This window comes from Theobroma cacao, chromosome 1 (assembly GCF_053813885.1).
Source record: "Theobroma cacao isolate CCN51 chromosome 1, ASM5381388v1, whole genome shotgun sequence".
NCBI classification, from domain to species: Eukaryota; Viridiplantae; Streptophyta; class Magnoliopsida; order Malvales; family Malvaceae; genus Theobroma; species Theobroma cacao.
In genome coordinates, this window is record NC_142639.1 from 37,715,049 (window position 1) to 37,848,158 (window position 133,110).

The following is a 133,110-nucleotide window of genomic DNA, read 5'->3' on the forward strand; positions in this document are numbered from 1 at the left end:
AATGCGACAATTAATCATTAAGTTCTATGACTACACTTGTTTCCAAAAACATTTATCACATGTTTAAACTTGGTGCTCAATATTCTTGCAGACTCTACATGATCACCAAACTCAGTTACTTGGCGTTCACACGTTTTCTTAATAAACGCGTAGACAAAAATGCATTTGTTTCTGTTAACTTCGTACAGTTTGCTCTTCTGCTTTTTTTAAGTCCCTTTAATCTCATTTTTATTTCTTTCTATTTTTTTTCTTTGCTCCATTATTTCTTTCTAGTTATGTGAAAATTGTCAATGTAGTGATAAAAAAAATTCTACATCAGTTAAATTGGAGATATAATGGGTACATAAATATAATAAGGATCATATATACTTAATTATTATAAATTGGTTTTAAGTTAGATATCCATCTAAAGTTTAAAATGGTATCATATGAAATCAACGTCATGTGATAAGTTCATTATTCTTACATATGAGAATGAGTGTTATAGTTAAATTGAGAATCAATTGTCTCTAACATGATATCAAGTAATCGTTGTCTTTACTCATGCCTACATGTGAAGTCACTGTTACGTAATAAGTTTATTTTCCTTAAACGTGAAGAAGAGTGTAAAAATTAAATTAAAAGCATATATTATGGACATAAAAATATAATAAATATTACTCTACCTATATATTAGTTGATTTTAAGTTCGATACTCACCTAAAATTTAACAAAAATAACTTGATAAAAAGCTTTATTTGCCTACCCAAGGAAAGCATTCCGAAGGGAGAAATGCAGGGGAAAACTGAAAAGAAGAGAAATGCATAGGATCTCACCCAAAAAAAAAAAAAAAGGTAAAACAGAAACGCATAGGGTAGTGTTTGGACCAAGCTACGTATAGGCTATAGGGGAAAATTAAAATATAAGAGAATTGCACAGGATGTCACCAAAAAAAAAAAAGAAAACTGCATAAGATAGTGTTTGGACCAAGCTACATATAGGCTATAGTTATTACTAGCTAGGTTACGTTTATAATAAGGCACATGCATTAAAAGTGTGTTAGGTTAATGGGCAATTGAAAAGGCTCGAATGAATTTTAAATGAAGTGTCCACTTTATTTGATCACATTGGTCAAAATTGATTTAATTTCAATAAAAAAAATCATTTGCAGACTCAATTTTTCTAGTTGTGATTTATATAACTTGTCAACTCTCATTAAGATAAGATACTAACTAAATAAGAGAGACAGGTGAAAATTAAATCAGAAAACAACTTGAAGCTATATAAACAGCATATGAAGAATGCAATTAGGCACAATCAATGGAACTTGATTGAAAAGAATTTCCAAACTCGTCCATTTTGTGGATTTTCCTTTTCATCTTCAAAATATTAACTTCAATTAGGTAGATCTAGATCGAGAGAATCTGTAGGTTTCTGAGACTTTTCTTTTGGTATATTTTTTTTGCTCGCCTTGGCTAAGTCAAGAATGATCAAGGAAATGATGAAAAGGCAGTGGCCCAGTAAGGTTTTCTTTTGGTACATATGTAGCAATAAGCTGTAAGTAGTCTAAATTGATCAAATCGAAAGGTAAAAAATTATGATTCTTCAACATTTGGAGAGGTTAATTGCATGTTTAATTATGCTCTCTCTTGCTAGATATGGTTTTTTTTTTTTCTCTTGGTTTAATTTTATGGAACTGCATGTGACTACTGTTCTTAATTTCCCCAAGGTAAAGGTTACCTTCTATAAGTGGAAAGTATGGCATGGGAATCCTACGAATGATAGATAAAGTATTAAAATCACAAAAACAGAATCGTGTGTTGAAATTTTATTCATAAAGATGTACTAGGCCGGTTTATAAATTTGCTGTTGCCGGGCCACACGTGATGGTGTTGTGCTATATATATTGATGTAATAAATTAGGTATACCTAGGAAAATTACATAATACCAAGATCTCCATCTCTTGCACTAATTCATCTATAAATTGGTTTTATGTCGCAATCATTTGACCCAGCTAAGTTCCCAAAACTGAGTTGCATTCGATGCAGACACCTTCCAGTTTTGTGCATGTGTTTGCAGCTAAGGGCATGCCAAGAGCTCTCGTGTGAAACACTAGTCTTAAAAGCAAACAATGGGAGCAAAATTATATATATGTATTGGTGGGATCATGCCACTCTTATTTTCAATCTCACCAACTGTGACAAAGAAACCAGTCTAAGTGGTGGTTCGGTCAACCAGATGGTGCCTTGTGAAATTAATAGCCTTTTCTTGGTAATGAAAACGACAAAGACTTAACATCGAGTTTTAAACCAGATTAGGATACTTACTTCTTTAGGCAGATTTCCTAAATTGCATTGATATATGTGGTTGGTTGAATCCCATTGTTGATATGTAATAAAATAATTATATATATATATATATATATATATATATATATATATAGAGTATGTTCTTCATTTTTAAATTATTTATATAATTTAATTATTCAACATTTGCATGGATTATATTAGTGGCGGAGCCAGAATTTTATATTTGGGGGACAAAAAATCAAAACTAATATTTGTAAATTAAATTGTTATACTAAAAATTCAATGTTCGACAATATTATAAAACAATTTGGACAAAAAAAATTCATATGAAATTTATACAAATAATTCCTGAAAATTATTCAAAGAAATCAATTTTAATAATTTCCTTAAAAGAATTAACTAGTATAATTATAAATAATTTAATAATGACAATAATTTCAATTTCTAGATAAACTTAATAATAAAAAAAATTAACAAATATAATAACAATAATATCAATGGGAAGCAATCCCATATAAAATATTAAGCACTATCAATAAACAATTCAATGAAAGAGTAATTCTCTAAAATTAATTAAAAAAATTAAATATAATATTAATAAACAATTCAACGAAGAAGCAATCTTTGAATAAAAAATTTAATTGTTCACAAGAATCTAAATAAAAAAAAAACACAACTAATTTGTAGGAAAACAATCAAGTAATCCCTAAATAAATAAGTAATAACCAATCTTAGATGCTTAATCTAATTGCTTTCAACAACAAATGGTTAAGACGGTAAATCCTAAATCAAAATCATCAAGTAAAAATTTTTAAATAAAGAAAAAATTTAAAGTTGAAAATATTAAAATTAAAATAAGTAAATAAACCAATCTTATCAAGTATTATGACATGAAAATTGAGTTACTGACTAAAAGTTTTCTACATAGAGAATGTTGAAAAGCAAAACAGTGTAAAAAAAAATATTTTTTGTTTTTATAGTATTTGATAAAAGGAAAAGAGAGCAAGTGGTGGTTGTAAGGTTTTGAAGTGATGGGGTTTAAAAATAATTCTATTGCAATTGGTTTTATTATTATGTTTGAAAAACGCAATGGATTTTGTTTTAGTCCTATTAAAATTAGTTGTTGATTAATTGTTGTATGATATTTAACTAAATAAAAAATTATTATAAGGGTAAAATTATAAAATTTTTAAAAAATAAAAATATATTAGAAAAATTTTAAAATTTTTCTAATGATGAAATTATAAAATTTCTAAAAAGTAAAAACAAATTACAAAATTTAAAAATTATTGAAAAAACAAAATTATAAAATTTTTAAAATATATATATAAATTATAAAAATTTAAAAATTGTTAAAAGAGGCGGGGGCTCCACTAACACCCACACCCCCCCCCCTCCGCCTCTGGATTTGTATGACAGAATATTCAATACCTTTTCATGATAATACAGATAGCCCATTAGTCACGAGAGGATACCAACTCATTCTAATTTCTAGTTTGACGTACTTATCATGATTTTAATTAGGATGATGGATGTCAATCAGATGAAAACTACATGGTGATGATATGATTTTACAGTCAAATGGGCCTGATTTGGAGCCAACAGCTTATATGGGACCCATGCCTATTTATAGGATAATCTTGTGTGTTGGCCAACCAGTTGCTTGGATGCATCAGATTGTCAGGATCATTCCTGATTCCACCACTGTTCAACTACAATATAAAATTCTGTCTCACTCTCTTTCTGTTTCGGAGGATGAAGATGAAGTTGTCCAACGCTCGTTGACTCATGTAGATTACTTGATCCAAGTACGCCCCTCATGACTTGTATGGCACGAATTGCATGACCAAATTTCACGTACAGGTTAATGTATTTGTTTATGAAGAAATTATACTCTAAGCTATATTTAGCATTTTATAACCTATTTTGAACAGTGAATAGCTCACCCAATCGGTTTCTTCCCACCAACTTATTTTCTCCACAGCCTTTTTTTCCCCTTTGGAAACAAATCTTCATTTACTTGCGCATTAAAATCATTGGCAAATTCAAGAGTAGTTAAACAGATGAGTGTTTATATAGGGGAAGCTAAGAAGCTCAAAATTGATGGTTGGGTTGATTATTTTCAAGGCTTCAAAGAGCAATGGCTTCTTTAGTTTTGTTACTGGAAGCACTAATGATATTCCGATGCCAAAATCATGATCTTTTGTCGAACAAGATAGCGAAGGAAACTCCTTATAACACCAACCATGATGTGGGAAAACAAGGGTACCATGGCTACATTTGGAGTAGCATGAGCCAGATGAAGGAGGAGGATGCTCGCACATGGAAAATAGCTGAGTGTTGCATATGGCCTTGAAAATCGTATGCTGTTTGATTTTCTTTTGTTTTCTTTTTTCCTCCACTATACCTCACTTTTGAATTTCAGATATGTGCTGAAATCCTTTTTCTTAACTTTATATCTTTATTAGTACATCTAATTAAGTATTTGAAAGAATAAAAAAGAATAACTTGATGTTGATGATATACTAATCAGCATCCACATCTCCCCATATAGGCTGCCTAGTAGCCTATTTTGAGTGTTTTAATTTTCTCCTCCTGCATTATTTTCAGCACAGAAAAGTGTATGTTCTTGTATCAATTATGCGCTACACCTTTATAACAAGGCTTTGATTCTCATAATGTTTCAGTGCTTGGATACATGCTGAAATAGTTTTGTTCGCCTATTTAAAAGCATGTCATTTTAATGACAGACATGACTAGCAAAAGAAATTGGGAAACCTGAGAAAAGACTCCAGCAAACTACCCAAAAAGGTCACAACAAGAGAAAACACCACAACCCAGCCTTGATTCAATTCCTTGTTTGGCTAGAGCATTTAAAACCAAGCCAGAATATCTAGATTACGGTGACTTGTTTCCTTGTTTCGCTAAAGCATCAGCCCACAGAGTTATGTCTCCAGGCACTTTCTTTACTGCCATGGGACTGGGACCTTAATCTTTGCATTCGTTGATTAACACCACATTGACAGAATTACTTTCTAATATGAGTGATGAATTGCCACTACATCAATCTTTAGTGAATGGTCCACTATAAATATTTCCAGATCAGCTGTTAATGTAAATGAAGGCTGTTCATTGTTGAGTCAGCAATTTTGAAAATGTCGATTTATTATCTTTATTGATGAATTTAAGTAAAGAGGATTATTGACAACAAGTAAGCATTACATGCATCTTGACCATTTTTAATTTCTTAGTTTCCAGCTTTCATATATATAAATATTATAACAACGATGCGCACACGGTCCATATATATATATATATATATAGAGAGAGAGAGAGAGAGAGAGAGAGCATTAAGGATTTAGGACCTAGTTTGATCCTGCAGGAATGCGTGCGTTAGTGCATGGTGAAATGTGAAGCAAATAGCCCAATTTGTCAAGGGCTGATGAGCCAAGTGTCTCCTTCAACATAGTAAGTCCCTATAAAAGGCTCAGCCTCTTCTTCTGTCAGAATTCGTGCCCACGGTACTCTTCCTGTAAAGTTGGCTCCCGGTCCACTGCACTTGTATTCTCCATAGTACACACTACTGCAAGCACAACAATAAATTTTCAGTGTCACTGACTTCAGCCTAATTAAACAAAGCATTGATTAAATAGTAATTTTGTTTTTTTTTTTTCTTGAGCTAGTGTGATGCCGGGGCGTTGTAAAGGCACTTGAACGTTATGAAAGACACCAATCGTGACGAGGTTGAAAACCCTACTAAAGTGAATCACTAATCTTGACAAGGTTGAAAACCCCACTAAGGTAAAAAATAACTAAAATCTCACTTTGGTTGGCTAGGCCAAAGATATTAAAACCTCTTACTCTTTAAAAGAGCTTAGAGAAATAAGCACTCTTGCTTAAAAAAATATTATTTATTAACTCTCAACTCTGAATATCTCATAACTAAGCCTAAGGGTCCTATTTATAGTATTATAGGCGTAATAAAATTACCCGTACAGGGAGTATCGAAACTTGACAGCGAATCTGAACTTATGCAGCGAATAATAATCCTCCCGCTCTGATACTAAACTGACACTAAACTGACGTCGGGCGTTGTAAAGGCACCTGAGCGTTATGAAAGACACCAATCGTGACGAGGTTGAAAACCCCACTAAAGTGAATCACCAATCTTGACAAGGTTGAAAACCCCACTAAGGTGATTTAAATAAAATAGGTGTTCTATTCCTAAATAGAACATGACTATCCTAATCAAATACTAATTCTTAAAAATATTAAAATAAAAATAAGAAAAGAATCCTAATTTAAATAAAATAAAAAAAATAAATCCTAAATCAACTAAATTAGTAAAAACTAAATTTAATAAAATATAATCCTTTACGCTCCTGCATCATAGTGTTTATAACATAACATAAAGTAGTACTTGTTGAACTATAAACAAGTGGTATAATTAGAAGCATTTGACTTACGCATCACGTTTTCGGTCACCCCAATCACTCCACCCTTGGGGAAGAACAACCCTGTCCATGAAGGTGTAAGAGAACACAACCCTTGAATAATCGCCCCAGGCTCTACCAAGGTAGACCATGCCAGGGGAACTGCCGGTGACCACACAATCTTTGAATGAGAACCCACTGGCCAATGATGCATTGGATCGCTTTTGAGCTGTGAGAGAGGCTACCTTCTTGGATATGGAATTCACAGTGCAGTTCTGCACATGGAAGTTGGAACATAAAAAAAATGCTACTAGGCCTAATTTGAAGATTAAAAATTTACATTGGTCACGCAGATAACAAAATGGACCTTATTACTACATTAGTCTTGGGTCAGCAAATAAAAGCACCAGGTCCAGTTGAAAGCCCAGCAATAAGTGCAACAGACTTACCTCGTAAAGGGACCTGCCGTAGCCGAAAATGAAATCAACAGAGCCTTGGATAAAGCAATTATTGAGGTAGTGGAGACCCTTGTGATCATAAAGAGTGTCTTGATCCCCATAAAAACTGCAGTTATAAAATGCAGCCTTGGTCCCTGATATCCGAAGTGCCACGGCTTGACCCCCTCTTGATCCAATCTGATGCGGGACTGTGTTCTGCATCAAGCAAATTCGGCCATCAAATTTCTTTAGGAAATTTGGTAAGTATTGGAAACCATTAGTTTTTCTCCTTTAATGATATTCCTTCTTCATTGCATATTAAAAATCACAAGTATGTAATAATTATTTTTTATCAAGTTTAATTCTATCAAATAGTTTTTTCGTTCTCTTTCTATTCCAAACATAGAACCAAATGTGCACTTAAAAATTTATGAAATGTTTCGAGTGTCAATGGAATCTTTATGCCCACCTTGTGTGTAACCCAGCCAACAACAAATTCAATTTCATAAAAAATAATAACAGTCAAAAATAGATGCTTTCGATGAGCTGTAAGCATCCCTATTTCAGAGTTTTCATCTGAACTGTCTGGAAAATGGAAAAATGCAACTGGAATTGAAGTCTAAGATTTAGTAATGCGAGAGACCTCGCCAAAGGAATATTTACTAATTTATCTCTACTTTTACTATGGCATGCTTAAAAATCCTGTCAGGTTTACCTCAAACTTCATGTTGATGGCCACAAAATAATTTGCATCCACAGCAACTGTCGCACTCTGAAATGTCTTCAAAGGCATCCCATCTTTGCCAGGACCTGATGCGGTGTCGTTCCCAGTGATGGTCGGTGGGTTACTCGCATCCCCTAGAAAGGTAATGAAGGGCAATGTTCTAGGGATGACAACCTTTTCCCTGGAAATATTAAGCTTTTCATTACAAATTGTTATAATGTCTCAAGCACGTGACCTGAAATGTAAATAAGCTGCAACATTGAATTTAATATACCTGTAAATGCCTGGTTTGATCACCAGAATGACTCTCCTGCTGTTGCGTGATGGAATGCTGCTAAGGGCTTCATTAATAGTCCTGAAATCGCCACTTCCATCTTGACCAACATTAATTCTCACTTTGTTCATCTCAGCCATCCTCAGCTCATCGTCAAGAACTCTCCCTTTAGCGCCAGGTGACTGAATGAGGGATTCTGCTTGCCAGAAAATCTGCTTACTTTTGTGATTTCGGACATGCCAGCTGAGCCATTTGTCATGGTCTGTTTCACTGCCTGGATTGCTCGAAGTAGTTTTTAAGTAAAAGTTGCAGAAAACAATAAGGAAGAGAACGAGTTGGAAATAGTACTCTGAAGCCATGAGAAGACGCACGAATGTCATTTGGGACCGGGCGGTCTATTAAAATTAGGAAAAGGATTTGGGAGAATGGAATGTGTCACGATATTTACCATTTTATCCTTCTGATGTCCGCCTACCTCTCTCTTGGTATGTTATTTTATATTCATCGGATGCTGCATAAGATAATTAACAAATAGATATTACCACATGTAAATAAAACAAATAGACGACAGATGAATAGTAAGACCTAGAGTGCTGCAATGTGTTGAATTTGGATTATAGGCTGATTGGATGTTCTTTATTAATAAGATTAATATACCTGAGGTGCTCTAAATGTTAAAACTTAAAAAGAAGGTAGTCCCCAAACTTGTTTGAGAGCTGCCTCATGAATTGAACTGCCCCCCCCCCCCCCCCCCCCCCCATTATATTTCGTCAATATTCATACATTTCCTTAAAACTTTTCCCTTCCAAGTGAAAACTTGTTCATATATGCAACTTGTCCAGCCGCTGGACAACTTATAGTTGTCGTACTTTGAGTGAAAATGAGCAATGCATATCAGTCACATTACAGAATTGAGTTCATGAGGGCATTTTTGGGAATAAATAATCCATGCTGGCGTTAAAAGGGGACCCCAAGGCCAAACTCTGGAGTTGGAATTTGTTAATATATACTAATATGGTCTTGAATCCTATCCTCTCCCATAATGGTGGGGAAGAGAACTCAGGGAATGCGGGCATAGCTGTATTCCAATTCCCAAAACATTTGGCTGCTCCAAGATCCATTTCTATGGAGTACAAAAACAGGCCAAGTCTAGTAGTGGTGTCCAGAAAATTGCCATGATTCTGTCAATTGTCAAATACCCAACCTTGCTACTGTAGGGTAAGGTCAGCTAGACCACCCAAATTGTTCATCCCAAATCTATGACATGCACTACCTCTCTGGCACCAAAAGCCACTTGTCACGATGATATGTCCAAATGCAGAACAACATCTTTAGCTGGCTGATTTGAGCACTCTGTATTTGTAGTTTTCATGACTCTCTGTCTCTGGCAGAAAACCAGTAAGGAATATGTCACCGCATGTTTCTTTGATCCGCATTCGACATTTGACTTTGGGTGGGAGACATGGCAATATTTTCAATCTTTGAGTAGGGATTAATGATATGGCTTATTATTATTATTATTATTATTTTGTTTTAGATTTCAATAAGCCGACAATTGCCTCACCCCTATTTCAATATGTTCTCTTCGGGTCTATATGCACCAATCATTTGTTTATCTCTCATTTCCTCTTCAGGAAGCCCATTCAAAGGCCCATTTATATATTTTGATGAGCAGCTTAACGGGCTACATCTCAAATCATTTGAGGCCCAAAGCTTGAAGTTCTTTCTTTTTTTGGATAAAGCCCTGTCGTTTTCACCTTTTTTTTTTCTTAATACATATTTAATTTGAAATCGCTACTTCAAAGACCGACTTACAATTGTCCCAACATTTCTCATTCCAATTATGCAATATTTAATTTTTGGGCATTTATGTCACGAAATATTGAGTGAGGTTTACGTCCATATAACAAACTTGACAAGATTATGAAATAAAATTGCTTTGTTTGTGTAATGAACAACATCATATAGATATTAAATCATGAATTTCTAACTCTCATCTTATACACGTAGGAAAATGGAAGCACACGACTGTGGTGGCAATGAATTGAAACCATAATTGTCTTGGTTTTACTAATTCCTAACAGACAGAAAATAACAACTCCATCCTCTCTCTATCATAATCCCTGCTAGAGTTGATTAGGGCAGGAAACTTCGATGACTTTGAATAAAAACCGAGTGAGTTTTTAGTTTTCCAGCGAAGGACCCGTCACGCTAACGTAAGCGGTGACTGCATTCTTTTGGACAGGACAAGTCCATTTTCAGCCAACACTTGAAATATTAAACTCCACTAAAATGTTTACTAGGAAAGATGCTAAACAATTGGCTGCTGCATCTGGAAAATTAACTGTTTATTTATTTTAATCCTTTTCAGCCAAAGCTTACATTACAAGAGTCAAGCCTTAGAACCCATGCCAGGGCCTGGCTGCTTACTATTTTTCCTTTTCTTATAATCAGCTAATTTTCTTTTATTATGTCTGCCACCCAACAGTACTAGTACTATTCGGTATGTACATTGAAGAATTTTGTCGTCCAATTACCATTATTTTCTTCTCGCTTTTGTCTTCTCTTTGAGTCTGCTTCGGCTTGCAAATCAATAACATTCAATGCTTTTTCTTATCGGAAATACAAACTGATATTGAATTCAAATTACAACTACTATGTACTTTCGAAGAAAAAAAAAAATTTAATCTCAAATCATTAGGATCAATTTTTATAATTATCATCATGTTTACAGTATGCAAAAGTTGAATTCGAATTATAACTGTATATTTTTCTTCTCAAAAAATATCTAACAATTAATAAAGTCAACAATATTCGATGTCTTATAATTTTTATTGAGGAAAAATGTTTCATCTTGACAATATTTATTGGACAAACCTGAAAAAGAGTTTGGGTGATGATGATTACTTTCACGTGTAAATGAAGAAACTCAAGGATATTTAATATGAAAATCTGAATGGAATATGGAAGCTATACCCCATATTTTTTCATCGAAAACTAAACACAATTGCCAAGAACGGCTTCATGGGTAATAGTTAAAGGGATTTGGCCAGTTCATCTGTTCCCACGTGTTTTCGTTGACTGCCTAATGGGCGTCAAAACGAAGGGATGGATGGCTGGTAAGACTTTTTCGAGGGAGGAGATGGTTTCAAGGGTTGCGGCAGTTAGTGCTTCAGTCCTGGAAGCCTACTGCTACCGTTGAATCCGCTGAAAAACTAATGACTTTTTCCTCTTAAGGACCAAGGAAGGCTGCAAGGGAATTAGCCTTTTCTTATATTAAATGAATGCCTCCCATTCCCATCATTCATAGTTGGCTTTGTCTAGAATCTCCTAGTTGTAGTAGTCACGAGGGCTAATTCTTTTCTCTGGACGATCCTGTTGCTTGGGAATACACAAAGAAAACTGTACAGAACAAGAGATCCGCAGGGATTTGGCTTCCAGAGTTCATGTTCCCCCTTTGGGAAGGGAGCTTTCATCCCAAGTCCCGCGATATTCTTATCAGTTGTAAGGATACATTGGCTAAGTAACAACAGAGATAAAAGTAAACCAATAAAACAGGCACATGATACCTTTGTTAAGTAGACTTGTTGTACAATAAAAACAAAACAAATCTAAAATCTCATGAAATTTAGGGCTTCTTGTCCTAATTTTTATTTCTAAATGATCTAAGTCCTAAAAGAGAAGTGTCACATCTCCTAATTAATTTAATGATCTTTTGAAAGGCATACATGCTTTTATCAAAGAGGCATGATCAACTTATATGTTAGATGTAGGAGCAACTTTATGCCATTCAATAATTTAATGTTATACACTTTACCATCCAGGAATCTTATCATATACTAATTATATTGATCACCCATCTTAAATATAAGAGAAACAAAAAAAAAAAAAAAAAGAAATTCCAAAGAGCTTGCATGGATGAAGTTAGACAAACTTATTATACATAGATAAAACATGAACCCAACTTCTTGTCTTGTCATTGGATAAACTGTAGAAGGACCTCTGAATATAGACCCAATATAATTAATTTCACTGGTGGTGAAATCTGATTTCACCTCTTTAAACTAACAACCTCCAAAATCACATTATCACAAATAATTCTTCCTTTTACAAGGTTCCATTGGCGTGTAATTATTAGGTTGCCTACAAATGGGGCAGACCAAAGTTGAAGAAGATAAAACTCTGCTGCTAATTTGTCTTTCCAGACCTTTGTTCTCAAACTAGGGCGTGGCTACTGGCTTCATCTTTTAGAGATGCTAGCAACATATCTTGAGATACTTTTCCTTCTAGAAGCAGTGGCTTTTTAATAGTAAAAATTGTTTTCAATAAAAGTTATATTATGAAGGCTCGAACAGGGAAAAAAACAGAATTGTGCAAATCAAATTACATTGTTCAGAATACTCTAAGATTACATATCTCTATCATCCTGACATTGTTGCGTGAATCATTTACATTCCAAAAGTTGTCAAATTTTGGGGTGTTAGCGGAATTGCTACAAGCTTTGTTTTTAATATTGATCAGATAACAGAATCACGAAAATGTTTGAATATAAAGCTTGATACGTCACGTAAGCAAATTCATATCATTAGACCTCATCATGAAGCTGTTGCTGTAAGAACCAAATATTCTCTTCATTCCACACACTCTCCATCGAGTCCCCACCACCCAACCAACCATTGCTCTGCTCCTCTGTCGCCTGAAAATCAATCCCACCATCTCTACGCCATGTGCCCGCCAAATTTTCCGGGTATAAACCCGACCCCTTTTGTAGGTTATTCGGGTTGTTCGAAGCACTTTGTGGGTTGTAACAATCTGTCAGGTCTGAAACGGAGGAGACTTGGGTGTCCAGGGAGTCCGATGAAGTGCCTGATACCTCGGGCAGGAGACTTGGGTCAACCTGGACCGACCCGGTCGTATTTGCATAGGTGATTTGACTGGTGGTTATGTTGCTGCTACTGTTCATGTAGGTGGTGGTGGAGGACGAGGAAGGTTGACCTGACGGGGACTCGGACGTAGCACGGATCCGTTCGATTAAACGGGGAATCCAAACGTAACGCATGGCATCCCTGAATTGTTTGCTGTTAACTTCACATTTAAGCTGCTTTGCTTGCTTCTGTACTCTTGTTCTCCAGTAGTTTTTAATTTCATTGTCTGTCCTTCCAGGCAAGTGTTGTGCAATTTTTGACCACCTTCAGGGTTTCAGGATCAAAATTAGACAAGTTAGCCAAGACTAAACAAACTTTTTGTCTTGAATTTCAGGAACGACGAGAGAGCAATATGGAAGACAAATAAATACCTGTTGCCCCAGCGAGAATGGAGTTCAAGAATCAATAGCTGCTCTTCGAGGCTGATGTTTCCTCGTCTGACTTCTGGTCGCAAGTAGTTCAGCCATCTTAATCTGCAGCTTTTGCCAGTTCTTTTTAATCCTGTGTACACATTTATGTCATATCAGAATCACAAAATATTATGTTAAAACAGATGCACGAAAGCTGAAAAATTTTGGGTTTCGTCGATTTTGGGTGAAGCTGACTTGTTTCAAGTAACAGGGAAGGAAATAATCGTGGAACAAATTGCTAACCAGATAATCGAGCAGCAGAGTTCCAGCGACCTTCACCATGAATATTGACATACGCCTTGAGCATGGAGTCCTCTTCTTCCGTCCACGGACCTTTCCTTACGTCCATCTCTTCTTCACTTTGTGGAGTTTCAAATATGAGACCTCTATCGTAAACATCCATTTGTCAACTGAAAACAGGTTAATTTTTGGCGGAGAACAAAGGGTAAGAATCTAAGAGCCAGAGAGAATTGATTTGGGATTTGTACCAGTGTTGAAGATACAGAAGCGATGAGCTTACTAGGATATTACATAAGAAGGGATTATATAGACAGCGGCAAAGATGGGATTGGACTGACTACAAAGTAAACAATAATTTTTTCTTACAATAAACAAGAAAAAAGAGGGCATGTGTGATAGAACGCGCTACGACCCACGAGATAATCATAGTATTTAATCAACTGATTAAGTTAATAGTAGAAAACTGCTATTTTATTGAACACCCATTTGTGAATTTTCTATTTGGCTTTTGACTGTCTGACTTTTCCATATCTCCCTCACACGCACAATTGGACAAAAACATTTGAATATGAACTATTGAGACCAGCGACAGTCGTCTATGTGGAAAAAAGTTCGCCTCATCAGGACGAGTTGTCTTTGTTTATTATTACATGCCCAATATTTTCAATGTGTTCCGCTGTGATTTGCAACATGTGAAGATGATGAAAGAGACCATGGTTTCGATCAGGAATTTATTATTTCTGACCGACCACTTCCTGAAACCTTTTATGCTAACCCCTTTTTCACTGGCTGAGCAGTACTGCAACAAGAAGTAATGCTATTGGTCTTTGTTGAGTCTCAAATTAGAAGTAGTTTTTTTCCTCCTCCTTGAGGGTTTTTGAGGTGTCATTGATCAGCTCTTAGAAACTTACAAGATTTTGTATCCTGTTTATATGACAAATGGCTCTGCATAGGGAATTTTGTTTGCTTTTGGATTCGGAAAAACCAAACAACAAAAAAGACAAGTTAGGTGAGCTAGGTTAATCGAAAGAATTTTAGGCTCATAGAGCAGAGGGAAGTCAATTTGGCAGCTGGTGCAGATTGTGACCCGTGTAAACTGTTTTTCAGTGATGAATTGAAAACTGAAATGGAGGAAGATTGATGCAATTGTTTTCTGCAAATGGTATGTTGACAGAAAGAAGGAAAAACAAGTTCCTTAGTTTAGAATATTGAATTCTGTGAAGAAACCCAATTTAACAATCAATGCAGCGACCGGTGAGGAAGGTTGGTGTGATTAAAACGGACATAAAAAATTTTCCCCCCAAGTCAATCAATTTTCACTACAATTGTCAACTTTTGTACATGTCAGTAACATCTTCAAACTGAAAATGAAATATTGTTTAATAAATTATTCTCTTTCATTTTCGCTAAAACCACAAATTGCATTAATAAATTGATGATGGTTTCCTGTAGTTTTCCGCCTCATGTTTTGTTTCTGCAACAGTGCAAAATTTCCCAATTTCAATTTTTCCATACATCAAGTTTTCGAGGCGTTCCCATCACTCCAATGTCACAAGATTTTGGTTGGTATGGTTCAACATCTGATGACAAAAATGTCTAGTACTAGCTCAATAGGGGGTCTCTCTTCCCTTTGCAGAGGCTTCTTCTGATTTAACCTCTCTGCATTAGCAACAGAGGAAGGATTTTTCTTATAATCCAGACCAATAAGAGTGCAGAGGAAAGGTGCTGTTGACAGTAACATTCACGAATTTTTCCCATCCTACACTTTAAATCAAACAGCATATTTTTTTTATAAATTAATAATTTAGAGAATTCTGAATAGGAAAAATTGTCCTGTATATGACTAGCAATTAAGCCCTTTAGATTTCCTTGACTGTTAATCTTCAAAAAAAAAAAAAAAGATTTCCTCGAATGTTCATATAAAGCAATTAAGCTATACTTGAGTTGGTTATCAGCAAACAGAATTTAATCTTGGATTATTCCATAGCAAAGCAAAAGCTCCTTTCAACTTTAAAGAATATAGTCAAATGAGTTTTACCAAAGGATGATTCTCCTTTTTTTTTTTTTATGAAAATAACCAAGGATGATTATTTTAACGATGTTTCCATTCCTTAACCCCCATAAAGGGGGCTGAGCTTCTGGAAGGTTAAAAAAAAAAGCAGCACAAATTCCCCACTCTTGACACGTATCTAATCTCTCATGCTTTTTTCCCCTTTTATTAAAAGCATACTTTTCCAGTTTCCACAACAAAATTCCATCGCTTAAGTGCAATCTAACACTAGGACACAAGTGTTAATCGGGTAAAATTATAATTTACAGCACATTGAAAAACCTGCTAGTGCTGGAAATTCCTTTGGACTACAAACAGCACCAAATCAAATTTATTTCACCCAACGGTTTGCATCAATGGAGTCTTCTTCCTGGGGTTTTTCACCGCTTGTGAATGACGCTTGGGTAAGTTGAATTAAAATGGAAAGAGTCAGATTATTCCATAAGGATAGAACAATGACAGTCAAAGGAAGAACATTAAGTGTGTCCTTAATGGGGGTGGTAGAAAGTCCCATAACACTAAAATGAATTGTTTTTGGGAATCAAACGACAGGAATAGATCCAAAGGAGCCCACTCAACTGAGAGTCCCAGTCTCTTAGACACATGTCTCCCTTTTGGTCAAAGAATTGAAAGGTCAAAAAAACAAAAAGAAAAAGAGAAAGCTTGATTCAAGTATTCAGCATTTGTCATTGATTTATATATTTGCTCGGCTCAAATGGGGGGAATTTATCTTCCTAGGACAGGAGTACCACAAGCACATAAATTAATCCAAGACAAGAATGTTGTCACGATTGCTTCCAGCCTAAAAGTACACAAAGGTTCAATCTTATCCAAACCTTTTCTTTCTTATATTACCACATTTCTTTTGCTAATATGTTGAACTCCAAGAGACAGCTTCCAATAATATTGAATACAAATTATGGTTCTGTTTCACGGGAATGGATTTCCAAAAATTTTATTCCGAATTTTTTAGTGTTTGGAAATTTGAAAAAATAAAAATTGAAAGTCAGCAGGAAAAAGAAAAAGATAAAAAATGGAAATTGTCTCCCATTTTTTAAAAGTGGAAAATAATTTCGAACAAACTCTCACACCTTCAAGCTAAACTTTGTCTATGAGCCGTGGCCCAGCTCAACCAGGTCATGACTAGGATGAGCAAGAATTTTTAGACTTGCATTCAACCATATTCGACCTAAGATATTATAATATTAATTCATATTTTTTGTTTAATTTTAATTATGAAATATATTTAAAATATTAATATATCTATTTTAATAATAAATTTATTTTAAATGGCTGGGTAGATCTAGCTTTTAGAGGTGTTCACTGGCCTAACCTGACTTAAGATATTATTTTTTTAACAATTTTTTCATTTAATTTTAGTTCAAAAGTATATTCAAAATATTAATATAAATTTTTTTTAATATTTTAATATTTTAATCATTAATATAATTTAAATGGATGAGACCTAGGTTTTAGACGTATCAACCAAGTTTGGTCCAGCTTGGGATATTATTATGTTAATAAATATTTATTTTTGTTTAATTTTAATTCTAAAATATTAAAATATTTTAAAAAAAGATTAAAATATGAATATAAAATATTTTCAATATTTCGGTAATAAATAAAAGTTAACTAGACTGGCCTAGTTAGGCCAAGCTTGAGCCCAAATCTATATTTTAGAGATGTCAATTGAGTCTAATTTCACGTGATTCATAAACACTTCTAATTAAATTATTTACATTTTTAAAAAAAGTTTTAAGTTTAAACATAGTTTTGTATTATCAATATTAGATTTACTTAATAATGATATTAATTGTAAAAATAAAAAAAATGTGTTTTATAAGGTCATTCAAATAATAGAAAAAAATCCAAAATTTAAAAAAATTGCCTATTTACCAGAAGTTCATTTCCACGAAACACAGGAAGACGTATATCTATCGTGTTGGTTTTTTCCTTGAATATTTCTTCTCCTTGTTTACTGCGTTTTTGTTTGTTTAATTTGCTGTAAATTTAGCCAATGGCAACGACCTGGAAATCAATGCTTGGAAAGGAAGGGAATTCCGGGCAGGGTAGTCAAGATGCTGATAAACAATTAATCGAATCAAAGCATTTATTTAGCTGACCGTATCTTTGAACACGTTAGGACTTTGAAACAATTTCAAACATGAAGCCCTTTTTCTTACATTCTGACTGGTATGAAAAAAGTACGTTTTTGGGCAGTGGACATAACCATTATTACAATTTACTCTGTTTCAATTTTTCTGTTTTTTGTTTGAACTTGGACGTTTCCCAATCACAACCCTTACCAAAGGCTATCTCCTTCTGTAAATGGAAGCCTTCGGCCTGTCTGCTTGGGAAGTTGTAGGACCAGCCAATAATTAGAACCAGAATGCCAGAAATGACCATTACACTATTTTCCACCATTCTCAGGCAATAACTAAAGGAAAGACCATAGAGATAATGATTGTTAAACTGTAGAGTGTAACATGTACTACCTAGAAATTTGATGTCCTTTGGTTGGAGAGAAGTTTCAGTATTTCAATTCGTCTTACTTTTGCCTATTAATGCTAAAAAGAAAGACACACTATTAATTAAAGGGCATTCTATAGTTGACTTGGGAGTTACAAAGTGTCATTCTCAGTACTTTCACTTCTTCTGTTTTTTTGTTACTTAGATATGGTTTTAAGGGCTGCACCGTGAAAAGGCCAATGGGCACGTGGTCGGTTGAAGCTGTCAAGCTCTCTCCACGTTTAGATGGAGCAACACTTGACAGAGACTTTGAAGTGGACGATGGAAATGGGGTTCTGTTTCATTGACATTCGTTATATCATGAACCCCATCTATAGTTTAGTTTGATGGCTTGTTTTTTGGAGTTTCGCTTTGGTCTATTTGTTAGGTTAAAGGAAAGACATGTCCGAATAGACATTACATTTCTTAAAAGAAGAAGAGCATCTCAACAGTAGTAAAAAGAAGATCTTTTTGCTTAACCGCCCAAAATTGTGCTTACTTGTTACAGAGCTTGCCATTTGCTGATGCCTGATCCAATTTTGACATTGGAGATCACCTTATAAGAAGACGACATCTTTGTTTTGGCCAAATGTGGCTACATGGAAAGGGGAGCCAACCTTATTGGAGATAAATAATGCAATTATACTCCATGTCTTGTCAAATTATTCTCCTGTTTTAATGCTCTAAATATCCATACATGGGTCTCTCTTTTTCTTTATTTCCTTGGATAATTTAAGTCTCCTCAAAAGAATTACTATCTTTTTACAAATTTTACATTCTGCACCAGAACATTTGTCTCATTAGTTAATGTATAATCTCCTTACTTAAAGAGCAAGATTCGAATCCCTCTCTCTCAATTATAAAAAAAAAAAATTCCACTTTCTAATTCTCAATTTAACTTTCTAATAATTGAACAAGTATGTTGCGATGGACAATTGATAGCATTGATGGAAGTTACCATGATTTAAACATTTAAATCTAATTTGATATTGTAATTATAATTGATAATTACAATCAAGAACAATTTAATGATAATATTATACGAAATCTTAATTTTAAACTTGTAAAATATAAAAGTATAAGAACTTCTCACAGCTAAATCACCTCCTTGTATCCAAGAATGTCGTTTTAGCCTCCTTGAGGCCAGGGCATAAGCAGAATGATAAATAAACAAGCATAAAACGTGGAACACATTAAAAGTATTGGTAGAACTTGCCATGACTTGAACCTTATCCTCGAACTTGTAAGGTGAAGGATACGAAAACTTGCTACCATCATTCCATTTCCTATATGACCAATGGTGTTGTCTTCCACGCACAAATCCTAAATTGCAAATTCATGAATTGAATTGTATAAAGACTTTTATCACAAAGTTTATGACATTATATTTAAATAAATAAATTCCATGTTGGTTAATGCATCAAATAGCCGCAATTACAGTTTCCATGTAAATGGAAGTGAGTCACAATTATCAAAGCTGATCTTGGTGACAAGTGACAACCACTCTTCCAGCAATGGTTTTTTTGTTTAAAATGATTTTCTTAAGCTTATGAGACTGAGACTGATGCATCCAATAACCAAACTACCCTGGAGACAAGTTTCCAGTTTCCACAAAGATAAGCTCTAAAAGAGGTTAGAGCCTAATTAAAGGTCCGGATCACATGCAAGTTGTAACCTATAAGTAATTAACAGTAAATGATTCTAACTCCACCGAATCGAACCGATCCGACCCATTCGCTTTCATGACGGGGAGGAGGTGACGACGGTGGCAATGACGATCACCATGACAACAGTGTGAAGAAAGCGTAGAGAAGAATAAAGAAAAGAAAACAAAGCATACGCTGTTGTGTCCGAAGGATTTTGCTTGTGAAAGCTCCCAACCGTATAAAAAAATGTAAAAAGAACACGACTACTAGAAAGTATTTGTTCCACCAAGTCTACATTCGAGGCATCTCCTCGGCTGAGGCCCACAATGAAAACACTCTCTCTCTCTCTCTCTCTCTCTCTAAACATAACAAAATTTTCATTCGTGCCATGAACTTGGTTTACCACGATTTTTTCCCGATTTCTTTCTGAAAAAAGAAAAAGGTTATAATGGTTGGATGATAATAACCAGGCTTGATTCCAGTCACAGCTTTTCCTCTTTAAGGTTGTCAATGTTAAATGATGTCCCATTTTTGTCATGTATGTCACGTTATGAGAAAAGCTTCCATTGCTTTTGACAAAATTAAACACCAAATAACACGAACATTAATGAAACCCCATCATCACTTGCCCAGTATAAACGTCATCCTATTAAAAAACACGAACTCCTTTCCCCTTTTCTTTCCATGACGAGTTCAAAGTAAAAATAGAAATGATTAACTCTCGACCTCCACTAAGGAATAACAAACATTGAATCCAACTTGAGTTTTTTTTCTTAAGCAGAAAAAAAAAACACCACCAAATTTGATTAATTTAATGATACAAAAATATAATTTGACTTTTAGAATCCACACTATGATTTATACATTCTGAAATTTAACATGATAGATTCCGCAAAAAAATTTAGAGTCGGCTTTCAACGAAGGCATGGCTTTTTACAAAGTCAATGCATTTGTAAAAATATATTTCTTTTTTTCATAAAGATGAAAGTTGCCTAAGCTTGACAAACTACTTCATCAACTCCAGAGTCTAGACCCTAATAAAGATAAAACACCTCCCCAAACTCCACTATCTATGCCTTCTGTTTTGCTCTTTTTAAAAGAATAAAGAGGTGGAAAAGGCCAAGCCCTAGACCCATTAAAGTGGTGGACCTCCCGGGCTGACTGCTAATGAGTTTTTTTTTCGCAGTCAAACTAGAAGCTTCTTGCACTTAATTTCTATTTCAAACCTCTTCTTCTCGTAAGGTGTTTTGCAGTAGTCAATACTATAAAGTAAACACTAAATTATTATAAAATAGTAAATAAATATCTCCTTTTGACATAAGAGATCCATTCATTCTTGAGTTCCCTTAATCAAAATTGGGGAAGAAAGGCACTAAAAATAATTCCAATTAAAAAAACTTAAACTTTTATGTCGGGCGTATGGTATGGTCCGCAACCAGAAGGCACTCTGGAACATACTTATACGCTGAAGTAACAGTACAGAATTACCAAAAAGGCTAAGGCTAAAGGGAAAAATTAGCAAATTTAAGCAGAGCAACTACTGAACTTCATTACATTTGTACAGGCATGAGAAGAATCAGCACAAGAAGAGTAAATTTGGAATTCTCCTATACTCAGCAAACTATAGAACAAGAATGTGATATTGAATATGAACCAGTTACAAATTCAATCGGGGGATCAATTGAAATTAGAAAAAAGAAATAGTAATTTGAAGTTTTCTTTTTTCCTTCCTTATTGGCAAAGATCATCACAATTGCACATCTTTCCTTATATACCAAAAGGAGCTTTAGAAAATTTCGAGCAGGTGAATCCATTATTTACCTGATGTTGACCACTAAAAATGAAAAACGAACAGCGGTATATTTCTGTGGTTACCTATGGGGAAATAGTATTCACTGCCTAACATCTTAGTTAAGCAATCTGGGCAATGAAATTTGATGAAATCCTTTGCCATTCAGACAACTTATACCACGCCAAATGCTGACTGTATTGTAGATGAGACACGAGAAGCAATGGTCTGAGAGGCAAACGCTTGAATCTTCTTCCTGGCATCTGAATTTAGAAAAAGCACTTTGTCAGATCAAAGAAATGATCTAAACTGTAGCTGAGAATTAGCATCACATAGAAGGTTCAGGTCAGACTAAGACTGGGAATCAAGAGCTCTGTAATAAGCTTGAGCCCAGCTCACCTTCAATCCAATAAACAAACCCACCCAACCAGTTAGAATTCAAGAAGGGGCCTCGACCCACCACCAAGTCAATAGATCGTTTCTCCTTTTCCCGAAGAAAAGCAGTAGCATAAATCAGTTCTCTATCAAAACAAACTTTAACTAAATCCAAGATTTAAGGTGATCTTTGGAGATTTGTGCTTGTAAATTTCTGTTTTTTAAGCATGCATAGTCTGTATTTTACATCTAATCACATGTTATCCATATATCTCTATGTAGAGAACAAACTTGTGCGGTATTGGATTTAACGCTTGGACAAAGTTCAACTAAAAAAAAAAACTTGGACAAGGTTCGATATAGAATTCTTAGCTTCTTGCTATCTCAAGAGAGCTAATTTAAGCCCAATCTAGTCCCCCTATGAGCCAATGAGCAATTAATATCCTTAACCTCAACTTCATAAACTTCTTGTTGGACTGGCCAGGCTGGGCAGCCCATTCCCTGCATTCACGTAGGGCTGTCAGATAGCTGGTGATAACTATGGTTATAATGGTTTCTATTCAAACATTGCACAAAAGAACATGATCAATGGTAAAGAGTACATGCAGCTATTTCTCAGAACGGATGGTATGCAGTTTAGTTGGTTAACAAACGACTTCTAATGATAAGGCAGCTCCAAACACCACTTTGAACTCTGGAAATTTGGATGCAGAGCCAGAAACAACTTTCACACTTAGGAAGGAAATTATTTATAGTGAAAAGTATCCTGTTTTTATGATCATGTTAATACTTTCTCTAAATAAATATAGTACTAGTTAAAATGATTTTCCATAGTCAGTGAACTTCTCATAGTGCTACTGGCAGCAGCAGAGCATGAATGGACTTCGGGCTTGAAGAGCCCTGCTCAAGCCACCAAAACCAGGTTAGCCACTTTGACAGCCATGATGTGTAATCTAGCATTATCATCCTTTATCTCATTCTTCAGCACAATTATCATAATATTATAACAGCATTAAAATCACTATAAATCTGAAATGGCAGAATCTCGTACCTTTACGGTATTTGGTAAATCCAACGATGTTGGCTATGCCACGGCTCAAACAAACACCCACAACCAGGAGATAATCAGCCTGAAACCTTAGAAGCGATAATGTTGCAAAAATGATCCAAGCAGCTGCCTGAAAAAGGACAAAACAAAAGAAAGAAATGCTTCAAGTATATCAGAGTATGAAAAGATTGTAAAGATTCCTAACCCTGCAATGCAGTATGCACATCATTACTTATACATGGCAATTATAGATGATTAGGGTACATTGAGAACAGCAAGATGGAAGTTTTATATATCCACAAAAGCTAGTCAACAATGATCAGCAAGTCCTTTTCAATCCATTTTCCCAATGATCACTCACATTAAGGTGCAATGTCCACCAAAATAGCCAGGAATCCTTTTTGTTAATACGAGCTAACGACTGCATAGAGAGAAAAAAAACAAATTACAAACACGAAATGACTAGACTCATAAAATGTTGCCATAAAGCACATTATGAGATGGGATAACCAAATGTAACAATGTAAATAATCAACCAGTTCGTCAAGGCACTCAAATCTCTACCCGCTCTCACCTTGGTCGTTTATCTCATTCCACCACCTAAGCCCAACTAAGATACGGCCGCTGACATTCTTGACAACCCAAAAATCAAGAGCAGCAAGCACAACAGTGATCACGAAGATGATAACAAAGCTATCAGTGAACAGCGCAGAGAGTAGGTAAAATGCCAAAGCCGAAGCCTGTCAAATACAAAGTCTGAAAGCAGTTACAGTCGAGAGCGGCGAGTCACTCAATTCTTGAAACAAAGAACTACAAATACAAAAAGATATATCGTAATCACCTTGAAGAGCACATGAAAAAGCATGTTTTCGGATTTGCATAGTTTTCTTCAACGGGCTGCATTGAGAGTAAAATAGAATATATATATATATATATATATGAATCTGAACAATAAGAATTCTTAAATCACGTAACAGACAAAGACACAAAAAAACAAGAGATCTGATATCTAGCACTGATGATTGGAATCCAATTTTAAACTGAATTTCAAGAGCTGAAGAAAAAAGATTCCTAGTTACTAGTAATATCATGAGGTGAGAGATTAAACGGCATCAAATTCCACTTTTTGTATTAAGACTTTGGATTTTGGTGGGATTTTACCTGGCTTAGATCCATGAGTAAGACGATTATTCAATCAAAATTGTGACTCTCCTTTCTTTAGAAAGCTTTTATGGACTATAGAGGCATCAGAGGTTTCGATAGAACAAATTTGTAGGAGGAGGAGGGAGTCTCACTCTGCTTGGCTCTTTTCACTCCTAGAAAATTTCCCTCGTTCACGCACGAAACGTTTTATTGTTCTGCTTTTTCTTTTCTACAGAATGGACGTTAGGGCCTTTTGCCGCCTTGATTAGTTCATCCGACTTAGCTCAAAGCCCCAAGTAGTGAGTTAGTTTGAATGAACTGGGTCCAACTTTCAAAGGAGAAAAATGCAGGGCCTTCGATTGTTCAGTAGGATTGGGCCTTTAGGTACTGTGTTAGTTAGTAGCTTCAGATGAATAAGTTTAAAAGGAAGGTTTTGTCACAAATACATTTAAAAATTAATTTTTTTAATTATAGCGTCATAGAAATATGATAAGTGGTAATGTTTTAAACTTATTTATGATATTTAAAATCTCCACAGTTGATGTATAGTATAGTTCTTCTTTAAATTTAATTTTTTTTCTTTAGAAAAAGGGGAAAGGGTAATTAACATTAGACTGTTAATACAAATGGCAATAAGTTTTGCCGACTATAGTGTATAGGGTACTAGACACTACATGGATCATTCCGGAAATGTCTCCGTCCTCAAATTAAATATATTGGGTGATTCACGTTGAAGTCTCCTTGGAAGTAGAACCAATGAAACGGTGACATCAATCAACTATTAACCAAATGAAAATAACACATGGAATTAGTCAAGAATTGTCGAGTACAAATCTGAGCCACAAAAGTTTAACTCAAAAATCATACTTAGCTCTTAATTTTTGTCAAAATACTTTAGTATTTTATCTCAGAAACAAAAAAAGGAAAACAAAGAACAGTCCAAACCAAGGAAAAAAACAGGGAAAAGGAAAAAGAAATGGAAGAGTTGTCTCTTCAATAATTAGAAATCGGATTTATAGAATAGTTCAAGATGGCTGAACGTGGGGACTAAAATTTTCCAGCTGGGCCCCTTTGTCATCTGCCAAGTGCGCATAGTGACTGTTGGCAGGTGCTGACGCCCATGACTTGGCGAAAGAGGGAAAGTCTTGGTGACAATCAATCGAGGAGTATTGACCACGAAATTGATGCAGTGGAACCTTTTCGAATCACATGACAAACAAGCTGGCCCCCGCAATGTGGGCCCATTTTTCCACCTGTAAAAGGCAAGTTTAAAAATTTCAGGGCTCCACATTGTTTTCTGTAGCACGTGGGCTGGGAGAGGGGGAGTCTGAGTCTGAGTCTGAGTCTGCTTTACTTGCTCCATGCAGTCAAAAGCGACAGATTCGTCGGGGTTTCTTAATTTGTCAGCTTGTTGTGAATTGACTGAGTCTCGAACATGTCAGGAAAGTGAAAACAAGCGCTGGGTTTGAATTTCGACAGTTCAGCAAATGGAGGAGAAAAAAAGCAGGAAGTATCTCCATCAGCCACCAAAAAGACGCGACACTTGTAAAAGTTTTGATGTATATATTCTTTTTAGTTCCATTTTTGTAAGCTGTACAACTTAAAAACAAACAACACACAGAACCTGAGATACAGATTTTTTTAGAATTATGAAAATTTCGGATTACAGAACAAATTTGGATTGGCGGGGGTGCACTTCTTTAAAGTTTTCAAGAAAACAGATGAGGGACGGATTGGTGACTTGCTTGGAACTTTAGCTCCAAAGTAACCTCAATCAGGGCAAAGGCAAGCAATCAAAGTACTAATTCACGGACAAAACTAGGATTTGCATATTAGTAGCATGTTATCAATAATATTAGAACGAATCATGTAACTAGTGGCGGAGGAGATTGCACCAAACCAGACGCACCTACCCAACTACATTCAGATTGTCATGACTAATCATTTAGCTATTAAAAAAATAATAAAGTAAAAGAAAGGATTCCTCAAAACAATTAAAAAACGAAAAAAAATAACTTTAATCAAAGATCCTCTTATAGAGGCATATAATATCAGACTTTGTTTTGGCAATATTGATGGAGAAGGAAATAAATAATTGAGATGAAAATGACTAGAGGTAGAGCAAAATTCACTTCATTTTGGTGACAAAAATGGCAACATATAAATTCAAAATTTCCAATTATTCGAGACTTTACTGGTTAATTCCATAACCCATAAGGATAAAAGTGAAAGTAACATGCAATTTTTTATGCATAAAGAAGTTAGAAGTGCATTAATTGGGTAATTATAAATTAAGACCATTACTATTTTGGCATAGAAAGAGGGATTCTGCTGCATGATTCTAGGCTTTGATCTCGCATAAAATATCTTTGAATTGTCGGGAATCTTGTTGATTTTGCTACCATCTTTGCTGCCTTATACTATCCACCTCAACCTCATGCCAAGCAAGGCACAAATGAGTACGGTTCTACTTTTATTTGCTTGTTTGATTATTTATGGTCACAAATTTCGGGTATCATCCCCAGAAGGCGTAAATATTAATTGCTAATTCTGATCCAGTAATCTTACCAAATACAAAACTCTCTCCACTAATCCTGAGTCCTTTGAGTTTGGATTGGGGGATTTCGATGATGATTGGTTGATAGGACAAAGTTTATGTCCCGTGATCGACATGCACCAAATCGCAGCTGATTAAAACTCTTTCCCTCTTCGAACAAAATGCAAAGACCTTCTAGCATCTTCCACTACCACCATTACGGTAGGTCCCTGTCCAGAACTTTCTCGGAACCAATACTCCCACCGTTGGATCATCTTAAGGACACGTGTATGGCCAATACACCCTGAAACTTAAAATTTTGCATTAACTATCTAGAATTAAACTCCCCGGTTCCGGTTCAGGTTCTATTTAAACACCTTCAGCCATCTCAAGTTCTTCAAAGGAAAAACTCAACAAAGCCAAAGCAGAAAGAGCTCTCTTCGGTCCTCCTATAGCCATCTCCCTCCCGGCCCTCTCCTACGTTTTAGACTCCCATGGCTCCTGAACTGGTTCAAGCTGCTGCTAAACCAACCGCTTTCGCCAAACCTGTCACGTTGCCTAAGCGGGCTTATGTCACGTTCTTGGCTGGAAATGGAGACTACGTGAAAGGTGTTGTAGGGTTAGCCAAAGGTTTAAGGAAAGTAAAATCCGCATACCCATTAGTAGTTGCCGTTTTGCCCGACGTGCCCGAGGAGCACAGGCGGGTCCTGGAGAACCAGGGTTGTATCGTTCGAGAGATCGAACCCGTTTACCCTCCTGAGAACCAGACACAGTTCGCCATGGCTTACTACGTCATCAACTATTCTAAGCTCCGTATTTGGGAGGTACGTTCTTTGCTACAATACACGTGGTTAATTAATTTGCTGGTTCTGTTTGTCAACGTGGCGGCCTCTCAGTACTTTAGCCTGCGTTAACCTTGGCACAATGTCTGGATTATCAGGCGGTACATGTTTGAAGAAAGTTCTTTTTTTTTTCTTGACGAGAATGCCCTTTCATGATCTGGAAGGTTATATTTGTAAAGAGGGGTGTTAGTGTCTTTTAATGCCTACAAATGTTATGAGACTCTTGAGTTTACCTGCGTTCTGTAACATGATTTGTCTTGTATAATTACGCTGGTTTTATTTATACAAATTCTTTTCATTTAACTTCCTGGTATGAATTTTGTGGGTGCAGTTCGTTGAGTACAGTAGAATGATATACCTGGACGGAGACATTCAGGTATTTGACAACATTGATCACCTGTTTGATTTGCCTGATGGGCTTTGTTACGCTGTAATGGACTGTTTCTGTGAGAAAACGTGGAGCCACACCCCACAATACAAGATCGGTTACTGCCAACAGTGCCCTGACAAGGTCAAGTGGCCTGCCGAGATGGGTCAGCCCCCTTCTCTTTACTTCAACGCCGGCATGTTTGTGTTTGAGCCCAGCCTTTTCACCTATAAAAATCTCTTGGAGACCCTTAAAATCACCCCTCCGACCCCATTTGCTGAACAGGTATCTTGAAAAGTTTTCAATTGATGAAATTAATAATTCAGAAAGTAAAGAAATTAAATGATCGGTTTGTAGGATTAAAGTGACCTGATTTTGACATTTTGTTTGTGACAGGACCTTTTGAACATGTTCTTTAGGGACATTTACAAGCCAATTCCTTTGCTGTACAACCTTGTTCTTGCCATGTTATGGCGTCATCCGGAGAATGTGGAGCTGGACAAAGTTAAAGTTGTTCATTACTGTGCAGCGGTAAGTAGTTTAAACAAGAAAGTTCTTATTGGAGAATTTTTTTTTATTTCTTAACTAATTCTTGGTCTTAGTCTTTATTGCTGACTGTGTGGTGCGTGGGAGTAAACAGGGGTCAAAACCTTGGAGGTGGACAGGGAAAGAAGAGAATATGCATAGAGAAGACATCAAGATGCTTGTGCAGAAATGGTGGGACATTTACAACGACGAGTCACTTGATTACAAGAAACCAACTGTTGCCGAAGGAGCGGCAGAGCCCGTGAACCCGCAGCCATTCCTGGCGGCGCTCTCAGAAGCTGGTGCAGTCCAATACGTGACCGCCCCATCAGCTGCGTAAACGTGGCCAGCTATATTGTAGAAGAAGGTTCGGATCAACACATCAACTAATTAAACCATAGATGTATAAAATTGAAGAGTCGAAAAGGGAGCAAATTCCTTTTCCCTATTGAAAGGCGGAGGTGGTCTTAAACAGGGATTCGGGAATAAAAGCTTCCAGGTTTTGCCTTCTGTTTTTTTCTTTCCTTCTTTTCTTGGTGTTGAAGTGATCAAGTCTAGTGGCAACTTGACGTGTGGGGACAGTTGTATGCGTCTGTTCATAATGCTTTTCCGAAAAGAGTCTCTGCTAATGAAAGGGTATGCAGAATTGTAATCTTTTGCAGCAATGCTGGTGAAATAAAAATACAGTACATGTTTCTGAATCACGTGTTCCAATTGCCAAAATCTCTGGTATATTTATAGATCTCTACTGCAGCTTTTAAATCCCAAAAGTATGTCTTCATTAATTTATGGATTCATCTCTCCTCTTGGTAAGCCTGCAGGCTGGGAGGTCCTCATCCTGGAATGAGAGTGAGAGTCGTAAATTATCTTCTCGTTAACATAGTTTTTCATGGTCCGATTAATGTACTCTTAATAACAAGAAATGCTTGCCTTTTACTATATAACAAGTTATCTGTTTTTAAATATTTTGAAAATGACATTGATGCGAAGGCGTCATGTTCCACAAAGTTGTGGCCCTCGCATTGATGCCCTTAAGGTATCATTTTCAATTCCATTTCCTTTGTCAATAACAAAACATATTTTTATTTCGTATTTTTTCTCTATATTGTACTTAATTAAATTATATATATTTGGTTGATAGTTTTATATTTTTTCAAAAAATAGAAAGAGAGAATAGAATAAAAATATAATTAATAATAAAAAGTAAAAAAAATACATTAACACTTTCAAGTTTTGTCGATAATTTCATACAAATTCATTAGTTTTCGAAATATACATTTCATCACGAACTTATAAATGACATTAATGGTAAACATAAAACGTCTAAAATATTTTTATTTTTTTTTCATTATTTTTTTCTTAGTCAATCGGCAGCTCACTTTACACTGTTCGGCCATCTCGCGGTAGGATGAGAGCTCTTGTTCCAGGGGGGGAAGGGAGATCCGACCAAAGCTGGATCTAGGGTTTCGATTGTGGGAAGAGGTAAAGGAGAGAATTTTTTTAGAATAGAATAAAAATTAAAAATGAAAAATTATAGTTTATATAGGATGGTAATTTATAAAATTAATGAAGGATAAAATTATTCAAAAAATATTATCATATTATCAAATTGACAAAAACATTAATTATTGAATTTATGTGTCTAACGAAATATTTTTTTATGGACTTTTTATTTCAAAAATTAATAAATACAAGTAAAATTATAGGTAAAACTTGAGGACATTAATATATTTTACTTTAAAAATTAAAATATTAATTAAACGAAGCCATAGTATAATTTATAAGAAAGGAGAAAAGGAGATGAGCACCTAGGAAAGAAGTTAATTATAAGAGAGGGACTATAAGACCTTCTTAGTCATGGGAGAAGGACGATGTTGTAATGGGAACATTCGAAAAGACAAAGAGGAAAAAGAGTGAAGTCAGTGGGAAAAGTAGCCAGGTTACCAAGGGTATCATGAAAAAAAAAAAAAAAGAATTGAAAATGGGGAACGATTCTGTGGAGAAGGAGAAAATTGAAGAAGGATATTCTTGAAAAACTATTTGGAGAAAAAGAACTACCTTGTTGATCGAGAAGCATCGGGGTCTGATGGTTATATAACGCTTAAAAACTTGGTCATTTTGAAGGAAACAGAGGCCTCATGGGAGCCTTGGACTAGATTTTAATGTGCCAAAGGAATCGGTGATCAAGGCTTTCTCTACATTGGATATGGCGGCTGAAGGTGTTGACAGAGCTCAGAGTGGAGTTGAGCATGGTGGAAAGTATTTGCGAAAAGGAGTTGAAAAGATTTCTATTTTCTTCATTCAATTAAATATTTACAATAATCAAGTATTTATATGCTAGTGTCAGATGTCATAATATTTACATAAAAGACACTAAAGTACCTAACCACTGCTATTGCAAAAATATTATAATTACAATATTAATCTCTATTACCCCCCCCTCAAGGGGAGCATGGATGCCATCCATGCTCAGCTTGCTCTTCAAAAACTGAAACTGAGATTGTTACAATGCCTTGGTAAAAAGATCTGCAACTTAATCTCTAGTACCAACATGTTGTGGATTGATAGTCTTATTTAGCACCTTGTCTCATATGAAGTGACAATCAATCTCAATATGCTTAGTCCTTTCATGAAGAGTAGGATTTTTGCATATATAAATAGCTGATTGATTGTCACAATACATAACCACAGAATTTTTATGTTGGATGCCAAAATCTTATAAGCCATAGTACCTCACAACATGTCGAAGCCATTGCTCAATATTCTTCCTTTTTGGAACTTCGAGCGACAACAGATTGTTTCTTCGATTTCTAGTTGATGATAGAGTTTCCAAGAAACACTCTAAATCCAGATATAGACTTCCCGGAATCTTTACATCCAGCCCAATCACTGTCTGTATAAACTTGTAATTGTAAATTGGACTTAGTTGGTAGTAAGACTCCTTGACTTGGAGTTGACTTCAAATATCTCAAAACTCTATATGCAGCTTGTAAATGTGTGGCTCGAGGCTTGTCCATAAATTGAGAAAGGCATTCATAACAAAGGATATATGGGGTCTGGTGAAAGTTAAGTAAAGAAGACTACCAACCAGTTTCCTATAGCTTATGGCATCTTGTATTAATTCTGTAGCATCATCCTTTGTTAACTTACTGTTGCAATCCATGCGAGTAGTGATGCGTTTGGCACCAAGAAAACCACATTCATTGATCAGATCTAATTTTATTTACATTGACAAATAAAGATTCCTTTTTTGACCTTGAAATTTCCAAGTCTAGGAAATATCTTGGTGTACTCAGATCCTTTAACTTGAATTTGGACCTGAGAAAATCTTTCACAACAGCTAAAGCAACTAATGATGTACTCCCAATCACAATATCATCTGCATACACCAATAAAGCAATGAAATCACCTTTGTTAATAGTTTTAGTAAATAATGAATAGTCACTCTTGGACTGTTGAAAACCAAAACTAATCAAAGAATTTGTAAATTTTGAATTCCATTGCCTTGAGGCTTGTTTAAGGCCATATAATGCCTTTTTCAACTTGCATATAAGCTTGTAACTATTTGGATAATCACCTTTTACCTCATATCCTTGTGGCATATCCATATACATTGTCTCATCTGGTTCCCTATTTAAGAAGGCATTATTTATGTCTAACTGACATAAATGCCAAGCTTTAACTGCTGCTAATGCAAAGAATGTATGCACTGTTGTTTGCTTGGCTACTGGACTAAAAGTCTCAATCTAATTAAAACCTTCCACTTGGCTATATCCCTTTGCAATTAGCCGTGCCTTGTATCTCTCAATAGCTCCATCCGCATGTAATTTTACCTTATATACCCACTTACAACCCACAGTATGTGCATTATCAAGTAAGGGAACAACAAACCAAGTCTCATTCTCTTCCAAGGCCTCAATTTCAGATTTTATGGCATTTCTCCATTGATCATATAAAATAAGTTGTCGATAACTATATGGTTCAAGAATATGGCTAAGTGAAGTTGCAAAAGCCTTAAAGGAAGAAGAAAGTTTTTGTGAAAAAATGTGGTTAGCAATAGGATAATGAGAAACATTATTAGTATGGCTAGGTAAATCACAATGATAAACATCTAAGTACTTTGGTTTTTGTTTTATTCTTGTACTTCTCCTAGGTTGAAATGAAGAATTGGGATCAGTTTCAAGAATGGTTTAATTTGGTGAAAATGATAGATTATCATCAACATTACGTTTTTGTGAACTGCTATTTGTGGCAATGGAATCAATGAGAGATATAAGATGCATGGATGAATTTGGATAAGTGGTTGTTGAGGGAGAAGGTATATCCTAGTATGAGCATGATGGATAAATGTTCTAATCAGTGTTGTGTTGGGGAAAAAAAAAAGGAAAATTATCTATGTTACTGTTTAAGTTATGAGCATGCAAAGTATTGCTATCTAGAAATAAATTTCCTAGCTTAGCAGGAAGGCTTTTAGGTCTAAAAGGTAAAACATGCTCATAGAAAACAACATCCTTGGAATTGAAGATTTGATGTGTATTTAAATCATATAGCCTATATCCTTTAATTCCAATGGGGTAGCCAATAAACACACATTTTCTAACTCTTAGGTCAAATTTTCTTCTATGTTGTGTTAGTGTGGAGGCAAAACATAATGAATCAAATACCCTAAAATGGCTATATGAAGGTAATTTGTTGAATAAAAGTTTATATGGGGTCTTGTTTTTGAGAACTAGAGACGGTATCCTGTTTATGAGATGAGATGCAACTAATATTGAATCACCCCAAAATTGTATAGGCATGGAAGCCTGAAACATTAATGTTCTTGCCACATTTAGCAAATGTTGATGTTTCCTCTAAACAACCCCACTTTGTTGGGGTGTATCCACACATGATAGCTGATGTATTATGCCTTTTGAAGAAAAAAATTCAAAAAGATTAAATTCAGATGCATTATAATCTGTTTTATTTTGTAATTAAATTGTGTTTCAATCATATTGTAAGAACTTGATACTATAGTGATAACTTCTGATTTATTTTTCATGAAAAAAGTCCATGTGAATCTACTATAATCATCTACAATGGTGAGGAAAAATTTATAACCTTTAAAAGCAGCAACATAATATAGACCCCAAATGTCTATATGAACCAATTCAAAACAAGAGATACTAGATTTTTCATGTAAAGAAAACTGAAGTTTCTTTTGTTTGCAAGTGGACAAATTTCACAAATTGTATCATTAGAAACACTTACATCATAACAAAACTATTTAATAACAGACAACCTGTTTGATGAAGGATGTCCCAATCGAAAATGCCAAACATCAAAGGTTTTTGGAACCTTGTTACAATTGACATTAAAAACATTAAAATTACTATTAACCAAACTATTTGAGACAGTTTTTGAAATCTTTTGAGGAGATGAGTTTAAAATAGAATCTTTTGGGGCATAATGCTCAATTGTAATGGTAGGAAACTGGCTTTGCAATATATATAGGCCTGCTTGAGTCTTAGCAAGACCAGTCATTCTCAATGAACTTGTGTCCTGAATTAGACAATCATTATCAGTAAATTTCAAATGATATGTCTTGGACTTTGTAATCTTACTTACTTAGATTAAATTGAATCTAAATTCTAGTACACACAATACGTTATGCAAAATTAAAAATGATGACAGCTTAACTATTCTTATATGAGACACAACAGCTTTTGTATCATTAGGCATTTGAACATAAACATCTTTTACAGCTTTTGATGATATGAATGATCTTAAAAAACATGTTATATGATCTGTTGCACCAGAATCAACAATCCAGATATGATGGTCAAACATAATAGTAGGCTTAACTGAAGGTAAATGTTGTAATGAAGAAGAGTTTGAGGCTAAAATTGTACCTGTCATAGCAAAGTTCACAATTGAGGGATTATGTTGAAGAGAATCTATCCTAAAGTTGCCATTTGAGGGTGGATTATCAACTAAGTTTGTTCCCTGCTCACTGAGTAACACTATGAGTTTTTGAATCTGATTTTTGATAAGAGCTATGTTAGATAAGGAGTCTGTAATTTCCTCACACTGATTTGCTTGTAGATTAATCACAGAATTATTGACTTAAGAAATTGTTCTTGGACATTTGGGGTTTCCTTTTCCCTTTGTAAACTTGAAATCAGGTGGAAAATCCACAAGTTTGTAACACTTCTCCTTATTATGTCAAGGCTTACCACAGTAGTTACAGATAACTACAGACACAAACTTTTCTTTCTTTCTTCCATCGATGATTGTAGCCATGGCAGAGGACTCATGGAAAATTTGTGTGTGAGTGATGGATCATTGAGTTTCCTTTCTGAGAACAAGGTTGTAAGCCTCGTCTAGAGTAGGAAATGGTTTCATCAACAACAACTGTGACCGTAACGCAGCAAAGGATTCATTGAGCCCATTAAGAAACTTAAATACCATATCCTTCTCATACTGATTAATATTTTTTCAAAGCATCTCTCATTATAGGTTCCACAATCACAGCTTGGTGAAGGTCTAAATATCCTCAACTCTTCCCATAAAACATTTAACTTAGTAAAGTAGGCATCAATACCTTTCGTACCTTGATTTGTATTTGACAAAATGAACTGTAGATGACAGATTTGAGCATCATCAGGTTGGGAAAATCTCTTCTTCAAAGTTGGCCAGATCTGACATGTTGAATTCATGTAAAAAATGGTGGAGGCGATTAGAGGAGAAATCGACTCAATCACCATGCAATAATGAGGTTGTTACAACGCATCCATGAAACATGCATCTCATCAGTGACCTCTGGGTCCTTAATGGTTCCATCCACGAATCCAACCTTGTTTCGAATCGAGAGTGCGAGCATGAATTGGCGACTCCAAGTGACATAGTTGGTGGAGGTGAGCTTGAGGTTAATCACCACTAACCCATGGTGATCTGAATGGTGGAGATAATATGGAGATTGAGGGTCCTCAGATGGAGGAAGTAAGGTCTTCAAATTCACAGACCTAGCCATGAAAAGCTAAAAAAAAAAGAATCTGAAGAATTGATAGAAAATGGAAGAAAATTTGACAGATAAATAACAAATAATCCAAGGAAGAGAATGGGTAATAGAAAATGAAAGAAAAATAAGTGAAAATTTCTATGGATCAAGCTTCTGCTTTGATACCATGACAGGGCTCAGAGTGGAGTTAGGCATGGTGGAAAGTATTAGGGAAAAGGAGCTAAAAAGATTTCTATTTTCTTCATTCAATTAAATATTTACAATAATCTGGTATTTATATGCTAGTGCTAGATGTCATAATATTTACATAAAAGACACTGAAGTACCTAATCACTGCTATTACAAAAACATTACAATTACAATATTAATCTTTATTAGGTGTCAAATAAAAAGATAAAAGGTCTATGTTAAGGTTGAATTATATGTTTTTTTTTTCATAATAATATTACTTTCATGGATCAAAAAGGGAATGGGAAAGGGAAAAAAAAGAGGTCGGTTAGAAGGTTACATTGTCTTCTTGTAAGAGACCAAATTGAAGGTAGTCATTGGAATTGTTAAGATCTATGAATATGTGTGGGGTAGGGATAAAATTCAAGGCCATTTTGTGGAGGTTGAGGGAAGGTTAAGAGGGATTATAAGTATTTGATAGGAAATTTTTTTATATGGAAGAGGTAATTGCCAATAGAAATTAGGTTAGGAAAATCAATAAGAGGTGTGCCTTGGGAATGTTAACATTCCCAACGATGAAGGTAAGAGGAAGCTACTTTGAGAGGAATGGGTAGGAGTGATCAAAAGGAGGGGTGTTTGGCGATGCTTAGGTGGGTTCTCAAAAAGGTAAGGAATGAAAAAGTGTAGATTGGGAAGGGTGAGGTGTGGAGCTCTACAACTTAATTTGAGAAGTTTATGAATGAATCTAGGTTAGCTAATTTTCCAATGTTGGGCAGTAGGTTCACATGATATAATAATAGAAAGGATGCAACATTTAGCATACTCCATAAGTTCCTCATTAAAGTAGAGCTTTTTGGGTGTTATGATAATATGATTTAAAACTACTAGCCAAGCTTTTTATCGGATCAAAATGCAATTATTTTAAGAGCTATAATGAGTTAAATTGGGGCTCAAGCTTATTTAAGTTTTTAATCATTGACTGGAAGAGAAAAGTTTTAAGCAGTTACTGCAGGTGTATTGGGAGAAAAAGAAAAGGTATAAGGTGAGGGTGCAACATGGGCGAGGTTTTAAAAAATTGAAAACAATCAATAAAAAATAGAATATATATATATATATATATATATATATATATATATAATATCTAAAAACACTCTTAAATTATTTAAGAAAATTTATATAAACTTTTATTCTTTTATTGCGTTAAATCAAACGCTTATATTTTTATTCTAAACCTAATAAATTTTTATATTTTTATTTTGAATCAAATAAGTCAATGAAAAAACCTTACACTAGTTGAAAATTGACTTATTTTTTAAAAATTTTCCCCTTCCCTTAATTTTGGATTTCCCCTTCGTAAAAAGAAACCCTAAGCTAAACCTAACCCTTCCTAACTCCCTCAGCTAAGTTCCTCTCGCTCTTTGCATCCTAGCCCTCAGCTTGTCAGCTTCACCTCAACGTGTGAGAAACATCAAAGATTATAGTAGACAAAAAAGGAAAATAAAAGTTGCCATTGCTTGTCAGATGAGGATTCAACATGGACGTGGAAAGTTGAAATTTTCAAACTAGATCACTTGATAACCTACTGTGGTTGGTCATGTTTTTGTCAGCTCCTCACCAGCGTTGATCGGCTCCTCACCAACGTTGGTTGGTGGCTGTCGGTTTCATGTCGGCTTGGTCGATAACAACCTCTTCCACAATTGAAATTGGTCAAGTTAATTGATACCTAGCCTTACACATAAGTGGAAGTGTAGGAGACTATCGGTGAATGTTATGGAAATAAGGCATCTAGACTAGATGGATTCAATTTAAATTTCTTCAAAATCAATGATTGACAATAAAGGAGAGGTGATGCAGTTCATGGATAAATTCTTTGATAGTGATAAGTTAAAGTAGAGGGTCAACTAACTACCCGTTATTTGTTGGATTAATTATTAGTTAAAATTATTTTTTTGCAAAGATTGTAGAGTCTGATTAATTTGGTTGAGTAACTAGCTACCCCTTTCGTCAATTCCCAATCTACAAGAGTTTTGTTGGCACAAAATTGAGAAATTCATGCATTTGATGAAAAGAAATCCCATCGAAACACGTGAAATAAATGATATATATATATATATATATCAACAAGGCAATGAATTAATTTTTCTCATACACTGACATGGCTTAGTTTAGCTAGTAAGAAGAGGCCTTTTTTCTTTATTAATAAGGATTCGATCCTTATCTGAAGTATTTTGAGAGTAAAATCCTGAATGCTTATAAATTGATGTGAATGAGTGCATCATATTACTAAAAAAAAATTCCTACCATTTGTGATAATCTCCATAAATACATCAAATATTATAATTTGAAAGTTTAAGGTTACACTCCTCAACCATATATATAAAATGCAACTTTTTTTACGTTTGGATAGAATAAATTTTAACACATTACAAAAATGGCTTCGTTCAAATGCTTATCTTCTATCATTATCACTTTCATATGGCATAATGTTTGAAAAAGTTCTTAAACTACTTAAAAAAATTCAAATAAGTTCTTTTTCTTCTACTCCATTCAATTAAGCTTTCATATTTTTATTTTGAAACAAATAGGTCTTTATAACCAATGATTGCTTAATTTTCATTAATTAAATATCATTTATTATTTTATATTCACATGATTGTGACGTGGAGAGTGAAAATACCACATGACCATATCATCATTCCATTTTATTATTTATTATGTTATGTCATCATGCATGTTAACATTATATGATATAGAATGTTAAATAGTACTTTGGTTAACAACGGTTAATCAACTATTAATTACAAGAACTTATTTAACTTAAAATAAAAATATAAAAAATTCATTGAACATAATAAAATAATAAAAATTTATTTAAATTTTTATTAAATAATTCAAAAATTTTATTAGCTACTATTCCTTTTCCTATGTGTCTCCCTCTTCTTCGATAGGTGCCATGCTGAGAAAGCCTTTATTGACAGCATTTGTGAGCAGTGCTAAGACTTCAGTTTTTGCACTTTAGCTCACCGCAATGACCTTTGCTTGGCTGCAGCCGATTTGCATGGCCTTGCCATGATCTTTATTTTAGTGATTGTTGCTCAAATTCAGAACACATTCGGTCAAATCCCGAACATTCTCAAAAAATTGAATGACCTTCTTGGCCAACAAGGACTAGGGGTTTGCCTAAAAGATTATAACAGCTCATTAGGGAATTATCAGAGTTCATTCGGCTTTATGTCTAAAAATGCTTATTGGGACCCCTTAAACTTTGTTAGAGATAGAATAAACGAAGTTATTAATTGTCATAATATCTTTAGGAGGAATAGTCAAGGATAATATCAATGTGATCAAATTATCAAAGATCATTTTGCTAATCAATGATCGTCTTATACCAAGGAAAGTCGTAGACCAAGCCAAATTGTAGTTATTATTATTATTGAAAAAATTACCATTGATGCTCATAAATGAGTTTAAGGTGCCATTGATATGTAGGTGGAATTAATAGATAAAAACCATAGTGATGCTCAACTATACCTATTTCATTTAACCTTTTATAATTTAGTCATTTCATTGAAAAAAAATTGAAAATGAATGTGTAAACATGTTTACCTATTTCTAATGAAGTAAACTAAATGCAAACAAAGGATTGACATAGGACTTAGAAGACTACTGATTTAAATGATTTTGAATTGTGTTTATGAGATATTGTTTGCTTCGAGATTTATTTTCATGGTTGGCATGAGATATTGAAAACTAAATAAACGACGAAAGAGGTGCCATAATATATTGGTGACCATAAATTAAAAATTTAATATCAGAACTTAAAATCTCGTAAAAATATTGAGAACGGTCTTGACGTGATTAATTTTACATTAAAATTCATATCAAAAGGAGTTTAACAATCTAAGGGATTTGGGTTGACTACCTTTGGTCAAATTTCCTATCAAGGAGAACATCCTGCATGCATGGCAAGAAATCTGGTTGAAGGAAGTCAGACAAAAGAATAACAATGAATGGATCCCCTGTCCGCATAATATCCGCTAATGGATCTTAAATTGAGAATTTCCACAAATGTACTTTACAACGACTATATATATTTATGTTTCTTAGGTTTACAGAAAAATTAAGAAAAAAAAATGGCTTCCCTCAAGTGCTTGTTTTCCGTAGCCATCTTTTGCCTAGCCAGCTTTCTTTTCTTCAATTGTTGCGATGCTGATAAGGCCTTAATCGACAGTATCTGTAAGGAGTCTCAAGACTACGACTTTTGCACTTCAACAATCAACAACCACGCTCGCTCACCTACAGCTGACTTGCGTGGCCTCGCCTTGATCGCTGCTTCGCAGACTGTCAGTCAAATTCAAGACACACTCGATCGAATCCCCACCATTCTTAAACAAGTGCAAGACCCTCTTGGCAAGCAGCGGCTAGGGGATTGCCAAACTGATTACAACACTTCACTGGGGAAGTTCCAAAGCGCATTCGGTTCGACGTCAAATAAAGCTTATTGGGATGCCTTGAGCTTTGTTCGGGATGGAACTAACATAGTCATCGATTGTCATAATAGTTATAGACGGGACGGTCCAACAGCCACATCCCCGATAGCCGAGGACGATACCAAGGTGTTCAAGTTGTCAGAAATTATTTTGATAATTGTTGATCGACTCATTTGACTGAATTAAAACTAAATAAATATCAATTTGATATGGTGTTATGTTTATTTTTTAGGGCCATGACGTTAGACTTTTTTTTAAAAAAAAAGCATAATCAAAGGTGACTCAATAAGTTCAAAAACTTAAAACAAAATATTTAAATAAATTTTTTTTATTAAAATTAAAAAAATTATTAAAAAATCATAATTCATCCTAGCTTTTACTATAACAAGATTTCTTGTTAATACTTTTTTTCAATGTTCTTCATCTCTTTTTATTTGCTTTTAACCACTTTTATCAATTATTTTATTTTTTAATAATCTCATTTTTAAATCAATCCAAAAACTTATTTCATGACTCTTAAGCTTAGCACTAAAATTTCTTCAATCTCTCGTGCCAGCATTAGCTAGTTTACTTGTACTAGAAGCCAAATTAAATAATTTGTAACTAAAACAAAATACTCTTTCTAAGTCTTTTGAATGAACTATACACCTTTTTTCATGCGTGTTCCCATCTTCCAACTTTTGAATATAATATGTAGTAGAAAAATGTCTTGAAAATTCATCTTCAAGAAAATCTAAATCATTAACTTTAATTGGACCTTTTTCTACTAATAAATTTCTTAAATTTGTATCAAAATTTGTCCTTTGACTTGGATCATAAATATTTTTAAAAATGGAATCATCTAAAGTAATAACTTGATTCTTTTCATCTTGATTTTTAAGATCATTTTGAATCTCTTTATCAACTTCTTATTCTAGTATTTCATCATCATCTAACTCTACAAGATTATTAATTTGTTCATTTAAGGGATATTCATTAATAATTTTTGATTCATTATTTTTATTACTTGTAAAAAAATTATCAAGTGCTCTTTTTTTAGATTGTATTAAACCTTCAATTCTTTTTTTTTTAAAGCTTTAAATAACCAGATTCATATTTTTTATTTAACATATTCAAATATTTATTATGAGGTACAAAAATATTTAGCTATATTAATTATCTTATATTTTTTAAAAGGCTAATATAATATCAACAATCAAAAATTCTAATCAAATGAATCAATTATCACATAAAATAAAGACAATATAATAATATAATATAAACTCTAAATTAAAGTAAAAAAGTCTATAAATACTAAAACAATAGTACGTAATTGTTGAATGCTTATTGCAAACTGCGAATGAGGCTCATGGTTTTATGAAGATAATAATATAACAAATTTCTTGTATATTCTTTAGAGAAAAATTAAAGTTAAAAGAAGAAAGAGCAAATGAGAAAAGAAGAATTCAAAAGTAGATATTATACATTGAAAAAAAATTAGTTTTATTTAGGAAAAAAATAGCGGTTAGAAATTATTAAATACGTTAATTGGAAATGGGAGAAATAAGTGAAAAAAAAAATATGTTGGAGATGATTAAATACATATGACCATTAATTGATTGAAAATTAGAGAATATAGTTGAGAATTAATGACATTCTAAAAATTAAAAAATGATAAAAAATTAAAATTTATTAAGTACATAATTAAAAAAGTGGAAGAATAAATAATTTTATTAATTATTAAGTATTTTATTTTTTAATATAATTAATTATTATAAAATTATAAAACTTTCCTAAATTTGAGACCTCTCCAAATTGGAGGCCTAAAGCCGTTGCTTGAGTGGCTTCACCCAAGGGCCGGCCTCAAGCATGATTGTAGATTAGATAGTGGGGATGAAGTTGCTAGTAAGTTCCTGAGTTAGGTTGGTATAGGAGGAATGCTTAGAAATGGGAAGGATTCGTTAAGAATATGTTCTTTAGAGCGATAGGGTGTGTTGATGAAGTATGGCTGAAATTTTACTCATCAAGGATAGAGTTAGGGTTAAAGACGAAGAGAAATAAGAGTTAAAAATTTATAAAATTAATATGTTGAGTTTAATTAACGATAAAAGAATTCACAATTCATAATAGATAATAATTTTATACAACATGTAAATGAAAAAGAATGAGAAAAGAAAAATTTACAATAATGTTTTAAGAAAATTGTCTAAATTCTAATTCATCAATTATTGACTTTATATTAAAAGGGTATCAATGTCTTTCTCAATATAAACAAGATCAATATCTAATTTTTCAAAATAAACAAAACGAATTAATCTATTAAGCAAAATTTACACTTCAACTATCAAAAGCCACACTCGTGCAATTACAGCTAACTTGCGTGGCCTCGCCTTGATCGCTATTTCACAGGCTGTCCGTCAAATTCAATGGCGATCGACGTTAGGGGTTTGCCAAACTGATTACAAAACTTCACTGGAAAAGTTCCAGGGTGCATTTAGTTCTATGTCTAAAAATGCATATTGGGACACCTTTAACTTTGTTAAGGATGGAACTAACACAGTTATCGATTGTCATCAATATTTATAGAAGGAATGATCCAATAGCTACATCGTCGATAGCAGAGGACGATACCAATGTTATCAAGTTGTTGGAAATCATTTTGATAATCAACAGTCGACTCATGAAACAGAAGTAAGAATAAAGAAATGCCAATTTGACATGGGAATGAATTAGATAAAGGGGAAAGAAGGTAATTATATTCATATCTCTTTATACCTTGTATGTAACTTGAGTAACAAGAATAATTAAATTGTAACTATCATCAAATATTTGTATTTATCTGATGATAGATACAAAAGAGTTGAATTTAATCTCCTTTGTCTCAAATTATACTTGATAAAAGAAAATTACTATAAATATATATATATATACTTCCCATTACATTTTCCTCTTTGTATAAAAATGTATCATGTAGGTAAAATAGAGGGAAGATTTGTTTTGATTGTAATTGCTGATATAATCCAATGAATATCCAAACAATGTCTCCTTGATAAATATGCACTTGGAGTTTTAATGGTTAAAATTGGTTAGAATAAGGCAATACCTTTTCTATTATTCTTCAAGTAAAGGAAAAGAAGAATTCCTTGATAATAAAATCGACTGAGCTAGGCATCTATACTAATTAGAAAGAGTTTGATTCATTGACAAAATAAAAAAAAATCAAATTATAACATAAAGAAAAATAATAATAAAAAATATATAAAAGATTCTAAATATTCTATATGAGAATTAAAACTGTATCATAATCCTATATTCCTATTGTAATCTAATAATTTTTTTATTTAAAAAAAATCCCAGAGAGCGTAGACTATAATGTTAACATTATCAATGAAATAAGTCAATTTTCATTATTAGGTCATTGGGTGTGCATAGTGCAACCTAAAAGATCAAAACGCAGCCGTTTGAATGACACTTGAAACGTTGTCGCTTAACAATAATTGCTTTACTGCTTCAGCCTTGCCAATAGCGAAAGGCAGGAGCTCCCTCGTTTCCAATCCTTTCCCTCACTCTGCAAAATCCAAAAGCAAAATCACAGCAACAAAAAGAACAACAAAAAAAAAAAAAAAAAAAAAAGAAGCTCCATAACTATCTATTAACCAGATATCGCAAAATAAGCAATGATAATTCGTCCCTCTCTGTCTCACCAATCCCCTTCAAGGTACGTTTCATCATTCTCATTCCTTCCCTTCAAGTTCTTTTGCTCTGATTCCAATCCTCCCTCAAGCGACGACGTTGACATCGTCTACCGCATCATAGCTAGCTCGACTTCTTCAAAAAACTTGACCCAGTCGTTAAAATCAACTGGGATTTTTCTCTCAAATGGTTTAATCGATAAAGTACTAAAAAGGGTCCGGTTTAGCCATGGAAATCCTTTACTAGCTTTTGAGTTCTTTAAATATACTGGAAAAAGGAAAGGGTTTTATCACACTGCTTTTTCTTTGGATACTATGCTCTATATTTTGGGTAGAAGCCGTAAATTTTATCAAATTTGGGAGGTTTTAATTGATATTAAGAGAAAGGATCAGTCTTTGATAACCCCAAGAACAATGCAAGTTGTTTTAGCTAGAATTGCTAAGGTTTGTTCGGTTAGAGAGACTGTAGATAGTTTCAGGAGGTTTAAGAAGTTCGTTTCTGAATTCGATACAGCTTGTTTTAATGCTTTGTTAAGGACATTGTGTCAAGAGAAGTGTATGAAGGATGCTAGGAATGTTTATCATAGTTTAAAGCATGATTTTCGGCCAAATTTGCAGACTTTTAATATACTTTTGTCTGGGTGGAAGTCCTCGGAGGAAGCTGAAGGGTTTTTCAATGAAATGAGGGGATTGGGTGTTAAACCGGATGTTGTTTCATATAATTGTTTAATTGATGTGTATTGTAAGAATAGAGATATAGATAAAGCATATAGGGTGGTTGAAAGGATGACAGATGAGGAAATTTGGCCTGATGTGATAACTTATACGAGTATTATTGGGGGATTGGGGTTGGTTGGTCAGCCTGATAAAGCTAAAGATGTTTTGAAGGAAATGAAGGAGCATGGATGTTACCCAGATGTTGCCGCGTATAATGCTGCCATTAGAAATTTTTGTATAGCAAAGAGGCTTGGTGATGCTTATAATTTGATGGATGAAATGGTGGGAAAGGGTTTGAGTCCCAATGCAACTACTTACAATCTGTTCTTTAGGGTCTTTTATTGGTCAAATGATTTGAGAAGCTCATGTAGTTTGTATCAGAGGATGATGGATTCTGGGTGCCTGCCAAACACACAATCTTGTATGTTTTTAATTAGGTTGTTTAGGAGGCATGAAAAGGTGGGGATGGCGCTGCAGTTGTGGAATGACATGGTGGAGAAGGGTTTTGGGTCTTATGTTTTGGTATCTGATGTGTTGTTTGATCTGCTCTGTGATATGGGGAAGCTGGTGGAAGCAGAAAAGTGTTTCTTGGAAATGATAGAGAAGCGCCATAAGCCTAGCAATGTTTCTTTTAGGAGGATCAAGGTGCTCATGGAATTGGCAAACAAGCATGAGGCTGTTAAGAACTTGAAAGAGAAGATGGCCGTTTTTGGGTCTTCAATCCAGCTTCCTGGAGGTGAGGAGAACCTTAAAGAAACAGTAGAAATAGACTCACTTAATGTTAATCATGCAAAAACTAACTAGTGTGGCAACTGTGGTGGTAGTATCATGTGAAAACTTATTTTATGTTCGTATTCTTGGGTTGGTTCTTCAATCCATCACCAAGTGGGGGCTATTGGTCCTGGAACATTTGACTTGTTTTGGTCTAGTCCAGTGGTTTTCAATTGGTTTTTACAACGATGTCAATAACTCTGTCAGACAACGGAGGGGTTAATACTTTTACCTGCCCCTATGTATGCTGTGATACTCTGTTGGAGGTAGCAGAGTTGGTCTCATTTCTTATCGCACAATGGCCGGAATAGTATTTTGTTTCAACATACTTACTTGCTTCTCCATCTGGAAGTTGATCTCAGTTCCTATCATTCCTATGGAATTCTCAAGTAGCACATGGAACTGATAGTCTCACTGGATGTGAGGAAGCTGACATTTGAAACATTTCCTCTACATATTTTTCACAGAATCTGGAGCTGTAGGGGTGTCTGATTTCTCTCCCTTCTCATACTAGCCTCAGATTGCCTCTGAATTTAGCAAATGTGATTTCTCTATGCGATGTTCATTTACTGCAGCAACTTTTAGCAAGCTGGTAAAAGACCTTAATTAGTGATCTGGGCTCAAACTGGGGATATTTTATTTATATTTTAATTTAACCCTCCTATTCTCTAGATTTGGAAGCACGAGCAAGGTGTGGCAGCCTTGAATTACAACTTTTATTTTGACTTCATCTCACTGTTATCTACCGGTGATAGCTCAGCTGGAATTTTAATCCCTGGAAGGTAAGCTGTTATTGGAGAATTGCAGTGTCACATGTTCATTTTCAATGATGCTCAAGATATTCATTCTGTGAATCAGTCTCTGAGAGTGATGTCTGTAAAATTACCCCTGAACCATGTTTTGGGCCAACGCAGGCGACCTGTTTGTTCTTTTCTGTGGCTTCCCAATTGCTCCATTCATCATCTTGAAAGGCTCGTCCACACTACTTGTGTCATTCATCACCTAAACGTGTCCTAAAAGCGTTTTTAAGATTTATAGCAATATTCTTATATTAAGCAAAAATTAACAATTAATACAATAAATTCAATACACTGGTAAAAAGCTATTACCTAATATGGTAATCTTAAAGAATGTCTTTAAAACACTCATCAGTTGATCAGGTCTTTGATAAATCAGATATTTGCAAGTGCTTGGTCTCAAACCAGCATATTCAAGAATACGATGTAAAGAAAAAACTTACACTGAATATTTAACATTACAGTAATGGAACGGGCTAGCCATTAATTTCCACCAAGAAAAGAAGGGCCACAAAACTTGGGGAATTTTTTTTTTCTTCTTTTGCAGCTATCGAGATAATACCATAATTGAAACTGAAAATTTATCGATTATTCTTAAACTACAAGTAACAAATGGCAATGTTTGCAAGAAACAAAGAAACATGAGAAACCAAAACACTTAAACCGGGTAGACATCCATAACTCCATAAAGGGCCAGCATTAGTGAGACAACTCTCTTATGCCATCTATGCCTGCAATTGTATACATATATCAGCATAAGTAAATAAAAGGAAGGAGAAACTGAAGAAATTCAAAAGCTTACAATTTGCTACTTCAGGTTTAATTATTATTATCGAAGTCATATGCATGAGCTTACCTTGTTTGCAATGTTGTTTGAGAGCCAGTCCAGTCCCTCATACAGCCCTTCACCGGAAGTGGCACATGTGCTCTGGATATACCTGCAAAATACATAATATACAAAGCGTCATAGATATCCACAAACAGAGAGGATAAGATACTTGGATATGCACACACAGAGAGAAAGAGAAAGATTCATCTTACCAGTGGCGCTGGCGGAGAGAATGAAGGCCAAGCTTGTCAGTAATCTCAGCAGCATTCATAGCATTTGGAAGATCTTGCTTGTTGGCAAATACTAGCAGCACAGCATCCCTCAACTCATCCTTGCAATGCAAATTAAATAATACGGTAAATTTCAGCAAGAAACCCCCTCCAGAGTGCAACTTTTCATAATTCCACAGTCATGTTCATTAGAATCACAGGACCAGCTATAAGAAAATTTATGCTCAAGTACCTCATTCAACATCCTGTGCAACTCATCTCTAGCTTCAACCACACGATCACGATCATTGCTATCAACCACAAAAATAAGTCCTTGTGTGTTTTGGAAGTAATGTCTCCACAATGGTCGGATCTATTCAGAGAAAATCAAAGCAAATCAGCTAGTGGAATAATTAAGGTAAACAAAAACCTATGAATACTTTTTCATTGTTCGAACAGATCTAACAAGATCTAAGATATACTCAAAACATAAGGTCCAATTTTAACTGCTAACCTTCGCATATACCTATCAGGCATATTGAGGACTTGTCTTCAAAGGACTACATATATTCAGGTTATCAAGATGCTTAATTGCTGATAGATTATATAAGACAAGCACAAATGCCGTTTATAACCACTCCTTTTCCTTTTTTTGGATAATTTTAAAATTTTCAGATAATTGATAACCACTCCTTTTCACAAGGGGAAACAGAAACAATAGCGAAGAAGGTAATAAACATAACATAAGGAAAGACACCTATATTTTTTATTTCATGCACTCTTTACAATTAAAACTAAACCTAGTTACCTTGTCCTGGCCACCAACATCCCAAACAGTAAAGCTGATGTTCTTGTATTCCACGGTCTCAACATTGAAACCTACAAGGATATATATCATAATTAGAAATATCCTACTTTGGCACAAAATTCATTTGAATGACAAATGTTAAAATTCATTTGAATAAGAAATGTTAAAATTCATAAGGCAAACAGGACTTACCAATGGTGGGAATGGTAGTGACAATCTCTCCCAACTTAAGCTTGTAAAGAATGGTGGTTTTACCAGCAGCATCAAGCCCAACCATCAGTATACGCATCTCCTTCTTGGCGAAAAGACGGCTGAATAGCTTTGTGAAAGACAGCCCCATTTTTCACGTCTGCCAAAAACACCAAAATCATCGATTTAATTTGAAATCAAAATAAATATAGCATATTCAAGATCAGAGCAGATCCAACGGCTAGAATTCCAAAAACACATAAGATCGTTTGAGGAACGATCGGCAACCAACCAGGCCCGAATTGATCCAGATCAACACATAAAAATCTGAATCCAATCTATTACGATATAATTTCAATTCGAAAAATGTAGATCGGAGCAATTTAACGAACTTACGACGCTTCCAAGACTCAGATCAGATGAAACTAAGCAAGGAATTGAAAATTCAAGAGATTTAAAACAATTTAGAAGCAAAACTGACGTGAAATTTTGAAGAACATTGAAAAAGGAAAAGGCAGATCGGGAGAGATCGGCTAAAGTAGAGCAAAATAAAGTGAGAAATGAGAAAATCTTGTTGGTTTTGAGAAGAAAGAGAAAGACTTGCCTGAGAGAAATGCGAGCGGTTATTACGCGTAATCGAACGAAGCAGAGAAGCGAAGATCTCCCCCTCTCAAAATCAGAGGAGCTGTCCTTCAATGTTTTGCGCAGATTTGGAGATTGGGTATTTATAGATCCAAACAGGATCTTAGGTTGACGGAACACCGTCTGCTCTTTTTGATTTTTCAGAAAACTTTGGCAGTTAGTTAGCATTGTCCTCTACGACGCCGTTATGACGACGCTTGATTTGAACGCGTTGTCGTTCCTAGTCTGTTTGGTAAATGGGAGGTCGGTTTCCCTTGCGGAGATAGTGAGTTTTAAAATAATTGAATAAAAATAAGTTTTTTTCAATAAAATTTATTTACTTATTTTGGTCTTCAATTTTTACCTTTCTTGTAAATCCAGCGCGTATCTCATATTGCCCTTAATGGTAATTTCGAATATTTAATAATTATGTAATAAATAATATTTTACTCTATGGCTTTAATAGTTTTAGGAAATGGGGAGACCAAGATCTATATTGCCCTCCCTATCCTATTCCCTCCCATTAGGAAAACTGAGAGGCGTTCTAATTAGTGAACCCGCAGCTATTCTCCATGTTATGGTCCACAACTCTAGCCACAGCCTTGAACTTTTTTACCCAAAAGAAGGTTCATGATCCAATGACACCAAAAGCATGGAACCAGGGGCTGAACAGGATGGTACAGAAAGAACATGTTGATGTTGGCATAAAATAAGGCAGCCTAGCAAAAGAGACCATCAACGCACACCTTTTAACAGTTGCAAAAACATATAAATTTTCTAATCCCAAAGAATGGACTCCCTATCCCCTTTGGGCTGCAAAGTTTCCACAGAAGACACCATCAAAGAATTGTTTGTTTTCTTCCATATGGATTTCTCCACCTTCTCCCTTTTAAGCACAAGGAATGTTCCACTAAAGCTGTCCAAATCTGAAAAAGCATAATCTTCTCGATTATTCAATTCTTTTTATTATTGGATTTGCGATAACATGGAAAACTACTTAACTGGTATTTCCCCTTAATTAATTTTATTCATCATCTGATATTACATAGAACAATGGCAGTGTCGTAAGCTTAAATGTCTGCTACAGGCAGCAGCCACTATGATTAAAGCAGGATCTGCAACAAAGGTCTTGATGCTAATCAGCAGCACTGATATTGCAACTTAGCTCAATGCAGTGGCTGACATATCAGCACGTCCTCCTGTCATTCTCTCGGCTTTCTCTCCACGCTCACCTGAAAGTTGTGCATATACAGTTGTTTAAGGCACCCTTAGAGGCTGTGGTTTTCCTAAAGCAAAGAAATGATCAGTTGCTGTAATCTCAAATGGTTATAAGAAAGTTACCTGTGCGAACTCTTATAACATCCGAGACAGGGACCACTGTAGCACCAGTGAACATCATCAGGAGTTTGATCATAAGTTTAATAAGTAGTATTAATCAACATAAACAGGTTAAATTCTTCATTTATAAGCATGAAAATCAGATCATTCTGGACTCCAAGTAACAATCTCACTCTTGCATATGTGGCTACAACACAGGAAGCAAAAAAGAGCAAGAGACCATTTTAAAACACTGTAGTCAGTGAGGTTATGTAGCAAACATTGTTCAATTAATGGTAGTTATCATGATACAGCTGTCAATGCTTCTGACAATTAGACTTGGACATGCAGAATTTGATCAATATTCCCATTTTGTCAAATGTCCGCACAAACATGGAGAATTTGATCCCATATTCCCCATCACACCAAATGTCTTCCCACATATCTGTGGTGATAAAACTACCTTCTGTTCATGAAAGAAAAAGACTAGAAAGTTCCAAACAAAACTTAGTCAGTTAAAGTTTTCATTAAACAGCTTTTGTACTCTATTTTTTTTTTTTTTTGGAAAATTAGTAAATTCATTTCATCAATGAACTTTACATGCTACCCAAATGTGGTACCGTAAAGTCATGTTTGAGTTGGCAACTAAACCAGCTTCCTCTCAATGAATAGTTGGATCAAAATACATTAGGTAATCCCCTCATGTTGTATATGGGATAAAACTCCAAAGGCAATACCAATAACTCAACCTGCCCCCCCTCCCACAACCAGAAACAGGTTTTGTACTTAACCTGATAGTTCAGAGCCATAAAATTCCGCAAAAAGGAAATTAAAGGATTTCATTTTAAGAAACTGAGGAGAAAGGGTTTAAATCCTTACAAAAAATCTTGCCATCACCAATCTCTCCAGTTCTTGCTTCCTCAATTATCTTATCTATTACGGCTTCCACCTTTCACAGGATAAGCATTTAGAAATGAAAGTGAAATGAGCACAAATGTACCACCAAATAATTCATATTTAGAAGAAATGACTCTTCGGATTTTATATGTATATACCTGGTCCTTGCTCACCACAATCTCCATCTTGACCTTAGAAACAAACTTATCTTCAGAAAATTCAGAGCCTGCAGAACAATAAAGATGAAGAAAATAGTCAAAAAGGAGAGTATCAGCAAACTGAAGTCTGGCTATGAAAGAGTGGAGAAATTGAATAAGATACATCAACTATAATCTGCTGAATTGCTAAATATCATTGCCATCAGATAGATATAAATTTAAATATGTAAATCAAAATAAAGAAGAAAGACGCAAAACTTTCAACTCCATGAATACGACAAAAGCTTACCACCATGTCTCTCTGTTGAACCCCCCTGAGCACCAAAGCCTCGAACATCAGAAACCGTAACACCACGAATACCCATTTTCAGAAGAGCCTTTGTTTTCAGAAAAGAAACCAAAAATTAGATCCAACAAGGGTGTTTGCCCATCTCCTGAGTAACACAAAGGGGCTTGAAACAAAAATAAACACAGGCTTAAAACTTCAAGACTACGACAAGCATAATTGTTTGATGAAGAAGCCTCGGTTTGGCCAAACAATCTGAGCTCTTCAATATCAACCAAAATGCATTTACACTTTTATAACACAGTAAGTCTAATCAACTAATCTTTTGAAACAGTGACAATGTAGGCTTGAACTTCATGTGACTATTCTTGAAGTCATGAGAAGGAATATCAAACATGAGTAAGTAGCAATGCATTTTTTTGTGATACTATGGCTTTATCACCTTGCGGTCCAAAACTTCCCCAATTCTGATTGAACCACTCCCCCAGCTTATGCTAACACACAATCCAATCTCTGCAGTATGAACTATCCCCTTGCCATTAATACATGGGTACTCTTCTGCCAAGGCATTGCCTTGACTTCAAAGAGTATTGGAAGAATTCTTCACAATCGTAACAATCTTTTCTATTGATGGTATACTTGAACAAGGAATAGAGAAAGTAATGCTCGAAATTAGTACTAGTATACTAGAGAGAGGACCAAAGGCGCAAATTTTAAGTAACATTTGCTACATACATTGTTACAACATTTTAGTACTACATACTGACAGTACAGTAACACAAACCGAAATCTAGTTATAAATTACTATGCATACATTAGTTGTGAAGTCTAGGAGCTCTTACCGACGAAACCTGCTGGATTCGCCAGGGCCTATTCCGTTCAAAAATTCAGCATAAGCAAAAGAAAGCAGAATAAAATTAGATAAACTAAACTAACAAACTGATTAAGCCGCACGCTCTCAAAAGAGAAAAGAAAAAGAATATAATGAACAACACCTGATAATGGCTTCCACTTTATAAAATTTTGAATCGGGGGTATAATCTACCAGCAATGAAAACACAAAACTCAGTAAATTGGAGGCATCCATGATGCATTTGATACTCCGCTGTAGAAAAAAAATTACAGTAGAAGTAAATAAACATAAAGGTATATTTCAGCTTGCTAAGCTATCCATTCATACCAGGAGAACTTTGGGCTCTGATTACAGGAAGAATTGAAGCGTTTCTCGGGCGTTTCAGGGTGACATTAAGCTTAGATAAACGAGAATCTCTAAAGCTGGGAAGTACAGAACTATAAATGAGAGGATAGTCGTTGCGATGAGAAGGAGAATGAAGAGGAGTAAGCGAGTTTGCTTTTGCTATAGCAGCCATGTTTGGCCGTTGAAGAACAGAAAAAAGAAGAAAGGTGGCTTTTGGGCACCGTGCAGCAGAACCTCGTAGTTGACGCAATGCTGTCAGCTTAGGCTTTTGAGCAAACGCTTGATGTTGAAGCCTTGGAAAGCACTTTATGTAGATGGGCTACGGAAAAGAAGCCCATTGAAGGGAAGCTGGACTAACACGTCCATACTAATACTATCAAGCCTAGCCCTGCTAGGTCTGCTTTGATTAGAGCCAAACCATCTGGCTGGCTATTGCTGCTGCAGCAGCGTAAGGGTTAGTAAGAATGGCTGCAAGTAAAGGGGAAGAATTCGTGTACAGGATTAGCGCGGCTGAGGAATGGGAAGCATTGCAAAAGAATGAATCTGTTTTTGGCGGAGACCTTGACAAGTCCTCTGGTTTCATTCACCTCAGCTCGCTTCATCAGGTCTCTCTCCAGTCCCTACTTTTTGTTGGGCTTCAAATTCTGATATTTTAATACATGTAATTGGATCATGTTTTTCCTATATTATTAGTAATTATTGCAGGTAAAGCCGACATTGCAGAATTTTTTCTCTAACGTCAAGGTGGATTTGTACCTTCTTCAGATTGATGCAAAGAAGGTAAAAAAAAAAAAAAAAGCACAATATATTTGCCAATGAAATCCTTCATATCTTACTCTCGTCTTTGCTAGTTAATGTTAGAAATCAAGTTGAAAGGAACACAAATAATAAAACTAATGGGAACTTGCCAGTAATTTATGGAACATGCATGTCTTGATGTTGGGTCTTAATTAGAAATGTAAAAATGCATTTGCAATTATAGTTATCAAGGCAGCAAGAGTACTAGGTTGGTTTAAACTCTAATCTTCATAGCTGGAAATGATACGAGATATTTGTTTTTGCTTAAAACATGTCAAATGTCATCAAATCTTTTGCAACAATATCTTAGTTGATGAAATCTTAGCAATTTAAGATTATTGGTTCTTCTGTGTTGCTTAAGATGGAAAAAATATAGAATAAGGGGGAAAGACTTGTACAATGTATTACTCTCTTTAGATTTTGCACAATTGTGTCCGAGTTAAAAAAAAAAAAAAAGCAGCAAAGCAATTCAAGCTTTATAGCTTCTATTATAAATGGTGCTAAGAGAAGCAGCTAAAAGGGTGAAATATTTTTTGTTTAATTGCCGCAGAGGGGGTGGGTGGGAGGAGAATAGGTTGCAAACCTTCTTGCCATTCTCTTATCATCTCAGAAAATACAGTTAGGCTGATAGTCAGTGTCTTGATTTGCCACTATATGTGGTCTTCTCTGTAATTTATTTCTCAATCCAATTCTTTGGAGATTTATGAGTTTTGCATCCTAAAGTTGCCAATTAAAAGAAAAGAAGGCTGAATTGGATATGTCTAATTCAGAGTTGAAAAGGACAATCATTTCTCTATCCTTGAATTGAGTGGAATAATGATATACTAACATTTCACTTGTTAAGTTGTGTTTATTAGTCATTCCCTGCTAGCTCAAAGTCATGATTTGTAAGAGCTCCTTTTGACATGTGCATCTTCTGCAGCTTGGAGATGGATTGATATATGAGGTTGTAGATGGTTCCAACAGCTTCCCACACTTCTATGGCCCATCTCGAAGCTTTGCACCTCTTCCGTTAGATGCAGTTACAAAAGCTGAGAAGCTATCTGTATCAGATGGCCAATTCAGTTGTAGTTTACTGAATTAACTGCTCCACTTTATCACTTACTTGAGCATGTAGAGATCATGTTGCATTGAAAATGATTATACAATGTTCTGCCATTGTTATACTTGAACTCCTAATAATAGCAAAGGTGTGTCTGTTTTGTTAACCATGATTAGTTTATATCGGCTGCACTGGGGCTCAATCTCTATTTGCCGCGTGTCTCCTTTTGAAGCATGCCTGTGCAAGCAGGCTAGCGGGGCAGAGGTTAAAGTCAATTGAATTTGATGAATATTGTGATTTGTGAGTCAACAAACTCATCTTGAGCAGGGCAGAACATGCTGGAATCTGTATTCTAAGTGAAAAAAAGTTCAATAGCAGCTCTCAACATGTCAAAAATGATTACAGGAAGGTCCTTTCCAAGAAATATGCAGCCCAACTAAAATGGTCTTCAACACCCCATCATTGCATAAAATCACATAAAACCAAAAATTGTGTTGCCGACTGATAAACCCTTGTAAAACATTCACTGAACAGTAAACACGTGAAGATATGAATCAATTTCAGTTTCAGCAGGTAATGGTAAATCGGTCTGAACTTTTTAACTCAAAGCAGCTAGCAAGCTCTTGCAAGTCATCATTATTCCGCGGGTAAAAGATTTATCACGGACTTTGTATTATTAAACATTGGGAAACGGAAATTGAATGTAAATCAAAAACTCATGAATCATCTTTATTGTTTAGCAGTTGTCTTGACATTGCTTATGCGTGTTTTGCATCAGGGTTAGCAGTTGATTCCGACTTTTTTTTTTTAAAGGTTTTTTTACCTAACAATCCGCATTTGGTTCTGTCAATTCAACCATCAAGCTTCTGTCGGAAACAAAAGAAAATTAGTGCGATGGACTCTGTAATGGAAATGACTAATCCCACTTGCTAGTTGTAAGCCATGCATCAGCAGCTGTATATGCTGGTGCAAAGTACCATGACTTCTCTGGTTTATGGCCAGAAATTCATCACATTAAATTTCCTAGGCCCATAAATAATACATTTTCTTCAAATAATAGGTTTCATCCATTAAATGCATGGTCTTTGGTCTATTTGACGCCTATTTCTTTTGTTGGTTTTTTGTACTTTATTTTTTTTAACACAGTAATTTCCTGAAACCATCAGTCCTCATCTGTTTGGAAAAGACAATGATTTCATAATTTCTTTACCTATACAATAACTGCCTGGTGAATGGAAATTCAATCTCCTCTAGCTAGCTGTAGTGTACCCCATACCTTTAATGTGTATAAATATAACCATTTGTGATTCTAGTCAAAGCAAACCAACCAGTACAGTACAGAGATGGGGGCACCGAAGCAAGGATGCTCTCTTATGTATCCCTTATTCACACTTCATGTGATTTTTTGTACTCTCCCCCCGCTCCCCCTCCCAGTCCATTGCCAGTGCACCAAAACTCCCATCATCTTCAACTTCGGCGACTCTAATTCGGACACCGGCGGCTTTGCAGATGGTCTAGGACTCAACTTTGCACCTCCGAATGGGCGTACGTATTTCCATCAACCAGCAGGTCGTCTTTCCGATGGACGATTGATGATAGATTTCCTCTGTAAGTTCAGCAGTTTCACGTATCCCTTTGTCACCATACTTGTTCAACATGAAATCCTTAATTTTATTCCCTAGAGATGTATGGGAACTCATGAGATAAAATGCATGAATGGCATTCAAAATTGTTATATCTAGTTTAAAGTAACTATTGTAGATAATGATGATCATTATAGCAAGTTTGAAGATGAATAGTTATGATTTTTATTATTCAAATAAACTGCAATTGTCATACATAGCTATTTTTCAGATATAGACAAACTTGTCATCGGCGCCTTTCCAAGAAAAACTTTGTAGTTTTCGATGTATATATATGTCATATGTATATTACTTTTATATATTAACCCTGAATTGGCTATCTTCCTGCCTCGAGCAATTTCGGCAGGAAGGGCACAGTGCCACCCCAACGCTAGTCGGTGCCTGGGACATTTGTGAGCATTAAAGTATGGACCCTTTTAATTTAGCTGGATCAGACTTTTCAAACAGAAGCAGTGGGGAGCCCAACCTGGTTCAACTTTTAGAGCTGATAAGCCCACATTTTTAATCAAGAGGAATGGGCTAGTTATCTTCGAATTAGACTACCAAATAGGACAGCCGGCCCAAGATTTAGTTCTTCCGGTTCCGAGGCAATTTAGTTTTCATCTTTTCTAGCTAACCCAACATTATTTATTTTTTGAAGTAGGCTGGATAATTGTTGGAAACAAAGGCCAAGCCAGTAACATACCCAGAAATTGTGTTGCAGGTGAAAGCTTGAATACTAGTTATTTGACTCCTTATCTGGATTCTTTGGGGCCCAATTTTAGCAACGGAGCCAATTTTGCAATTAGTGGTTCAGCCACTCTGCCTAGGTTTGTCCCTTTTAGTTTGGACGTCCAAGTTTCTCAGTTCCTTCGCTTTCGCGCTCGCTCCCCAGCACTCATGTCTAAAGGTATGTTAGCATTCACATGATCGAAGAAAAACTTATTTTGATGACTATTTATTAGATAATTCAGCCAAGAATGATACTGATATTCAACTTCACCCCTCAACTCAGGCTACAAAGATTTGGTTGGTGATGGGGACTTCCAAAATGCACTTTATACAATTGATATTGGACAGAATGATCTAGCTGGATCCTTTGATTACCTTACCTACGCACAAGTCATTGATAAAATTCCTTCTTTCATCACTGAAATCAAATATGCTATTTGGGTCAGTCCTTACACCCATCAGTTTAGTTGAAATATCCTACACTATATAGAAACTATATATATGGGATTTTGCAGGAATAAAAGAGGATGCAAATCCCAATTCTATTTAAATAATGAAAACCCAATGTCATGTTTCATGTGTCTAAGATGTTTATTGTTTTCTTCAATCTTAAATACAGAATATATATCAAAGTGGTGGGAAAAATTTCTGGGTACACAACACGGGACCACTCGGATGTGCCCCCCAAAAACTTGCTCTGCATGGCCAAAATGCCAGTGAACTTGATGAGCATGGCTGCCTCCATCCTCTCAACAATGCTGCAAAAGCATTTAATGCACAATTGCGGGCTTTATGTGAACAACTGAGACCTCAACTGACAAATGCCACCATTGTCTATGTCGACCTATATTCCATCAAGTATGATCTCATTGCCAATGCCCCTAATTACGGTATGGTCTCAGTTCTCAGTTCTGTCTCCTGTTCTTTTGTCATAAGCTTAAGGGCATGTCTTACGTTGATGATCTGTTTTACCTTAAAGGCTTTCAAAATCCATTAATGGCGTGTTGTGGCAATGGGGGGCCACCGTACAACTACAATACCAATATCAATTGTGGCCGGACTGGCCACACTGTTTGCAATGAAGGATCTCAGTTCATAAGCTGGGATGGAGTTCACTACACAGAAGCTGCCAATGCCGTTTTCGCTTCCAAAATTCTCTCTACTAATTACTCCAGTCCTCGAGTTAATTTTAACTTCTTCTGTAACAAAATGTGAATTCTCTACCTACAAAAGGAAAGCAAGAAATTTAGTGTTAAATGCAGAGAGAATTAAGATACGTTACGGAACGGTACACCTGGTTTGGTCATGCGGTGATAAAACACAGAGTAGTTTATTAATTATTTCCATGTGAATTCTTATCTCACAGTGGAATCAGTAATGTATACTCAACAATCACATGGGGAACTGTTTGGAAGGAAATATTTTTACTTAAACTATTTCCATTTGACGTGAACTTCAGACTTCGTCTTCCAAGTGGTGCAAGTTGCAAATTATTTTGACTTTTTGAACTGATGGATTGAATTAAACAAATCAGATAGAAAGTCAATGCCAGCAAATTGATTAACTAGTCTATTCGATGTATCGTAAGAGGACCATATATTGACAGAATGACTTGTTGAATCAATCTTGGTGAGTTAAAACAAAAACAAAAAAAAAAAAAAGTAGAGAGAAGCGAGGAAATGGATAATGTAGGATTTTCTAAACACGTGATATTGCATCTCTGGATTTGGATTTTCCTTGCTATGACAGATATTTCAGAGTCCAGCCCTGCAGGTATACGACGTATTTTTAATTTTGGTGATTCGAATTCTGATACTGGAGGAGTGCTCGCCGGAACTGGACTTCCGATTGGGCTTCCTCACGGCATCACATTTTTCCATAGAGGCACTGGACGGCTAGGGGATGGACGTCTTATTATTGACTTCTTCTGTAAGTCAATCTCTCCCAAGTCTCAACCGACTTTATACCATATTTTCCAAGCACTGGTTAAACTTTAAAGTTTAGGGCTAGCTCCAACAGATGTTAGCTTATATCTTCCATCTTCTGCAATAATGATAAACAGAAGAAACAATGAAAGTAAAACTGGTGATAAAGTCAGCGGAGAAAGATGAAAACTTGGGATTTATTCTCTCCTCTCTGTTGCATGCATTTTAGCCATTCTGTATTCAAATTTTTGCTTTCGCTGTTAGGTGAACACTTGAACTTGAGTTATCTAAGCCCATATTTAGACTCATTGGCACCGAACTTCACTAGTGGAGTGAACTTTGCTGTAAGTGGGGCAATGACTCTGCCACAGTTTGTCCCTTTTGCTCTGGATGTTCAAGTTCTCCAATTCATTCGTTTCAAAAATAGATCACTTGAACTCCAAACAACAGGTAAGTTAATTTATGTCAGCTTAGATCAATAAATTTTGTCTCGAAACTCATCTCTGTTGCTTAAAAAACATCTTACTCAGGTTTAGGAGATTTCATAGATGAAAAGGGGATTCGCGATGCACTATACACGATTGACATTGGACAGAATGATTTGTTAATGGCATTGTATGCATCAAACTTGACATACGAACCAGTCGCAGAACAAATCCCTTCTTTTCTCGCAGAAATCAAATTAGCCATTCAAGTGAGTCCATCTCATTTCATCAATTGAATTACCTCAAACTAATTTTGGGTTAAGTGTCAGATTACCGGTTCTGTCTGTACCAATAGAACCCTCTGTTTGCATCTGCAGAACATATATTCATATGGTGGCAGAAAATTTTGGATACACAACACCGGTCCATTGGGATGTGCTCCAAAAGAACTTGCATTACATTCTCATACTAACAAGGATCTCGATCGAATTGGATGCTTCCGCGTCCATAATGATCTTGCAAAAGCCTTCAATAAAGGCCTGCGCAATATCTGTAAAGAAATGAGAACTGTTTTAAAGGATGCAACCATTGTCTACATAGATGTATACACCATAAAGTACAATATCTTCACGAAGTACAAAAAATATGGTAAGCTTGAGCTTTCTTTATAAATGATGCCAATGGAACTAGACTTTCTTCTTTCACCTTTTTTCCATGGTGGTTTCATTTTTATGTTAAATAATCATGTAGGTTTTGAGTATCCATTTATGGCTTGTTGTGGCTATGGGGGACCTCCAAATAATTACGATCAAAAAGCAACGTGCGGCCAGCCTGGTTCCAGCATCTGCAACAATGTATCACGATCTATAGTCTGGGACGGAGTTCATTACTCCGAAGCTTCCAATCGTGTGGTCGCAACGAGTATTTTATCAGGCCATTACTCTACACCACAAATGAAGCTCGAAAACTTTTGGGAGAGGCTTGATTAATACTGTTAATTATGCGAACAACAAACGGCACCCCTCTAATTCGTCTCCAATGCAAGTTTTCTTCTTATTGTTTTTTATTGTTGGGTCAGTAGAATCAATCATAACCTGCACTTTTAACTTGTGGAGTTCAAACATTATTCCACCATCAATCGAATCAGTGGTTGGCTGCTCTCATTTGAGTGCCCCTTTGGCGTTTCGACAGCAGCCTAATCTGATTGCTTAGTGAAGATATGAGATTCAAGTGGAAGATGCACATTAATTTAGTTGTCTCTGCTTAACAGTAATCTTGATCATAATGATAAAAAGTAGCAATGACTTATCCAATTGTCTGTAATGGTATTCAAGGCATTCAAAAACACCCGTCAGGTATGGGCATCTAAGCCCTTGGAATTTTCACAATTAAAGAGGATCGAAGTCCATAACCTTGTATTGTTGTTCAAAAATCCAGTAACCTATTATTAGGCTAATCATCAGGAACTTATATTTTAATGGCAGTTGATTTAGAGAGAGGGGATTTGAACTTGAATTTCAGTTCTTGAAGAAAGATATAGCTACCAGTTAGGTGTTTTACCTGAGTTACCAGGAATGCTATTTTAGCATTGCTTTATGCTACCCCTTCCAAGTCTTCTTCTGCAGGGAATTAATTAGGACCAGAGATTTCTAGCAGCTTGACTAGCTGACAGTCTCTTTCAATGGTACTTGCATTTTTTGTCTGCATTATGTTTCCAAATTCCAAATATACACAAGTGAGAAACAGCCATTAGAGCATCCCATATTCCACAAGACTACGGCTCTCTGGTTGTATATAGCAATTTTGGGGAAAAAAATAGTGCTGTTAATTACTTAACATATAGTAGGATTTCATAATTGCTAGAGTGGTAGCAATCCATGTAAAGATATATATATATATATATCCATCATTAGTGGACCTACCACTTAAGTTGATTGCTGAAGAGAGAAAATGACTGATCAACCTTTTTGGACAGGTGGTTTTGTCTTTGCCTCACAACTCTCAATTATGAGTAAGAATAAAGTCCTGCGTCTAGACAAAATCATTTGCGTGCAACTCTCTTATATGAATATAAAAGGGAAAAAGAGAGGGTAGAAAAAATAAAAATTAAAAGAAGAAAAACTTTGTTTGAAAAATATCTGGCTTTTGCCTGCGTATATAAACCTACCTTAGTTGTTTCCCTCTGCAAAATTCTTTGTAAGAAATAAGCTTTAGTGGGTTTTCGATTTCATTTTCCTTACTCATGCTGAACATGAATCAAAGTGTCATGTGGAGCTTCAAAGTGTCAAATCTGAAAAAGAAAAAGAAAACAAAAGAGAAAAAGAAAGGATCAATGAAGTGCTCATCCATAAAGGGTACGGAGAATGTTTGGAAAAGGACCAAATTTGCCTATAGTTTAATCGATAGTAAAACAAGGGAAGAAAAGAAAATATATTCTAGTTTATTTGCGCTTTCAATTATGCAGTTATCTTGTCAAAGCAGTTTGAGTCTTCCCAATTCTGGGTTGGAACCAGGTAACATTTTTTTTTTTGGAACATATAAGTTTGAGTGGCTTTTAAATTAATGTTTTAAGGATCACATCAATGCATTTACAATCAATTATCTTTTTAGTTACCTAATTTTTGAATTCTTTTGTATTTGGATGATTTAATTTTGAGATATAAGGTTTAAGTTTTGATTACCAACATTTATAAATATTATTATTGCTCTCACTAAACTATTAAAAAATAACAAATTTCTTGCATAACATTTACATTTGCTCTCTTATCACGTAGATACGTTCATGTGACAAGAAAATTTTTTAAAAAAAAATAATTTCTTTTTTTAAATTTTTATTTTCATTTGATCATTGTCAAGTGATAAAACAATTATTTGAGGTTGATATATAATGACGTGAAATGTCAAAATGAGAGGTTCATTATCTTTTAACGAGTAATAACTATACAAATTATATCACATAAACGCCGGTCATCAAGACATCATTTTTTGAGTTAGATAATCAAAACCAAAAATCTTGAAAAGGTTATGTGATAGATAGAAGATAATTTACTAATGCATTTAACTCAAAAAGTAATAATCGACAAACACATGAAAGGGTTTATATTCAATGTGTATACATTCTATTTATTATTAGTCAACTAATTTCCATCTCATTAATGAGTAATTTCAAAATTTAAAAATTCTTAAAAATAAATATTTCTAAATTTTACCTGTTCCATAATTAAAATTTTAAAGCATTTATTTTTAAAGACCTTCATAATTAAAAAATTACTCATAATTAGATGATAACATATAATTGTTGATAATGTATACATCAAATATAAACCCTATATGAAAATACAGAATGAGCCAATAATTCAATTGGCAACAAAAGGTATGTTGCCATTGACTAAAAAAGTGCATACATCATACATGCATACTCATGTTGCATAAGAATACTCCATTCTTTTTTCATGTTGAATTTTCAGAGCTGTCTATACTTTTGGACTTATTATTCTGTACACTAAGGTTCCAGACCCACCAAAACAGAAAACCATCCAATTAAACCATTTAGAATTACCACTATCATCAGCCACTTGGAAAAGAGAAATAAAGAAAATTAAAGGTACAATATTTATGCTGGTATAAAAACAGCAACTGGCCACTTTTCTGCATGATTTATGCAGAATCTGAATATTATATTATTAAACTCAAAGTTAATCACTTGATTAAGTGAGGAAAGGATTCTCATCTGTTATTATTTTATTATGGTATGTGAACAACATAGAAAGCGTTGTTGGTAGGGATTCCTCTGAATCCCAAAGTTATACACTTTAAACACGCTTTTCTTTAAAGTTATTAATATAAAATGATAATGACATCCATTGTCCTTGTAGATTTCAAACAGATTTTTATATTGATAATCTTGGCATGATGAATGTATATATATGGCTTTTTTTTTAATTTAGGGAATGAGTATTTTAAATTTAACTATTTAAATAAAAAGATACATCTATTTATCATTAAACTAAATATTTGAGTACGTGCTTCTAGATTTCTTAACCCAAAGGAAACATGTAGACAATCTATATATTTATTGAGAAGAAGATATATACATCTATTTGCATTGATTTTGATTGTGTGGCATTTTATTTATTTATTGAGAAAGAAGATGTATTTGTCCCCAAAATGTCACCCTAACATTATAAAATTTAAACTTTCGTTTCAAAGGAATTTGATTCAAATCTTAAAATATACAACATAAACTTTATGAAATGAGAGAAAAAGCCTTTTTTTAATTTTAACTTAAAATTAAATATCTAATTAATGTATGCACCCACTAAAAAAATTAATGTTGTGAACTCACATTTAATTTGAAAATTTTTGAATAAGTTGAATTAGATATTTCATAATATATGAAAATATGCTTCAACCATTCTTAATTAGCACATATATTATTTTAAATTTTTGGACTGTAAAAAAAATGTATATTCATCAAAAACTAAAGTAATTATTATTTTAATTGAGTATAACTGTAGTAGCCTATAGCTTTTCAAAGAAAAACTTGTAGTTGGCTGTAGCTCTCAAAGAATAAAGGAATATCCTTGAGCAGTGGCGGAGTTAGTCAATTTTTGTTGAGGGGTTAGAGACAGACGAATAAAGATTAAAAACTTTAAAAACTAATATATTGAATTTAATCAATATTTAAAATATTGTTAATAGAAAATAATTTTATATAACATGTAAATCTATGAAAAGAAAGATTTACAATAGTTTTTTAAGAAAATTGCACTCGACTATATTTTTTGAATTCAAATTCATCAATTAAAAGTATATATTAAAAAAATTCATTGCTTTAGAATTGAGTGTTAGACATTTTGATTTGCATTACTTTTATTCATGAGTTGAAGCATTGAGGCTTGATGGCTCAAGTGTTGGAGAATTATTTGAACGATTTGCATCTTTTCTTTTAAAGAGTTTGTTAATTGTTTTCAACCGACTCCTATTTTAATCAAACTTGAAAAAAAATTAATGCATTCAACATCCAATATTCTTATTTTATTTTTATTTAAACTTATAATGTTAAATATAAAACTATATAAATAGTTAAATATGATATACAAGATTAACAATTTCCTCTTATATAATTAGGATTGTTTAAAGACTACATATTCAAGATAATTTTTTTTTCAATTAAATATAAAACGTAAAGTATATAAAAAAAATATATTCAAGATAATTTTCTCTTATATAATCAGGATTAATTAAAAAAAGATACATTAATAAAATTTTAAGTAACAATACAACACTATAATTTATATTTGAGAATTATATAATAATTTATTAATTTTTAAACATTAAAATCATGAAAAATAAAATACACATTACAGAAAAAGAATATGAGCAAATAGTATTAAAAATATAAATATAAATAATAATATAAATTAAACAAATAAATAAACTTTAAAATTGAATGAGACATGTGAGATATTTTTTGTTATTTTTTATTTGTATTAATTATTAAATAAAAAATTATTGAGGGAGCCATCAAGAGAAAAGGGTAGCAACTTGGCTCCATAAATATATATATATATATATATATATATATATATATATTGTAATTTGGTTCAAAAACTAATTAATTAAATAAGTATTAGCATGATGCAACAGCCGTGATATCCTTTGTCATAATGGAGAAAATTGTATACTTTTGACTTACAAAAAGCTAAGAACAATCGTACAACAGGATTAGATAAAGAAATAAAAAGTCGGTTCTAGAAAATAAAATATTGCATTATGATAACTACTGTAATAAATTCTCACCCGTCCGATGGTGAAAGTGCAAGCTTTTTTATTTTTATCCAATAAAAACCCTAAAAAGAGAGAGAGGAGCGGTTCAAACTTCACTATTTTAACCTGTTGTAGCGTGAAAGAGCAAGTTCTAATACGATAATTAACATGATAATCCCATATGGCCCACGATAATTGCTTTATTCAGCTCACTGAGGTTTTTGTCTCTTTAACTCGTATTCTATCGTGACCCCGACATGCCAAGACGAGAAATTCAAATCGTGGATGGAGAGCTAAAATAGTAGCCCATAAACACATGCCTCGTGGTGATTCGTATTTAGAAAAAGGAACAGAAAATGGCAAACCAAGATAAGCTACAGTTAAAGAATTACATGACGTTCAACGCACGAGAATATCTTAACAGATCAATTATGTCTGACTAATGTAATTGCATGAGGTTTGAGATTATTTTTAGGGGAGCTTCGTCGGCAGTGGAATGAATGGAATCCGTAGGATATGCTCAAAACTGTTTTGATGAGCAATCATGCCATGAGCTCAGGCTGGTGGCAAACTGGGTTTAAGAATTGGTTGTTGCTTGAAACTGACTTCAAATATATATATATATAAAATTCCTTTTTCTTTGTGAAGCCCATCCTCCTTAAAGCTAAGAGAGGCATTTGACTTTGAAAGATAGCCCAAATGAGCTGTTCACAGCACATGGACGTCAAAAGTATAATAAGATTAATTGTAGTTCATGGAATATAATATGCATTAGTTCCTATGTAGGCTTGAGCTTTCCTAATTGCTAGCCATCCAAACCTCTCTGGCTGCTGCTCATTATCAAATCAAAGTGAACCCATCCCAGAGGTTTCTTCAGCATTTAATGTGGGTGGTCTTAATTTTGCAAGCTCATAGGTAAAGATACAAGGGGTTATGCTGCATCATACGATAAAGGGTACGCATTATAGAGACAAAATTAAAGGTGGAATTGACTATGATAATTAATTAATTGATTAATTAGCTTAAACTAGTAATTTATAAAGAAAAAATGAAAGAGAATGGCTTGAGCTGAGAGGGAAATGTTCCAAGAGGCTGAAAATTGTGTTTCTTGTTCTTGGTTTACTGAAAGTCAACTAGTAGTGGCATTTTTGTGATTTGAAATTATCGGAAATTTGATAATATGGTGTATGAAAACCATGCATGACACAGTGTAATTGACCGTCTGAGTTCATTAAATAGATGCTCATTCTGCTTTGAAATCAGATTCCAGACCCCACAGCTAGTAGGTCCAGCAAGGAGGCTACCCTGTGAATGATGACATGGACCAATCGGTATGAAGAGGCACAGGAATAGAGGCAACCTCCGTGTAGCAGAGGATTAGCATCCCCTCAAAAGGATTACAACTGAAGGTTCACTCTCATTCCCTTTTGACCTGCGTTATTGTCTGCACCAAATCTACATCGCCTTTCAAGCAGCTTATATATTTGGATCCTTCCTCTACTCTTTCTACGCCCATACATTGCATCAAGAGACAACTCGAAAGCTAGCGGTGCCTTCTTCTTTTGTTAATTAGACCATCAAATTCTCTTCCTGATACACAAAGGAAAAAAGGAAAAGAAAAACCTTGTTCTTGTTTCCTTTTTTGTTTCAGTTCTTCCCGAGCACACTTAATTATGTAATTTGGTGTGTTTTTCTTGAAGATTAAATTCATATCTCTCAGTTATAGTCTGATCCATCTGGCTATCTAGCTATCACCTAAGACTTTCTCTTCCCACTTCCTGGGGATAAAGTTCTTAAGCATGAACATGGTCTATCTTGGCTAAAGTTTTTATTTATAGTCTGCAACTCTCAAGTCATGTAATTTTACATGATTGTTTGACTCTCATTTATTTCCAATGATAATCTCCTTGCTAGATGCAATAGCCAGATCGTTCCGCTAGCAGTTATTCTTGATCATTGTCAGGAGTGTTTCCAATTTTTTTTTTTCGGAGGTTATTCAAGGAAAAGAGAGAGAGAGAGAGAGAGAGCCAACTGTCAGAGCTTCAGATAGATAAAACTAACCATGGAGGAGACCTTTGTGCCTCTCCGAGGCATCAAAAATGACCTCAAAGGGAGATTGATGTGTTACAAGCAAGATTGGACTGGTGGCTTTAAAGCAGGCTTCAGGTATATGTTAACGAATTCCTCATGGTCTAATGATCTTTTTCTACGATGTTCAATTGCAAGATTATTATGCTTGCATTTTTAGGCTTCCCCTATTGGTTATTATTCCTAACGACTCATATTTACAGGATTCTGGCTCCCACCACTTATATTTTCTTTGCTTCTGCGATTCCTGTCATTTCATTTGGTGAACAACTTGAGAGAAATACTGGTATTTTAAACACTTGAACTCTATAAAGAATAGTTTTGAATCTTCTGTAGAACATTTCTTTTCTTTCGCTTAATGGGTAGCTGTTACCACCATCAAATCATTAACTTTTCCTTGTTTATTATTGTCAACCTTTTCCTCTTAGCATCTTAGTTACGTGCACAACAAAGTCAGAAACAGAAAAGATTCTGTTTTTCTGCATGAAATGAATCTTCACCTTGTATCTGCAGATGGAGTTCTCACGGCAGTTCAAACCTTAGCATCCACGGCTCTTTGTGGGATCATACACTCAATAATTGGAGGTCAACCCTTGCTGATATTAGGAGTTGCTGAGCCAACTGTCATTATGTACACATTTATGTTTAATTTCGCTAAAGAAAGACCGGATTTGGGTCGGGACCTGTTTCTAGCATGGACTGGATGGTGAGCTGTTACCTCTACTTTTCTTTAAAGAATAATTGGCCATACCATGTAAACATTTTTGTCATGTTTTCAATAGGATTTTTTTAATTTGAAATTAATATATTGGCTGCTTTTGACAAAAATTGCCTGTTTTTTTTTTTAATTTTGTAGGGTATGTGTGTGGACTGCAGGCTTGCTGTTCTTACTGTCTATCTTGGGAGCTTGCTCCATAATCAATAGGTTTACCCGTGTGGCAGGAGAATTGTTTGGCCTGCTTATAGCTATGCTGTTTATGCAGCAAGCTATCAAAGTAAGTACATTTACTGTTTGATGTTCATTTTTTACTATCAATCACACCCACTAAGATGCTGTTCCTAAAATTTGTTTAAATGATCAATGTTACCGATTTGCTTGACCTTTTGATTTATATCTTCATTCAAATATAGTAGCTAGTAGCTACTAATAAATAAGTCTCCTCAACGAATTTATCTTCCATCTCATGACAGGGCCTTGTGGAAGAGTTCCGCATTCCACAACATGAAGATCCGAAATTAACAGAATTTATACCTTCATGGAGGTTTGCCAATGGCATGTTTGCTTTGGTCCTGTCTTTTGGCCTTCTTCTCACCGCATTAAGAAGCCGGAAAGCGAGGTCATGGCGCTATGGGACGGGTAAGTTGATGTTCCAAAATTTTAGGTCCTTGGTATCACCTTTTAGAGATATGGCGTATCATTTGCTTTGAGAACTTAAAAGGAGCTTTTTCACAGGTTGGCTTAGAAGCTTTATAGCCGACTATGGTGTGCCATTTATGGTATTAGTATGGACAGCTGTGTCTTACATACCTGCCGAAAGTGTTCCGAAAGGAATCCCACGTCGTCTGTTCAGCCCAAATCCGTGGTCACCTGGCGCTTATGAAAATTGGACAGTGATCAAGGCATGTTTAATCAAGACTAATTGTCAATAATTCCTTAATATATTCTGTCCCCTTGCAGGACTAATAAACTAACACTAGCAACTTAAAAAATGACAGGAAATGCTAAATGTTCCGGTTGTCTACATTATTGGAGCCTTCATTCCAGCCACAATGATTGCAGTGCTCTATTATTTTGACCATAGTGTAGCATCTCAACTTGCTCAGCAGAAGGAGTTTAATTTGAGAAAGCCATCTTGTTATCATTATGACTTACTGCTTTTGGGATTCTTGGTATGCAAGATTCTTCCTACTCCATGGATCCTTAATCTAAACTTTGCCTTCCAGACTCTCCTTTTGTTGAGGATCCTTAACGTACGTTAAATTGCGTGTTTCTTGATGGCAGACATTGTTATGTGGTCTTATTGGCATCCCTCCAGCAAATGGGGTCATCCCGCAGTCGCCAATGCATACCAAGAGCTTGGCTACACTCAAGCACCAGGTATTCCTTCTCAAAATCCTTTGAATAGTACAAATTGACGAGTTTTTTTTTTAATAAAAAAAGAAAAACGCTTTCGTTCAGTTTTCTTTTGTTGTTATTTGTTTCAAAATGTTATGGTGATGCTGAATTTTGGTTATTCTGCAGCTTCTTCGAAATCGACTGGTTGCAACGGCGCGCAAAAGTATTAGAAAGAATGCTAGCTTGGGACAATTGTATGGAAATATGCAAGAAGCCTATCAACAGATGCAGACCCCTTTAGTTTATCAGGAGACTTCAGCTCGAGTAAGATTCCTTGACCATAAAAACAAAAAAAAAGGGAATTAGCATCTTTCTGTTCATACTTCAGAAATTTTGAGGGAGAGTTAGCGGTGCGTAAACAATTCCATAAAACAATTTAAAAAAGTTGACTAGCGTGCTTCGATGACTATACATGACTTCACCCTTAAGTTCCGTGCTATAAAGGAACTCTCATTATTGCTGGCATGATCAAGCATGCGTCGGTGATTAACAAACGAATTCACAGTAATGTTGAAATTTGTAGTTCAGTAATTGTATTCGTTAAAAGTTCAAATAAAAAAAAAAAAGTCAATATCACTCTTCCGTTGTAATTAAATTACTTCAAATTTCTTAAGCAGGGACTAAACGAACTAAAAGAATCGACCGTTCAAGCTGCTACATGTACAGGCAACATTGATGCCCCTATTGATGAGACTTTGTTTGATATTGAGAAAGAGATTGATGATCTATTGCCTGTGGAAGTAAAAGAACAGCGTCTCAGTAACTTGCTTCAGGCCACCATGGTTGGAGGATGTGTTGGAGCAATGCCCATCCTCAAAATGATCCCGACTTCAGTCCTCTGGGGTTACTTCGCCTTCATGGCTATTGAAAGCTTACCCGGTAACCAATTTTGGGAAAGGATCTTATTGCTCTTCACAGCACCAAGCAGAAGATATAAGTAAGATATTCAAAAAGACATTTATATTTTAGTTAGTCTAAAGTTTCCCTTGTCCATATAACTTGTATAACAAAGAGAGAGCTTTTCTTTCCTGCAGAGTCCTTGAGCAGCAACATGCGACATTTGTGGAGACTGTTCCCTTCAAGACAATTGCAATATTCACCATTTTCCAAACTACTTATCTGCTTGTATGTTTCGGCTTAACGTGGATTCCCATTGCCGGGGTCATGTTTCCTTTGATGATCATGCTTTTAGTCCCCGTAAGACAATACTTCCTGCCCAAGTTTTTCAAAGGGGCACATCTTTACGATTTGGATGCTGCCGAGTATGAAGAGGCACCTGCTTTGCCATATAATCTTGCCACAGTATGATCACCTGTCCAACAATGAAAACTTTCCGGTCATTGTTAAGCATGTAATTATCCTTACACATTTTCGTTTTTTTTTTCCCAATACAGGAGACAGAGTTGGGACATGGAGCATCCTATGCAGGGGATGGTGAGATATTAGATGAAGTTATTACCAGAAGCCGAGGTGAATTCAGGCATACATGCAGTCCTAAAATCACAAGCTCCACTGCTACGCCAGCAAATGATCCGAGTAGCCTTCAAAGCCCGCGCCTCTCAGGTAGTCCACGTGTCAGTGAACTAAAAGGAGAGAGAAGTCCTCGATCAAGTGGAAAGGGGCCACACAGTCCAAGGGCTGGGGAACCAAAACCATCTAATCTGGGGAAGAGTCCGCTTAACCCAGCATCCAGTTAGTGTGAAATATTGTTGAATATATTGATAAATCTGTTTGTAAGAATTTTTAAATGGTTTGGTCATATCGCAGTCTTTATTTGAGCGTGTTGGTTGCCTTAGCACTGTTGTAAAACCTTTCCCTCTTCCTCTTAAAGCCCAAGCTTATTTGTAACAACTGATTTAATTTGCTTTTCTTACCAGAAATTATAGTAGTAGTTGTATTTTTTGCTTGAAAGTGTTAGCGTTCGTTGCCACTTTTTTCAAAGAAATTAGTTGTTGTAACTTGCAGATGTAATTTAGATCCTTGTTGAAAGGTGATTGGTCTCTCTCTCGATCCACTCTGACATACCGAAACAAAGGGTTTCTCATCCATACCAAGAACTCCAAGATATAAGATAGATATAACTTAGAGAGATAAATTTGATTCAGCATCAAATAAAAGAATCCATTATCATTCGTTCTGATGAAGCATGTTGTAAATATTAGCCCTGACAAGATGTTTAATGCCAATCGGGTTTGTTCATTACCTCTACTGAGGCAATCACCAAATTTACAGCTAGAGAGGCCTGGAACTAAAATGTCGCAAATCAAACTATAAAAAGTATGATGCAGTTTATTAATGTCATCCTCATAAATACCATGAATTTGTGTCGATCTTCATACCTTTTTTAGTGCATGTTGGAACATCTGGTCACCATCTGAAAATGGTTTGTAGTATCTTTGTTGCCTTGTATGTAAAGCTTCGTCGAGAGAGTGCGTTCTAACTGAGTCATTTTCACTAAAATGAAAACAACAAAAGAGTCAACCTTCCAATTCAATTATAAAAGCATGAAAAACAGAAGACAGCTTGAGATGGAAAAAGGGGGCTTTTGAAATAGTTTTGAAGAAAAAAGCAATGGTCAGAATTATTTTCCTACCAAGCATTCAATTGAATTGCAGATATGAGGTCCTACATTCTCAATTGCAGAGAGGAAATGTGGATGGAGTGCTGTTGTTTTCATAGCATTGACTTCGATGGGATTCATTCTTCATGTCTTTCATTATTACATAATGTTGCTTTCTAATGATTTCAGTATCTCTGCCTTCGAGCATAATTCATCGAATAGTTCCAAAAAAATTTACTTAACCAACATCAACTTTTGATCCTTTCCGAAAAGGAAATATTGCTTAACATCATCAATGTGAAGAAAACCAGAATTGGATGATCTGGGTGAAGATTGGACGCCGCAGTTGACGATAACCACGTGTGGACAATGCAACATGTGGTCGACAACTTCGAAAGCTACTGCTTTAGAAACACAGATTTGCATCTGACTGTCCAAATCACTCTTTTTCTCCACGAGCGTTCATATGAACCACGCGAATTTAATCATCAATCATGTTGTGACTAGTGAAACTTTCTCATTTGGGGGGTAGGAGAGGGGCAACGAGAGGAGAGAAGCTTGGTAAAGAACACTTGCTATCCTCAAATTCTGCCCTTAATGAAAAATAGGGTTTACCTCAGCCGGTATTTGATTTAAACCAATCAGATTATGTATCATGAAAGAAAGGAGAGGCTTACAATAGAACTGCAATATCGATGTAAAGAGATCCACTTTCCAAAACAATAATTCATGACACTGATATGCACAAACAGAAACAGAGAATTTCTACCTGCACATTTGAAAGACTCCAAGAAAAATAGTGAGCTGTTTTGAATAAATAATTCTGGCCTCTACTTTAGCATATAAACAAAGGAGATAAAAGGCTGAAAAGGCTTGTTGTTTATGTGGCCGCATTCAGGCATTCCCCATAAAGTAGACTGACAATCTCCAATGAAATGAAAACTATGACGGTAACTTCTGCATATGAATTATGTATCATTTGAAAAGAAAACCAGAAAAGCAAATATCAAGCAAAAAAAGAACTAAAAAGATCACGATAAGATAAACCGACCCCGAAGATGAATATAATATATATCAATAGTTTATCACATCTTTTCTCTGTAAACATGACAAGGTACTAGGAGTCTAAGACAAGACATATCAAAGTGAAAGGTTGAGATCTATTCTTCATGTTCTTCTGTTTTGCATTTTTGTTCTTGAGTCTTGGAAGAACTAGGAAGCGTTACACTAATAGTTGTAAGAAGTGCATGATCCTCAGCAAAGTCTTCCCCATTGAATGATGGGGTCCAAGTTGATTTGTTTTCTTTCTCTTTTCCTTTTTCCTTCCCCTTTCTGTCCTGCGAGCCAATCAACATCCGGCTATGTGCATCTCGAAGATTTCTAACCAAAGTGAAGAAAGTATTGATCTTCTCTTGTTCATCATCGTCATCATTAACAAGTGCTGGCCTCTCCTTTGTCTTTCCTTCCATGTATTTTCTCTTCATCAAAGGCTCTCGTTTTACTCTCTGTGTTGCGTTCCTGTGTCTTTAAGAACATCGGGTTTTATGCTTGTGACAATGACGTAATTACCATTTGAGTTTCCAAGAAGATAGACGAATCAAATCCAAGAAAACTTGGTAAGTAGGTAAAAGGACAAAAGGAAAGGAGATTTGGAGAATCAAAAGGTTATGACCTTAAAATGACCAAGCCACCCCTTAAACTCCCACTACAACTACACTTAAACCTCTATAAATTAATACCTTTCTCATCATAAAAATTTATTAATTAATTCAGATATTGTTTATTAAGATATTTTTTATTTTTTATAACAATATTAAATTTAATATACATATATTTTATATAATTTTCTCTTACAATACGAAAACATTACACCAGAACTTCTTAATGTATTAAAAAAATTTAAAGATAAAATCTAAAGAAACATCAATTTCAAAAAGAAACAAGTAACATTAAAATTACATTTTACAAAAAAATTATATATATAATTTGTATATATAAAAAAATTATTAATTTATATATAAAGTGAGACTCATATTTTTAAAATATTTTATTTTATAAATTAATCCCTTATAATAAACCACCGCAATCGTTCTAATCAACTAAGTTTAATAGTCCAAGTGGCACAAGTTTCATTAACAGTGGGTGGTATAAATTGGATTTTGTGTCTGCAATGCATGGAATGATCTAGTTGGTGACCTAGCTGCTAGAAAATAATTATACAAATGGGAAAAACATTGGCCTCAATTGCTTTAGCTTAAAATACACGTTGGCAAAAAAGAATACTAATATAACACAATTCTCAGTCGCATAACTTTTTTGACCCACCCTATTTGTTCCTCTGACACTCTTTAGCGACTACTGGAGACATCCTATTTACAAAAGATGCAAAGTCCTACCAAAAATAAATACCAAAGTCACGGTTTTGACATAAGCTTTCATTCGTCTTGTCTCCCACCTTTTTCCTTATTCTAATTAGCACTCTTTAGTTTCGCCGATTCTCTTTCTGGCACATGCCTATCTATACAAGGAGCCCAGTTTTAACACCAATACCCCAATAAGTCCCATCAAAGGCCCAATATAGTATATGGCCCGACAACTGGAAAACGGGGCTAAATTTCTTCAGACCCAAATCAAAATATAGGGCCACTGTGTACAACTCCTTGGTCCAATCAGCTAGAGTTCCTTTTTTTTTTTTCTTCCTTTGTCCTTTCATTTTCGGCTAATTGCAAAAAAACCACTTAAGTTTAATTGTAACCTATTTCAAAATTTACACCTTTCCCATGAAACTAGAAAGTTCATTTTTTGTAGTGTTGGTAATTAGTGTTAGTGGGTCATAATTGTGCCATGGAAAGCTAAATATATAACATATTAGTAGGGTGGTACAAATACAACATGATGATTTTATTATTTTATAGTTATTGATACAAATATGACACGTTTATTATATGAGTTACACGACATGATACAGTTAATACAATTCATTATGATTAATCTATTTATATACAAAAGGTTAATCCATTAAACACAATTAATCTATTTTAAATATAAATAATAATTTTTTTGATATTTTTTAAATAATTTTTTGAAAAATATTTTTAAAAAATATTAATAATTTAATAAATGAATTTAAATAATTCAGATATGTCGAGTAATGTAAAAACCTATCAATATGATTAATTACTTAAACGTGCTATACACAAATTAGACGTCTCAACTTGCACGAGGAACAAATATTTTCGTATCATAAATTGGTTGCAAAAAATGATGATGCCAACACGATTATATAAAACTTAAGTTCATTTAACTCCATATGATATTTGTTTTGTATTTAAAATTGTCAAATCTAATTTTTTATATCGACCCCTCTCATTTACACATTTTAAAGGATCAGTATGTACCTTTAGGAGTTACCAAGGGAGGAGTATATGTTTTTTAGAAAAATTTTGAAAGAGATCATACTTGTTAAAGGGGATTTTTGTAATTAACCCTTTCTAGTGGTTTTTTTTTTTTATTTGATCAAGTCTGTCTCTACTTCTTCAAGCCCAATGTCTCGGATGGCCCAAATTGGAAATGACACCAATGGTAAGAAAATATATATGTAATGTTGGTGGTTGGGGGAGGTATTTGAATTTTTTTTAAATATATCCACATATATCAAGAGATTAAATCAATTACGTGATTGAAATGTGTCCATTACTTTAAGAAATGGAGGGAATATTTCTAATATGCTAATTGAGAAAAAATCTTGTCTATGCCGCGGAAACCTTATCATTAGATACAAATTAAGATTCCTAGGAGTGGGTAGGATTTTGTACATCCTTGTCGAATCTTGTCCTTATAACACTGGTTGATAGCACATAGGCACTAAAATCTTTCGCAAATGCGTGTCCATTGGCATCCTATACTGACCTTTTTTCTTTTATCAATCAGCATCGAAACTTTTTTCTTATGCCATGATCTTTTGCATTAAGCGATGCTCTAAAGGAGGAATACAGAAAAAAGGAAAGAAAGACGTTCCACGACCGCCTCTCGTTTTACTTAGGTACAACACAAAAGTATAATTCTACCTGCGTTTTCTACTCTAAACTCTTTATTCCAAGTTTCGAATCTTCATCTTTATTAGTTTTCAACCACTTAAAACCTACTACCTAAAATCTAGATTCAAAAAGTTTGTGTTAATGTTTAAATAAAGAACTTTGTCTCGCTTGTGATCCAAATATATATATATTACACTTTAAATATAAAAAAAATTATCATTCAAAATTTTATTGTGTGTTTATATAATATTATGAGTAAATTGTGATAAATGATAAATTTCATAAGACCATTTCAAAAATAACCTCCAAAATAAAATTAATATATGTTCAATATATTAATATGTTCAACATAGATATGGTAACATCAATATATGATATTAGATTTAAAATTATCATGCGTGTAACTTTTTTTTAATGAAATTATCTTTTAAATCTAATACTTAGAAATGGTGTATAAACAACTTTTTTTTTAATATGATGTGCAACAATCTTTTTTTCAACATTGCGTGTAACTTGATTTCGATCTTTGTATTTCATTAGGACATAAACTCTTTAAGTTAAATATCTAACATGACATGTAACTTAATATCTATTTTTTTATTTCATTAAAATATAAACTTTTAGAGTTAAATACTTTTAATAAGGGGTGTAATAACTTTTTTTTTTCAACTTGACATGTAATAATTTTTTTTTTCAATATAATATGTAATAATTTTTTTTAACACAACGTGTAACTTGATCTTTATTTTTGTATTTCACTATGACATAAACTTTTAAAGTTAAATACTTTAAACATTGCGCATAAACAACTTTATTTTTCAATATGGTATGTAACAATTTCTTTTCAATATAACATGTAACTTAATTTTTATCTTTGTATTTCATTAAGATATAAACTCTTTGAATTAAACACATGTAATAAATTTTTTTTCATGTAACTTGACCTCTATCTTTATATTTCATTAAAAGATAAACTCTTAGTATTAAACAACTTAAATATGACATATAACAAACTTTTTTTTAAAAAATGATAACAATTTTTTATTGTACATTTAAGTATGAAAAGATTTTATTAAAAGTAATTTTGTTTAAATTTTTTTAAAACTAAAAATAGTTAAAATTTAAAAAATATATTTTTAAAATACCCTTTTTTAAGGGTTAAAAAAAGTCGTCCCTAATATCATTATCATTTTGAATCTATCATGGATCAATCAATGAAGAGTGATAAGATGCATTCCTAATTAAAGAGAAGCTTGATTGTTTTTGAGAATTGTGAGTACAATGGTTTTAAGTCCATTAAATGGTTTGGATCCATTGTTTACAATTCCAAACTTGGAAAAGATTTGCTTGTCACTGCACTGCCAAAGACTGACGTACAAGAGAATCAGAACGCCTGTTGGGGGCCATCGTGGGCATGCACAGGCTGGAAAATAAAAGAAACAACAATTAATAAGAAAACTTGCAGAAGGAATTAATTGGCGATTACTAACGGTGAATTATTAACAATGGATGAAAAATATCTGGGGACAGGGGGATCCCACGCTTACTGAGACCACATAAAATGATTCTCCGTTGTCCGAATTCTGAAGCAACAAACCAAAACCAAATCCCTTATCTTACCAGCTACGTACTTGAATCAAAATCTGACACCTTTCCACGTAAAACAAGTGGACGGTTTGACGCAACCCACCTCTTCCATTTTCTTTCCCACTTTGTTAATTAATGAGATCGAATACCAGATTTATTTTCAGAACAGAAGCCTCTTTTCAATGGGCAAACTGCGGTCATCGGCAACTTCGAACTCAATACATATACCCAATGGTAATATTAAACATTGATCATAAAGAACAAAATAAATACATGATCAAAACTGATCCAAAAGAAACTTTAATAGTAATTAACATTGTTTTGAACAAGAAAAGCTCAAGCTAACTAAAGGGTGAGCTTGAGATCTAAACCATCATCTTCTTGTTTTTTCTTGTCTTCTTTCTTGTTGTATGGGCTTGGAAAGATGATAGGTGACCTTCTGAACTCGATCTCCTCAGTAAAATCTGCCAATTCAAAAGTTGGAACCCAACTCGATTGCTCGTCAATATCTAGCTTCCTTATCTTGTTTTGCTTCTTCTTCTTAGTGATCTCCTCCCTTTGTCTCAGCTCATCTTTTCTCCTATTACGCGCCTCCCGAAAATTCCTAATCAGGGCAAAGAACTGCTCCATCTTCTGATCATCTTCTTGCTCCTCGTCTTCGCCATTCCAAACATGGCTTCTCTTCTCGGTTGCCATGTGAAAAAGAAAAGAAGAGAGAGGGAAAAAATGCAGAGCTAGCTCCAAACTTTCTTTGTGGTTTTTGTCAAATCCCTGGTGGCAGTAGGCCTGAAACAGCGAACACAAGTTTCTCTCTGTTCTTTCTGCTTACATCTTGTTTCAAAATTGTCCACCTATTTATAAATATAACAAGGAATTTGGCCATCCGTGGTCACTTTAAAAAGACCGACTTGCCCTGCCGACCAAAGTGACGAGGCGTAGGTTGATTATTTGCGTCTTCTAGAGAACCCAGGCTCCCCCCTTGGGTTAGAAAAGTAAAATTGTGAGACAACGCGTGGACTGTCATACGTCACATGTTAACGTGGGTGCCATGTTGATGGCATGACAACGTAAAGGCTTGCCAGAATGTCGACGTAAGTCAGATGACGCAATACAAAGCTCAAAAAAGTCTGGCTGTTACTCATAAGCTGATTCCTCATTTGCGATGATTTTGACCACCAAAGCCATATTGCCAAGGCCCCTCAATTTATTTTACGCTCTTACCCTTTTTCTGCTGCGGCAAACAAACCATAAAATAACAATAATAATAATAATAATAAATACCGAAAATTTAATAGGACAGGTTCGGCTACCCATCTTTGTCCTAAGGTGGATGTTGATAAAGTCCACTCGTAGAAAAACAAAAACCAATCACCAAATTGTGAAATTTATTATTTTTCGTTTAATGTATTATTTCATTAATTATAATCTATTTTTTACAAATAGCAGCTTAACAACTATCCATCAATGAAAATATAGATCAATTTAGATAAGAAAATCTATAAATAATTGACAGCATCTCATGATAGTTCCAATTACTAATTTCATACCTAAATCCATAGTGACGTTAATCATTTATTGATATTCTAGAATATGTCCTATTTAAGTTAATTATATAATTGATAAGTAGTATGGTTTTAACTCGTTAATAGATTTGTATTTAAACATTTGATTCATTAATTAATACATAATCTCTTACTTAAAAAATAAAATTTGAATATACTTTTTTTTAATTATAAAAAAAAATCTTAGACAATGGTTTTCACATGGCTTGTTGATTTTTGAAACAAAAAGGTAGATTAATGACAGCGACTTCACACCTAAAAAGTTTGTCAGAGACATATGATTAATCTAGAAAGGTTAGGCACTATTAACATCCAAGTATATAGTTAAGGGCTTGAATCTACAGTACTCCTACTCCTAGACAGTGAATTCTCTATTTATTTAAGCTTTAATTTTGGTAAAGAACAAAGTCAAATATAGTTTATGTTCATATAATAAACTATAGACTTCATATAATACATCTAGTTCATTTGAAATAAATAAGGGTAAAATATTTATATATCTTTAAATTTTGATCAAAATAATATAAAATCTATTAATTTTTAAAATAGACATTCTACTTCTATATCTAAACGGTAATAATATTAAATATAAAATATTTATTTTTTTATATTATTTTATTTTTTTGAAGTCCACTGACGATGTCCCCTTACATCGATCGACTACCCATCTCCACCTTGCTCCCTTGGAGAGCACCAGGGCTCCCAAGAAAGCACCAGATCTGGTGCTCCCTTAAGAGTCTCGATCAAGCTCTCCAAGGGAGCCCTAGATCGGGCTTCCCAAAGGAGCACTGGATTTAATGCTCCATGGGAGAACGATTGCTGATTGTAAGAAATCGACTTTTATAAAAAAATTTATAATTTATTAATAATATTTTTTAAAATTAATAAAAAATAAAATTATTTTAAAAATATTATCACATCATTAAATTAATAAAAATATTAACAGTTAACTAACGATTAGATACAGTGAAAATATTTTTTTTAAATGAAATATTTATTTTGAAAATTAATAAATTTTTATGTAATTATAATCAAAATTTAAGAGTATCTAAATATTTTACCCAATAAGTAAAAAACTTTAAACACATAACTGATTAATAAATTAAACATAAAATATCGAATAGTATTAGTAATAATTTGTTTCAATTAGAATAAGATTTATTTGTAAATCAAAAACTTTACCTATAATCCTGCACCACAACTTCTGCGAGGAGAGATGGGAAAAATCAGTTGTCCGTAAATCGTAATGAGCCAGACTTTTGTAGTTGAAAAGGATAACTTTTCCCGACATTTGGTGTCCCCATAAATCTTACATACTTACTGACTTGAACCAAAGTTTGATAAGTGAATGCTGTGCAACTTTTTGGCTCTCGAAAAAAGAACAATTTCTGCTGGGCCTTTATTTTTTTTTCATTATAGTTTTTATTAATTGGAACTTCTAGTTATTATCTAAAAGTAAACCCTTTATTTATTTATTTATTTTTGTATTGTGTATTTCTTTTCCATTTTTTAGATGAGCAAAGGTTAACACAAATATTATGATTTTTTAAAATTCAATTAATTAGTCTATCGTACTTAATCTTTTAATTCATTATTAATTTTTTTCTTTATAACTAAATCGAGTTGCAATCCAAATTTATATGTATCCATGGGCTGGCAAATAAACATTATATATTAGTCATGCTATTTTTTATATAACATATAATGAATTTTATTTTTATTTTTATCTTTTACTTTAAAAATAAATTTTTAAGAGCGTAAAAGGAAAATGCATAATACCTCAAAAAGCTCTTGAATTATTAAAAAAATTTAAATAATTTATTATTTTTCTATTACATTCAATTAAGTCTTTATATTTTTATTTTAAATTAAATAAGCTCGTACGACTAGACTTGACAATTTTGTACAAAACGTGCCAACATGACACAAGTTTAACAGTTTAGATTTAGTTTGATTGTGTTTCGTGTATTAATCGTATCAAACTTGATTAATCCGTCTAAAATATGATTAATTAATTTTGTTATCGTGTATTTGTATAATCTACGTTAGTGCAATGAGCTCAATGCGTACAGTTCTAAGAGAGGGTGAATCAAAATATTTTAAATGTTTTGAAATTTTTCTTTTTAATTTTAAAAAATAAAGTTCCCCTTTTAGCGAATAAACAAGATAATTATATTTTTATCAAATAAGTGAAGTTAGAAACACAAATGAGATTGAGGCAGTGAGAGAGAAAAATCAACATAATAGTTTTTATAGAGGTTCAACCTCGTTGTCTATATCTTATCCCTTACATTTACTAAAGAGTTTAAAATTTTCTATTAGAAAAATATTTATTATAATACATTTTGTGGATTAAGCACAACCTTTCAATATAATGCCCTTTTATAGTTAAAATATGATGGGCGAATTCGAAAAATACACTCAATGAAAAGTTTTCATTTAGTATTATCCTGAATTTATACCATGCATTTTACAATTGCATCACGTGCACATTACTCCCGTAAGACCAAATAAAATATTTTAATTTGTTAATAGAATAAAATATAAAATAAATAAATAAAAATTAAAGAAACATAAGAATAAAATCAATGGGTTATGATAACATATGATTAAATAGTACCGTTCATGAAACGGGTATCATAAGGGTGCTAATCATTCATTGTGCATAATCATACTCTTGAACATAACTCTAAACAAAATACGTAACCAATTTGTTGTTCTTTAGATGGACCTAAAGTCGATTTAGAACTTCATCAAATAGAACAAGCTTAATAGGTGGTCAATCGCACCTAAGTAAAAAAGATTGATAGCGACTCCCTAAGTTATCCACGTCTAGCGGTTAGGTTCCATAACTCGCACGTTACAACAGGTTAAAATAAAAATACACGAATTGTCAGGTCTAGATACAACTAACGATTGGTTTACTGCTATTAGTTAAAATATTATTTGTCATTTTTATACTCATATAACACTGACATGGATAGTAAAAATGACATATGATTATGTTATAATGCCGCATAAGTAAGCCATATCACCATCCACTTTGACATTTTAGCATGTCATTATAAAAATTTTAAAATATATTATGCTTAAATTTTTAAAGATTTTTGCAATATTGATGTTCAATTATTTTTTATGTAAAAAACTAACAAAAAAAAAACCTAAAGAAAGATATTAACATAGAAAAGACAGAAAAGTAATGTATTAGATTTTATAAAATGAAGAGATAACTTGATTTTAGAAAAATAAGAAAAATGTACAAAAAAATAGATATTATATGACTATATGTTTTAATTTAATGGGTAAAGCTAGCATTTTAAGCGTTTATTATTGATATAATTTCACTAGGAATTGAGGGTTAAAACAATGAGAATGTTACTGAGCAAAAAAAAAAAAGCAATGAAAATGTTTCATATATTGACTTTATTTTATGGGCATTTTTAAAAATAACCCTTAAAAATAAGATGTTTTAAAAAATAGTCTTTTTTATAATTTTAACTATTTTTAATCAAGTTGGACAAAATTACCCTTAATGAAATTACGCCCTATGATGTTACACGCCATGTATAAAAATATGTTACACGTCATGATTAGGTTGTTACACGTCATGTGCAAAAACATGTGACACGCCATAGTTAAGTTGTTACACACTATATACAGAAACATGTGAGATGCCATGTACAGAAACATGTGACACGTCATGTACAAAAACATGTGACACACTATATTGAAAAAAATACTGTTGTTACACGTCATATACTAAAACATGTTACGCGTCATGGTTAAAAAAGGTTGTTACACGCCATGTTGAAAAAAAATACTGTTGTTACACGCTATGTTGAAAAAATATTATTATTACACGCTATATTCAAAAACATTTTGTTACATTTTAATGTTTAAAATGTTATTGTTATTTACGAATCAAAATTTCAAATCCTCTTAACTTTCTTCATTTTTTTTTTTGACAATTTGACACCGATTAAAGTGTTTCTAACATATTTTCATGAATCAAAACATAAATTTTCTTATCTAAAACACCTATTTCAACTAAAAATAAAAAAAAAATCCTTTGAAAACTTAAGGTTATAAATTTTAATTTTTTTATTTTATTGGTGTCTAGGTCCCGAATTGATTTAATTTAAAATCATTTCAAACATATGTGATTATTTTTACTGTTTTAGTTTTACAAAAAATAACTAAAAATTAAAATTTTCAAGTAACCACCACCCAAGCACATCAAAACCATTACTTGGTGTATTGAAAGTGTAAAAAAGATAAATCTAAAAGTGCGGGAAAGAGAAATCGGAAACATAATAGAAGAATACTGAAAAGAGAAATCGATAAAATTTGAAAGATTGGGATGGTGAGAGAGAAATCAGAAACACAAATGGAGAGAAATTGAGATAAATAATTTAATTTATTTAAAATAATGTTAAAAATATTTTTGTTAAGTCATAATTAAATATAACTAAAAATAATTAAATTTATTTTGATAAATATTATTAAAATATTTTTATCAAGAAAGATTATTATTTATAATTTTATTTTATTTTATTTTATAGCCTAATCACTGAGTCAATATCTTTTGTTAAATTTTAATGCTAAAGTAATTTGTAATGTGAATGATCAGTCAATACAGAGTACCTTTGTCCTAATATATTCGATCTTACCATCTATGCGCATGATAGAAGTACTACAAATGATCCGGTACTGACAACTTTAACCAAGCTGCATATGCTTTATTTGCAGGTTTGTCCTGGTGCTGATTCTACTAGCTGGTGGTGAGAAGGAACAGAGTCCGAGGACCGATGTATTGGCGTGAACTTGACTTGAGGTAGTATTATTGATGACATGACATTGAACCCATTGCTCTAAAGCACACGCAAAATGGTATCAATGGGTACTGTCGGCTCTTATCCGTCCTCTTTCGACAATGGTTTAAAGCGAAAGAAGGTGAGGTGGAATTGTTAATTAATTCCTTTGCATTTTTATTGGCGAACTAGGCATAATTCTTTTGCCTTTTACTGGTCAAAAGAACTACCTAGTCTCGTTTCATTTCAGAACCTTTTAAGAACACTCAGTTCCAGTGTTTAGCCTGCTGCTTTTCCTCAGATGCTATATCAGTCCTTATCTTAATCTCAACTTGATTTATACAAATCCACCATGGGGTGCCCCAAACCAAAAAGGCAAAATCAAGTTAAGAACTATAGCTGGCAAGGCTCCGGCTGCATAACGTTCAGGTTATATGCCACATTGTTTTATGGAAATCTTTGAGATAACTGGTTTACAGGGCTGATGGCATATACTGTCTTCGAGAAGGCGTAAGCGCTTACGTATGTTTATTAGTAGCTCCCTTGTTTTCATGTTGAAGTCAGCCTGTTTTCCACTGATGACTTCTAAGATAAGCTAGCTTGTTGTCGTCAGTTTTAAACCCTTGAGCGTTTGTCGTGGTTTCTTTCTTCAATGTATAAAGGTTTTTTAATTCGTTGCATGGTTTGATCCATTGTACGAAAGGGCAGGTAATCCCCTGCAGTCATTGCCAACCTTTTATCCGTTGGATTATCGGGTCAGTTTTTCAGCCAAAACGCACTTGAAAACTTTTTCTTGTTTATTGGAGAGGAGCTACAAGTTATCCAGATTTAGCCATATATGAGACGAAGAAACATGGTTTTTTTCTATTCGTTTCTTCTCTTCCTTTGAGCAAGTAATGAAACTATGCGTTCAACATCAAAATATCATGGTCAATGTAGTCAATCCTCGATTAATGACCATTAAATATTTTATTGTTTGACATTTAAGTCTTATAATGCCACTGAAGAAATTGAGACACAAGCGTTTATTCTCCTTTTTTAGTATAATTTAATGCAAAAATATATATATAGACCAGTGGTAGAGTAATTCAAAAAGACTTTAGAAGTGACTTATATATATATATATATATATAGAGAGAGAGAGAGAGAGAGAGTTAATATATTGATTAAATAATACATAAATACTAGTACTAACTTATTATGAAGTTTTAGCTTAGGTAGTAAGTATTATATATGAGATATAAGAAATAATGTAATACCGATTTAAGAAAAAATATATAAAGATCAGAAGTAGAACTTGGTACTACAAGATCCTTGGGGTAAGGGTAACTTTTTCTAACTTTTTTTTATCTTTTATCAGTAACTTGCAGGCCAATTTATCTTTTTGACTCTTGTGAAATGCTTGAGATTCATGCAGATCTCTGGCCGACGACTTGAAGTCGGAAGACCAAAACACAACCAGTGAAATATAATATAAAAAATAGAGATACAGTGGAAGCCGAGAAAAATTCCTCAGAAAACTCATTCTCGGTTTAGAATTTGATCACTTGTGCACCCGTTAGCGATTAGCAAATTGAATACCTACGTACTGCTGTATATATAATCCTAGCTAGCTTCTAATAGCGACTACTTCATTCGTGATTATCCGAAAACTTAATTTCTTAATATCGCCGAAAGAGATGCTGATATTCACTACATATAAAGTACCCAAAAAAAAAGTACATGGAAAATGCGTAGTAGAAACAAAAGCTTGAATGCCTTCTTAACGTTGTTAACTAGTACTTTATTTTATATGAACAGCCTGATACAGGAACCCCATCTTCCAACTGCAATCAACAGTTCAACACCCTAGCAACATTCTTCAAGTTGTTCCAAAAACTTTGAATGACCTCTAAAGTGAAAGGCTAAGGTCTAACCCTTCTTTAACCTCCTCTTTCTGATCATCCGTTCCCTCTTTGCTTCGAGAAGTACTCGCGACCCTCACAGGGGGTTTCCTCAGCTGAGCCTCTTCCATGAAATCTTCATGTTGAAACGACGGCTTCCAGACTACGACTTGCTTCACCTCTTCAAGCTTTCGCTTCTTGCTTCTGGTCTCAGCAGCCTCTGAGTTGTTGATCATCAAACGATCACGAGCCTCGCGTATGCTCTTGACTAGAGCATAGAACTTCTCCATCGTTTCTTTTTCATCATCTTCGTCGTCGTCGTCATCACGGCAAATCTTTCTCTTCTTGCTTGCACTCTCCATACGAGATTTTTTTTTTTTTTGGTAGGGCAGAGGGGGAGAGAGTAGGAGTGGAGTAGCGACAGAGCGTTCACTTTCTCGGTTGCTTCTTCGTTGCTTCTTCGAGGGAGATCCTAAATTATACAAAGGTCATGGTCAAGTTGTCCGATCATTTTCATTTTGTTGCGCCCCTCCGCGTGTTCCTAAACACCCCGTTGCCCATTGGACTAAATTATCCTCTACTCCTTTCATCACGTTTAATTATACTCCTTGCTCCTTCCTACGTACCAAACGCACCCGTTTTGTATAATTTGCCTGTATTTCCCCCAACTTTTGATCCTTAAATATACTTATTTGAATTTTTTTTGAAAAGCAAAGGCATCAATTTTCCATTTCATAATAACAATGGAAAACAAGACAAACCAAGATCTGGAAGGTACAAAAGCACGGTCAACTCTGTGACCCAGTAAAAGCAGAAAAAAAAAAACAGATAAATTCTATCTTGAGGGCACCCCTGGTTGCATAAGAGATCAGGGTACACACAATTTCATCCAAATCTCCTAACGACCTCAAGGCCTGATCCTTCATCGTCTGTACAGACCACACACATCCCAAAGAAGTGACAGAAACAAAAAACTATACACAGCAGAATGTTTTTGGCTGAGAAGAGGCAACGCTGCAAGCCAAGGTTATATACTTATTTGAATTATGTGTCAAATCCTGAGATTTTGCTGCATAATATTCCAATAATGTATCATAAAATATTTTAAACCAATTGTCAAGTTCGACCCAATAAATCTCATCATTTCCACATGAGAAATTACTACCATTTCGATTATAAAACCAATAATCATATTATAAGATTTCATTAAAGATTTATTATACATTTTTTTTTGTATTTGTAAGAAAATAATTGAATATTCAGTACTTCTGTACTACCTAACAACAAAGAGGACAATGATGGACCGGAGTACTATATCATTGTTAAATTTTGATCTCAATTAAATTTAAAAAAAATGATAGTTATAACTTTAAGGGCACATATTATATATATCATCAAGCAATTTAATTTGTGAATTTAAATTTACAATTAAGAAGAATCTCTAAGAAACATGGTTAGTTTAAATATATTCCGAGCTACAGCTACTATTTCACTGTTTGAGATCTGTGACGTCCACTTGTAAAAGAAAAAAAGTTACTTTACATACTCCTAGTTAATTTGATATAATAACAAATGTTAGTACTAATGTCTACTTTTCTTTTTTAAGAGTGCTCGTGAACTTTACAAGGAAAAATTGAAAATTAATTTAATCAGTCTATATATATATAGGACTAGGAATGTATGTGCTTTGGTTGACTCGGCTTTATGGGTCGTCTGCCATCGGCCAGATTTAGTTTTCCAAGTCGATCCCACGTGATACTTGAGCAAAGAAGTTCAAGGAAGAAGCTGTTGCATCAACCTTTTCATTCTCTTTTTTTTTTGTTTTGGGGAGAATTAAATTTATCCCATATCCCAACAATTTAATTGGAAACCATCTCCAAAAGAAAAGGGGAATAAAAAAAAGCAGAGAAAAGATGAGAGATTGGGTTTGTTGAGGGGTTAATCAGTAAATTGAGGGGCAAAAGTGTGTCAGGATGACATAGTCCCAATCGTCATGGTACGCGAAAACGTGACTCACGCATATGACCCACGTTGATGGCGGAAGCCGAGTCCCTTTTGAGTTTGGGGTAATAGAATCTACCAAAGAAATAAAAGACGAAGCAACTTTGCGGTGTCTGTCTCCAGTCTCTAGTCTGTGCTGTAAGCATGCCGCGGCGCTAGCTGAGGGACCTTTCTTTTTCTACCGTTCATTAGTTTGATGGAGATTACCGCCTACTTCTCCTTTTAGTTCTGTAGACTTTCTTCAATTTCACGCTCTATTACTAATTATAGATGTCAGGAACCAGATACGTCATCAGACAGTGTATGTATAATATGTTGGCACAAAGTCCTAAAGCTACCAAGTAGTTTGTCCACGACATGTGATCGATGCAATTAACAACATTAGCACCAAACGTGGATCACCGTTTTTAAGTTTGTTAAAATGAATTAAGTTACATAATAATTATTTTTATTTTATTTTATTCTCTTAAAATGATTATTTTATTCTTTTTTTACCCTATTCTATTTTACAAATCAAACATATCCTAAATGATAGTAAATCGACCAAACAAACTGCAATTAATCAATTTAGATTATTTTAATTTTAAAATATAATTCAATTCGTTCAATTATATTTTGTGAAAATATTAATTAATTTAATTTTTAAAATTTAAAATCAAACCAACCCATTATTCATCCCTAATTCTAAAAAAAAAAAATTCTTGTCAAATAACTTGTCCTTAAAAAAGCCATGTAAATTTGAGAGTTGAAAGTAATTAGAAGTGGGTCCAATGTTAGGATAATTTTTCTGTTGTTTATGGCCTCAATTATAGTCATCAATTAAGATTATCGGTTGCACTTGAACATTTGACTCATTAATTATATATGATTTTCGTTTAAAAAAAATAAAAATTTGAATCTTTCTTTTGAAAATATATATAAAAAAAACTAATTTATCGACTAATTTGATAAAGAAAATATAATCTTTCTTTTAAAGTAAGGTTCTATTTTGGGTTTTCTCTTATAGTGAAAGAAAGAGTTAATCACTCCAACAATTAACAGTGAAATGGTAAGACATGAGTAAACATTTTAATTATGATGGAGTTAAAGCAGAAATTACTTTCAAGGAAGTGTTTAGAAGCAGTGGAGGCTTTCCAAATGACAAAAACCATGGTTACCAAAGTCAAAATTTTGGACCCCAAGGTATCCATAAACCGGTTTCAAAGCCTGCAATGGAAAACACACAAAGTTATAAATGTACGCCTTACACAAGACTTAATGTTGATGATGTTGACGCTCGTAAAATAATTGAACAATTTGCTTAGACGCTGACAAAAGTTGTTGGAATGAAGCTTCGCATGCACATTTGCTCTATTTCTCCCAAGTTAAACCCAAAAAAACAAGTAAATTGTAGGAAATTTTTACCATTCTTAATTTGTTTATGGGTATTTTTTAATATTAATATTTGTATAAAAATATAATACTTAAAAAAACCTCTTGAACTATTCTAAAATATTTAAATAAGTTTCTTATTTTCTTATTATGTTTAATCACATTCTTGTATTGTTTTTTTATATCAAATAAGTTATTATAGCTAAGGATTGATTAATTGTTCTCTATCAAAATAATACATGTATACCAGGTGATACTAACACAACATGTTAACATATCATAATAAATAGTAGTATATGATACTTTAGCTACATAACAATTTTACGCAATTCCATATCAACGTCATATTGACATAAAAATAACAATAATTTTAATTAATAGTAATTAATTAATAATTAAGAATAAAAATATATTTTAATTTAAAATAAAAATATATGAATTTAATTAAATATAATTAAAAAATTAAAAATTATTTGAATTTATTTAAATAGTTTATGAATTTTTTAAAATATTATGTCTTTTATAAACTAGTACGTCATCGAGGGTTAATTAATGCCATCAATAAATGAAGCTTTTATTTTAGAAATTAGAAGTGGGTAAAATAAAAAGTTATTAATTATTAGTATAACCCAACAAGTGGATTTAAAAAAAAAAAAAACAGAAAGAAAGTAACAGCAAACAAAAAAGAGTGGTGCACTGCGCAAGAAATGCGTGGTTTGTTTGATATGAAATATTGTTGAAAGGAAGTTTCCACTTGTCGGATATCAATGCTTGGAATAAATTTGGTACCAACAAATGCTTATTTGTCGTTATTTAGGGTTGGCCAAAAGGTGTGTAATCAAATGCACAGCGGGAATTGAGGTTCAAACTACCAGGGCCAATTTAGAGTGAAGAATATTAATCTTTTTTTTCTCAAATTAAATATTTCTTTTACATTTTTGAGTCAAATTTAATGACTTTTACAGTAATTTTTTCCGATATCACCTAAACTAAAATTTCAAAAAGTAAGATCCCAAAATTTTAATTTAGGACTTTTCAAATCTTATTTTTTTTAAATGTTAATTGCTCATAAAATTATAATGACAGAAGGTCAAAAGTGGTTTTTACTTGACAAAAAAAAGAGCTAAAAATGAATATTTAATTTGAAATAGAGATGATAGTAATAGTTGATTTTTTGATTCTAATTCAATCATATCAAGCGGAAACAAGAAAAAAAAAACAAAAAGAAAATGATGGTGACTTTGACTGTGGAGTATGGCCATTTTATAGTCTGAATTAATGACTGCGATGACTCCTATGAGCTCAAGTCAACGCCCAAACATCACAGCCATCCGTCTGTTATAGCCCAAACGGATCAAGATTAGCCCAATACAATTTTGCAACACACAAGGGAGCCCGGTCCAGGTCCATGCATTATTGACCCCAACAAACTCTTTTCTTACCCCTACAACCCATAGGCTCTGTTTTGAATACTTTATTTTACTCAATTTCTTCTCTGAAGCACTTTTCTTAGTATTACAACAATATTCTTAGAAACTGCCCAAACATATTCTGCAAGCCATTGTTGCTATAAATTATATGTTTTCTTTAATAATTTAATCACTGGTGAGTGTAAATTTTAATACTATTATAAGAGTAAAACATGAATATATTTTACTGTATTTGTCTTTGGAGTGAGCAGTGCAGTGTGAGAGAGATATAGAGTTAGTGGAGTAGATAGATTCCTTTGTATCTTTTTTTGAGGTTAGCTTTAGGCGGCCTTCCATGCCCATATTCATGCGATAGTCCTCCATTTCTGTGGCTGTAAGGGTTTCAGAGCCCTTTTCAAAAAGGACAAGGAGCACTACTCTTGCCTTCGAGTTTCAAACTAGTTGTACCTTTGCAATGTTTTTTTGGTTAGTATATATCAATATATGCCAGAAGTATTCCTTTATAATGTTGGATTCTTTGACAGTAACTCATTTTTTGGAGGAAAATGGAAATCTCAGCTTAAATAAACAAAATCCACCCTCAAAATCATAGGAAATAATACTGAGAGAAATAAATGAATTTAAAAAATCCTAGGCAAATCCAAAGAAGGTTTCCCTTGTGCTCATCACAAAAAATTTCTAAAGTTTGATATACCCAATGCCAGATAGCTACCAGGAAGCACAAGCCGAAAACACAAAATGGATTCTGACCACACCTTCGTAACTCCAAATACCCAGATTTGTAATTTAATTGACTACCATGCGATAAAAAGCTCTGATTGATGAGCAGCGGCAACGGCTGAGTCAAAGCTATTGGGACTCGGCTAGAGATAGTGAACCCTAGACAAGCAGTTGATGACTTTTGCGCCCAATAGTCACCACCACATCAACTCAATCACGAGATTTCGCACAATCTTGCTCGAACACGTGTAATACAAATTTAAATCAAAAAATAAAAAAAATATGATTGAGTACTGCAATTAAGAATTGGTTTAGGAAAAATTGAATTGGTTTTTAGGGTTTTTTGAATTGATTTAAAGGTTTACTGAATCAGTTCAAAGGTTTATTGAATCGATTTAAAGATTTGTTGAAATCAATTCGATTTTATGGTTCGCTGAATTATTAAAGGGTTTGTTGAATCGATTTTAGTATTTAATGTATTGATTTTAGAGTTATTGAATCGATTTAGGAGCTGTCGAGTTAGTTTTAAAGTTTATTGAATCATTTTTAAGGGTTATCAAATCAATTTTAAGGTTTATTAAATTGATTTAAAGATTGAATCAGTTTAGGAGTTTATCGAACTGATTTGCTACATTAATGTAAAGATTTTAGGATTTTTCAAACGAGTGTAAGGGTTTATTGAATCGATTTGAATGTTTACTAAATCGATTTAGGATATACTAAACCGAGTTTAAGATTTTCTAAACTGAATAAGTGTTACTAAATCAATTTGAAGATTTTTGGTTTAAGAATAGCCGAACCAGTTCTATGATTTCCGATTTCAAAGTTCACAAAACCGATTCAGTGTTCCCAAATCGATATTTGAGTTACTCTAAAACAAAGATATAGAATAACGTTTAACCAATTTAGAATTTTTGATAAATCAAGTATAAAGTCATCTTAAATCAGTTTAAGGTTTTCAATAAAATTTGAAGATACTTGAATCGTTTGGATTGGTTGAAATAAATAAATGGTTCCGAGTGGCGGTTGGCTTGTTCTTCAAGTTCATGATTCTTTTGCACATCATACCGCACGGGTTTGACTGTTACCTTCTCCAATCAATATATCGGAAAGAGGGACGCAAAGAGAGAAGTAGGGGAAGGAAAAAGGAACCGACCATGGATTTTGGAGTCGCGATTTCCCTGGAGAAGCATTGTTTGTTTGTGAAGCCTTGAATTGGATTGGATGCATATTAGGTACAACAACGATATGGTGAGTCTTGTCACATACTAAAGAAGGTGTGGTTTGGTATGGGCAAAGGAAAAGCTGAAAACAAGTTACAAGTAAATACTGGCACCAGGAAGGATGGAGAACCTATTTTTTACAGGGGGATAAAAATTGGCTCTGTTTGTTGTATCCTCATAATAATTACTGGTACTACTTTTATTGAAGGAAAATGCCCTTTACTATACAAGAAGCAAAATACCTGATTAAATTCTGGTTTTTCACAAGAAGGAAGTAAATCCAAAATGAATGTGTGAATGTCAAAAGCATTCTCATTCCAACCCCTGTATCTGTCTGTCTTTTAAAATGGAGAGGAGAGGATGAAAAGGTAAGTATTTGTGGGCGGTGGGCATTGGATTTTGGCCCCTCCACTGACTGCCACTTTTCCAGAGCACAAAAGTCTACACTCGAAATCTTTTATAGTTTGATAGACATCCTGATATATGATTATAGTAGCTACTGCGCGTGCTGTAAGAGATGGAGGGGCTTGTCCCTCCACTTTGTTAGTTTGTATTAAATTGAGAGCCGGTTTCGACAGACATATCCTCTTGGATTGATGACAAATTCTGTCATGAAATCACCCCCTACCACGAATTATTCTCTAATTATGCTCTCTCTCTGTTCTGGGTTCTCATCTTCTGACTTTCACACTTGATTTGCTTGTTCGCATGAGCTTTTGTCGTGTTTTTAGACACATGAATATGAGGAAAGTTGGAATCTTGTACTTTCTAATTCGGATAATATATAGCCCAAGAAAAGTTTCTTAAATGCTAATGTAATATGAATCTGCCACTGCCACACCCATCACTCTGTTTGTGACTTGTTATAGGCCTCATTATACTATATCCAATGTTGCTTTTAATTTTAACAGAGTCCCACCCCCCAAAAAAAGAGCAAATATTTCAGCAGATGTCACAGGGATTCGCTGATTGAAAAAAAAATGCATGCCATCAAACTTTGAAGCACTCATTGTCAAACTTCCTTGCATGACACAGCTCTCATAGCATGCATGAAATCAGAGAAATGAAAAATGCTCACCACAATTTCTTCAGACTTCAATGCCTGGCAGAATTATTATGATGCAGAAGAAGGGATTCGCCAGAGTTTTAAATTTTATTAATTGATCACTGTCTTTATTTCAATCCTTGTTTGTATTAGTTTGCAAAAATCATTTGTTTGTTGTAACATTACTGGAATGTAGTAACCAAACATACAAATTGGGAGAGAAGATTAATATAAACATCTTCAGAATGATTACATGATTAGAAATAGAATCCCGTACATCCATGACTTTCCTTCCAATTATATACGTATGTATCGAAACTGATTTACAGAAAAAACCTAAAACATTAGCAATAACCCATATCCTTATTATCCAGGATGGATCGAGGGATGCCCGCCATTAAGCAGGACACTGGTGGGATCGTTAGCGATTCTAAGTCACCATAAGCATTCCAACAAAAAGGGTCCAAAACGATATCTCCTTGAGCAGGTAGAAGCTCAATATCAGACAGCGTGATGTTTGTACATGGAACTGAATCACTGCAGGCAAAATGCATTGGAGGGCTTCGGATATCATAGGTTCCCTTGATGCTTTCATAGAGTATATCTGACACATAAACAGCTGATGTTTGGTTTGTGCAGCCCTTCGTGAGGCAGTAGAATTGATCAATTATAATCGGATTCCTGACAGCTTCCATGTGAATGTTGCTGAATGTTATTCCTGATACAGCTCCAGATCCACCTTGCCACGTCTTGATCCTAACCCCATTATCTGATACCTTAATCACTGAGTCTCGAACTGTGACGTTGGAGACGCAGGCTCGTGAATTGTGATTGCCTAGACTCCCAATGCTGAATGGAAGCATAAAGAGCGGAACATATTTAACAAGGATGAGCTTGAACAAGCTTAATAAGAAACATTAAATCTAAAGGTTAGCAGTTCAATGGAATCAATTAGGACTACCTGATTCCATGACCAGGTCCGCAAGTTAGGTTCTTTATATCCACATCATGACATCCTGATCCGATGGATATGCAATCATCACCTGTGAAGCAAGATCATTGAGACGCTGAGTTTAATGTGGAAAGGGAAATGAAAATTTGGGAAGATTTGGGATTTTGCGCTAACCGTTAGAGATAACTGAATTATATATTTCAACACCATTTGTGTTCTCTATGTGGATCCCATCAGTGTTGGGACTCAGGGCAGGAGCAGTTATGTGAAGGGATTCTACATGGACATTCTGGCAACCGTCAAATCTGAAGTGGAACTTGGGACTATCCTTAATTTTAAGTCCTTTCACAGTCAAGTTGGAGCTCATGAAAAACCTTAAAGCCTGCATCATTAATTTTAAGATGTCAATTCTTTGTGTTATCTCGGGGCGGGGGGGGGGGGGGGGGGGAACACAAAATATATGAATGAAGTCTGACGACTTACAATTGGGCTATCACATGGTCCAGGCAATGCTGTTCTATTTTTGCCCTGTGCCATTGGATGCAAAATGTTAGCTATGAACTTTAGTGCAAATCGAAAACATTTTAAGAGTGAAGTCAGCTATACCTTGTGGGGCTTGCAAGGAAGATCCCACCATTTCTGTCCTCTACCATCGATGAGACCACCTCCTTGCAGGGACATTCCATTTATCCTATAAAAGACCAGCCACTGGCGCTTGCTGGTGTTCTCTGGCCACGCGTCTGGTCCATCAGGAGGCATAAGTGTACCATCAACCTTTACAACGACCAAAATGTACCCCATGACCAAATCCCATGAGTGCTTTTTATCCTTAAAAAGGCATAAACGCTGACAATCAGACAAAACAAGTACATTACCTGAAACACTAATCCACCTTGACAAGGACCCAAAAAAATTGTGGACTGAATCATGAAGGAAAAACCATAGGGAACATGCAGGACTGCTGAATTAACTCGACAAGCAGAGTCCCATGCCATCTTGAATGCTTCTGTGTCATCTGTTACACCATCCCCTACAGCTCCAAATTTTCTTACATCGAAAACACCAGTAGCATTCCCATCATCAGATGGACTGGAAGGCTCTGGTGCAAGAGGACTGGAAGGCTCAGGTGCAGTAATAGGGGGTGCTGAAATTTCAGATATATTGTGATGGTGAGTATGCTTGTGTTTTGTATGGTGATAATGCCATCTAGCTTGGGTGGAAAGGAAGAAACAAACAAAAGACATGCAGAATATAAATATAGAAACACGAGAATGCTCCATTTTTATGCCAAAATTAGTTCCACCAATGAGGACAAATGAGAACTCGGTTGCTAAACTGAGGCGACTCTAACGCTCTCAGGTATTGTTTTGCTGGAATTTCGGAGAAAAAACAAACCAGCTCAAATTGTTTAGTCACTGTCAAGAACTAGATGAAAAGGCTTATAGAAGGTATGCGCATGAGAAAGATTGCACCCTAATAGAGAAGGAAGCGAGTGACTTCCTTTGTTTGAGTGACCTTTGTGAACACTAGAGCAACTTGCTGAAGATTAACTGCTCTGGCTTTGCAATGCGTGGTGAATCAGAAAGGCTGAAATATATATAGTAGAATAGTACTAGTATAAACAGATAGTGGAAAGGAGTATCAAAAACATCTGCACCTTTAGATTATTTTAATGGAGTTCGGAGGCGGGAACCGACCAATTCCATATAGGCATTGGCTTTTTTGAGAAGGTGGAGTCTGCATATGACCGTTCTGGAAAAAGGTAAACGGAATAACAAGAAATCATATGCGTGGATTGTCGATAAGCCCCCCATGTTCTTCCCATACCTTTCACTTTCATCGGTCCCCAATTAAGTTACTTCAACCACAGATTAATTTATGCAACAAGCCCTAAGTTAACATTATTGCATCTGGCAGAAGGATTAGGTTTGTAGGAGTCTGACCCTGGCCTAAATCCTTTCTAGGGTCCCTGTGGAGATTTCTACATTGTTAAAATCTAAGCTACTTCAGTTTTAAAAAAAAAAATCTAAGCTACTTCAGCAGCTTAATAAGGAGTGCTGCTAATAGTCACTTCTACTACAAAATTAGAATTTATGTTTAGTTCAAATTCAATCCAGCTGCTCTCAGGTCCATTGCAGATCCACTGTTTGTGGGAGTTGGGAGATTTGTCATGTATTAGCAAGTAGTATGACCATCGATGTGTTAAATTGTACATTATTGTCCCATTAAACCTGACAAACAGGAATTACGCCTTGTGAAGCTATAGCAACTAGGCATCGTTGACACTTTACTGGCGTTTTCCTTCAATAAAGTAGCATTTAAATCTTACATTAAGCTTTTGAAGTTTGACAGATTGGTAGCTACTATGGAGCACATGAGTGTGTGTAGACACCCAGGTTCGCATGCAATCGCCATAATCCCTTGTGTCCTGAGTGGAGCATGCTTTTAAAAACCTGTTGGTTCAGTTATGGGAGACTGAATAAGTAGCTTTAATGCAACATAATGTGAGACATCTAAAGAGGAATCTAATCTTTTAACCATAGCATATATGGGATGAATTTCTTTCCCGGCCAGGAAAAAGAAGTTTCATTTTAACGTGGACATCCCACTTTAAGATCTCCTCAATGTATTGGAAACGCCTTTTGCACCGACCATCAAGGCCGTTTTTTCAGTTGCTTCTTCCAGTGATAACCAATGATGCTCAGTTTGATGCGTTGTGTGCATTGGAAAACACATTGATAAACATGGATTTGTGAGGGATAACCGAACTTGGCTTCAAGGGTAGTAAAGCCACAAAGCTCCGACCACAAGAAATTGCATAACTATTTTCCAGGACTTTGGTGGTGCCCTTTGCTTGGCTTGATCCACAGCCCCACAAACATTTTTGTGGCTAGTGATGTTAGACCCTGGTCGGCTATGGCGTGACCATGAGGCATCCAGTGACAGGAACAAGTTTGGTTAGGAGAAAAGCATTGTTTATTTTCAGCTTTCAGAAAAAGACGGTTTGGAGTGGAAGGCGTTGTTTGGGGCGGTGGGCCACTAGTTTGAGATGAGAGCTGAGAGCTACCTCCACAACAACCCACTCACCCACAAAGTGGCTTTCTCCGTGCAGATGTGCCGGCATTTTTATACATGTATATGCTCCATGTATATTATGAATATGCTTAAGAAATAACAATTTGGTTTCTTTCTCTCAGGATGATCGGCGGCTAATGATGAATGTAAAGAATTGGTTAAAAAGAGGGCTGAATTTTATACTCTGATGGAATTGAAGACAATCTCAACATGGGATTAATCCTAATAAACTTACCAATTGAAAGAGACTGGTACGGTACACAGATGAAGCAACCAAACTACGAAGGATAGAATTTTTATATCATTTTTGCCCTTTGGCGGGGCTATATATTTATAGATGTTTCATTTTGATTATTAATTTATTATTTTTTAAAAAATTGTTTTACATCAGTGCAATGCTATACAGAGAGCAATAAAAATAACTAAAACAAGTATAATAACTATATAATATGAACAACAATGAAAATAATTTAAAATAAGTGATAGTGTTCACGATCAATTTCACTTTAAAATACTTTGAAAATTTTGGTTTGGTGATTTAATCATAAAACATAAATTACTTGAATAGGCAAGTAATGGGTTTCAATAATTGTTATTCATTATGTACATTAAAACTGTCAACCAAATTTTTATTCATTATGCATTAAAATTTGTTTTTCAGTAACTTTTTTTCTCACTCAATATAAGAAATTTAATAATTTATTTTTGGTAGGATAAAATTTTTTAAATTAATGCAAACACATTTTCATGTTTAATTCTCTAGAATTATCTTCTACTTAGTCTTGCTCTGTCCTATTCTCAATCATACTCTAGGTTTACTTATTCTTTTTCACTTGTCACAACATTCAATACTTTATGAAAAGTTTCAATTCCCCTTTTCGTCACATCTAACATATTCTTTTATTTATTTGCAACGCTTTTTTTCTCTTACCACAAAAAATCCTTTACAACGTCAAACATCTCTTCAATAACCAAAACGTGAAGCAATTTAATAACTAAACATGAACGAAAAATATTTGTACGTAGTAATTGAATAATATTTTTTTTATAACATACTGTCACACTTTATCTTTTAATCATAATTTCACGTATGTTCATTAGTTTTTGAAATAAACAATCTGTTTCAAAATAATATCTTCCCTTAGACACATAAATACATCCGTTTGTTAACCATTAATGTTTCCGTTAAATTGATGACGAGATAATATTAAAAAGATAATATTATATTTTATTAATTTTAAAAATTATCTTTATATAAATTATTTTTAAAAAAATTTTTTGTAAAAAAAAAAAAATCTCTGCTCACTTGGGAGCAGATCTAGTGCTCCCAAGGGTGCTCCCCCAAAATAGTGAGACAATCAGCGGGCGAATAGGAGCACCGTCAGCCGATCACATTGTTTGAGAAAAAAATTAGGAGAGAAAGAAGAAAGTGTATTTTAGTCTTTTTCTATTTTTTACTAATGGTGTTTAAACTTTTGGATCTTATTGTCCATTTCGAAAACTAATAAATTCACGTGAAATTATAATTAAAAATTAAAATGATAAGAGTATTTTATTTTATTTTTTTTGAAATGTAGTAATTGAATGATATTAGAGACGTTATCAATTAATGCAAGAATCTGTTAAGATATATTTTGATATATACGGATACAATTAAATAGTGGAAATTTTATGAATCTTTTGAAAGAAAAAAAAGCATAAAACTCTGAAACTGAAAAGATCAAAAAGTAATAGCTTATAAACTATAGCAAATCGTTTCCATTGAAATAAGTGTTGATCAAAGGTATGAAGTTGAATACTACAAACTGTAGTTTGTTATAGTGTGTGAACACTGTAAGAATTACTCTAGTTTAGGATAAGGTCTGGATGACAACCTCAGGCTCACGCCAACTTGTAAGAATATGCCTTGGCAATGGCACATAAGAAAATATTTGTACAAAATAATGTACCTCGAGAGGACAAATAAATGCTTTGACAAAGATTTGAAGATTCGAACAAGATATTCCTTGAAAGAGAAAAATAAGTGAGACAGGTTACGTCAAGGATTTCAGTTAGGCGGAACCAACACATGGCGACATGTACTTTGCTCGCCACAGTTTCAGAATTCAACTTGAGACTAATTCTCATAAACCTTTTGCTTTTCAACCTTTTCTCACGCTGCTGAGTTAGCTTAGTTATAGGGCTAGCTATTGTGAAATTGCTTGATTGAGAAGACCGAAGGCAAAGCCAGGAGCAAAATACACGCTAAGGATCAAGGAACAGAGTTTGAATTCCATAGGCCATCAAACTTACTGCAAATACCGGTCAACTGAATTATACTATAAGGAAACAACTTTGAATCCGATATGTTGTTATACTCTGTTCATCAACTGGAAATAAGGGGGTCAACATACTCTTTAAGGTCTTATGAACATACTAATCATAGCAGACACTCTCAAGTCCGCTTTCTACAAAGAGGCTAAAAAAATAACGGAAAAGAAAAAACATAAATATCGGAAAAAATAATAATAATAATAATAATAAAGGGAACAAATAAACATTTGGAGGTGAAAAAGCAATTATCATGGCTTCCATATGATAACTGAAACAGGCCACTAGCTACTTCTCTACAATAGACCACGATTTCTGCAAGAAGCAGAAAACAAGAAGAAAGAACCGCTTCACAACCCCAGGAAGGCACATTGTTTTCTTGCATGCTCTGGAATCAGCTTCACTATTATATCCACAGGCACTCCCTTCAGTTCTGAGAAATGGCAATGGCAGGGCAGCAACAATCATCAGTTCCACAGTTCAATAAGAAATTAAAATGGCAGAAACTTAAACTCAGCACTGCTTTCTTACCGTGAGGCTTAAAGTTGAATAGAGGGGGAAGAAAACGTCCATTAGGTAGACGGGTGTTAGGATCACGTAGCTCATCAAAGAACGGATGAATCAAAGCCTCAATCTGCGTAGAAAATACAGACACTCATCATAAGATAGGTACATATGAGAAAGGCAATAAATCAAAGAGAAGTTTCTTTGCAGGATCCATGACATGTCAGGTCTAAACCCCTGACATGAGTTCCTAAACGTTACAGTAAATAGAGTATGAATAGAATCACCAAGGGAATTTCATAATAGAGTGAAATTTTTTCACACTTCTAGAATGAGGACAAAAACGATCTTAGATTGCGGTAGCCTTTAAAGTCGGACTAAAGAGCCAAAAACAATAAGAGAGTTGTAACAATATCAATACTTACAGCTGTGCTACGAAGGTTTGGAGAGTACTGCAATAACCGAGAAACAAGATCTACAGCTTCTGGGGGCATACGCTTATGAAATATCTGCAGACCAATAATACATTAATGAATACCATATTATAAAGAAATTCTTTGCACAAAGTGAAAAAATGACGTTATCCACTATACCTTGTGCCATGGGTGAGCTTTAATTTGAGGAAATTTAAACTCTGTATAGTTAGGATTCATGCACTTTATTTCTTCTCTTGTTGGGGTACCTAGAACCTGCATAAAATCACATAAATCAGAAAATGAAAGAAGAAAAAGTAATGAAATAATAACAGAACAGGATGTAGGTATAAATAAAAAAATCCAGTGTCAATGAAGCCGGGTTATTTAAGAGCCACCAACTAGGAAAGAATTTGGATAGGTTTAACATCTGCCATCTTTCATGTTTACTTAAGTATTTTCCAATAATAATCATGCTGAAATTCTATTAAAGAGCATTTTAAGCTAAAGATACCTTAATAATTTCAACGAGCTGATCTACTCCACTCTCACCAGGAAATAGAGGCTGGAGTGAAAAGAATAATTTGTTAGCTAATATAAAAGAAACATCTATATATATGTATGTATGTATGTATGTATGTATATATATATATAACCAAAAATATGTGCACGAACACTGTCTACCTGTCCAAGCAATAGTTCAGCCAAAACACAACCAGCAGACCAGATGTCAATGGCTGTAGTATATTCGGTTGCACCAAATATTAATTCAGGTGCTCGATAGTACCTAGAACAGATGTAGGATATATTGGGTTCCCCTTTTACCTGTCAAAGTCAAACCAAAGTTAGGTTCATGAACATAGATAGCCTCTAACGAAGCAAATAAATAAGTTTAAGACGCTAATGCACATACCAAAACTTTTGCACTTCCAAAATCACACAGTTTTAGCTGGTGGGTATGTGGGTTGACCTGTCACAAGAAACCATTGTAATGGTGAGATAGTATGAATAACAGAGTATATGAGTTAAGTTTTTGAGATCGCAGCATACAGTTTCAAATTTCATATTATAACATAATACCATGCAAAGATTTGTCAGAATGCTAGATTATATTTTCCATTGCCAAACTCCTTATTATCCTTTTCCAAATCTATTACATACTTAAAAGGGGCTTCCTCATTCTGCCACCTGTAGGCTAGAACAATGGCCACGTTTTCAATCTCCCAACCCATGTGAGTCAAACTTTGCAAAAGAAAAAACAAGAGCCCATGAGTCAGTCAAACTCAAATCTCTTTTGGCCACGAGTCAGTGAAGCCACGTTTTTAGACCTCTGTCAGTCAAATGATGCCCAGCCTTAAAAAAAGGGTTTCAAATCTCTGACATGGCTTATGAAATATGAGTAATAACAAATTGCACTCCACCGCGTTGAGGTGGGTACATTTCTCTAGTATCATTAAAGAGAACCACCAATCTATTTCTGGAAAATTGTTAAAAATTAACAAGAATAATATAGTTGTAATAACCACCAACAGAAAGCATTTCGTGATGACCACATACCAATAAATTTTGAGGCTTTATGTCCCTGTGGCACACACCAATGCTGTTATGAATGTAAGCAAGTGCTCTGCAAATCTGCATACAGACAAGAAAAATACCAATTCCATGTAAGAATCACACGGATTTCTTGTTTCCATAAAAGTATAAGCGATAGGAAAAGATAAAAGACAAGATTTTAAACGAGCCCATACCTGGTAAAAATAGAGTTTAACATATATCAGTGGCATCCTTTGGTTCATCTTATTATAATGTTTGATAACCCGATGGACAGTTTCTGGAACATACTCAAGCACCAGGTTAAGATAGAGCTCATCTTTTTCAGTTGTTGAAAAGAAACAGTGCTTCAGGCAGACAACATTTGGGTGGTCTAGCAGACGCATGGTTTGCAGTTCACGGTTCTTATATCTCTTGTCTTGAAGAACCTTTTTAATAGCAACAGTTTCACCTGTCTCTAAGCATTTAGCCTGAAATGCCACATCGAATAACATGATAATTCAGTACAACACTCCAAATATAAATAAAAAAAATATACACAAAACCTGAACTATCTTCAAATGAAGATGTCATAAGGATGAAATCAATCCATACCTGGAAGACTACTCCAAATGATCCATGTCCAACAACACGTTCAGCCATATAGCTTATTGTCTGAAAATGATTATAAGGGTAAGTTCCCAAACTATCAAATAACCACCCCCTCCTTCCCCCAAAAAGGGGACCAATAACTCTAGTTCTCAAAGAGAATATTATAAAAACTAACCTGCTTAGGCTGGCCATTTTTACCACCAATAGTGGTAACAATTATATGCCCTGTCTCGGTTCCATTACCATCAACTATAGTTGCTTCCACTTCCTGCAACATAGTACTAGTTTTTATGAAACTGATCCCAAAGATACCAACCAAATATCAAAGCAGAACAAAATATAAAAATCTATAACGTACCTTGTCATCCCTAATTTTCATGTCATTCATTTCATCAGGCAACCTATCGACACCGACTGTATTTCCACTAGGTTCTCTTAATCCAGAAGTAGGAACTATACTTACTGAAGCCATTGGACTAAACAAAAAGCAAATGCGAGAATCTCACGGATCCTCTGTCGAAAATTCACTTCCTTACACCAACAAAACAACTCAATATATTACCTGTAGAACACATAAAACAATGTCAATGGTTCATCCTTAAAGAAATCAGCAATGTATCTAACATTCAAATAGCATAACCAAAAAAGCAGCCTTAAATCTCTAATCCTTTGAAGAAAACTCTAAACGAGTGAAAAAAGAGAAGGTAATTTTAACGACATATTTGCATAAATTAGCTAAAGCAGAGACCCTTTTCTTCCTTAGTGCATTAATTGTTGCAGTTAAGTTCTGTATAAATAAATTTAAACAGGAAATTAACCGATGAAGAGGAGTTTCCTTTCCCACACTTCCTCGAGAAACAAACAGCGCAAACCCGCGTAAAAATATTAAATCAAAGTAAGAAAATAATATTTGAAACCCTAGAAGGAAAGAATGGTCTAAGAGACACAGATCAAGCAGAAAAAGGAAACAAATATAACGAAAAAAAAAACTTGAACCAACAGCCAAACAAGACAAACACTAGAGTCACGACCAAAACCGAAAACCACAAAAAGAAAAAAGAAAAAAGAAATAGACAGTGAAGGAAATTAATTACCGATCGGGTCAAGAAACGCGGGAAAAAAACAGGGAGGTGAGGCGGAATCATGAGAGGAATAAAACGGGCATTGAAGTCGGATCTTAAAATGGATCTTTGACGGTGAAGAATGTCGTTTCGGATTTCTTTTAGAGGAGAAAGGAGGAGGAGGTATTGCTTTGAGCTTTCTGGGAGGTTTTTTTTTTTTTTTTGCTGGTGGGAGGTGTTTGATGACAGTCAAACAGGCGAGCCCAAACATTTATGTCTTTTTTATTCTTTTTTTTTAAATAATTTCTTTTTCTTTCTCGCTTTTCAACAGCAAGTAGCCCTTTCTTTTTGACCGTTCAAATCCCCCTTGCCCCACTCCTCCCCACTTTCAGCTTTCTCTCTCTTTGAAGTTTTGAATCAAAGTATTCCCCTTGTCTTTTTCCCCCTTTTTTTTTTATTTATTTCTCAATATTATTTTATTTATGACAACAAAAAATGACCTGTCAAATCTGTAAATCCGGCGAATTTATTAATCAGTTAAATAAATTCTTTTTTTTTTTTTTTTTTTAAGAATAAATTATTTTCTTCCATTCTTATTGGTATAGTCGCGACTATCTATTCAAATTTTGAAAATTTCTAAATTAGTAATAAATAAATGCTGATTAATAAGTTTATGAGATACAAATTCAACTATTACTAGTCCAAATAAAATTTTGAAATTCGAGTTGATTAACCACTCATTCAACCCCCCCATCGAATTAACAAGAAAGAAAGGTTTGGTTGAATATATGAGCTAGTATTTTATTTTTATTAAATAGTCTAAGATTAAGAAAATTTTATGTGAGTAAGTTGAGCGAAGAATTAATCAATTAAATTAAACCTCAATGCTAATATAAGGTACATAAATGGACTACTTAAATTTCATATTTGTGAATTTATTCTAATCTTAAGTCGATGGGTTTAATTTTCTTTGTATGAATATTTTATTAAATATGGACTATTTATTTCAAATAAAAAAAGAGAAGCAGGTGGTGTTCTAACCTCCAACTGCCATGGAATAGTTGATATTCCATGGTACTGGCAGGAACCAGTATATAGGAAAGAAGATTGAACAATAGGAGTGTGGTAGATACAACTAACTCAAATAATTGTACTTTAAATAGTACGTTAACTATATCAAGGTTACATGAAATTCATGACAAATTTTTCACTACCAATTTTCATATTAAATTGGAAAAGGGCTCTTATTTGTGGAAAATCAAAGGCCAATAAATTATGAATGGGATGTTTAGGCCATCAGCTTCCAAAGCTTACCTTCCTTTTCCATTTAGTTTTTCTTAATGCAAAACCTTTTATTACCAAAACAAAAAGTAAAATTAAAAAAAAAAAAGAAAGCGTCAAAATTGGTGTAGATATTTAAATTGGAGAGCGTGAAGGAGGGTGTTGCTGTGTAGCTGCCGCAAACTGTCAAACAGACTGTTCAAGCAGCTTAGTTGTTGTCTCGGTGGTGATTGGACTTAAAAATAGAATTCCGATTACAATAATTCAAGCCGCGCCTTTTGCCGCTCTCCACACAGTTTCAATTTTTTTTCTTCCCTTCTTTTCTGTTAAGTTAACTATCCTGTAATATCAAACAAGGAAAAAAAATAAACATAATTTTCAATGAATTTAATCTCTTTATTCTTTTAGATTTATAGTTTTAGTTTTTCGACCCCAACTTTAATAAATTTAATTCTCGTATTGTTGTTTAAAACGAAAATAAAAATAAATTATAGTTATATTAAATTTAGGAACATAATTTTTATAAAATGACTTGATATGGTAAATTGAATATTTTTTACCACGTAATGTATATTGAAATAAAAAAATCTTAATTTTTATTAAATAAAATAAAATTTATTTTAATATTTTAAAAGTATTAATTATTTTAATTAGAATAAGGTATAATATATTTTTAGATTGATATGTTTGACATAGTTAAGAAACTAATTCACTTTAGTATGTCTGACCATTTCCGACATATCACATCACCCAAGATAAAACTAAAATCTTACTATTATTAGAAGTAAGCTTTAAATTAATTTTTAATAAAATTGAGAAAATTAAATTCATCAAAATTGATATCGAAGAACTAAAATGGTTGAATTAAATTGATAAAATGACCAATTTCAAACTTTAATCAAAAAATAAATTAGTTTGTCGTGGGGGTTTGTTATAATAGATTGACTTAATAGATAAAATCATTTATGAGTTTTTATTCAAATTTCATAGGTAAAAACCCATGAATGGTTGATAGTAAAATTGATGGTTTTTATTAAACTTAAGATTATCGATAATTTATATAAAAAAATATTGTTACTAATAGTTAAAGGGTACTGAATCCTTCAATAACCATAAAACTTCATAGTACCAACAATAAGCTCTCATTATGTCTCATTGAGCAAACAATTAAATCACAGTGCTAGCATTTTTATCCAAAATGTGAAAAACAAATCACACAAGCATTACTTCCCATACTAATACATGAATGTTGTTTTTGAATAATAAAAAAATCACCATTCATATCTCAAATAATAATAAAAGAAAGTTACCAAGCTCAAATTCCAACATGATTACCATGTTAATTTTGGACATCATTAATGTCTAGTTTAATGCAACAATAAAAAAAATATGTGAGTTTGATTGGGTCATTTGCTTATTCGATCTAATATAAGAATCTGACCAAATAATTGGGCTATCCATTCAATTTATCCAATCATTAATTTGATATAACAATTTAAAAACTTCAAAATTTATTAGTATATTATATCTCAAGATTTTCTATTTTGGTTAAAACGGTGTACTAAAACCCTAAGAAACAATATGGCATGCAAAACTAAAATCAGTCCATCAATAAGAGAGTAAAATACCTTCGTAGTCCTCAAGGTATCGAAGTACTGCCAGCAAAACGATTTGCTCCAAAACGATATGGAGGAATATGACTAAGTATCCTTCTTTTAGAAAACAACATCATATATATGCCAAGAGCATGATGTACTAAAAATGCCTCAAGTTATAAAAGAGAATGCTACATCTTTATGATATAGTTATAGACAAATTTGAGGTTTCATGATATTAGTAATTATTTGGTAATTGATTTTACATGTTTTTATTTAGAAAATGCAGAAACCAAAGACTATTTTTTTGTTTTTGTTTTGATATTCGAGAACAGTTTCTCATTTCCAGTTATCAAAAATAAAGAAATAATTTGTAAAAGCAAGCAGAGACTAAAACTCTTTGAGATTGCAAATGGAAACATTAAGTCTCAAAGTCACATGTCCCATCTTGCTTTTTCCAAAGACAGCTTATAAAAGTAATTAATTAGATTCCAAAAACCCATGCCTTGCCGCGTGGAATTGGATAAAGATGATCAAGTTTCATCTCTATCCCTTCTAGGCTAATGAAATCAAAAGTGAAGGCTACAGTTCAACCCATCGATATCACGTTTCAACCTCCATTTTTATTTTTATTTAGTCAACACCCACAAAAGGTGACCATCTCGAAGCCCTTTGATTCAATCCAACTCTTTCATATGTGGCAGGGTTAGATTTGGTGGCTATGGTGGCTGTGTAACGGCAGCAATTATGGCCATTTACGTTGTATTTTTTAGCAGGTTGGGACTTGGGAGCTGGAGGAATCTGTGGAGGCTGAGGCCTCTAATTTCTTTCTACTTGTAAAAAGCTTATCCCTTGAAGGGTTTTTTTTTTTCTTTGTGTTTGGAATCTACTAATAATCTTTACTCCAATGAGAGGGATTTGATTTGAACTTCTCAGTTTCAAAGCATTAATTGATGGGGAATCAAGGTGGAAGATGCCGGCAAAATCAGCTAAGCTAAGCAAATGCTAGATCCTTGCCTACATTGAATTGTGTATGCTACCAGCACAACAGAGTGTATGAAAGTCACTGTCAGCACCACTCCAATAATGCCTGTACAGCAAAGCACTCATGAAATTTTGGACTTAAAAGAGACGAGTTCATTTAGGCTAAAAGCATCTTAACCACCCAAAACAGTGTTTTTCTCATCATCCTCTTTAAAAGAGTAAATCTTGTAACAAACCAACACAAAGTAATGCTTATCATCATAAAAAAGGATTTTAGAATCCATTAAGTCATGACTACTCACGGCCCTGAATGTTACAATTTCCACAGCTTTGAGTAAGTAGCTGCATTCAGTCAAAGCCATAAAAACTGTAGGGACTAGGGGTCAGAGTTTACATCTTTGGTGCTTTTACCTGCTCTACCAGCTTTTCCTATTATACTAGCTCTGAACAGTAAGGACCCGAATCGGAGATGGTATGGACTTGGACTTGGACTAGGTCTTCAGTCAAGGAGGCTGAGCTGAAACTATCCAACAACAGCTGATAATAATTTTGTCATAGACTTGGGTTGGGACCTATATTTAAGTTCATTTGCATGTGAACTTCTAAAGCCCAAATGCAATCTCCATTCTCATGAATGTGAAATAGCCCATTAAGAATCTCAATTTCCTCCGAGTCAGAGCCGTGCTCAACTTGATTACATTGAAGTCCATCTTTCTTTTTAGCGAGACAATAAAAACCCCTCTGCTCTACACATGCATCTGGCCAAACACGTAGAAAGTGACCATAACTCCACTAGGAAAATGAATTAAACAGGCAGATACAACGTGTCGTTCGTATAGGATGCCACAACCTCACAACATTCTGGAAGATGTAGCTCAGCTAAACATATATGGTACTAGTAGAAAAGAACCGGTAGGAATAGTTAGCAAAATAATGGGATTCGGGTTTTGGCTTTGCCACCTGTTAGATTGTATATACAAGTTCACACGCCTTTCCCTTCTTCCAGGCCTGTTTAAGACTTGGAAGCATCAGCTGCATCACCTGGCTACTTTATTGTAACTTTGTAATTAAGCACCAGTTATGTGGAAAGCATTGCCGTCACGTACCTCTGAATTCTGAAATAATTTAAGCATAAGAAAATCCAATGTTATTAATCAGAAAGTCAGCTATAGCGGTTCCTTATCTAACCCTCTCCCCTCCCAACAAGATTCTCTCGTGCATCCCCCTTTCATACAAAATCTACCAGTTCAATGCAAGCTTCCAACCAACAGTGGTAGTTTCATTTTAAAAATCCATTGCCACAATTATATATAGGTTGTTCTGACATGCATAAATTATTGGTCACTTGCCATGTATTTCTTTAGCTTGGTAGGAAGATAAGATTGTACCCTGAGAACCATGGTTTGCTGATAATGGACCATTAAAAATATGTTTAAAAATTTGTTCATGGCACAGCTAAGGCTTACGCTTGTAAAATGGTAAGGAAATTGAAAGTTGAGGTTTGGTCGGAATTTGAGTTGGAATAGTTCGGATGAAATTCTTTGAATTTGGGTCATTTTGCCTATTTTTTTTAACTTATTCTTGTAGTTACTTGTAATGTAGTGTATTTTATATGATAATGTTTTAACCAAAATCTCAAACTTTCTAAAAACAAAAACATTGTCAAAAATGTTTTATATACCAGACCAATTTCACTCAATGTTGCTGCAATTAACAGGGAAACTTGATGCTCCATGATGTCATCAATCTCTCCGGCAAAATCCTACATTATTCAGTTTGCCAACGCCACGCTGTTGATATAAATTCTAAAGTATGCAGATAAGGAAGACCAAACTTTTCTATTCCTGATACAATTATTCTTCAATCAATAGTTCAGAAAGAGCAATATGCCTTTTTTCTTCTTCTCTCATGATACAAGTGCAAAAATGTCTTTCGATTAATGTAATTATGAACAGTTAAGCTAATAAAAAAACATAGTTGGTGGTTCTTGTCCAAATGCCTTTAACCTGTCACCAGATCTGGTTAAAACCAGTCCCTGATTAAGACAAGCAGGAAGAAAGAAACCAATAGCCGCAGAGCCTGTTGTTGCAATCCTGGTTTTATCAAGCAAAGAGACAGTAATGAAGCTTCTCGTTCTGATAAAATATGCCATCCTGTAAGGAAACCAAACTTCTTGACAGGGAGATTTCTGGCCGTACATGATTACGAGGAGGGCAACCAAACATAATTGAAGGCCATATATTATAGTCCTCAACCACAAAGACATTCCAGCAAGTGCTACAAGCCAACTTGGTGGACCAATCACGAGCGTTCGGTACACTTTCCCAAAAGGTTAGTGGTTTGGCTAGTTGGACCACCAAACCCATTAGCCCTAATTGCTTCTTTTTTTAACTGACAAATGATTGTGACTGTGGCCTGTGGGTTTCAGCAGTGATCAGCGGAAGCTGTCCCTGGATGGACAAGTTGTAATAACCCCGAACACTAGCCTCTGTGTCTTCCATAATGCGAATTATTGGGAACCTAATTAGGATAAGATCACGCCCAGACCATTTATATTCCTAAGGCATACATTCCCATGATGCTGCTATTTGGCAATTATATGAGACCGTTTAAGAGTCAACGTTTGAGGGTAATTATGCCAACTTGACACATGTTTTTACCTGCTAATCTCTCATCTAAAATTACATACAGCGAAATGTCAACAATAATCAATAAATAATTTGGATTTGGGGCCAACTATTTTTGTATATTTTATGTTCAATTACGTATTCAGCATAGCTTTTTGTGAAGTGAAATTTGTGTAGGGGGTAGACCTTGCAATTTGAGCCGCCCGTTGCTGATTAGCAAATTGGGGGATGACCATGTTGACGTCTCTTAATCTTTCAAAAATGAAATAAATAAAAAGGAATGACATAAAAAAATAGAATAGAATTCAACATTGTCCGAATGAAATGAGTTTACTTTAATTCTGGTCAACCGATGATTCGTCGAGGAAATGTTCAGCACCTTAATAATAGCCAATTGGTTTGAAAAGCGCGGTCCCTCACCGAAGGTCCAGCCGTAGGTACAAAACATTTTCTATTACCAAGTTGATTTATACAACCATATTTTTACTGAATAAAAAATTACTATATGCATATAGCAGATGAAATCATGAGATCAGTTTCACTCTTGCCACTTGGTAAGGTAATTAATTTAGTGTTGGGAGAGGAAACCAACAAAATCCAAGCCCATTGATTTCTTTCCCACTGGCTGTTAATTGCCATTGATCACGAACTAACGGTAACGTTGAAAGGGATCCTTTCGTTTTTCACAAAAAAAAAAAAAAAATACAACTTGAGTTTAATTTTCTTTTTCAAATTTCATCTCACTCATTAAAAAGTATTGCTATAACCGAACACTCTTCAAAATTATTATATGAAATCACAATGCTTTAAAAAGCTTTTGAATTATTTATAAAGATTTAAATAAAATTTTTTTATTACATTTAATAAAGTCTTCATATTTTTTATTTTTGATAAATAAATTTTTATAATTAATATTGAGTAACGATTATTAATCAAAATATAATTTATCATTTTTATACTTATGTGGTGCTAACATTATGTTGACTTTGAATGTAAAAATATCACATGTTATCACATCATATTAGCATTTCATATTACCATTCACTAGTACATATTACATTCCTTGTTAACAATACAAAGTATACAATGACAAGTGACGTTTTAACTAATGATAATTAATTAACTATTAATCGAATTTTAAAAAAAATCATTAACTGAATCTATTTAGCTCAAAATATAAATACAAAAATTTAATTTAACGTAATAAAAGAAAAAAAATTATTAAAATTTTTTGAATATTTCAAAAACTTTTTTAGATATTACGTCTAACATGTAATGTTAGTGTAAATGAAATTTAAATGGAATTCAAAGAACTAACAAAATTAATTTTAATGCAAAATTTTTAATAGATGTTATATTTAATACTTATTTCACCCCATCACTTGTTATGCAAAAGGGAAATTATATGAATAATCTTAAGAATACAATGAAACCAATATCTAACTTCACATTTATATTTTATTATAGTAGATTGTTAGATACATCTTGTAAAATTGTTTGGCTTTAGAATCTACTTTTTACAATAAGTAGATTATAAGAAATTTGAACTACTTATATAGATGATGAAAACTCAAGTGTTTATATTTATTCTCAGAACATAATTCTTCTCTTACTTTTGATTTTTTTTTTGTTTTTGTCTTATTTATTTTTTTTATATATGAAAATAATTTATAGCAAGTTTTTTATATAGGCTTGCAAGTGTATCTTCTTAATGAGGCAATCTTTTTATTAAGACACCTCTTTGTCTTAAAGATACTTTTACATTTTGTAAGATATAATCTTTAAATAAAATATATTGTTTCAATAATCAAATTATGAAAAGATAATTATTTATTTCATAAGACATAATTTTTAAATTATAATATGAAAAGTCATATTTTCAACATTTTCATTTTGAACTATCTATTTTTTTTAATTATCTCATAATTTTTGAATTTAGAAGTATTTTTCTAACATTTCACTTTTTCAATAGATATAACTATTCACATATAAAATCTACCTATAATCTAATAATCACACTGTATAACATAATTTTTTATTTTAAAAATATATCAACATAAAATAATATTTTCATCAAATATATTTAAAATCATTATAATAAGCATCAAATGCAGCTTGTAATATTAAAATAATATTATAAATTACGCTTTAAAAAACATATTTAAAATAATGGTTAGCAAAATTGTTTTTCAAAATATTATTTTCAAGCAATCGCATCCTAAAAAATGCAAACAAATTAGTTGCCCATCCCTGTCGTCCTCCATTTTGTATATAGATACATTTGTTTCTGGTTAAATTCAGCCTTATTTTGCACGTGAAAAAAAAAAAAAAAAAAGGGTTTCTGGCGCTAAACGTGCGGTGCTGTAACTAACCGTACAGTTGAGAAACTTCATAATCGAAATGCAACAGCTTCAATATTTCAGATTTATCCGGACCGTCCAAAAACAATAGGGCCCAATGATGCTGATATGAAGGTCTTGGTGCCGTTATAACCGCGTCGTCAGATTTTCCACATGCAAAAGGTTTATGACAAACTTGTCATTTAGTATAACATGTAAGGGCAGTTTTGTCCATTAAGCAACAAATACCTAACTCGGTGATACCCCAACGAACACGAGAAGCTACCGGCTTCCTTGCCAGCAAGTATGAACACAATCCGAAAAGTAAATCGTTAAAATATTCCTCGTTGGCGGAGCAACTTTAATTCCCAGATTACCCCCTAAGGAATCCACAACGACACCTATATCCTCTTGCGTTTCCTCAACCAAAGTCAAACTTGACAAGCTGGTGGTCGCTACGAGAAGGATGAATCGGTCAGTTTACAACGAAGCAAGGCCTTCGGCAAAATGGTTCGAAGGAGAAAAGCTGAAAGGATGACGCGTCGACAAAAAACTATAGAAACTTTCACGTGTCCGTCAAGCCAAAGCTGCTTGCGTGTGTTATTATCACTGATGGCCTTCCCCGCAAAAATCGAAAGGCTCTAAAAGTTACACGTGTCAACAAACCGGACCGCTTTTTTTACCGGTTGCTAAGTACCGGGTCGTCCCAATTTCTGACCCTATAAATACAATATCAAGCACACCAGTTACACGTTAGATCATTTTTTGCAAAAAAAAAAAAAAAAAAAAAAAAAAAAAAAAATAAAGAAAGAAAAATCAATTCACCTAGAAACCGCGAGAAAGAAAAACAGAAAATATCTAAATCGTTTTTGTTTGAGCTTAGAAGATTTTAATTCTTCTGCGGCGATTTTGTGTTTGGTTATGGTAATTGTATGAAAAAAGGGAAAAGATGGTAGCTGAAGCTGAGGTTGTTTGTCAACAGAGCGTGCCGGTGTTGGACGTTCAGTATTTTGGTAAAGGAAGTAATATCGAGGAGATTGATGGAATTGTTGCGATTTCGTCGCCGGTTTCTTCGCCAAAGTTCGGACAAGTTCGTGTTGCTGAGTCGGTTTCCGCCGATTTATCTACCTCTCAACTGGTTAGTCTTTTCTTCTCCCACTTTTTATGTTTGTGAAGAACATGACTTTCGATGAGGGGTTGACTCCCAACTAAATATCTTAATAAGGTTGGCAAAAGGTTTAAGTATAAATATGTTGGATTTTTTTCCCTCCAATTGTTTTTTTCTTTGGAATTTTAGGCTGAAATAATTAAGTAATTTTTTTCTATTTATGGATATGTTTTAGAGGAAATATATTCATAGCTTCCATCTCTGGGATCCATAGATTTCATAGTTTAAATAAAGATGATCAGATTGTTAAATTTATATGCTTGGTGACTGGAATTTTGCATAATTGAGAAGGTTGTATCTACCCTTGTTTAGTTGTATCTAGGGAATTTAAAGAATGAAATTTGTCTAGCTTTGTCTACAGCTAATTGGAGAGTCCTTTAGGTGCTACTAAAATTAGTTTGCTATAATTCCAATCTCAATTTAAGAGATAAGTTGCTTAATAGTATATAACCTTTGAAGAGAAAAGTTATCAATTTTGTTTCCTATTTCAGGATGTGAAATCTCTTGAAAAAGTCCCAGATCCAACTATCGAATCTGCTGTCCTGCAATTTGTCCCGAGCATCCGTTCAGGTAGTTTTGCTGACATTGGACCACGGAGATACATGGAAGATGAGCATATTAGAATTGATGATCTATCATCGCATTTGGGATCCCTTTACAAGTTTCCTAAGCCTAGTGCTTTTTATGGGGTAATTACTGTTTTGGCTAATTTTTCTACTGCCTTAAATGATGTTGTTTGATTTATAACTACTTTGGGTTGCGGATCGTATCTAGGTGTTTGATGGTCATGGAGGACCTGAAGCAGCAGCATATATAAGGAAAAATGCGTTTAGATTCTTTTTTGAAGATGCCAGTTTTCCTCAGACGTGTGAAGTTGATGATGTTTTCTTGGAAGGGGTTGAGAACTCTCTCCGGAAATCATTTCTTCTTGCTGACCTTGCTCTGGCAGATGATTGTACTGTGAATAGCTCTTCTGGAACAACAGCACTTACTGCTCTGATATTTGGAAGGTATCTTTATGCTTTAGAGCCTTGATTGCTCTATATTTGCTTCTGTTATTTTGAGTGTTATTGTCAGCTGTTAATCTCTGACTGACTGGTTTGTCTGTACTATAGGCTTCTGATGGTGGCGAATGCTGGTGATTGCCGAGCAGTACTCTGCCGGAAAGGGGAGGCAGTAGATATGTCTGAAGACCACAGGCCTATTTATCCATCAGAACGGAGGAGAGTAGAAGAGCTGGGTGGGTTTATTGATGATGGGTATCTCAATGGTGTTCTATCAGTTTCCCGAGCCTTGGGGGATTGGGACATGAAGCTTCCTAAAGGTTCTTCTTCACCTCTCATTGCAGAGCCTGAGTTCCAACAGGTGGTTCTGACAGAGGATGATGAGTTTCTTATCATTGGGTGTGATGGAATTTGGGATGTTATGTCAAGTCAGCATGCAGTTAGCCTTGTTCGTAGAGGGTTGCGGCGGCATGACGACCCTGAGCAGTGCGCTAGAGACCTTGTCATGGAGGCCTTACGTCGCAACACATTTGATAATCTCACTGTGATTGTTGTATGCTTCACTGCACCTGATCACAGGGAGCAGCCATCTCCTCGGCAAAGAAGAATGAGGTGTTGTAGCCTATCTGCAGAGGCTCTGTGTAGCTTGAGGAGCTTGTTAGATGGCAATGCCACTCGCTGAATGTAAATACAATTTTTAAATAATTCTCTTGTTCAATAGGGGATATTGGACTGTTTCTGGCTGCTTCAGGTAGAGCTAAAAAAAGCAGCTAGCAGTTTTGCAGGGGTTGGTCGTGGTATATTTATGGTGGGTTATGGGCGGATGTACATAGAGGATGGTGGTGTAGAGATGGTCCGATATGTTATTGCGTGCTCAAGTCATTTATGGATTCTTTTACTCAAATCCAGGGTGGCTGCCCTTATTAGTTCATTGTTCATTCCTGAGATGTATGTATATGTATTGTGTCAATAAATTCCTAGTTTTCATTATTGTTAGTTCTTGGCTTTGTTACTCGGGCGGTAATGACAAGAGATGCTAGTCTTCTATCCACCTGGGCTGCAATACGGCTGAAGCAAGTCCACTTTGGAGGAAACTTCCTACTTTTTTTTTTCTTCCCTTTGAGGATTAGACTAACGAATAAAAGAGCGGAGGATTTTTTTGGGAAGAAAAACTTATCCTTCAGATATTTTTGGGAAACGAAATTAATAAACTTATTATCAAATTAAATATTCGAATATGAAGAGTTTGAGTTTATGTTTTTCTTGATTTTCAGAGTAGAACCTTTTCTTGATCTTCCTTATCTTTTTCAAGTGTTTCAAGTAAAAGGGGAAATGAAAAATATCATACAATAACTGGAATATCTCCAAGCTTATTGGCAATTGGATTTTTTTTTTTTGGGAGGGTCAACGTGGGATTTAAACTAATTCCGGCAACAACTAGTGCCGCTGAGCTAAGCTGTGTCACATCGGGCCTTCCCTTCCCCAACTAATCATCAATAGCTTTCATGATAGAGTTGGGACAACATGCTCAAGTGGCCTTCAACGAAGGATCCTTGATAAGATCACAACTTGTCGTTTGGTTGTTAGTAGCAACAGCAAGGATGTTGCGCATGTCTTGGAAATGGTTATCGCCTGCAATGAGCTGATGTCATTCTTGAGCAAGAAACAAAAGCAAGCAAGCAGTTATGATTCGTTTTTTCAGTTTTTCTTTTGTTTTTATGACCAAAAAAGACCCCCTTTTTGTCTTTGCCCTTAATTCTTGGTCTTAGGTCCGCAATCACAATTGCATTACACAGGAATGCGTAATCTACTAAACTAAGTATAATTCCTTCGAGTAAGGGAAGAAAACAGACGAAATCCTTGGCAAAAAGAAATAAGTTTGTAGCAATACATTGCTTTGGGTGATTTGAGAAAGACAGAAAGAGGACTTTCGATTCAACTCAACCCCCTAAAATGGCGAATTTAGAAAAATGTTTTGGTTATTTCGCAATTTTTAGACATGGCTTATGATTTTTTTTTAAAGGTAATAAAATCTTACAGAAACCGGGAAAAACTTTCCTGTGACACAATGCAAACAGGGTTCAACTTTTGGAGAGTGAAACTCAGGCCAAAAGATGATGAAAAACCAGCCACACCAAACAAAGGAGACCTGAAACCTTGAACAAACGGAATCAGGAACTCAGTCCTGAATACCAGCTCAACCATGGCTTGTGATTTTATATATCCATCAATATCTCTCTCTGTTCATCATCGTAAGCAGCATTTCTAGAAGAAGATGGGCAGCAACACAAAGGATATCAACAGACTCAGCAAAATAATGTCCACCCAAGCTGAGATATAATAGATGGTCGTTCCATGGCAGACTTCTCTCAAACTTCGAAAACCTTTTTGGAGCCCGTTGCATTTGTTTCCATGAATCAAACATATCAACGCCACCATTCACCAGAGCCCAAGCCCTTTTTCTTCCTTAAATTTTAATAAAAGCAAATTCACAATGCTGTATTTGTAATCATGCCAACCCAAGCTAATCTTTCAGTTTAGGGTCGCATGATTTCTTCAATGTTAAATCACCATTTAACTTTTTTATGCATCTGGGACGAAAAGGTCCTATTTCCAGATCTAAAAATCTTATATCCAGAACAGTCCTGCCATTAGGGTATGCAGGTCAATGCAGGCAGACTGTTTCCATTGTGTCCAAATCATCTACAAACCCGAAGTGCATAGCAATAGAAGCATTAAACATCAACCACGAACATCAATTACATAAACATTTGGATTAGGAAATTGCGAAGCTAGTTAACAGTCTTTTTCTAATAAGCACAAGAAAACAAATTCTGCTATAATATCAAAGAACACAATCTCCATACAAATCATCTGTGCAGTATACTTTCTTTCATTTCTTACAATTCACAACAGTAAAGTAGCTGCAATATTAGTGAGAAAAAGCAAAAATCGCTGAAATCCACCAACAAGTAATACCAACATAGCAAAGGTTATACATGTTAAGATGTGGACTCTGTTATTATCAATCAGGGTTTTGCAGAATGTTAACACATTAGATATCATCAATGAAAATTGATGCATCTATTTTATTCACATCACCCCAACCCCTCCCAAAAAAAAGAATGTTGAAGAGAATAATGAAAAACTATAAGGGACCTTTCATTATCCAATACAATTTATATTGCAATTGAATAGAGGAGAATTATATATCTTCGGAGAAACATCCAGATAAAAGATTGGTGGCAATAATTAGCACATATCTGACCACCTAGGTGAGATGATTATCTTGTTGAGCCTGAGCTTTTAGCAAAATTTTCAAACCGATCCAAACCACGCTTGAGTAAATTTTCAAGGAAAGGCTGAAGTGCCTGAATGAATTTAACAGAGAGAAAATGATTGGTTACTTCACCTTACCTCAAATGTGAAGAATCATTTCTCAGGAAAAATCATAATGACGCATTATCTTTTTGCCACACATCAAGTTAAACATTAGTAATATTTCTTTTTTTCCCAAGGTAAGAAATTTAAGAGTGTTCGTCTCTGCATTAACATTTTCATTGCAGTAAGAATACTTACAGATGCCACCGGAGCTAAAAGTTGAGGAACTTCATATGAAACTGTTAGCTGGAAAGAAAAATTGCAACATGTGAGCACAATTCGAAGTGATAGCCAATAAAAACCCATTAACTCGCTACTCTATGGTTTCCCAAATTTCTCTCATATGGCAGGAGGAAAAAATGTTGGGAACACAAAGAACATTTTTCCATTTATGTCATCATTTTTTTCTGTACAACTACTTTGCTCCTGCCATTATATAGAGACAAGAAAAATTGCTATTTATGAAATTGGTCACACAACTACAACATCAATTCAACAGGTTGCATATGCTTATAGATTAATCCAACTGTTGGTAATAAGGAACAAAATTCAAAGATAACATAGTTCATGACTTTCAAGGAAACAAGAACAATAAAGCAGCAAAGCATCAAATCAAAATATTGTACAGAGCAGCCTTACTTCCACTACACATGATGAGGGACCTTTTGGATAAAATCGAACAACACCTCTGCCATGTAGAAAATCAGTTTGTTAAGATTCTACCATCAAGTTGAAACAAATAAAAAATGGTTTATTTAATGGAATGTGATAATGTAGAAATAAAGAAAAATGTTTCATTACACGAAACCAATAGAACTTCAGGGTCAAGCACACAATACTAAATGTAGTCATCATACATATAAAACAGAAAAGCGTTGTCAGTGCAAATGAATGTGCTAAAACAATGTGGGAGTGGCAAAGCTTAGTGGATGTAAGAGCTTTGATGACGGTTCTAAAAATTTGCATTCATCCATTCTCCCTTGATTTGGTTAGTTGTGTTTCAGAGCATCCTTGAAGGAACAGCAGGTCGAAACTGAAAAGGAAATGCTACAGTAATATAACTTTATTGACCAATCTAGAAGGTTGCAGATTTATAATACTACCAAATTTCTATTGGAGTGAGATTGAAATTTCTATCATAGAGATATCCTAAAGCTTTTTCTTTGATGCCACCAAACATCATCCTTCATACTTTCATTGCATCATTTGCATAATATTTCAGGAATATGCCAGCACCTAACGAACTAATAATTGTTTTCTAATGCTACACACTCTCAAGTCGATACCAATTTTGCGATAAATAGCCTTAATGGATATGCAAGAGTTTCCCAGAACAATCTTCTATAATGGCAGATGGTTAGTTTGTTAATCTTTGGCCATCGACAAGTCAGATTAAAAGCAAACTCACAAACTGTCCCAAAAGAATTGCAAGTTTAGTTATTTAGGTTTGCTTTGATTTGTCAATGACAATTTCTGCTACTCAGTTCGTTTCTGCTTGCCTGTTAGGAAGTCCTTCCAGAGATCTCCAGTGAATTTTCTGATTTGGGATGGGCTGCAATAGCAAATAAAGACCAGTTGAATTGGAATTTATAAATATATATATCAATTGGAAGGATAATGAATAATCACAATTCAAAGGCGGGCCAAAAATAAAAAATAAAGAAAGGGATAATATCATGATCCTTACTTGCATATTTCTAGCAAGCCAAGAGTATTCAATATCACGACCAAATGCATTATATTTCAACGACCACCTCGACAAGTTAGGCTTGTCTTCCAATATCTAATTAAAAAACAAATAATCAAACATCAATCTCTCCAATGAAATTATCACTGTCTGTCATACATTTATACTAACGTTTAACAATAAAACGTGGACAGTCCCCTGTGGCATATACTTACCTTGACAGATGAAATGAAAGGCATCCAATTGGGAATTGCTTCACGATCAGAGTAACATTTGTAAGCCATTGAAGCAGGTACATCAATTTCCGTTTTAACCCTTAGTTCATTCAGACAAAAATTCAGAGTCAACATATATCTTGTCTATAGAAAGAACAAGAAGGGAAGATTCCAAAACTTACGTGCAATCCTGCCATTCCATGACAGGAGAAAAAGTCCTGGAGGAAGTGAAAAAGGAGGACTTCTTAAAGGACCCATATGGGATTCTAATGAAGATACTGCTGAGAGACGGTGGCTTCAAAGAAGAGATTCTGCAACTGGGTGTGGCAGTAAGCAGGATTGCATTTCTGTTAGTTGGGGAGACGTGACTTAGCCTGGGAGAGTTTGGGCTTGAAATAAAGGAAATTGCAGCGGAAGACATAGCTCCAATATTTTTGTTGCAGAAAACAAAGATAGAAGGCGACTGGACAACAAACTCCACAAGCGCGGCCAGCACCAAATTTTCTGCACCCTGCCGTAATAATTTTATCTTATTTTATTTTTCTAAAGTTGGAGTGCTGGAGTGACAGGGAAGGACCAATTTTATAAAGAAACGGACCAATAGCGTTCGATCGGTTACAAGGTGAGTAAAACTAAATCAGATCAATTATTCATCAAAATTAAATACGGTTTGATCTAATTGATTTATTAAATTAATTAGTCTAAAATATTTGATTTAATTGATTTTTTAACTGATTTTTTATTTTAAAATTTTTAGACCAATCCATCCAAAAAATAAATTAATTATATATATAAATATTTATTTTATATATTAATATATATAATTTTTTTATATGTATTAAGAAGAAATGATAGTAAACTTAATTAATAATAGACTTAAAATATATTAGTTTATTATATATACAGATATAAACAATAATTATAGCAATTTAATTTTAGTTATATATATTTATTTATTTATAAATCTGTATTAATATAAAATTAAAAGTTATATATTTTAAATGATATAACTTATATGTTAATATTATAATATGTCGTAGTAAATATCTTATATATTTATATGTTATAATTATTGCATCTTAATAATGTTTCGTAATATAAAATATTATGAATATATATATATATATAATTGTATAAACATTATATATATTTAATTTATACGTAAATATTACTATAACTTATAATAAACTTTATTTATATGATTACACTGTATAACTTTATTAATTATCACTTTAGTTTTTATAACATATTATTTATAATTAGTTATTATTTATACAAACTTTGATATAAAACATTATAACATATAAATTGTGTCTTTAATTTCATATATACATAATAAAATAATGTATTATATATACATATATTTAATTTATACATAAATATTACTGTAACTTATAATAGACTTTATTTATATGATTACACTCAATAATTTTATTCGTTATCGTCTTAATTTTTATAACATATTGTTTATAATTAGTTATTATTTATACAAACTTTGATATAAAAATTAAAATATTATAATATATAAGTTGTATCATTAATTTCATATATATAATAAAGTAATATATTACATATACATATATTTAATTTATACATAATTTATATATTTCATAATTATAGATGAAGTTTATAAGTTTTAATATTATAAGTTGTAAAAAAAAGTGATAAAATTTTAAAGTATTGGTTCAAAACCAAACTGATCAAGCCACTTCTATGTTTGGTTGGTTTAATTTTTCTTTATGTTTAATCGGTTTTTTAAAAATATTTGGTGATGGGTTTGGTTATGGATGGCATGCTAAAAAAACGCAGCGAAAAGAAAATTAAAAACTTTATAACTAAATAACAAAACATGCCTTCACCCATTGATCACCTTGGTGATATTTAACACATAAAAGTACAAAATAAATTATTATTTAGAAAGTTACCTTGCCATGTAATTTTGTAATCACAATGGTACTTTCCAAAGCAATCCCTCGAACACCACAAGGAACAAAAATCCTAACCAATTAAGTGTTTGACTTTCAATGGTAGTACACACGATTGCACTTAAACCTTCAACAAAAGAGGAAGTTTTTAACTATACTTTGTGCTAGCAAAAAAGACAACAATTGTCATTTTCTTCTTTTTCATAATCTTAGTCGAACATTTTTCGAAAATTGCCTCATAAGCAATTTTCTCTTTCACACAAAGGGAGTAGTGGCAAAGAAAGAAAACGTTTCTCTTTTTTTGACAAAAATTACGTCTTCTTCAATTGTAAAAAACTCTCATATGAAAAATAGTTAAAAGGTAACTTATATAGTTAGGTTAAAATAACTTCAATTTTGCAATTAAACTCTCAATATTATAACACATTATAATGTTGAATCCATTACTTAATTAAACTCTTTTAATTAAGTCCTTGAAAATTAAAATCAAATTTTCTTTATATTTTGCAATCAAGGCCTTATCATTATAACTATTTATAATTTTGCCTAAAACTTAATTAAACTCTTTTAATTAAGTTTATAGAAGTTAATTACCTAGCATGTGATTTAAGTTTAACTTAAATCATCGCTCTAATAATTCAATTGAAATGCAATCATTGTGTGTAACCCATTAGGTTCCCAATATGTTGACAATGGAATTGATTAATGACTTAATTGATTAATATAAATTTCAATCAATTAATCCGTAATCAATTTCATAGATCAAGATTGGCATCTAGTAATGTATCATGGCCACCCAATTGTTGAGATAGTCAAAGGGTTATTTGACAACCTTTCAGTGTACAGTCTATCAGTGTAATTTATTCCCTCATTATATATCCCAGAAATGATAAGAGCTTGATACAGTGTCTATTCTTTTTGACCTCCATATTTGTTCCTGCACTTATAGCATTAGTTTTATAGAGAGTTATGAAACCTTTTTCATAATCTCCATGTCGCCTTGGCCAAGGACTTCGATAAGCTAATGTTAACCAAGAACTGATAGGATATGTTTTCTAAAACACTTGAGGTGATGATTCTTATCTTGACTACTCATTTGCCTGCACATGCTTCATACCATACCCAAAAGCATCCTGTTTTGACATCTTTGGTTAGGCACCCGTAGGGATGAAATCAAAACATAACACTCCACACATAAGATAACTTGGTGTCTCAAATCTAAGGAGTATTTACATAACTGACAAATGAGAAGTGTTGCATAGACACTAGAGTGTATTACCAAATGCACTTATCATGGCGAATCATGTTTAGTGAACTTGCTCTCCTAGGCAAGCATTTATATTCTAGTTCCAAGTATCTCTATACTTCAATTTATGAGATCGATTGCTTACTTCCAAAATAAGGAATATAGAATATACTAGTCTCTAAGCATCATTGATATTCAGTCTCAATTATACATTGATCAGGAACATTTTGAGATTATGCTTTGATGCATAGAAATCTCATAACTGCAACCCATTATAGTTTCTTTACAATGCATATTAATCTCATGGGCTTCATCTAATTATACTTATAACTCATTATAATTGATGTCTTATTACTGAAGGAAAACCTCTAATCATTCAACATGAATGATACTGTTACATGATTGAAATCAAGCCTTAACCAATCCCAATTGGCTACAGGGCTCATCCCAACATTTGGTTCATTTAGTCTTTAAATATGATGGGCTAAACCACCAAATCCACTCATTTGCTAACCTTATATATGGTCCCCTTGGCCACGCATTTTATGCGAGAAAAGGAAAACATGAAACAAGATCCCAAAAATTTGATTTTCAATTTTAGAATTTCCAATTAGTACCTGTTCTAATTAAGCAATTGATTATTATTCATGATAATATTTATATAATATATATTAAGCATAATATACAAAAAAGCCTCTAAACTATTTAAGAAAATTCAAATAAGCCCTTATACTTTCATTGAGTTCAATTAAGCATTTATATTTTTATTTTAAGTCAAATAAATCATTATACTTTTTATTTTGAATCAAATAACCCTTATTATTAATAATAATTGATTTAATCAAAATATCATTTGTTATTCTATATCTCGTGACGCTAATGCCACATGCTAAAATATTATAATTGATTATGATGTGGTATGTTGGCATATCATAATTGATGGTGACATATCATGCTAATTTGGTATAATAACTTAATCATGTGACATTTTTTGCTCTTCACATTATTATCATGCTAGTGCTATATGGATATAAAATAATAAGTGGTATTTTTCTATTAGAAATTAGTAGATCATTCGTCATAAGGGCTTATTGGATCCAAAATAAAAATACGAGAGCTTGATTGAACACAATAAAATAATGAGGGCTTATTTGAATATTCTTAAATAGTTTAAGGACTTATTTGAGTATTATGCCAATATATTATATCATGGCATCATAGTGTGAATTTTACATTAAATGCCATTAAAAAAATACATTAAATGAATAATTAAGTTAGCAATGCTAGTATTTGTTTTGAACTAATCAGAGCATATCTGACTCACCAAAATATAACATTTTCCACCACTTGTTATGTATATTTAGACTTGAATGTTTATTAAATTATATTAAAATTATAATTTAATCTATTCATTTAATTTTTTAATATTTTTTATCTTATAAATTCTATTTAGAGAATGGGTTGTTAATCTACATAGGTTTTGGACCATCCCATAAAGTTTGGTATTTGATGGGAAGTTAGAAAGTGGAAAGTCATGTGACAAGAATATGAGAAACCCAATTGCTTATGCAAAAATCAAATTGGGAAAGCTGAGCAATCTACCTTAATTATCTCCAATACCCACTGAGTAAGACTTGTATCAAAGGCTTTATATATGTTTTTTTGGCACTGTCCTTCTATAAATATTAATATTTTTTAGGCATTAAAAAATATATAATAAATTTTAGTTTAAATTGATTGATAAAAATAATAGTATGTAAAAAAATAATTAATATTTATTTTCCTTGTACAAAATTTGACAGTACTTGTTCTACTGTGAATTTTTTCCTAATTTTCATAAAAATATTTATTTGAATTAAAATACTAAAACTTAGTCAATTCTTTTTTCACATTTTGTATCTTTTGATTTATGTAACAAAAATTTTCAAATTTATCGATTTAATTTTTTATTTTAATCAATTTTTAGGGCAATCTCATGAACTTGACTCTAAACTACCTTACCTAAGTTTTATCCACCACTCTAGCATCTCAAATTTGAAGTTTCAATGGTGCATTTATTAAGCGTATTTATCTTTAATATATGATAGGCATAATACCTTAAAAAAATAATGAGTTGTTCAATAAATTCAAATAAGCTCTTATTTTTCAATTTAGTTTAATAAAAATTTTATATTTTTATTTTAAATCGAATAATTCTTTATAATTAATGATTAATTAAAAGTTAGTCAAAATATCACTTACTATTTTATATTATATGTTGTTAACATGGCAAGCTAACATGTCATTATAAATGATGTTGTGTAAGATGATATAGTTATATGATATTTTTCACCATCCACGTTAGCATCATATAAGTATAAAATAACAAGTGATATTTTAACTAATGATAATAAATTAATCGTTAGTTATAAGGATTTATTAGATTTAAAATAAAAGCATATATGTTTGATTGAACGTAATAAAAAAATAATAATTTATTTAAATATTTTTAAATAATTTATGAACTTTTTCAAGTATTATACTTTTTATGTGTTTTTATTAAATTATTAATATTTTATTTTATGATCTAAAAGTTTTGAATTTACTTTAACTATTAGTGAATTAAATATAAACAAGAAATGAAGAATTTTGAATTTATTTATGAAAAAAGAGATCGTGTAAAGTAAATGAGTTAAATGTTGGGGTGGCATTTCTAATAATTAAGTTACTTTTAATTAGTGAACAAGATTCCAAGAACAATTAAAAGTATATAAGACTATGAATATTAAGGATTGTTTTATAATTTTATACGATTAAGATAATGTAAAATAAGGCTTCAATCATGAAAATATATATAAAAAAAATTAAGATAATGTAAACTATACACGCAGGGCATGTTGTTACATAAAAAAAAAAAAAAAGAAGCTGGGTGTCGAATAGACTTTGGTAGTCAAATCAATAGGATTAGGATTAATTCAGTGCAAAAACATTTCTGAATAATTTGATCTTCTGATAGTACTACCACAATTATTTGGTGATGCACTTCGCTTGAAAAAATCATCTGGGTTTCAATAATTTGATTTTTAACCAGAAAAAAAAAATTTTGATAAGTTTTTCTTTGGCGAACCAAAACCAGACAAATTCGTCCCTTAAAATATGGCATCCAGGTTAAAGCCAACGCCACCTTCACAGTTGCAGCACAACAAAGCGTAATGCATCGCCGCTAAGCGGTGGCAATTGCACGAATCCATTTGGCAGTTACTGCCTCTCACTCCTCGTCTATTCTGTTATAATCATCAGCGACGATCACATCAAAACAAAAAACAATGGACCCCACCGTCCTATCAAATCATCGCCAAAGCGACACGTCACTCATCCCATTCTCTCCCTATATAATCCCCTTCCCCTCCTCTTCTTTTTCCAACTCTCTCTGGTGTTTTGATTTCATCCGCTCTCTGGACAATGGAAATCTCAGTGGAGAAGATCAACGTCAAGGACGCCAACTACTTCTACGACGCTTACAACGTCCACGTCGAAGACCACCGCATCCTCACCATCGTCACCTACTGCGAGGTCACCGCTGGCAAATGGATCAAAGACTCCAAAAAAGCCTACAATTCCAAATCTCTCCCCAACACTGTCATCGTCGGCCTCTCTGTTGAACGCCGTTTGGACGATTACTCCCGTTACGGCCTCCGCGACACTCCCTACCAGCTCCTCCACCTGTGCATCGGCTCCCATTGCCTCATCTACCACCTCCCCGACCGGTACGATTACCGCGACGCACCTGTGAAGTTCCTCAACTCCTTTCTCTCTGATCCTAAGGTGGTTGTTGTCGGGATGGAGATAAAGGAGAAGGCGAGTAAGCTGAAGAGGGACTTTGGGGTTAAGATAAAGAATGTGGTGGATTTGAATGAGTTGGCGTTGAAAGGGATGAATAGGGATGAGCTTGATTTGGGGAGGTATGATTTGGATAAGCTTGCTAAGGCTGTGTTAGGGAAACACGTGGATGTGGTGAGGCCTGAGAAGAAAATCGAGTGGTTTGCGACTGGGAAGTGGTGTCACTATTATTCAGATGAGTTGAGTCAAGAGAAGGTATTGTTTACTACTGTTGATGCTTATCTTTGTTTCTGGATTGGATCTGAGCTGTTTGATATGATTCATGGGAATGATTCCTCTGCTGCGGGTTCTTCCAAGAAAAATAAGAAGAAGAAAAACAAGAAGAAATAGATGAAACATGAGGGTTTTAGTATTGTCGTTGTTGAGAACTAGCTAGGCACTGGCTTTGCTGGTTTTGTTTTTAGTAGTAATATGTAGGGTTTGCTTCTTTTCCTTTCGCTGCACCTTTCATAGAAGAATAAGCCCTGGTTTTTTTTGTTTGTTTTCAGTAGTTTACAACGGCGTTAGGGTTTTTGTTTTGTTCAACTCTTACGCTTTTCTGCGATGCATGATGGAATGAATATATAGTGGTGTTTTGTCGATTTCTGCTTCAAACGAATGGAACATGATATATGATGAATGTTGTTTTTTGCTGATGAGTGCTGCTTAAATGCTGACCCCCTGATTGGTTTCCGAGAAAACGCAAGGGAAAACTAGGATGGGGAAATTTGCATATCTGCGTCATTTTTTAATCTCTTGGTTTATCGGTCTTCAAACAAGCAGAGTCCGGTTCAATTGGCTGTCCAAATTGCTTGATATATTGCATGCTGTTACATCCTTCTTATCTACGGAAAAGGGAAATATGGATCCCAAAATCTTCTTTCATTTTCTGACCCTTTTTCGACTAACTAAGCAGTAAACGTGCTTTTTTTTTTTTTTTTTCTGTTTTCTACGCACTTCAAGCCCTACATAGTCTGATCCAATAAGTAAGGTTAACTTCACTGCTTTTAGCAATGGGTTGTTTAATTTCCAAGTCTCTTTAAAACAAGATGCGACTGCGAGGCATTTCAAGGGGTAGCAAACCTTATGCGTTTCAATTTGCATGCCGCTAATCAGCTATCAAGTTTCACAAATCGTTTTCGTTCGGGGTGGCGATTGAGGGGAGACGCGCGTTGCGGACGTGGTGGGAGTGTGGTGGCGATGGTGGCATGGCGCAGTCCGTTGTGCAGCTCAGTGCTGAACTGCACAGTACTGCACACACTCAACGACGTATTCCTTTGTTCGTACGGGAAGTTTTTGAAAGTTTGTCATAATAGAACTGCACCCACTGTGGTTTGGCCACGCGTCATGAGGAGATAACCTTGCTGTGGCATGGGATTGCTGCTTTTGGCCTTTAACTTGGAGGTAACAGTGCAGCTTGTTATTCGTTGTTTCATTAAAGATAATCACGATGGTGTTCATGATGAGCTGGATTAATTAAACGACCACGAGAGGGGGCTGAATATTCACATTTCATTGCACAAACAGCATAAAGGGAGTTATAGAGTTCCCTGTGCACCCAGACAAAAACCGCAGAGTGACAAAGCCCTGTGCCCCTGGGGTGAAGCAACTAACCTCTAGGATAACCACTGTCAACACATCCTAGTGGAAAGAGGCCATACACAATAACAATCAAGATGTGAAGCCCCTCTACAAAACCCGCCCTATACAAAAAGTGAAACCCCTGTACCTTCCAACATCACAAACATGACAGAACAACAAAATAAACCACAAATCAGCCACTATCAAATCATCGACTGCACCCCTGCACTTAAAACTAGCTCAACAGCACCAACATGGCCGCAACAAAAGCAGCAATCCAATGGTCATCGGCTGCATCCCAACACAGAGACAAGCCCTCCCCTGTCCATCGACTTTAGCATTTGAACCGGCTAAGGAGAATATTTGGTGGGTCATGGTTGACAATGCTTTCCTTTGTGGAGATGCTGTTTTATTTGATAAGTATGGAAAATCTTGTAAATGTATAACTGGTATAAAAATGGACATTAGGTACGAATGTAGCTGGTTAGGATCTCTATAATGCACCTGCAGTCTTCATCATCGGGCTCCTTTTGTATTTTTGCTTCGATTGAATGAAATGATCCTAATTTCCAAACCCCCACCCCCCGGCCCCCCCAAAAAAAGATTGATGTTGGGCCAACATTGAAATTATCTTCAGACTCTCTCTAATAGGCAAATTTCAACAATGGCCCAGTCTCGTTGAATGGGTTTGTAATTTGATGTCCATATGATTTCAGGTTTCAAGGTTGTGGTTTTGTTAATAAAAAAACGCACGAGATTGTGGTCTCATGGAACTAATAGCTACTGGAGCTGAATAATCTGCTGTAGCACAATTGGTAAAAGAAAAAAAAAATTGAGAAATTATTCACTAATCAAAATACATTTTCTGTACTATAGACTTGAAACAATGTTTAACATTCTGTGCCATAATAATCAACACAAGACTGAGGGCCGGGCCCAGCGTAAAATATGTACCATTTACCGTTTCCATAATCTTTCAACGAACTTTAAGGAAGACAAAAAAAAAAAAAAAACTACACTAATATTCTGCTCGGTTAATATTTTTATTATTTACTTTTTATTTTTATTTTTACAAAATACAAAAATACAAAAAATTTTCAAACAAAGAGAATCTAAATTAATTATACAATACATGAATGTATGTGAACTTGTATTAAGGCATGAGTATCAATATATTTCAATTAAATAAATTGATTGAATTCGATTAATTCAGTTTGGTTTTAATCAATTATTGAAAATAATAGTGAAAATTATTAGAAAAAAATATTTAAAAAATGATAAAATTGGCTGAATATAAGTTGATTTTGATTTTAAAGTATAATTAGATCAATTTAGTTATTTTTTAATGAGAGTTTAATTAATTCAACTTCAAAATTTTAAAATTGAGTAGGTGGAATAGACCGAATGGTCACCTCCTATTTGTATTCCAAACAAACTGAATTATTCTGCTTCTGTGTTGAATTTTCAAAGGAATATATATGATGCTCCATTTTAGTTGGTTAAAATTATGGCATGGTTTCAGGGTTTCGTTAATTACCATTATGGCTGCAGGTTTTAGCATTAGCTGCATCTTATCAGAGAGAGAGAGAAAGGGGTTTTAATTTTAAATCCCCTGCCTTGGCCAGCTTAACAATTATTGGGAGTAATTATTTATATCCTCAAACAATCACTAATCACTATCAAAACCATCACACAAAAAATAAAAAAAAAATATTGTCAATACAAAATAATAGTTTAAGTGAAAATTAGACAAATTAGACAATTAAACACTTAGGAAACAACCCTAACATTAGACGTCCTATCTTGTAAGTTTGTAGCTGGCCTACTTAAACAGGGTTTACCCTGCTTGGTTCTATTGCTGGCCCCAACCCACCCAAAAAAAAAAAAAAGAATCAGATGCTGGGTTCCGCAATGATTTGGGTATGTACACTTTTGCAGTTTCATGTAAATCTTTGGTAGATTTGTAGGACTACACTGGACTGACACTTAAAATGTCCTGTCCAAGTTGGGATTATTGTTGTATAGTTTTATGGAGTCATGTGGTAGTCTTGGTGCTTGCCAATGTTATCATTATGGTATAGATTTCTAGTCTGTGACTGTCTTCATATGATAGGAACGTGCAGAAGCATACATGTCTCATCATGTTATTTTCTGCTCTCTTTTTTTTTTATCAATAATTGATGGCTATGATTTATCAGTTACATGATTTTGGTGTATGATCATTCCTAACATTAGAACCAGATCAGTATACAGTATACTTCAGCTGAAACTTAGGTCAAACATCGGTAGTAACAGAAATATTTCGCAACAGTAAACATATAGTATGGTAGTTTTCCTTTAACGTTGAACCAGACTTTACGGGCATTTTTACTGTCTAACTTATTAGAAGTGCATAACTTGTAAGCTTAGCTGTAAACGTAAAAAATGATTGAAGGGTCGTGTTGTTGGCTAATGTGCTACTCCAGTTTCCAAGTGCCCTTTTATGTTCCCTGCCTGTCTTCTCGGACTTTATCCCGGAATTGTTCTAATTGTCTGATTTGCCACCAAAAGATCAGGGCAGGGTAAAGTTTTTGTTCTGATGACAAGATGTCAATGGAAGTTGAATCCGTCCCAGCTGAATTTGTCCAACTGATAACATCTTTTCAATATTAAAATTCCCGGTTCCAATGAATTTAATTTATTTGGCAAAATTGGACTGGGGTGATAGATACTATATAATACTAGTAGCTTTCGATGAATTTCTTTTGGATATTGTCTCATGAATGCAAGTTGATAAGCTTCCCTTTCAATCATTCTAACTTTTCTGTTTCTTTCATTTATTCCTTGGTTTAATCATTTAGGATTCTCTTTCTTATGCAGTACAATTTGTCATTAACGCTAAGCTTGTGAAGATGAAGCTAATCCACTGCCCAGAAAATTGAATCATTGATGTTTTGCTGCCGGCACATTTCTTGTATTCGTTAGGCCATGGCTCCACAATAAGTTATTGCTGACCTGGTGGAGGGAGCCGGAGGCCGTCCATAGACACAAAAGACCAATGGCTGGAGTTCCCTATGTCTGAGTGCTTCAGAGACAGGATGGCAAATAGCATTGCTGTGCCACAGTCAGCGTTGCTTACATGGACATTGAAGGTGAAATTGGGTTACTTGTTGCGATGCCAGGGGGCCCAGCGTCAATGTCAAACTCGAGCAGTGTAGCCTATTCAGCCTAATGATGTATCTAAAGCATATAGGTCTCTATGACCCTGTTCCTGTTTGGTACTTTGAAGACAGTAATAATCACAAAATTGACAAGGATAGGGTGAACAGTCTATAACCCATCTTTTGTGAGGAATAAACTTGAGTTAAAGTCTATTTGTTTCGTTAAAACTCAACTCGTGTTTGTTTCTTAAGTAATTTAAATCATCGATTTGCAGAATGACCGTATGTTCTCCTCGTATGAAAAAGGAAAATAGGATGGGTAAAGGAATGAAAATAATAGTGATGTATTGTTGCCTAATCTAACAGACAAAAGAAAGAAGTGGACAAGGAAAAGACGTAGTAGGATAAGGGAAGTTTTCTGACCATTTAATTCCTACCATTATACACCAAAAATTTTTTGCCCGGTGGCTTGCTAGCTAACAGGAATAATTGTGAAGACAAGATAAGAATCATAAACGATGGTGTTAATGCAATCATGTAAAGATGCTACCCAGGTTGTATTCAACTGGAATAAACCATTGCCTAGTTGCAAGAAATTCTAAAATAATACATGGAATTTCCTAACATGCAGACAATGAATTTGCCTGGACACTAGAGAAGGTGTGCAATAGATTAAATAGTTAACTCAAATTATTAAGATTTGCAGTTGACTTAAAAATGAATGGTTGATTAAGTTACAAGTCTCAAAGTTGTGCTTTTAAATAATAAAGAAAATTATGAAAAATAATCTTTCTTGATAAAAGTATTTTAAAAGAGTTTTTTTTTTAAATAGGCCCATACATAAAATGTTTTTGATAATATAGCTCTTTATAATTTTAACTGTTTTTAATCAAGAAAATTAAAATTTAGACAAAATTACTCTTAATAAAATTGATCCATTTATTTAGCTTCGCGTTTCAACCCAAAACCTATTAACGGGTTAAGTATATTTAGGTCTGCGCCTCAAATCGACTCATTTTTTAAGCTTTCCTTACCAGACTATTCATTTCTGGAGTATTCCTTACTAAAAAGAAAAACGTTTAAGCATTTTGAGCATTTTAGAATAGTTTTTGATACATGAAGAAAATCTGTGAGCCTTTTTAAGCATTTTGGAGTGATTTTTGATATATGAAGAAAACTTTTGAACAT

The 133,110-nt window shown here is 34.0% G+C and overlaps 18 protein-coding genes, 1 long non-coding RNA gene and 1 pseudogene across 23 annotated transcripts; 9 read left to right on the forward strand and 11 right to left on the reverse strand.

Annotated features, from left to right (window-relative positions):
* Nucleotides 1–5,487: 5,487 nt before the first annotated feature.
* Nucleotides 5,488–8,516, reverse strand: LOC18613750 (putative pectinesterase 53). The gene is made up of 5 exons (XM_007051144.3): nucleotides 8,158–8,516; nucleotides 7,875–8,064; nucleotides 7,172–7,375; nucleotides 6,756–6,997; nucleotides 5,488–5,872 (listed from the first exon to the last, which is right to left on the reverse strand). Exons 1-5 carry the CDS (start codon nucleotides 8,514–8,516, stop codon nucleotides 5,722–5,724), a joined length of 1,146 nt encoding a protein of 381 aa, XP_007051206.3. The 3' UTR covers nucleotides 5,488–5,721.
* A 4,010-nt stretch (nucleotides 8,517–12,526) lies between these two features.
* On the reverse strand, nucleotides 12,527–14,010 carry LOC18613752 (transcription factor MYB108). The gene is made up of 3 exons (XM_007051146.3): nucleotides 13,736–14,010; nucleotides 13,454–13,583; nucleotides 12,527–13,346 (listed from the first exon to the last, which is right to left on the reverse strand). Exons 1-3 carry the CDS (start codon nucleotides 13,893–13,895, stop codon nucleotides 12,743–12,745), a joined length of 894 nt encoding a protein of 297 aa, XP_007051208.3. The 5' UTR covers nucleotides 13,896–14,010; the 3' UTR covers nucleotides 12,527–12,742.
* Nucleotides 14,011–21,740: 7,730 nt separating this feature from the next.
* LOC18613753 (Golgi apparatus membrane protein-like protein ECHIDNA) lies at nucleotides 21,741–24,324 on the reverse strand (annotated as a pseudogene). The gene is made up of 6 exons (XR_016023137.1): nucleotides 24,310–24,324; nucleotides 23,990–24,045; nucleotides 23,685–23,888; nucleotides 23,510–23,569; nucleotides 23,152–23,278; nucleotides 21,741–21,988 (listed from the first exon to the last, which is right to left on the reverse strand). The product of XR_016023137.1 is annotated as a Golgi apparatus membrane protein-like protein ECHIDNA (transcript).
* A 2,878-nt stretch (nucleotides 24,325–27,202) lies between these two features.
* GOLS1 (galactinol synthase 1) lies at nucleotides 27,203–29,262 on the forward strand. The gene is made up of 4 exons (XM_007051148.3): nucleotides 27,203–27,651; nucleotides 28,001–28,321; nucleotides 28,433–28,567; nucleotides 28,677–29,262. Exons 1-4 carry the CDS (start codon nucleotides 27,322–27,324, stop codon nucleotides 28,899–28,901), a joined length of 1,011 nt encoding a protein of 336 aa, XP_007051210.3. The 5' UTR covers nucleotides 27,203–27,321; the 3' UTR covers nucleotides 28,902–29,262.
* A 1,575-nt stretch (nucleotides 29,263–30,837) lies between these two features.
* Nucleotides 30,838–35,796, reverse strand: LOC148764792 (uncharacterized). The gene is made up of 2 exons (XR_016024267.1): nucleotides 35,154–35,796; nucleotides 30,838–31,940 (listed from the first exon to the last, which is right to left on the reverse strand). It is a non-coding gene; the product is annotated as an uncharacterized LOC148764792 (long non-coding RNA).
* A 4,066-nt stretch (nucleotides 35,797–39,862) lies between these two features.
* LOC18613757 (pectinesterase inhibitor 5-like) lies at nucleotides 39,863–40,396 on the forward strand. The gene has a single exon (XM_018121378.2). The coding sequence runs from the start codon at nucleotides 39,863–39,865 to the stop codon at nucleotides 40,394–40,396; it is 534 nt and encodes a 177-aa protein (XP_017976867.2).
* Nucleotides 40,397–43,721: 3,325 nt separating this feature from the next.
* On the forward strand, nucleotides 43,722–46,789 carry LOC18613758 (Pentatricopeptide repeat (PPR) superfamily protein). Of its 4 annotated transcripts, XR_016027894.1 has the most exons (3): nucleotides 43,722–45,343; nucleotides 45,846–45,970; nucleotides 46,051–46,789. XR_016027894.1 is itself a non-coding variant. In XM_088808990.1 (2 exons), the coding sequence occupies exons 1-2, from the start codon at nucleotides 43,876–43,878 to the stop codon at nucleotides 45,890–45,892; spliced, it is 1,515 nt and encodes a 504-aa protein (XP_088665116.1). In that variant the 5' UTR covers nucleotides 43,722–43,875; the 3' UTR covers nucleotides 45,893–46,789. The 4 variants fall into 4 exon arrangements, 3 of the variants coding, with proteins under 3 accessions (XP_088665116.1, XP_088665094.1, XP_088665082.1); XM_088808990.1 differs by having other exon boundaries at nucleotides 45,846–46,789; XM_088808968.1 differs by lacking the exon at nucleotides 45,846–45,970.
* LOC18613759 (ADP-ribosylation factor) lies at nucleotides 46,603–48,972 on the reverse strand. Its single transcript, XM_007051154.3, has 7 exons — nucleotides 48,815–48,972; nucleotides 48,214–48,370; nucleotides 48,022–48,092; nucleotides 47,467–47,586; nucleotides 47,217–47,335; nucleotides 47,032–47,113; nucleotides 46,603–46,906 (listed from the first exon to the last, which is right to left on the reverse strand). The coding sequence occupies exons 2-7, from the start codon at nucleotides 48,359–48,361 to the stop codon at nucleotides 46,901–46,903; spliced, it is 546 nt and encodes a 181-aa protein (XP_007051216.1). The 5' UTR covers nucleotides 48,362–48,370; nucleotides 48,815–48,972; the 3' UTR covers nucleotides 46,603–46,900.
* A 786-nt stretch (nucleotides 48,973–49,758) lies between these two features.
* On the reverse strand, nucleotides 49,759–52,955 carry GLB1 (nitrogen regulatory P-II-like protein). Its single transcript, XM_007051155.3, has 8 exons — nucleotides 52,670–52,955; nucleotides 52,485–52,530; nucleotides 52,332–52,359; nucleotides 51,493–51,580; nucleotides 51,204–51,271; nucleotides 51,028–51,097; nucleotides 50,173–50,208; nucleotides 49,759–50,063 (listed from the first exon to the last, which is right to left on the reverse strand). Exons 1-8 carry the CDS (start codon nucleotides 52,857–52,859, stop codon nucleotides 49,993–49,995), a joined length of 597 nt encoding a protein of 198 aa, XP_007051217.3. The 5' UTR covers nucleotides 52,860–52,955; the 3' UTR covers nucleotides 49,759–49,992.
* A 119-nt stretch (nucleotides 52,956–53,074) lies between these two features.
* Nucleotides 53,075–54,693, forward strand: LOC18613761 (dihydroorotate dehydrogenase). Its single transcript, XM_007051156.3, has 3 exons — nucleotides 53,075–53,292; nucleotides 53,393–53,467; nucleotides 54,408–54,693. Exons 1-3 carry the CDS (start codon nucleotides 53,152–53,154, stop codon nucleotides 54,567–54,569), a joined length of 378 nt encoding a protein of 125 aa, XP_007051218.3. The 5' UTR covers nucleotides 53,075–53,151; the 3' UTR covers nucleotides 54,570–54,693.
* Nucleotides 54,694–55,719: 1,026 nt separating this feature from the next.
* On the forward strand, nucleotides 55,720–58,334 carry LOC18613762 (GDSL esterase/lipase At1g09390-like). The gene is made up of 5 exons (XM_007051157.3): nucleotides 55,720–56,135; nucleotides 56,874–57,059; nucleotides 57,165–57,322; nucleotides 57,501–57,771; nucleotides 57,861–58,334. The coding sequence occupies exons 1-5, from the start codon at nucleotides 55,871–55,873 to the stop codon at nucleotides 58,094–58,096; spliced, it is 1,116 nt and encodes a 371-aa protein (XP_007051219.3). The 5' UTR covers nucleotides 55,720–55,870; the 3' UTR covers nucleotides 58,097–58,334.
* Nucleotides 58,335–58,520: 186 nt separating this feature from the next.
* Nucleotides 58,521–60,483, forward strand: LOC18613763 (GDSL-like Lipase/Acylhydrolase superfamily protein). The gene is made up of 5 exons (XM_018120891.2): nucleotides 58,521–58,810; nucleotides 59,071–59,256; nucleotides 59,337–59,500; nucleotides 59,609–59,879; nucleotides 59,982–60,483. The coding sequence occupies exons 1-5, from the start codon at nucleotides 58,561–58,563 to the stop codon at nucleotides 60,218–60,220; spliced, it is 1,110 nt and encodes a 369-aa protein (XP_017976380.2). The 5' UTR covers nucleotides 58,521–58,560; the 3' UTR covers nucleotides 60,221–60,483.
* Nucleotides 60,484–66,486: 6,003 nt separating this feature from the next.
* On the forward strand, nucleotides 66,487–71,115 carry LOC18613764 (boron transporter 1-like). Its single transcript, XM_007051159.3, has 12 exons — nucleotides 66,487–67,166; nucleotides 67,292–67,374; nucleotides 67,602–67,794; nucleotides 67,945–68,083; nucleotides 68,280–68,445; nucleotides 68,542–68,708; nucleotides 68,805–68,978; nucleotides 69,091–69,186; nucleotides 69,331–69,468; nucleotides 69,822–70,141; nucleotides 70,239–70,506; nucleotides 70,599–71,115. Exons 1-12 carry the CDS (start codon nucleotides 67,063–67,065, stop codon nucleotides 70,899–70,901), a joined length of 2,151 nt encoding a protein of 716 aa, XP_007051221.3. The 5' UTR covers nucleotides 66,487–67,062; the 3' UTR covers nucleotides 70,902–71,115.
* A 6,345-nt stretch (nucleotides 71,116–77,460) lies between these two features.
* LOC18613766 (uncharacterized) lies at nucleotides 77,461–78,232 on the reverse strand. The gene has a single exon (XM_007051161.3). It carries the CDS (start codon nucleotides 78,082–78,084, stop codon nucleotides 77,734–77,736), a length of 351 nt encoding a protein of 116 aa, XP_007051223.1. The 5' UTR covers nucleotides 78,085–78,232; the 3' UTR covers nucleotides 77,461–77,733.
* A 7,167-nt stretch (nucleotides 78,233–85,399) lies between these two features.
* LOC148764793 (uncharacterized) lies at nucleotides 85,400–86,195 on the reverse strand. The gene has a single exon (XM_088804579.1). It carries the CDS (start codon nucleotides 86,004–86,006, stop codon nucleotides 85,653–85,655), a length of 354 nt encoding a protein of 117 aa, XP_088660705.1. The 5' UTR covers nucleotides 86,007–86,195; the 3' UTR covers nucleotides 85,400–85,652.
* A 7,404-nt stretch (nucleotides 86,196–93,599) lies between these two features.
* Nucleotides 93,600–95,938, reverse strand: LOC18613768 (Pectin lyase-like superfamily protein). The gene is made up of 6 exons (XM_007051163.3): nucleotides 95,262–95,938; nucleotides 94,993–95,160; nucleotides 94,870–94,914; nucleotides 94,561–94,768; nucleotides 94,396–94,477; nucleotides 93,600–94,283 (listed from the first exon to the last, which is right to left on the reverse strand). The coding sequence occupies exons 1-6, from the start codon at nucleotides 95,664–95,666 to the stop codon at nucleotides 93,779–93,781; spliced, it is 1,413 nt and encodes a 470-aa protein (XP_007051225.3). The 5' UTR covers nucleotides 95,667–95,938; the 3' UTR covers nucleotides 93,600–93,778.
* A 3,774-nt stretch (nucleotides 95,939–99,712) lies between these two features.
* Nucleotides 99,713–104,062, reverse strand: LOC18613769 (shaggy-related protein kinase alpha-like). Its single transcript, XM_007051165.3, has 13 exons — nucleotides 103,925–104,062; nucleotides 103,189–103,392; nucleotides 103,006–103,098; nucleotides 102,834–102,893; nucleotides 102,437–102,709; nucleotides 102,246–102,320; nucleotides 101,602–101,658; nucleotides 101,373–101,513; nucleotides 101,203–101,253; nucleotides 100,869–100,964; nucleotides 100,701–100,784; nucleotides 100,303–100,405; nucleotides 99,713–100,204 (listed from the first exon to the last, which is right to left on the reverse strand). The coding sequence occupies exons 2-13, from the start codon at nucleotides 103,300–103,302 to the stop codon at nucleotides 100,122–100,124; spliced, it is 1,230 nt and encodes a 409-aa protein (XP_007051227.1). The 5' UTR covers nucleotides 103,303–103,392; nucleotides 103,925–104,062; the 3' UTR covers nucleotides 99,713–100,121.
* A 9,426-nt stretch (nucleotides 104,063–113,488) lies between these two features.
* On the forward strand, nucleotides 113,489–115,885 carry LOC18613771 (Protein phosphatase 2C family protein). Its single transcript, XM_007051167.3, has 4 exons — nucleotides 113,489–113,855; nucleotides 114,377–114,574; nucleotides 114,660–114,895; nucleotides 115,001–115,885. The coding sequence occupies exons 1-4, from the start codon at nucleotides 113,667–113,669 to the stop codon at nucleotides 115,569–115,571; spliced, it is 1,194 nt and encodes a 397-aa protein (XP_007051229.3). The 5' UTR covers nucleotides 113,489–113,666; the 3' UTR covers nucleotides 115,572–115,885.
* Nucleotides 115,886–117,924: 2,039 nt separating this feature from the next.
* Nucleotides 117,925–120,707, reverse strand: LOC18613772 (Polyketide cyclase / dehydrase and lipid transport protein). Its single transcript, XM_007051168.3, has 7 exons — nucleotides 120,355–120,707; nucleotides 120,173–120,272; nucleotides 119,958–120,053; nucleotides 119,770–119,822; nucleotides 118,910–118,958; nucleotides 118,469–118,516; nucleotides 117,925–118,260 (listed from the first exon to the last, which is right to left on the reverse strand). Exons 1-7 carry the CDS (start codon nucleotides 120,591–120,593, stop codon nucleotides 118,174–118,176), a joined length of 672 nt encoding a protein of 223 aa, XP_007051230.2. The 5' UTR covers nucleotides 120,594–120,707; the 3' UTR covers nucleotides 117,925–118,173.
* A 6,077-nt stretch (nucleotides 120,708–126,784) lies between these two features.
* Nucleotides 126,785–127,552, forward strand: LOC18613773 (3'-5' exonuclease-like). Its single transcript, XM_007051169.3, has one exon. The coding sequence runs from the start codon at nucleotides 126,785–126,787 to the stop codon at nucleotides 127,550–127,552; it is 768 nt and encodes a 255-aa protein (XP_007051231.3).
* Nucleotides 127,553–133,110: the final 5,558 nt, after the last annotated feature.

What these genes read in the sequence shown, in the direction of transcription:
- LOC18613750 (XM_007051144.3), bottom strand. Translation starts at nt 8,516, where the DNA reads ATGGCTTCAGAGTACTATTTCCAACTCGTTCTCTTCCTTATTGTTTTC. An exon ending in ATCAAACCAGGCATTTACAG is followed by an intron (nt 8,065 to 8,157) that starts GTATATTAAATT and finishes TAATATTTCCAG; the next exon opens with GGAAAAGGTTGTCATCCCTA. An exon ending in GGTGACCGAAAACGTGATGC is followed by an intron (nt 5,873 to 6,755) that starts GTAAGTCAAATG and finishes TTGTGCTTGCAG; the next exon opens with TAGTGTGTACTATGGAGAAT.
- LOC18613752 (XM_007051146.3), bottom strand. Translation starts at nt 13,895, where the DNA reads ATGGATGTTTACGATAGAGGTCTCATATTTGAAACTCCACAAAGTGAA. An exon ending in CTCTGCTGCTCGATTATCTG is followed by an intron (nt 13,584 to 13,735) that starts GTTAGCAATTTG and finishes ATGTGTACACAG; the next exon opens with GATTAAAAAGAACTGGCAAA. An exon ending in CATTCTCGCTGGGGCAACAG is followed by an intron (nt 13,347 to 13,453) that starts GTATTTATTTGT and finishes GAAACCCTGAAG; the next exon opens with GTGGTCAAAAATTGCACAAC.
- GOLS1 (XM_007051148.3), top strand. Translation starts at nt 27,322, where the DNA reads ATGGCTCCTGAACTGGTTCAAGCTGCTGCTAAACCAACCGCTTTCGCC. An exon ending in CGACCCCATTTGCTGAACAG is followed by an intron (nt 28,322 to 28,432) that starts GTATCTTGAAAA and finishes TGTTTGTGACAG; the next exon opens with GACCTTTTGAACATGTTCTT. An exon ending in TTGTTCATTACTGTGCAGCG is followed by an intron (nt 28,568 to 28,676) that starts GTAAGTAGTTTA and finishes GGGAGTAAACAG; the next exon opens with GGGTCAAAACCTTGGAGGTG.
- LOC18613757 (XM_018121378.2), top strand. Translation starts at nt 39,863, where the DNA reads ATGGCTTCCCTCAAGTGCTTGTTTTCCGTAGCCATCTTTTGCCTAGCC.
- LOC18613758 (XM_088808956.1), top strand. Translation starts at nt 43,876, where the DNA reads ATGATAATTCGTCCCTCTCTGTCTCACCAATCCCCTTCAAGGTACGTT.
- LOC18613759 (XM_007051154.3), bottom strand. Translation starts at nt 48,361, where the DNA reads ATGGGGCTGTCTTTCACAAAGCTATTCAGCCGTCTTTTCGCCAAGAAG. An exon ending in ATGTTGGTGGCCAGGACAAG is followed by an intron (nt 47,587 to 48,021) that starts GTAACTAGGTTT and finishes TTCTCTGAATAG; the next exon opens with ATCCGACCATTGTGGAGACA. An exon ending in TGCACAGGATGTTGAATGAG is followed by an intron (nt 47,336 to 47,466) that starts GTACTTGAGCAT and finishes TTGCATTGCAAG; the next exon opens with GATGAGTTGAGGGATGCTGT.
- GLB1 (XM_007051155.3), bottom strand. Translation starts at nt 52,859, where the DNA reads ATGGCTGCTATAGCAAAAGCAAACTCGCTTACTCCTCTTCATTCTCCT. An exon ending in AAAGTGGAAGCCATTATCAG is followed by an intron (nt 52,360 to 52,484) that starts GTGTTGTTCATT and finishes TGAACGGAATAG; the next exon opens with GCCCTGGCGAATCCAGCAGG. An exon ending in TGGTGATGGCAAGATTTTTT is followed by an intron (nt 50,209 to 51,027) that starts GTAAGGATTTAA and finishes CTGGTGCTACAG; the next exon opens with TGGTCCCTGTCTCGGATGTT.
- LOC18613761 (XM_007051156.3), top strand. Translation starts at nt 53,152, where the DNA reads ATGGCTGCAAGTAAAGGGGAAGAATTCGTGTACAGGATTAGCGCGGCT. An exon ending in ACCTCAGCTCGCTTCATCAG is followed by an intron (nt 53,293 to 53,392) that starts GTCTCTCTCCAG and finishes TAATTATTGCAG; the next exon opens with GTAAAGCCGACATTGCAGAA. An exon ending in TTCAGATTGATGCAAAGAAG is followed by an intron (nt 53,468 to 54,407) that starts GTAAAAAAAAAA and finishes CATCTTCTGCAG; the next exon opens with CTTGGAGATGGATTGATATA.
- LOC18613762 (XM_007051157.3), top strand. Translation starts at nt 55,871, where the DNA reads ATGGGGGCACCGAAGCAAGGATGCTCTCTTATGTATCCCTTATTCACA. An exon ending in CCCAGCACTCATGTCTAAAG is followed by an intron (nt 57,060 to 57,164) that starts GTATGTTAGCAT and finishes CCCTCAACTCAG; the next exon opens with GCTACAAAGATTTGGTTGGT. An exon ending in AAATCAAATATGCTATTTGG is followed by an intron (nt 57,323 to 57,500) that starts GTCAGTCCTTAC and finishes TCTTAAATACAG; the next exon opens with AATATATATCAAAGTGGTGG.
- LOC18613763 (XM_018120891.2), top strand. Translation starts at nt 58,561, where the DNA reads ATGGATAATGTAGGATTTTCTAAACACGTGATATTGCATCTCTGGATT. An exon ending in TCTTATTATTGACTTCTTCT is followed by an intron (nt 58,811 to 59,070) that starts GTAAGTCAATCT and finishes TTTCGCTGTTAG; the next exon opens with GTGAACACTTGAACTTGAGT. An exon ending in ACTTGAACTCCAAACAACAG is followed by an intron (nt 59,257 to 59,336) that starts GTAAGTTAATTT and finishes CATCTTACTCAG; the next exon opens with GTTTAGGAGATTTCATAGAT.
- LOC18613764 (XM_007051159.3), top strand. Translation starts at nt 67,063, where the DNA reads ATGGAGGAGACCTTTGTGCCTCTCCGAGGCATCAAAAATGACCTCAAA. An exon ending in TGGCTACACTCAAGCACCAG is followed by an intron (nt 69,187 to 69,330) that starts GTATTCCTTCTC and finishes GTTATTCTGCAG; the next exon opens with CTTCTTCGAAATCGACTGGT. An exon ending in TGCCATATAATCTTGCCACA is followed by an intron (nt 70,507 to 70,598) that starts GTATGATCACCT and finishes TTCCCAATACAG; the next exon opens with GAGACAGAGTTGGGACATGG.
- LOC18613766 (XM_007051161.3), bottom strand. Translation starts at nt 78,084, where the DNA reads ATGGCAACCGAGAAGAGAAGCCATGTTTGGAATGGCGAAGACGAGGAG.
- LOC148764793 (XM_088804579.1), bottom strand. Translation starts at nt 86,006, where the DNA reads ATGGAGAGTGCAAGCAAGAAGAGAAAGATTTGCCGTGATGACGACGAC.
- LOC18613768 (XM_007051163.3), bottom strand. Translation starts at nt 95,666, where the DNA reads ATGGAGCATTCTCGTGTTTCTATATTTATATTCTGCATGTCTTTTGTT. An exon ending in GACCATGTGATAGCCCAATT is followed by an intron (nt 94,769 to 94,869) that starts GTAAGTCGTCAG and finishes TTAATGATGCAG; the next exon opens with GCTTTAAGGTTTTTCATGAG. An exon ending in TAATTCAGTTATCTCTAACG is followed by an intron (nt 94,478 to 94,560) that starts GTTAGCGCAAAA and finishes CTTGCTTCACAG; the next exon opens with GTGATGATTGCATATCCATC.
- LOC18613769 (XM_007051165.3), bottom strand. Translation starts at nt 103,302, where the DNA reads ATGGCTTCAGTAAGTATAGTTCCTACTTCTGGATTAAGAGAACCTAGT. An exon ending in TAAAGCCTCAAAATTTATTG is followed by an intron (nt 101,659 to 102,245) that starts GTATGTGGTCAT and finishes TTCTTGTGACAG; the next exon opens with GTCAACCCACATACCCACCA. An exon ending in ATTCAACTTTAAGCCTCACG is followed by an intron (nt 100,205 to 100,302) that starts GTAAGAAAGCAG and finishes GCCATTTCTCAG; the next exon opens with AACTGAAGGGAGTGCCTGTG.
- LOC18613771 (XM_007051167.3), top strand. Translation starts at nt 113,667, where the DNA reads ATGGTAGCTGAAGCTGAGGTTGTTTGTCAACAGAGCGTGCCGGTGTTG. An exon ending in AGCCTAGTGCTTTTTATGGG is followed by an intron (nt 114,575 to 114,659) that starts GTAATTACTGTT and finishes GATCGTATCTAG; the next exon opens with GTGTTTGATGGTCATGGAGG. An exon ending in ACTGCTCTGATATTTGGAAG is followed by an intron (nt 114,896 to 115,000) that starts GTATCTTTATGC and finishes TCTGTACTATAG; the next exon opens with GCTTCTGATGGTGGCGAATG.
- LOC18613772 (XM_007051168.3), bottom strand. Translation starts at nt 120,593, where the DNA reads ATGTCTTCCGCTGCAATTTCCTTTATTTCAAGCCCAAACTCTCCCAGG. An exon ending in ATGGAATGGCAGGATTGCAC is followed by an intron (nt 120,273 to 120,354) that starts GTAAGTTTTGGA and finishes GAATGAACTAAG; the next exon opens with GGTTAAAACGGAAATTGATG. An exon ending in TTTTAGCTCCGGTGGCATCT is followed by an intron (nt 118,261 to 118,468) that starts GTAAGTATTCTT and finishes AAATTCATTCAG; the next exon opens with GCACTTCAGCCTTTCCTTGA.
- LOC18613773 (XM_007051169.3), top strand. Translation starts at nt 126,785, where the DNA reads ATGGAAATCTCAGTGGAGAAGATCAACGTCAAGGACGCCAACTACTTC.